This window comes from Crotalus tigris, unplaced genomic scaffold (genome assembly GCF_016545835.1).
Source record: "Crotalus tigris isolate CLP2741 ecotype Arizona unplaced genomic scaffold, ASM1654583v1 scf7180000018357.297301, whole genome shotgun sequence".
Classification (NCBI taxonomy): Eukaryota; Metazoa; Chordata; class Lepidosauria; order Squamata; family Viperidae; genus Crotalus; species Crotalus tigris.
This window is the reverse complement of record NW_024096962.1, coordinates 100737-229524: the sequence shown is the minus strand read 5'-3', so window position 1 is coordinate 229524 and position 128788 is coordinate 100737. Positions and strand designations below refer to the sequence as shown.

Below are 128788 nucleotides of genomic sequence, written 5' to 3'. Positions count from 1 at the left end.
TTGGGAGAGATTTCCAATCTTTTGCAGTCCGCGTTTCAGATTGGCCTGTCATTCAAACTCGGAACAGTTACCATCGTAGAACACTTTAAACTTGGATGTTATGCCTTTGGTTTGTTTGTTGTTGATTACAGTCCCTGAGTTAAAAGCATCCAAGATGACACCCATTTTTAATCTGAACAACATGAATAGGACACCTTGAGTAAAATACAGCACTTCATATCTAATGTTTCTTCTTTAGCATGCCATCTGAATACAGAAATTACAAGGAGAAAAGGAGGCAGAGATAATGTGTGGGATAAAGGAATGAAGAATTCCAAACCAGAGGTCAGATATATTAATTCTTCTGCTACTAAAAATTAAACAATACATGTTGATATTTCTTGCCCTTCCCAGGGATATCACTTAGGAATCTTGACAAGAATCAGTCAGTCTTCTTGTCCTTAAGGTATTGCAGATGGAAAGCTAATCACCGGAAGACCATCTGGTGAATTATGGTTGTCAGTTTGTCAAGGAAGACTTCTTGGCAACAATTTCCGCCACTATGCTACAATTCAGCATTTCTTGGTTTAACCAAGGAACAGGATAAAGAAACACACTGGTAAGATGTCATTTACTCTCAGGACGTAAGAATGGTTGATATATGCCATCATATAGTTGGTTTCTTGCCTTCTGGCTTAAAACATAGTTTATAGCTTTATATACTATATGAAGCCAGGCAGCTATGGTTTAGACCAGTGTTTCTCAACCTTGACAATTTTAAGGCATGTGGACTTCAACTCCCAGAATTCCACAGCCAGCACTGCTGGCTGTGGAATTCTGGGAGTTGAAGTCCACATGCCTTAAAATTGTCAAGGTTGAGAAACACTGGTTTAGACAGATCAGTATAATAGACTAATATCTTATCAATATGTACCACCATCCTATGCAGGCAACATACAGGATCCTCAAGGTGATGAAGAAGCTTCCTGCGCAAGGGGAAGAGATGCTATGCAAGCTATCAAGCAGGGGTTTTTTTCCTATTTCTTTTTTAAACAAAGCCATTTAGATCAAGGATGGAAGAACCAATCTGGTATAGTGCACTAGGCTAGAAACCAGGAGCCTTTGTGTTCTAGTTCAGTTGTAAACATAAAGCCAACTAGGTGACTGGGCCAGTCCCTTTCTCTCAGCCCAGGAAGGAGGTCAGGACAACTACTTCTGAAAAACCTTGCCTAAAGCTACCTTGGAATAGAACAATGCCTTACATCAGGGATGTCCAAACTTGACAACTTTAAGACTTGTGAACTTCAACTCCCAGAATTCCTCAGTCAGGGAATTCTGGGAGTTGAAGTCCACAAGTCTTCACGTTGCCCAGGTTGGACACCCCTGCCTTAGATTTTTGCACAGCACCTTCTGTGTCATTTGGGATGCTAACTCAGACTATTTCTGCTACATTCCTTAACTACCCTTATAAAAAAAATGATTTTGGCAGGGACGCTAGCATCTCTTCCCCTTGTGACATCGTATTCCCCTAAATTAGGGTTCCTTCCCTACTGCAGGACCATTGCAGTTTTAGTTTTCCAGGAAGCATTATTAGAGGAGGAGGAGGAGGAGATAGAACATGTCTGCAAACAGGTGCCTAACTGCTGCAATTAAGGCTTTCCTTGAATCTTCTCTGTGTGCTGGGGGTGGGGTGAACTGCTGATTTCATATCACTATACTGAAACATAAACATTTTTTGCCTTCTACGCTTTTCCTACAGTGACTTTTCTGGCTGTACAGGTTGAGTTAGAAAGATGTGTGTCACCTTGGCGGTGCTGGAGAGATCTTGCACTGCAGCAAAAGAAAAAGTACATATTGACATTGGTGTCTACTGCTAGTTTACAATTTGGAACTGACATTTCCTGCAATTTAATGTTGATCAGGATGTAGTCCAGATGTTTTGGACTAAGTATCCACAGCCAGCAATATCAATAGGCCAACTGTCTGAGGGTGATATAAAATGTATTGCAAGCATTTAGGGAGAGCTCCAAGATTGGGGTGAGCATAAATGAGGATTATGAGCCAGAAGCTTAGTACTGTTTCAAACTGAACCATCTTCCTAGATTTTTTTTTATTGCCATACCAGGAGGAAAAAAAATGAGAAAAACATTGTTGTTCATTATTTCTTCTACCAGCTCTTGGGAAAACTTAGATGCGATTGGTACTTCCTATTATCCTCTGAGGATAATAATCATTTCTTCCCCCGGAGTGAAGGTCACTCAAGTCTATGATCTGCTGAACAGTAAGCAGAAATTATGACTCTTGAATAGGCGCCTGGTTTGTTGTTGTTGTTTTTCCTCACTTCATGGCTCTTTGCATATCTACACGGGGGATCTGGCTCTTATCAATTCCAGACTTAATACCCCTGGTGGGAGCTTAGAATCTAAGTGAATCTCCCTGAGATGAAACATTTTTAACCTCGCTGCACTTTCGTAAGCTTGTGCACTATAATTAATCTTATATCCATCACGTGCCCATTTTCTAGTCCTTAAATATTTACACTGTACATCTTTTCCTGTAGTGACAGTGTAGCTTTAAGGAGTTGCTGACAAGGGCCACATGCCATTGCAATCAGAACCAAGACTGTGTGTGTGTGTGTGTGTGTGTGTGTGTGTGCTGGACATGTCCTTGATTGCCAGATTGCTTTGTTTGACTTGATTTGTATTGCTTTTTTATTTGTAATAATACAAATACTATTTGTATTATTTTTTTAAGCTGCCGAGAGTCATGAGTTGGGTGACCATAAAAAGGGAAGACAGGAAGACAGAGAAACTCTGCTAGCCAAGACAGGGCAGGATCCTTACTTGTATCAAAGTCATTGTTGCAACTTAGGGAAAACTTTGAGGGAGAGGAAGCTACACGTGTCAAAATTGGAGGACTAAAAATTGGAGAACTTTAAACATATTTATTCAGATCTGAAACATGGAGCTCCATTTCCATCTGTCCTGTTTGCCATCGTTCGCTCCCTAGAGACTAAAATGGACGTTCTGAAACTTGAGCTGGCCACGAACAAGAAGTGTATATCAGAAGTGGTGACCCTTTGAGAGCTGTATGCAATGAAATTTCATTTTGATGTATGCTGATTGGTGTACATTCAAAGTGACAATAAAGTTGTTACTATTATTATTATTACTATTGTCAAACATGCTTATCCTTATAGTTTAGCTCACAAGTACCTAGTTTGGTCAGAAATGATGGGAAATGTAGCCCAAAGTTCTGGAAGATACCACTTTGAGAAAAGGTACTTTACCACAAATGGGTCAATATATTACTATCTTTCCCCCACTTGCTCTGTTTCATTAAGTTGGTCCTGGCCCCCTCTCACCTCAAAGAGACCATTAGAATCAACTGCCGTGTAAGTTGTATGGGAACAAGCTGTAAACTGTCTTTACTGCCTTCTCTCCAAATTGCCTTCCATTGTAGTAGGAGATGGTTGTTCTCATTACTAGAAGCTGTTTTGGGGAGTCTTGCTTATGAAGAATAATCGTGCTTTTAAAAATGCCTTGCAAGTATGCTGAAATATATGACACGTATTCTCAGCTGCACAGCATTCATCTTCAGATGGATTCCTAAGCATAAATCCCATAGACTCATTTGAAGTGATGACTGAGTATGTGTGGCCAACAGATTGTATCTGAAGAATCAGGCAAACGTTCCTTCGTGTTCTCAGAATGTTGGACCAAACTATGAATTGATCTCCTGCACAAAACTTAATACTTGGCAACAGCAAATTGGGCCAGGAAGTTAACATTGACTTCTCCAAGCTACACATGGCCTGTTTCTCAAGGTTTTGTGGGGAGCATCAGGCAATTTGTTTAATTATACTTTATGTTTTGTCCTTCAGAACTGGTTTCCCAGGACAATTTTTTTCTTAATCAGGTAGAATAGCTACCAGAGTTTTGAAGTGCCATGTAGGGTATCTATCCAGTGAATTTGAATGTTGTTGAGAACATAAATGGGCAAGATATATAATGTATAGTTATTTTGGGGTGGCCATATCAATATCACTTTCATAAAGAATTCTGATTAAAGACTTAAAATAGAGGTGCTAGAGATAGCCTGCTGTATGTATACCTGAACTGGGTTCCTTTACCCTCAGTCTTCTCTGCTTTTACAATGTAAATCTATAAGTATCTTTGTGAAAAGGACACACTTGCCTCCAGAAAAATTCCACCGGCTTGTGATGTGTACCCTCAATTTAGCACGCGGTCTTAGAACTGAAGCTAAACCAGCGATAGATAACCTGTCGTGTATATAGCTGAACTACCATTCTCCACTAGCATTCTCCACTATTAGCCATGCAAGCTGGGAATAACAGGAGTTGTGGGGCTTATAATTCACAATCTTTGAAATGTCACAATATTTATCTGTCCCTTTGGGGACCAAAAGAAGCTGGCACTAAGTGATAGCTTTATTTATTTAAATGTTTAATCCATCTTTATTATTTTTATAAATAATTCAAGGCAGCAAACATATCTTATACTACTACTTCCTCCTCCTATTTTCCTCATAACAACCATCCTGTGAAGTGATTTAGGCTGAGAGTGAATAACTGGTCCAAAGTTACCTAGCCAAACTAGAACTCACAGACTCCTGGTTTCTAGCTTGGAGCCTTAACCACTAGACCAAACTGGCTCTCAAACTGGATGGCCATGACTTGCATTTCCTGTTAGGTGTATCTCTGGCCTTCAAACTGGTCCTCCCTAACCCCAAGGCATACTCTGTTCTGATATCACCCCACTGTGATTGAGCCCAGGTATAAGCTACTTGATCAGTAGCTTCAAAGGGATTGTAACTGCTGCAGCAGTTTGTGTTCCAGTTCATTCATCCTTTTGCATAAGTGCTGATTCAGACACCAGGAAACCAGCAGAAGAGTCGTTAGGGCTTTTGTCTGGACCTGCCTCTCCTGGTCCTTCCTGCACAGCAACTCAGGTGGGAGGAAGCCTCTGTTATCAACAGCTGGTCTTTCCTTGTCACAGAAAGGCCTTGCAACTTGTTCCTTTTCCCACCCTTCCCATCTGCAGAGGAGGAGAAGGGAGTGGAAAGGGAGAAGCTCTTTGCTGAATAATGGTCTTGTCCCCAGAGTGGGAGGTGCCCTGTGAAGTTGGATGACAGCTCTTCTCTGGGCCTGGACAGGGTCTGAAGAAGCACGGCCTGGCGAAAGAGGCAGAAACGAAGGTCTCTGGATGGTCCTAGCAAAAAGATGTATTGAGCTATGCCAGGGGTAGGCAACTGTGGCTCTTTTATGATTCGTGGACTTCAACTCCCAGAATTCCTGAGCCAGCCACGCTGAGGGGAAAGGGAGAGGTTTCCAAGCTGAGCCATGCTGGCTCAGGAATTCTGGGAATTGAAGTCCACGAGCCATAAAAGAGCCAAGGTTGCCTACCCCTGAGCTATGCAAACTCATTGGATAAGTAATCATATGGTTAATTTTTCATTTAAAACCACTATAACAACTTCTGGCTTGTTGCATCTCATTTTCAGAAAGACAAATCGAAATCATAGTCCAACAGACTAAAGCCACTCCTTTCCTTTTCCTCCAAGTCCTTCCACTATTCAGAAGTGACCAACCTGTTACAAGATTAATGAGTACCACAGTCAATAATACACTGAAAGTTTATGAGCACCACAATCAATCGTTTCACTCTTCATTCAATTATAACTAGTGTTCCAAGTGTTTAGCCAGGCTTCAGCCACATATCCATGTTTTGTTTCATGTGCCCAAAGGAGGAGACCTCATGAAGAATGCCACAAACTGTCTTCCCAATTCCTTTTTGTTGTTGTTATTGCTTTGGTGCCTCAACTTCGTCTTGCAAACCCGAAAAAACGTGCTACTACTTTAAAAATCCTTATTGATCTTATTGAAAGTACTGTTCAAGCAGCTATATTATTATTACTGTGGTTGGTCACATGATCAGCCAGATGTTTAGACTGGATTTGGCATTTTGGATTTTGTCCACCTATCAAGGATTTGGATTTCTGGATTTTGTCCACCCAACAAGCCTTCCCAAAGACTTGGAATAGGCAGATGTTGTTTAATAATATTATAGGTATTGTTACAGGATACAAGTTATTCCAAGCTGCTTTTAAGTCTGGCGTGTTGTGTGGCTGGTACTTATTTGTTTGAATTGTACTCTCAGAGCACTTTTTTTTTATTATTACTTTGTCTATTTTGTGCTCCCGCCATAGCTTTATTTGTAATCTGTCTGGGCGATCTTCTTGTAGCAGCTAACTAACTGATCCACCATTTCTTCAGTTTCTTTGCAGAGGTGCACTTGCTGTCTCTTGCTGTCTTCCCAATTTAGGCTTTGTATGCATTTGTTCTTAAGTCTTGGTCTTGTGTAGCCAGAATTACCCCCTCTGTTTCTTTCTTCAAGTTTCCTGCTCTTAGCCACTGCTTGGTCTTCTTATCTGCTTTTTCTGCTATTTTCTTTATATACTGGACATACAGTATTTTGCTTTCCATTTATCTTTTCTGTTCTTCGTTTGCTCTTTTGTGTAGGCCAGTTGGTCTCTCCAGTACTCAGTAAGACTTCAGGGTACACTTGTTTCTGTGCATCTTCTTCACTGTCTTTCAGATATTTTTCCAATACCATTTTCTTCTTCTTCAAATCTTTCGTGTACTTGCCACATTCCATACATATCCATTTTCTTTGGTAAATAGAGTCTGTGACATCACTGCGTGGATTGGCTTTTGGTTCTGCTTGTGTCCAGTCCATTTTTCTACTGGATGACTGGAATTGCTCAGGTGTTCATTGCCTTGATAGTATTTCATTAATTGACTTTGGACTTTAAGATCTTCATTCCATGATATATTCATTTCTGACCTTTTTCTTCGCTTCAGTATGTTTGATGATATTAGCTTGAAGAAGGATGCCCATTTATATGTAGCAATTGTCTTCATCCAGACTCTTGATGTTATTTCCATAGGGCAGGGGTCCCTAACCCCCGATCCGTGGACCAGTACCAGGCTGTGGCATGCCAACAACTGGTCCACACAAACAAGGAAAACCCCATCCACAGGTTGCAGGCAGCACACAAAACCACGCCCCCTGTGGTCCACGGAAAAACCTCTCTCCACATAACCAGTCCCTGGTACCCAAAAGATTAGGGTCCTCTGCCATAGGGCATCTTGATTCCTTCAGCCTTCATTATTTCCCTCCTGTTGTTAGTAAGGGTGGTACATTTATCCAATCCATTGCAGTATCTTGGCTGTACATCCAGTCAGTGTTGAGCAGCAGAAATTCCAATTCAATTGGTGTTTTTCCACTCAGCTTCAGATCATCCACGTTGGGTTTTCCTGAGGTCAGATGAATTTCTGAATCATTTTAAGGCCTGTGCAGGGCCCTGTGGATCAGGTTGGGCCTTGCTTAGCATTTCAAAATCAAGCAAGTACAGCTAGGTGGTGCCATCTGCTGACTGCTGCTTTCCCTACTGAATGCAGGACACCTAATAATTTGCAAGGATAGAGAAACCTGCTTTTAGAGGGAAAGAACCTATAAATCTAATTCTCCCCCCCCCAATCATATAACCCAATCAAAGATCTTGTTAACAGAAGCAATACAGGGAATAGCTTTAAACTATCCGAGCCAAAAAAAACCCTGAAACAAAACAACAATGCAGTGATATAAAATAATCCAGGATGTAGTTAATAAATAATGGACTGATGGAAGAGTTGGGAAAACAAAATCTGGGGCAAGTGTAAGTAAGAAAATATTAAATGTTCATTACTGAAACAATAAGGTTAATCATTGTTCTATCATCCATATAACTGCATCCATCGGGGAAATTTTTTTTCTGTTTGTCATCACAGTTTCCAATCATCCCACGGGGGTGGGGAAGTGGGTTTTCTGATTCATATGACAGCTGAATGACATTCAGTTCCCCTAGTCAACTTTATGGGTAAACTTTTCATCATACAGTAGAGCTGATTCTTGTGTATCCAGAGATACAACCTGAGGTTGTAGGGTTGTTTGTAGTTCCTACCCCACCCCACTCATCGAGATCTGGGCTATAGTCACAGCCAAGTTATCTTTAGCCATTGAAAACTCTTTTAATTGCTTTTCTGAGATGTTGATTTGCTCCACCCCATGAAACAGCCTCTCTGTGTGATCCAGAGGCCTGTGTGAAGACCTGGCTTTATCCCCAGGTGTTAGAGGTGTTCATTGTATGCATGTTTATCTTCTATTTTTCTTTTCTAAACGATGATAATTGGGACCGGCAACTAACCCATTACTAAAGTTGTAAAACTCGATGTCATGTGGCTGTGCCCACTTACAGCAGTGACCACAGTCCTAGTTGCCATTGTTAGATGAATCCTGCACAATCAACGTGCCCCATAGTCCTATGATTGCCTTCTGCAATCTCTTGCTGGGTTCTTGACTTTGCTCATTGGATGCTGGCAGGAAAGGTCACAAATGGCAGGATATGTGAACATGGGATGCTGCCATCGTCATAATTATGAACCAGTTACTAAGTACGCAAATCATGATCATGTGATTGCAGGGACACTGTGACAGTCAAAACTATGAGGAAGAGTCAGAAATATCCTTATTCAATGCCATTATATCTTTGAGTACTTGCTGAACGAGGACCACCTGTATTCTGTTATATGCCTCTGCAAGATGGATGACCTAGAAGATTAAAAACAAACAAGCCAGCAAACAAGTATGCAAGCAAGCAAGCAAGAAAACAAACAAACACTTCTCAATCCAGGAGGGCTCTGGATTGGTGTGACTGAATAATTGATTTAGAAGACTTGTATGGCCACCTGTCTCAGACAATGATTCCAGGCCATTCAAAACAATCCATAAAAAGATGGGTAAAATCAAAAGTACCCCCAGGCACCAGAGTAAATAGCTTCCTACTCAACTCTGATCCAAGCCCATCACTTGGAGGAAGAGCCAGCTTTTCATATGATATGCAAAGCAGCCCATTAAGACTTCCACCACTATGAAGCTGAGGTCCCTTTATGAATTTTTTGGTGACATTGGAACTGAAATGTTAATGATTTACGGATTTGTGGATGGATAAGGAATGGGTTATGTGAAGAAGAGATACTTCAATGTACTGTTACAGGGCAGATTGGATATACAACCTTGGCAACTTTAACACTTGTGGACTTCAATTCCCATCCTTTTACAGTACACTGGAGAAATATTTACATATCATTTAGTATTTATACTAGAAAAATGTTATTGCTTTTAGGTAAGATTTTTTAAAATTTATTTGGTGACCAGTGGTACAGAATAGAGAGCATGTATTTTTCTTTTGGAGACATTTGTTAATCATGCAAGTATGCAAAACAAGCTCATTCTGACAATCAGAACCAAAATGGATATTGAGATATTCAGTTTAATCCAGGTCAGCAAGTAAATCAACAACTGGAAGTGCAGTTTTCTAGATAAATAATGGCTGAAACCTAAGAGTGTTCCTCAAAAAAGAGAAAAGGGCTTCCACATTCTGATAATCCCTTAGAGAAGTCTTCCGAAAGGAGATAATCTCCAGCAGGCTCATTGAAAGCAATTAGTAGGTGGTGATCTCCTTTATCTCCTTGTTTTTTTTCCATTTGTATTCAACCTACCCTCCAAGAACTCAAGGCAGAGCACATACCATCCACCCTTCAATTTTATCTGTGCAATGAACTTCTGAAGAAGACTAAGCCGAGACGTAACAGCTGGACAAATCACAATTGAATCAAAGGATCATTATAAGACTTTTTCTTGACCATGTCCAACATTTTAAGCAAAGTATCAGACTGATGACTTAATCCTGTATGACTTTTCTTGCATTCTTTAAAGAACTCTATTAATTAAATGTATATGGCCATCTTACTCTATAACAACTCTGGGAAGCATACGATAAAAGCAAGTAAAACCCTAAATATCTGGGAAAGGATCAAATATTTGAAAACAGTGAAATACCGAGGACCTGGCACTTGTGCTTACATGGGGCCTGGGGGAAGAGCCAAGTTTTCAGAATTCTTGTAACTGTGGCCAGAGTGGAGACCAAATATTCTCCGAAGATGGGGTGTTACAGAAAGCAGAGACTGAGAAAGCAAAACACAAAGGGTTGGGCTCTGTATGTGTGTGTGTGTTTAAGACTTTTAGAGTTAAAAAGGGGTGTTAATTCTTGAGCAAAATATAAATAATATTTACAGGCATAATGACAAAGTGTACAGGCAGCTTATCATTACTGAGGTTGATTAATAATAATGAAATCAGAAGGAAATCAGGGAGCACATCCCCTTATTTCTTATTCATACTTCAGTTTTGTTTTCTAGCTAATAAAAAGGATGCGTTGGGAAGCAGCCAGCCTGGAGGGGAGGAAGGCTTAGGCGTGGAATTAGCCTGGAATCACTGCCCAAGTGCAAAAGAGCTGACCGACTGACCCCATATCTATTTCTAGATATTTCATATCTATTTGTTCCCCAGAGAAGGCTACTACTCTTGGGAGGTTCCTGTATTGTAGACGGAACATAATAGGTAGCCTGAACTGTCCATGTGTGCATCTGGTTGTTCGTGCCTGACAAGGTGAAAGAATCCCTCATTTATGTTAATTTTCTCTTGTCCTGGAATTGGAGTCAAAGAATTTTGATCCTAACTTTACTTATATAAATGGGCTTTGGAATTGTATCATGGCACTTTTTTTTTTTCAACGTTTGCAATCTGGTGCACATTACTGCTGCCTAGAAGTGAAAACTTTTCAGCATGAGCTAAAACAAGTCAAAGGGAAATTTGATCATTCAGATTAAGTAACTGGGAAAACTGTTAATATGTATTCAATGGTGATTATTGAAAGCTAACTGAACCATTATCTAAAGGTAACTGTTGTGCAGCCAGGAACATGGCAAGATTACCTGAGGCAAATTCAGGTTTCCTGTTTCTACTACCATGAGTTTTGTAAAATATTAACTAGCTGGAATTTAAGAACTGGAGAGAAGTATTTCTGGGTTCATTTATTAAAAAGTGGCCACCTTTAAGTCAAGTTCAGTCTGTGGTAACAGTACAGGAATCTATGCAGTTTGTCTGCTGATAGTAAAATAATAGTTGGCCATTGCTACCTAACATGTTTTTTTTAAAATAAATAAAATCCAAATCCAGTTGATAGTCCTGCTTATTACATAGTGGTTTCACATGCAAATAATAGACAAGATGGCCTCTATTAGAGTTCTGCAATTATCATTTCTGTTTGTAACAGTCAATCAAATAAATTATGACTGCTTATGAATCTATGGTAGAAAATATTAAAAAAAAAGTAAAATGAGAATTGTTGTATACACATCTAGCTGACAAACCTTTTTATTTTAGAGTACTTTTAAAATGGTGAAGAAAGGAAGTTATAGGAAAGAACATCACTCAACTCAACCTGGACTGCTTGCTCCTGCCTTGGTCCATTTTCACTTCCCAAGTGGTCTTTTGGGGACCCCAGAGCCCCAAAAGGTTGGGGATTTTACTCCAATGTCCATTTTTTTTAAGTAGGCCTCTGCAGTCATTATGCTTTCTCAATCAGCAGTGCACAATGGTAAATGTATCCACATTTTATAAATATTTTGTCTCACAAACCCATATTGGCTGTAGCTTATCTGACAGTAGAAAAAAGATCAGGATAAGTCCCTGTAACACAGAGGGTGCAGTGAAACTAAAGAGCTACCATCACCATCAATTACAACACAGCTGGAAACCCAGACTGAAATATCAACCATGGTTCAAGCTTCACATTCTCAATGTTTTTTTATCACATATTATATACCAATATAATGGTTGGCCAACGTTCCACATTTTGCTAGTGCAGAAGAAAAAATTGACACATGACTATTAGTGTGCTGGATAAGAATACTGGGCCTAATTAAGTGAAATTCAATGCTATGTAATAAATTATACATTCCAGATATATACAAAGTGCTAAGCCTCAGGCTGGAGAACTTTTTTACATTAAACAAAGCCAAAAAATGTATAATGGTTATGGACTAGAGCAGCCACATGGGACTGATATCTTGCCATTTCATTTGGAAGACATTAAAGACTTTTTCAAGTTCTTCCATTCATTTGACAGTATCAATTTGCAAGGGAGGCTTAATGTGCTGGCTTAGAACAACAAAATGAATTTATTACAAAATAAGTTAAACCACAATAGAGGTTATTGATGATATTCAAGAATGTGACCTAACTTAAGAATTATTAGGTCCTTGAGAAAAGGCAAAGCAGTAACAATAACCACTTGGCTGAAATAAAACTATTAGAAGTCCAAACAGTTCCTTTCTCTGATAATAAAATGGGAATCAATCTGCAGATAACATATAACTTCTGACAAAATGAAGCCAGCTTGAAGTTATAAGACGAAGCTATATATAGAAATACATATGGAAATCAGAAAAATGGAGGGCTGAGGAAAGACTAAGTATACTTGGAATTTACTGATACTGATAAAGAAAGCTAAGTTATTTTCCGTCTCATTCCGAGAAGTTGCCAAGAATAATGCATTCCAGTTAAAACTTAACTAATGGCTATTTTCATTTTCTCATTCAGTTCAATAGGAGTATACTGGAAACCTAACTAATAATTTTGAAAAATTAGGAAGATGATGAAAATCCACAGCTCAACTGACTTGTGAAGAATAAAAACAGGAGAACTCTGTTTATTCAATATGTTTTTCTGACTTCTTGTTTACTGCTCCATGAGCCTTCCAAAGCCACTTCTAAGGATTAAGGGGCTCTGTGATTGGTGTAAAACATAGTTTCTCAAATTTTCCAAGGATAACTTCTCTTGAATAGATTCACTCAGAAATATTTCTTCATCAATTTTATAGAGGAAAAGATGTTTCATGCATCCAAGTCAGATTTCAAAGAACAGATATCCTTCAAGTAAATTCTAATTTATAAAAAAGCACATTAATTTAAAAAGTAAAGTCTTTTCTTATACATAGGTAAATAACTGGTTTAGATATAGTTTCTAATTATCATTAAGAATGTTTTCATTTATACAATAGTAATTAGACAATGGGTGTTACAATATATTTTATCCAATATATACGTATGTGTGACAGATATATAAATTCGGATATACAAACATTGGGATCTCAGATGTCCTGTACCTTCCAGTTGAAACTTTATAAAAAGAATATATAGAAGCTTCTATAGAGAACACATGGATCAAATATTACTACAAAGGTTCATTTTAAACAACTCCCGTTACCTTCAGCTACCAAGGTCAATTGCAAGGGATTGTTTTATAAGCGGCTTAACAAGTGGAAACTAACAGATAACTGAAGCATAACTGGCACTTTGATAGGTAGCATGTTTATACTAAATAATAATAATTTCAAGATCTGAAAATTGAAATTGAAGTGACATAAACCGGCAATGGTGCTCCTAGTGGTTATTGGCACACAGGGTACCATAACAAAAAAATCTTGGACAGCATTTAGAAAATCAATTTCCATTTATCAATTGCAAAAGGCCATACTAATTGGATTCCCAGATATACTATGCTAATACATTATGACATCCTAGGTTCTTGGGAAGAACTCTATGTGTATGAAGGCCAACATCAGCTAAAGAACAGCTGTGACTTCACATTGCTGAGAACTGAGAATAAAAACTTGATAAGTGGATTAACAATGTAATGTCCAATCTAACCATCTGGCTGACTGTGTGACCAACCATAATAATGCAACAATACCTTTAATATTATTAAATAGCAACATCTGCTTATTCCAGTTCCTTGGGAAGGACTCAACACGTGGACAAAAATGCCAAATCCAGTCTAAGCATATGGCTGATTGTGCAACCAACCATAATAATAATATTAAAAATCCACAAAGAAAAAAATTGATGCACCTTATTTCAGCCTAATATAGTTAAGTTTCCAAAGAAAGAGTAAATATAATCCGTGGATCTTTTGGAAAGAAGAACATAAGACCAACATACTGCATAAACTTACACATTTTCATTTTTCTTTACAGCATATTACGAACATTACATCATTCAATATGAACTAATAGCGGCCTAGATGCTGAGCAGACCTAAACAAATCTACATCAAAGGACATATCAAAGAAGAGTGTGTGTATGGGGGAGGGGGGAATAGAGAATTTTTGAACATATGTAAGATTGTTTCCAGCTACTAGCTGAGGAAAATCATTCCTGTTATTCCATACTTCTGTGTAAATATATTTCAGTCAGCTAGCAGAAGTGTTTACTGTATTATAAATATATCAGTTCATCGAGCCAATAGGTTATAGGATAGACTTGCAATATATTGAGGAGCAGTAAAATATATTTGAATTAAGTTTTATACACATTTAGGGTATCTAACATATAGCAGAGTACAAAAGATCTATGCTCTTCCAACCCTTCAACTCATATTCTTTGGATGAGAAGATAAATTTCACTGAAATTTCAGAATACTATCAAGTTACAACTTCTAGGAGAAAACTGATCTATAGCAAATATAATTATTACATATTTAATAATTATGTAAATGGAGAGAAAGCTATTATGAACAGAAATTACCATAGAGTTCATGTTTTTAAGTTGGTATTATTTTTTAAAAAAATCAACACTGGAATAAACTAATTTTTATATGGTATGCAGGTATTTGCATGTTTCTATTAAGAAGGTGCATAAATGGGATACACTGTTCTCTTCCATTTCCTGGGACCTCTACCCCAGGGCTTTTCAACCTTTTCACCCATTGTACCACTTTTCGGATATGGCAACATCCAAGTACCACCAGTCGCCTAAAAACTTGACCAAAAAAAAAAAAGGAAAAAAGTGATAAAGTACAGGTAGTCCTTGACTTAGAACAGTTCGCTTAGTGACTGTTCGAAGTTACAGTGGCACTGAAAAAAGTGCCCCCCAAGCCACAGCCGAGCAAGACACCTGCCTGCCTACCTGGCGGCACTCTTCCTCTTGTCCGAGATTTCCATTGTTGTGAGCATTTCTGTTGAGGACTGGCAGCGGGGGTGGGGTGGAGGGTGTTTGGTTTTTATTCCCCCCGTCTGCTGGGTGGTTGCAGCAGGTTTTGGTCACTTCACAAGACCCTGGGACACTGTGACCGTCATAAATATGAATCAGTTGCCAAGCATCTGAATGTAAATCACAAGACCCTGGAGATGCTGCAACATTCCAGCTGATCGGCACTTCTTCTGGGCTCAGCAGAAGTGCCGGGATCAGTGCTGCTTTCCAGCTGATTGGTGCTTCTTCAGGGCTCAGCAGAGCTCCAGCTGGAGCCTGGCGCTAATCCCAGGGCTTCCACTGAGCACTGACAGCTCTGAAGAAGCGCCGATCAGCTGGCAAGTGGCACTGATCCTGGCGCTTCCGCTGAGCCCTGACAGTCCTGCAGCTCCAGCCATCTCTCACTCAGGCTTGTGCGGTGCTGCCACTGGTTCAGCTCATTCCCCTCCCCCGCTACCACTTTTCTAGGATGGCCATGTACCACCTGCCAGGTGCCAATGTATCACAGGTGGTACCCGTACCACTGGTTGAAAAGCCCTGCTCTACCCCAAAACTTTTGCATATGCTGTTAACTGTCACTCCCTCCAACAATTCTGAGGTAAAGCACCTATATTATATCACAAAAAATGAAGAAGCGCTTATACAAAATGCCAGCTTGAACAAAATACAACGCATTTTATCTTTCAGAAACTGAATATACAAAGTAACTGTCTTTCCAAAATATCTTCAAAGGCAAAGGATTAAAAAGGATTTTAATTATACACATATAGTCACAATTCTTGCCTTAAAAAGTAAACTGGGAAATGTACATAAGGCCGCTTGTAAATGTACACCTTTATCTTACTGTTACAGTGTTTTGTTTAAATTGACAGTATCATACATATTTGCTTTAGGATGAAACAAGCTGTTCAAAAATACAGCATTCTTCTATACAAAAACAAATCGTGCCACATTTAAGATGGAAGAAGCACTGGTTTCTGTCATCAGTATTTCTGTCCATTAATTATCTTTATTATTAATGTTTAAACTGATTTAAGTTTCCAAAATGTCCATATTAACAGAACAGTTATGTAATAAACAAAAGATTTTTGTAACAGATCAAAGAAAGCTGAATCATATCTCTGAAACTATATAAAGATAGAATTTTTAAAAAATCAGTCTTGATTTGCCGAAATAAATTTACATTATACAACACTATGTCGGGGTAGAGGGGCAGGGATATGAATATACACTAAAATGCAAATTTTCTTCCCAAAAGGGGTAAAACAAATTACATTTACAGCATGAAGGTTTACAAATGTACATCTGTACAACCAAAGTAAGCATCACTACTTAATTAGCAAGGCTTTTAAAACATTGAAAACAAGGAATCTGTTTACAAACAGTAAACTTACATCTATTAACTATACTTATATAATGCTTATATTTATAAGGAAGCAAAAAATCTATCTGAATATTTAATCATGCTTTAGATGTTGCGCTATCAAATTTAAGTAGGCTCTTTCCTCCATTAATTGCCTACAATTTCATCTACTATTTCAAGCATATGCTCAATGTTCAAATCCCGTCTTACAATTGTATATGCAAAGCAAAACACACATCTTACACCAACTGTCTGCCTATTTATTTATTGAATTCACTTTTTCCCAGACAGTACACTGCTGGATCCAAGTACTACCTTGATTTTATACCCTATTCTTCCACCATTAGTTAAATATTAAATTATATACAGCCAGAGAAAAGGGCACTGTTTTTTTTTTTAAAAAAAAAATCATTTCCAGAGTAAAAGGTGGAAACTACTCATCAGTGTTCACATTTTACAACTTCTTTACTGATATTTGCAGTACCCTGATTGCTTTTGGGACTATAAAATTGTGAACCACCAAAATACAGAACTTAACTTTCTGTATCATGTTAAATAATAATTATGCAATTGCTTCATTTTCAACTGTTATAAAAAAGATTCCACACAAAGGGGAAAAATGAAAACTAATTCTATATACAATTATATAAACATGTTGTGCAATGATGGTGGACAGACCTACCAGACTGTAAGCCAGTATATTAAAAGAATACTGTACTTTTTCCCTTTAAAAACTATTTTATTCAGTGACTTTACAAGGTAAAAATTTACAAAATGGGAGAGCTATTCTGATAGTTACATCATTTACAGGCATTCTGTGCTTTGTAAGCCTTGCAATCTGATAGGTCTCTGTTAAGAAATGGCAATATGTTGTAATTCATTCCCCAAAAATATACACATGAATAAAATTTTTACAAATGGACGAAGTCAATAAATATATTTTTTAAAAAAATCACAAAATTTTAGTTAAGTTGGGTGTTTTGATAATTCACAATACAAATAATCTTTTAGACTGCTCCTTAAACCTATCTTCAAAGCATCCCATTTGGTGGTCCTCCAACTGGCCCCAGATCAGCATTGTTCTTCAGGTAGTACTTTTCCAGCTTCGCAAGGATATGCTTCCCATAGGTGTATTTACGCAAGGTTGTAATATGGGGTCGAATCTGGAAGCAAGAAATTGGGACCATTAAACACTCCCATCATCAAAATTGTCATTTTGCAGAGTAAAGTTAGAAGGATAAAGACAAATATAACATATCTTTCACTAAATGTTCAAGGTATCTTTTCTTAATATTTGTGACCGTGAATATTTGTGAACAATGTTAAGACCCCTATTAAGAACCAACTGTGAGTAAAAGTGCTATAATCAGTGTGCATACAAATGCAATAGGCATTGTAATGCCTATTAACTAGAGTTTTCTCCTATTTCTGGGTTGGATGGGAACAGGTTCAATATGCTCAAGCAGGGATATTGCATGTAAAATATAGAAGTGAAGAAACAATAAAACTGACCAAGCTTTTCTGGATCACAGGGAGAGCCCAATGGCAATATGTTATATTAACAGATAGGAAGTTGTAAACTAGAACACAGTCGAACAGAAATACCATATTTTATGTGTATGATAATATATCTGACAAAAGAAATAATGTCTGTGCAGACAGACAAAAGTTATGAACTTAAAACGCTGAATTCAAGAACAGATTTACAGTAAAGAATGGCAATTATTTTTATCCACAAATGAACCATGCTACCCCAAAGTTAATGATACTTTCCATAACATGGGATAGTCATTTATTTATTTTATTATTAAACTGAGGTGTTTTAGGTTAAAGATTTGATAATGTTCATTTAGCTAGCAGTTAAACAGTAGAGGTGTGTATATTAGTTCTAATCTGATTCAAACTGATTAAAAAAAAACAAGTCAATTCTTGATTTTACAATTCAGTGTGTGAAATTGGGTGTTTGATTTTCTGAACTGATTTGGCAGCCAATCTGATTTTTGAATTTGATTCCAGAGATTCAATTAAGTAACATTGAACTGAATCAGAGAATCAAAGTTTTGTGCAGCCCTTTGTGTACTGGATCTACAGGAAGGTTAAGAAACAAATGGGCAAGAGAATTTTTTTGCTATTTGGGACAAATGGATAAAGTTTATACAATTTAAATTGGATATAAAAAATATTATTTAGCTTTTTTATAATTTTTATTTTTATATATATATATATATATTCTATTGTTAATCTTTCTTTTTTCTTCTTTTTATATAATTTTTTTAACTTTTTAAATTAAGCCTATATTCTGCTCTGGGAAGCTCCGGGGGGGGGGGGGAGGGTGTGGGTGGTTTGGGGAGGGTTGGGGGAGGTTTGTTTTGTTTTGTTTAATCCTGTTCTTTTTTGTTGTTGTATTGTTGTTTTCTGTTTTTTGTAAAAACTTTTAAAAATTTTTCAATAAAAAAGAAACAAATGGGCTACATGCAACCTGCTTTTCTCTTGTAGAACCCAGGACTGCGCTCTAAAATTTTCAACAATAGTATTTTTCACATTTTTAAAAATATAACAATTATAAGGATGTCACTCAAACACTCAAAATTTCAGCCCTAAAAGGTCTGTACTCAAGTTCCAGGACCAAGTATTCCTAGCACCCAATGTAGAACAAACTGGTTGAATACAAATTTCTTATTTTTCTTTCCTGTCTGTCATTACAAGAGATAGGAGATGATTCAGAGGCCTCCGGCAAAAAAATGAGCGATTAAAAAAGACCACCTTGTGCAAGAAGATATAACTTTTGACTGCAGAAGGGTGTGCATGGATTCAAGCCAAGATTACATTTGGTGAAGATAAAATTTAGGTTTTTTAAAAAGCAGTTAATTGTTCTTCGTCATTTAATTTTTAATTGAACACTATAAAGTAACATTTGAAATTTTATAAGGAATGTTATTGGTAATTAAAGTTTCTGTTAACATTTATATAAAGAGAGAAGACTTCAGAGAGAAATTTGAAAGACTAAAATAAAAAATTAAAAAAAATATCTCATTGTTCATAAAACTAATATAGGCTATATTAAATTATACAAAATGAGAAATTAAAAATGGCATTATAGGAGATGAGTGGCAGACATAATGGCATCCGTCTAATTACAAATATTGGAAAGTATTTAATTTTTATGTGAAGACTGTTTTAAACTTTTTCAATAAATTCACAGGAAAAAGCCAGCTCCTGTGACAACACATACAGTATTCCCTTCAAATCTATTTGTGTGATAACATGGAAAAGGGAATGAGGAATTGGTCTTTCCTTGATCTCCTGCTGGAAGTAATTCTTAAGCAGAACAATGTAAAGATTTCATTCTTACTTTATGCATTATAATCTTACGCTGAGCAGGTTCTGCCATGTCAATCATCTTCTGAACAACGTAATTTGCATATTGGTCCTTCATCATGGTGTATAAGGCACTGTGAGGACCATCATTCTGGCAACATACTTCATCAATAAGCAAAGCTCTTTCAGCACGAGATGCATGAGTCACACATTTTTCCACCACGTTGCTGTAAAAATTATGAGATTGAACAATAGAAATAAACATAAATTTCACCTGAACAATTTCGACACAACAAAATTACTGCCCTCGTACTAACTGCAATTCATATGAGCTTCCTTTAACCCTTTCCTTGAGTAACTGCTGAGGTTCCATTTGAAATCCAAAAACTATGCTGAAATGCATATTGCAGTTTCTTTGCTATGCAAGTAATTTGAGAATTCCTCTCTACTTGCACAAAAGTAAACAAATAATACCTCCCACCCCATTTTCATCTGAAAAATAAGAATCTTGCTCTTCATCAGGAAAATTTGGAATCTATTGGATTACAGAATGGAGATCAAAAGCTCTTGTGAACCATTTTTGTATTTTAATGGCAAAAGAACTGTCCTCAGCAAAATGAATAGATTTCCTCTACATCCTTGTATAGGGAACAAACTTCCTGATCAAAATTTTAAAATATTTAACCTTTTCATTTATTTATTTCCCACTTTTACACATAAACTCAAGGCAGTGAACATATCCAACACACCTTCCTCCTCCTATTTTCCCCACAACCACAACTCTGTGAGGTGAGCTGGGATGAGTGTGTGTGACTAGCCCAAGGTCACCCTGTCAGCTTTCATGCCTAAGGTGAGACTGGAACTTACAGTCTCCTGGTTTCTAGCCTGTTGCCTTAATCTCTACAGGAAACTGTTAGCCTTCTGTGTCCCCCCCTCCCAACCATTTGCATTCTTTTTTCCCTACATCTGCAAGAATGTGGGGCAGGTGAGGGAACCAAGGTGTTAAAATCAGATGCATTCTATACATCATTAATATACAATATACTTGAGAACTCCTGCAACAATTTAGCTCTTTGGCCCTTTTTCCACAAAGTGTACTCTGAGTAGCTCCTGAACATTTTGTTCAGATTTTGGGTGGAACAGGGAATAGAAGACTGGTGGGGGAGGCAGTGGAGGATGGCACGTTCCTATTATGCAAATAGAATTCTACTTCCACATTATATTTATAAATACATTTATGTGTATTATACTGTTGTACACAAACTAACTTGGAAAACTCAGAACCAGCTGTCCTATGTTTTCATTTCTGGTTTCAATCATGTCACTATCAGCCAGCATTCTTATATATTATCTTACTTCAACACTTACTGATTTGTGCATTTATCCCATAGTCTCCATCTTGTTGCTGACTTTAACTTTAAACCTACAATTAAAATATCTGGCTAAACATTTGGATTTTTTGGCTTCTTTCCACTTCTTGCTTTTGGGGGGGGGGGGAAGGTACCTTCCTAGCAGAAGAATAGGTGTGGAGAATATAAAGGTTTGCACTTCTTTGAGTGCCATTTTGCTTAGGGCTGTTCCTAATACAAATATTATCAACTTCAAATGTATTTTTTTCTTCAAGGATTAACTCAGCTACCACTTTTTTTAAATATTCAACCAGCCAAGGCCAGTGCAATTAGGAATTTGTTATTTACCATACCTGGCAAATTTATGCTGACTTAAAGTCAGAACTTTCCCTCTGATTTCAGTAACAATCTTACTCTTGTCTTCAGGGCGGCCATGTTCCAGAACATGCTGTATCACGTAGTTTCCATACTGATCCTAAAATTAGTTAACAGAGTCTTATCATTAGTTTTTAAAATGTTAAAGTCAAAGAGGTGATTATTCATCGCAGGAAAATGCTTCAGCATTAAAAATGTAAGATATATGAGCCAAATGGCCATGTCCAAGACAAATATAAGCCAAAATAAACAGAAAGAGGGCACACTATTTCATTGGACTGGACATATCTGTGTAATATGCTAAGTGACAAGATCAATAAGCATGGGTTACTCATGAGGCACCATTTACACAATTATACAAATTGCTCCACTTTCTGTGCCTTCCAAGTTCACATATTCCAGTCACTTTTGCTGAAAAAGAAGCAATGTGCCATTATATTGCCTCTGAATTATTTTAAAGATTAATTTTTATATAAGCAGGGTGGGGCCTAAAACTCAAATTGTCTTGGATGTTACATGAAGATTTTTTTCATTAGCTCAAGAACTACAATACCAAAGCAGTTTCAAAAATTGATACAAAAGGTACATCGTTTGGGGAGGAAAACATTTATCCCTCTTCTACTACTATAATGTACGTCTGGTCAAAGTTCTCCACCATTTGCCACTAGAGTCAGCAGTTAAAAGGTACAGGCTTTCTTTCCATCCCCTTCATCTTTCAATTGCTATGCCAGTCAGAGTTGTTCTTAGATCACTCTTTGCCCCAACAACAGCCCCAAACAAGCTCTTTCCCATTCTTTCCCAGCAAGAACAACCTGCTGTCTTAACTAGTTCCTCCCATGGAAAGCTCCACCAGACTCCCTTTTATGGACACAAGCTGCCTGGCCCTGTTCATTTTGTCCATGGGCCCAGGCTGGAAAAAGGCAGATTGGAACAGTGCGTTCTGGTTGTTGCTTTTTGAGGGGAGGAAGAAGGAACACTTTCATACGATGGTTTTGTTCTTCTGAAGCCCAGGTATAAAACATGGAGGGAGGAATTCAAAGGTAGCATCTTTTGCCATTCCTTTTAGCTCTCCTTTGGCCTAGAGGAGATGCAGGAGAGAGGCAATCACCCTGGCAAATCACATCTACCATAAATGGGAACCACTTAGAGATTAAGGATGTGCAATTAATCCAGATCCAAAATGGGAAATCTCCTTTGGTGGAATTGTATTTCCTGCACTTGTCAATGCCTCCTTTAAAAAACTGTTTCTTTTCCTATATTTACACACATGGTCTCCTCTCCCAAATATATATTTAAGAAGGTTCTGATAGTGCTTTCTTCATTGAAATATATGTATATATGTATGTATGTATGTATATGTGTGTGTGTGTGTGTGTGTGTGTCTCCTAGGATTGTTCCCTGGAAGCACTGACAGATTCAGCAAACATGTCCAGCTTGTAAAACATCTTTTCTGCTTGGAATCCAAATAACTGCACATTCCTAGTAGACAGACGTTAAGTATTATGGAGCAATAAGGCATGGGGAGGTTGCAGCAAAGGCCCATATAAATCAATAAAAAGGTAGGTCTTCACCTGACATTAAAAATGTTAGCATTTGTTTGGTCTTTAAAAAAAGGGCATTCTAAAGCTGGAGTACCATAAGGGAGACTAATTACCTTTTACAGCTGTGAACCAGTAAAGAGAGCCCCCTCCCCCTTGCAAATCTTAATGTTTGGTCAGGTGCATACTAGGAAAATGCTTCTTCAAGTATTAATTAACAAACAGGGCCTTAAATGTAATACAATCAGTAAGAGATTGTAAGAGTACAATTCATTCAAGATCAGTACAAAATGGTCTGAATTTTTTTTTTTTTTTTTGCCCCAGCTGCTGCTTTTGTGTGTTTTTAAAGGCCCACATAAAGCTTACTGTGGCAGTCTAACTTGGAGGTTATTAGAGGGTAGAGTACTGTGGTCAAGAATTCTGGTCCAGGAAACGTTGCGTATGGCTTACTTTGAGCCACTGAGACCCTGTGACTTACAAACCAAGAGATTAAATACAAGTTTTATTTTGTGGGCTGCACATTGCCTTTGTTTCCTAGTGGTCTCCACAGACTAATCATGAAATAACAATACAGCATATTTTTGTTTGGCTTAGAAACTTAGTTTTAGCTCTGATCACATTCTAGCTATATGCCTACATTCACAATCCTGCCTGATTAAATAATATAATATATAATTAGTATAATTAAATTATACCCAATTTAATTCAATCTTCATTTTCTCCAATAGTATCTACTTGTAATGATTTTGAATGGTTTATGTTCATCTTGGCATTTTAGTACACACCAACCTGCACAAGCTGTTCTGTGTGTTGATGCAATTCTTCCAAAATGGGCAAGGTCTGTTCGGCAGTACAATGCTCAAGAATACGTTGAATTACTCTGCAGCCATAAGGGTGAGTTGAAAGCACAAAAACCTTAAAATAACAAGATTTTGTTTATAAGAATATAATATCTCATACCTGTGTGAAACCTTTAGAATGATCCCCATCCTTATTTATGTCAGATTATGGGAATATTTTAATTTTACAGCTCCCAGGGAATGTATTTACGGTAATAATATCTGAGGTAGTCTATTTCATTTCAAGAAGAAAATAAGAGTGACTACTCTGAATAACTGTCTTTATTCTCCAATGCATTTTGGATAGTTATTTTACAGTTCACCTTAATAAAACAACATGCTAAAAAGGTAGATATTGTTATATGCACCCACACAAATAGTAATTAAAAATCTACTCAATCCAAGAATGGAACATTTCACCCCCCAGCCCTAATAGGAAGTTCTGCATATTGCAGTAGTACATATAAAGCTAAAGCATCAAATGGATCATGGCAGCTCCTAGAAAAATCTTTGAGTGATAAGTCAAAAGCAACGGGAATGGTGAAAGTTTTGAAATTTGTATTTCATAAATATCTATAACTGTAAATTAAATAAACTAAACAACGCTAAACTACTTTCTGTATATTCAGGAAGAATTACAATACAGGCACCAAGTAAAAATCTCTTCTGGAATAAAAGGCTATACTGTAAAATACAAGTCCAAAGCTGAAGTTGTATGCTTGCAGTTATCATTTGCCTAAATATAAATTATGGAAGTCATTCTTCATTCACAAAATAATAAATGAAAAATTACCTGTCCTTTGAAAGCATCAATAATAAATTGGAGTGATTGTGGCTGAACACATTCTATACATTTTTGTACCACATGATTTCCGTTTTGATCCTTAACACATTTTAGTACATGACCATCTAGTTCCTTTACCATTTCATTCTACAGGGAAATAACAGTAGAGATCAAGTTATACATGTCCTTAATTGATGTCCCTCACACAAAATACCTCTATAAATAATTGTCTAGATATAAATTAAAAAAATAATAATTGTCTAGATATGTAGTACCGTGTTTCCCCCGGTCTTTTTTTTTTTTTTTTTTTTGCCTCCAAAAGAGGCACCAGTCTTATTTTCAGGGGGTGTCTTTTCCACTCACCTCACAGTAGTGTCACCAGCAGCCCCGCCCAGCCAGCCCACTTGTTCTGCAGCCGAAGGAGTAGCTTCATTCTGCAGCTGAGAATGGAGCTCCGGCCTGCATTTCACCGTCAGAGGCTTTCAGGAAGGACCTCTGCAGCTGAGAACTGAGCTACAGATTGAATCCATATCTCGGTTCTCAGCTGAAGATTCCTTCCAGAAAGGCCTCTGACTGCAAAATGCTGGCCGGAGGATGCCGCAGAAGAAGTGGGCCAGCAAGGAGAGGCAGGTGTCGATTCATGGGAGGCCTGGTAAGTGGGTGTGGGGCGCATGGGGCAGCTCCACCCCCTGTCCTAGCTTGATTTTTAGGTGTGCGCCCCCCCAAAACTAGGGCTTATTTTGGGGGTAGAGCTTATATTAGATCCACCCCCAAAAATCAAGCTAGGGCTTATTTTCGGGGTAGGTCTTACTTTCGGGGAAACACAGTGGCAGTTAGCTAAAGTTTGCTGGTATCAAAATGTGAAATAGGTTAGTCCTGGTTAGCATTCAGATGAGAGGCCACCAGAAAAACCCAGAGCTGAAGACTAGACTGAGAAGTCAAAACAATAACTCAGAAGAAAGCAATAACAATCCACATTGCTGGATTCAACCTATCAACCAATTAACCTATATAAAGTCACCAGAATTCAGAGTATTCTTAAACTAAAAATTAGATTATTATTATAATCTAATAAGTTATAAGTATCTTTCAGACCTAATCAAAAGGGGTTATATTTTGATTATAAATATAAATACAAAAATATTGATCTAACTTACAATTACCTGCTGGTCAGGTGAAATAGACTCTAAAGCTTTCTGAATGACTCGACACCCATACATCTGTAAAGCTAATGGGAGAACATGTCCACGAATGCGCGTTGCAAGTGCTAGCTTCTGGTCAATGCTTCCAAACTACAATGAAAGTGAAAGCACTGTTTAAAAAAATTTAAATTTTACATGTTCATCTGCAGAAAATTACAAGTTTAAAAACTTTATGAACAGCATCTGCATTGTTAGCCACTTTATCATTTGTTATTTCTAGGGTCTCCCTTATGTCTCTTCCCAAGGATTTTTATTTCATCACCTGAGAATTAACTGCACATGTAATTTGCAATCTCAGAAATAAGTCATCTAGTGAAGGAACTCCAAATTCAGTTTTCATCTATATAAGTTGTTGTAATAGAACTACAACTCTCAGCAGGACCAGGAAGTATGACCAAAGGAGGAAGATGCTAAGTATTGTAGCATACAACATATGACTTGGGTAAGCAGTGATGCAACTTAATTTTTATGAATTTTAAATTATTAGAGGGAATGTCTTTCTAATATAGAACAAGTGAAATAAATCCTTTGGATCTCACATATAATATAAATAATACTGATCCTCTCAAATTTAAATAAGTCTAATTTTTCAAAATTGTAAGATATATACAATTGATGCTTTCAGGATGATGTTGATTAGGATGGGGAAATTGTTCCCTTTCTTCTAGGATTTTCAAATCCTATGGAAGTGATGAAAGGGAGATTTCAGTTTGCTGTTTACAGAATAACAGAGGAAGGTTTCTATAAGCAAGAAACACAATTGAAAGCTAGAATGGCCTGTAATTGTTGCCTTAGGTAAGAACAGGGGATCTTAATCTTTTTGTATCATCCACACCATTCAAAATCTGGAGAAATATTTCCCAAGGGTTCCATGGATCGGAAGTTAAGAGCCCTTGGGTTTAGAGGTATAAGATGTTATTTTTTTAATATTAATCTAGGAACTACTCTAAAAATTGAGACCCAGAAAGTAAGTGCTTCAAATCAAGGATGTGCAAAAGCTTGGAACAACTATGGAGTGTTTTTGAATCTAGAACTTTGCTTTCAGTTTGAGACAAAAACTGGTTTTGTACCACATCTTTAACTATTCTAACATTAATGATTAACTTAAAAAATCCTCTAAGCCAGGGGTGTCAAACTGCTGGCCCGCAGGCCAGATGCATCACGCTAAAACTGCGCCCATCCCATTGCCACCAATGGGGAAAAAATCGTGATGTCATGACACGTCACGTGACGTCGCAAGTTTGACACCTGTGCTCTAAGCTAAGGAAATCTGGAGACTGCTTTAGTCAACAAGCAGCAGGCTGCTGCTATTGACTGGAGCTGATGAAGGAAGAAAGAAAAAAGACTGAGAAACAGACAGTTGAGCACATGTTAAATAGCAATATCTATTTGTGATTTGTGTCTCATAGAGACAAGGAGTTGGCAATCAAAGATACAAACATAGAAATTAATTGGTGAAGAATGGTTACTTGCACAGGTTATTATTCCCTTCCCACTCTATTCCTTATAGTTAGTAATGTTTACTTATGAGCAGTACAGGGGACAGTTCAGAAGGGGAAAGATAGGGAACCTCCTTCTAATTTACATCTATTTACATATCTATATCTCTAATCCACACCCCATTCCTGCTTGTTTATTTAGGAGGAATTAAATTAGATTGTCAGAATATAGCGTAGAAACTGCATCAAGGTGATGAATTTCTCCCATGTGGCAAATGAAATGCAGTGGATCATGGCTGTAGTCAGATAAATCAAGGGTTCAGGTCACCAATGGAAAGGGCAACATTTTTTTTTTTTCTCACTTAGCAAAAAGTCCTGATCTAAAAATGGCCACTTCCAAAGTTACCCTGTAGAAGTTGGTATTATCATTTGGAAACTTATGGGGTACAGTGAAATTACAAAGTAGTTATATTGCTGTTAAAAAAAAGAGACGAGAGGAAGACTGAAATCAGTATTCAGATTCCTGCTTTCTGTGCACATGTAATAGAAGTCTGCCTACCTTGTTTAAATGACTGCCTGAGATGGGGGTATACAAAATGGCCAGACAGAGGCAGGTTTTCCTAATGAACTATAATAAAAATTCATCTTAACATTTATCTGCCAATTCATCTAAATTAATACAGATTCTGCTCATATCAATTTCTTTGAACTTCAGTTGGATTCTGAAGAAGGCTACTAATGTAATCTACTCATTGAAGTAGCTATGTAATAGAGTACTCAAATGAAGAAAAATATCATAAACAATAAAGTTCTAAATGTGGCCCGTGCAGAAGTCAGGAGATTAGGCTGTTGCCAGGACTATTTCTGAAAAACAGTCTCCCTCCTACTGAACTTCCCAACATGCCATTGGAAGGTAGTTAAGAACTAAGCCTTTTTCTCACCCTCTGACAACCAGTAGTCTCACACAGTACCTAACAAACATGGCTAAACCCCACCGACCAACCAGTGAATATTAGAATATGCTGGTTCTGAGACTATAAAACACTGTTATCAAATTTGATATCTAACTACTCAGAAACAACATTTTTGCCTACCTGACCATATTTGTCAGTTTTGTGCTATGGAGAAGTTAAGAGCTCCTGAATTATAATACTGCTACTTCTATATATTTTATATGTTATGTTTACTTTTTAATCAATAAAGTTGTCCGTTGTCCATGTGGATTATAGATAAAGAGTTACTATCCTGTTCAGGTTTCAAGATGTCAAATACAAAAATTATACGTTATGCATATGTATTAGAAAGCCTCAAGCCAACAGCCAGAAAAATCTATTTTTAATGTTGCATTGTTTATGGCTTGTGTACTGGTTAACCATTACTGCTGCTTCTTTACTGAGCTCTGTTCTATTTATGCAAGACAGGCAAAAATGTGCATATTTAACTTTTATTTTCATTGCTTGTTAAAGTAATTCTATGTCTAAGATTTGTTAAGTTTTCTATTCACGAATAATCTTCTATTTCAATATGTTCATGATTAAAATTTTAAACAATATTCTTAACATATTTACCTCAAAGAATTTCTGTATTACATAGTTTCCAAACACATCTGTCATCAGCTGATACGCTGCTTGCAGAATTTCACTAAACAACATTTGGCGCTCAGCCGGAGTAGCTCTCTCTAATTTCTGTTGTATAAATCTGTAAATGTCAGAAATGTACATGCCAATATAAATAAGCGTAACAAATATTCTAATCAATGAAGCCAACAAGAAACTGAATTCCATATACATATTCAAAATTCTATTTCAATTATTTTGTGAATCAAATATGGGAAATAGTAAAATAAAAGCTATCTTTAGATTGTGTTGGAGCAAAGTTACGTACAGCTTTACTGTTTACAACGTCAATCTAACTTCAGTGAGGTACCATTAATTTAAGTGTGCTCTGATTCACTTTGAAAACAAAATTTGACCTCACATTGTGAAACCCATCTTATAATGAATGCCAACCGAATCCCCAAATTTAGGTCTCTGGGTACACTTAGAGTTAATAAATGTTGAATAAAAATTATTAATCACATATTGAATATTAAATATTAATATATGCAACATTCAATATATTTCCCAAAGACATTACTAAAAGAAACATATATTCTCCTATTTATTCAGGAGAGCTATATATGCTTACCTAGAACCATGTTGGTCCCGTGAAAATTCAACAATATGGCCAACAAGGTCTCTTAGCTGAAGGTTAGGAAAGCGATTATTTCTGAAATCCTCCAATAACCTACTCCGCCCAGAGGGCATAATGTCAGACCTACTGTAACGTAGTCGTGAGGGAGGAAATAACTGGCTGCTTGAGCTGAAAAGACTGGAGGTATTTGTAGCACTGCGATACTTGGCTTCTGCTCCAGGAGCTGCTGAAATATAGCGACCACTACCATTGGTCAATCCCCCTATAATGAAGCAGTTTGGTTAGTAAGACGTTTTAAGTATGCTTTACTTTAATTGTACTCAAACTAAGAAAAGCTAGAATTAATTTCTCTTCACTTTTTCTTAACTTCTAGTAACCAGATGTTACTTAAGAAGAAAGGAACAAAAGACTTTTTATCCTAAGTATTATAATTTGAAAGTTGAAGTCTAAAAAGCAACAACTGAAGCAACTCTGAAAAAATAACTCCAATATATAACAAAATCAGCAACAAGCTTCTGGATATTAATGTTGTTTTCCATAAAAGGATATATAATTTTAATTACTGATCAAGTTGTATGTATATTAATTAAATTACTGTGTTTAAATCTTCTCACATGGTCTAAATAACTGAATAACTTCTCACATTAAATAACCAATTCTCTTCTCCTGACAATACGTTTTACTCCTTTCTAAGGAATTAGCATTAATATATTGGCTAAGTTACAGATTTGGAAAATTCTAAAACACACACACAAACATATAAATGCTTTTTATCATAACTCCAAAACCTGCTCAAACTAAATCCTGCTTTTATCTACTTTATTATTATCATTTAGATCAAAATAACATCTCAAACACCCCTCCATGCTACTTCCTAAACAATCCATTAAAATTATTCTTTTTACCAACATGCTCCAGGCAGTTGACATAAAATATACATAAAAGAGCAAAGGTAAATAAAGCATTTCAATAAATAATAACAGGTACAACTGTGGGGTCTTTGGTGATATCTGAATTTGGATACTTGCTTGCAGAGATTTCATTACCCAACTAGGTAACATCATCAGTGCAAGTAAATGGGGAGAGGATTACTCCCAGTTTATATACAGTAGTGTGCTCTGCCAGTTTTGGTGGGAGGGTAAATTCTTTTATCACCCCACACTCATTCGCATTGATGATATTACCTAGTTGGGCAATAAAATGTCTGTAAGCAAATAGCCAAGCTCAAAGACCACCAAGGACTTCACAGTTCAATCCGAGTTACATATATTCAATCATGTCCTCAAATCAAATAATTGTTATTGATTAAATTTGAAATACTGGCAAACAAGATGTTTTCATCTATGTGTAGCCAGCATTCAAAACATGCTAATTCAATGCATATTTAAAATCTATGACAAACATCTTCCAACTGAATCACCATGGCAGCAATCATGTAAATTAACAGATCAGATGTGGAAGTACAGAAAGTTTCTTATTTATCTGGAATTCAGGGGAATGGGCACATTTTGATGTAACTATTAAAAAAACTGTGCATGGGAGAAAAATCTATTGTGTAATACTAAAAATATATAATTCTAAGTAATTTGGATTGGTTGTCTAATTGTCCATGAAAAGTGATAAATGTTTATATTTCTAACAAATCTCTGTTTAAGATAGATGGGACTGCATGAGTCATACAAACAAAAGATTCTCATCCTTCTAACAAACTTCTCTGTAAGTACTGAAAGATGTCTTCCTATGTATTCATGATGATGGCTCACAAGAATCATTCAGTATTTGGGAGGAAGAAATCAGTTGCTCAATACATTTTCTGCTTGTTTAACCTTTTGTTCTAATTTGTTTTTTTAAAAAAATAGCCATACCAAGAGGAACATACTAAGCCGTGGTGGCGCAGTGGTTAAAATGCAGTACTGCAGGCTACTTCTGCTGACTGCTGGTTACCAGCAGTTTGGCAGTTCGATTCTCACCAGCTCAAAGTTGAATCAGCCTTCCATCCTTCCGAGGTCGGTAAAGTGAGGACCCAGATTGTTGGGGGCAATATGGTGATTCTGTAAATGGCTTAGAGAGGGCTATAAAGCACTCTGAAGTGGTATATAAGTCTAAGTGCTATTGTTATTGCTAACATGTATGTAACATAAAATTAGTAGAAGTTAACTTCTTTACATCCTGCTTTTAAAAAAGTCAATAGCATGGGAAATGGCACAGCTATTGAAAACTTCTGAAAATTCAATACAGGCAAGCTGACAAGAAAATTTTTTTGGAGAGAGGTTAGGCAATTCAGAAAAAGAGAGGAGGAGTTAATTTTATCTAATTGAATGCAGCACCAAAACATCATGATATTAGGAGTTTAGAGATCACTCCTATAGTAATGCAGTTGAAACAACTCAAGTGTTTTGTAAAATTTGGAGTACTGATTTGTGATGCACTAGCCATTTCCATCATGAAATGTATTATATTTATTGTCTTATAAAAACTATTTTGCTACAGAAAACAAATTCAAAACTAAAGATTAAATATATTTACAAAGTTAAATCCCTATAAACCAAAGGTTACATTAGCATTTAATAACTTACAACCTAAAACTCTAGTTTCAAACAATGGGATAGGAAGAATCTCCCGGATGAATAGAAGACCCTTCTACTTGCACCAAGAGAGGAGCTCAAAATTGTTCCTTCTTTTTCCTCTGTACCATATCCCACATAATTGCAGGGGAAACTCCAAATCCACAAAGATGTCTTTAGAAGCACCTATTCTCTCAGAAAATTCTATGTACTGATGTTTTTCCTGAATCTGCCCAACTAGACTTCACTTAAACTATTCAAACTAGTCAAACTACCCACTTATCTTTTATAGGTGCTGTTTTTTTTTAAGAAACATGACAGTAATGTCTATCTGATGAATTTTAAAAAATCTGCCTTTGCATTAGTTATTTGAAAAGGAAGAATATAGAAATAGCTTTGTGTCTAAAACTAGATTCCAAAGATTGTTTGTGCTCCTTGTTTGTTTGTACTGACAAACAAAACTAATACTTTCTTGTTCTGGAGATAATAGAGAGGAAATGTATTATGTGCATAAGGTTATTAATACACGCATAGGAAGATTACTAGTTGAAATCTTGTCCAAGTGCATTACATTCACAATGTAAAGTCCAAAGGTGACAGCAAAGTTCATTTAGTATATAGAGTAAAGCATTATTTAACATTTGCAATACTTCAGATACCTATCTGCATCTGCAGTAATAGATTTTTATGGGAATGAAATTCTTATGGATTTAATGATATAAACAGCGCACACAATCAAGGCAAAATAAACAAATCAGGACTACCTTGCACACAATTTGCTTTGTTTTTAAGCAAAAAGTCATGAACTAGATATTTGTAATTTTTTATAAAATGTATGCAATTATAAAATCTTATACCAGAGTTAACCAAGGTTACTAAAAACATATGCCATGTGACCGGATATGCATCTAGCACATGATAATTAATGTTATTAAAAATATCTTACTAAACTTATTCGGAAAATTGTCCCTGGAAACAATTTTTTCTATTAATATTTGGCAGTTTTTAATAAGTATAGAATAGATACAAGTTTACTTTCATTTTATTTTTTACAATTTCAGACTTAAGACTTTCTATAAAATAAGCCATGAATAAATCCATTTTATCATCATCTTCATAATTACACAAATAAACAGATAAGTTTATGAGAAGAATTAAAACTCTGTAACACATGGAAAGACCATGATAGAACAATGGGAGGCATAACATTAGCAGAGGTGGCAACAGCTTATTGGTCTAGGTGGAAATGGAGCAAGAAAAGGCAAAGAAGCAGGGAGTGAGCAAAAATGCTGCAATAACAATTAATTTAAACAGGTAGAATAAAGATTAATACACCATGAAAAGAAATGAATTTTATTCTGAGATACTTTTAATCAGATTAAAGCTTTAGGAGCCATGGTGGCACAGTGGTCAGAATGCAGTACTGCAGGCTAACTCTGCGCACAGTCTGGAGTTCAATTCTCAAGATTGACTCAGCTTTCCATCCTTCCAAGGTCTGTAAAATGAAGACCCAGATTGTTGGGGGCAATATGATGATGCTTAGAGAGGGCTGTAAAGCATTATGGAGCACTTTTTAATGTAATTTAATTTAGAAAATTTGAATCACTGCCTACTCGCACATGGCGACTCAAGGTGGCTTACATCAACAAAAAATACCCTATAAGAAATAAGAAAAATGAAATAAACCCCCACTCCCCCACCCCAGCAACAGCTAACATTTTATAAGTCTAAGTGCTATTGCTATTAGCTTATTCTGTCTAGCACAGGCATGTCAAATTCACGACATCATGTGACGTTGCATGATGTATCGCGGCCTTTTCCCCATTGCCGGCAATGGGGTGGGCACGGTTTCAGCCTGACACATCTGGCCCGTTGGCCGGCAGTTTGACATGCCTGGTCTAGCAAAAGGAAAATTATAGAAATACATAGCTAAAAACCTCTTTCTGTGGAAAGAGCACTCATGGCAGGAAATTTCTCCCTACTTTTTCATCTGACAATAATTACAAAAAGTTAACAGATAATGATCTTTGTCTTTAACCTATTTGGAAATTAAGAGTTACCTAGCAACAATGCTATGAGCCCTAGAACATGTGATTCTGCCACTCAGATATCAAGGGAGACTTCCAATGCTCACAAGAAAAATCCACTATTGAAACTCCTCTCTTTTACTACTACAGAATTTCTGAGGCTGACCTGAAGCCTTTGGCCCAGGATATATTAGTTTTTAGAGGTGTACAAAGCATTCAGAAGCACGAGCAAGGCATCTCTTTTTAAAGTGTTAAAGAAGCAACATTCTTGGCTATGATTCATGCAGCTGCTATAATAGTTTCCCTTCCTATTGCAAATCTCTTTCCATGCAAAGATGTATTCTGTAGGACTGCAGACATAGGAAGGTTGCGTATCAAAATTATTTTCTTCTTGCTCTAGCATGGCAATATAGATATAGAGGGAGGGAGGTTTTTTTCTATTAGAAGAGCATCATGATCAGAATTCTGCTAAGGAGTTTGCTTTTGCTGGAGAAAGAGAAAAGATGATGGAGCTATCTTGCAATCTAGACATTTAATAAAGATTTGTTTTCAATAAAAACATACTTCTGAACTTTTAAGGATTTGAATGTTTGCTTTCCGCAAACTATAAATAAAATGTGTACTAATTTTAAATATGCTATGTATTTTAATATGGCAAATGTTTTAAAATGTTTAAATCAAATATTAAAATATTTTTGATTTACAATGTATCACCTAGTAAATATGTGGCACATAGAGTTTAATTTAATTTAAATAGATAAACACATAGAATTCTTGTGGGAAATCTTAAAAATATTTTTCAGAATGTGTACTTTATCTAAACTGTTTCAAGAAGCTGATTTTAGAACTATATGAATATAGAATAACATCAGTTGATGGCTAGCCAACATTTGCAATATGCATTTATTTTAAAAGTCAGCTATTTTTCAAAGTTTACACAGAATCAGGCTTTTGCATTTAAATGATGTTTACTCTGTGTTTTTTATAATGGTGATCAAACACAAAATCCTTTAGCAGACATAGTGAGTAAATGATTCTATTGCCATTTTAAATGAATTAAAATTGTTTGCAATAAAGTAATTGGAAAGTTTCTGCCTATATGGCTGAGAACCAAGTTAAAACTGTTACTGGAACACCAGAATCCAGTGGATGTTCTAAGTCCAGCACGGAAATAAGCAAGGCTAAAATGTTTGTACCAATTATGTGCAAAAAGTAATAGCTAATTCACAAAAGGTATATCCGAACATTTGTTGAAAAATTTATATATCATTTATATATCAGATAAGTGAAATTGGCTATTTATTTTTGAAGCTAGGGGTATATTAATTCTGATGAGATGTCATTTATCTTGAAGTAATGACTGATCTTAGGATCAATATATATACTTCATATAATGTTCAATTCTGGATAAAATCCAAAGATCCATGTGCATAAAAGTCATAGGAAAGATGTGTATCAAAATTATTTTCTTCTTGCTCTGAAAGTCCATATTTTTAGGAACAGCCTGCTAGAGGGCATAGGGTCAAAGTGGCAGTGAGAAAGGTTGCATTATTTGATATGAGAATGGTATTACAGAACAACTAGGGATAGGTGAAAAAGTAAAATATAGAACAGTCAATGTTGTATAGATCAAATCTAAGCAGCAGTGTACAAAGGGCCCTTAGTTGTTTCTCGTTGTGAGCAACAATATCCAATCTGCCTTAGGATTCCAAGAAAACTTGGAGACTTGCAAAGAAATTTTCAAGAACACTTTTCATTTTAATTGGAATAAGTCTGTATGCATGATCATTTATAAGTACAACTTCATCTTCTACCTATTCCATTTTGTTATTGGAACATTATTAAGTCCATTTTTTTTCTACACTGTAGGCATGCACTTGAACTAAAGAGTATTTATTTGGACAATGTGCCATAATTGAGCAGATTTAGTTTAAAGAATGTTATATGATATGTGAATTTTGAAACATTTTAATATCCAAATTTGAAATCTCATTTATAGTGAGAGATCTTTCACTACAAAATGCCTATCCAATAAAGCATATAAAGTGATTTATTCACAATTTACACTAAATACATAATTAATAATAGGGAATTATATGACTACATACTGCAAAGCATGCCACAGAATGTAATTTTAACATATATTAGTCAACAGTATCATCTAGATAAAAACCATGCCAATATATATCCTTACAGGTTCAAGCATGAAATTACTACAGGTGTATGGAAAGGACACATTACATACAGATTGAATGCCACTATTTTCCTAAAGCCTTTCATTATTACTTTTATTTGTTTTGAAAGTGAATTTGTAAAATGTACTGTGAATTCATTACTCTGTTGATTTAAAAGCCGTTTTCTTTACTGTATACTTTGCCAAGCTTTGTTTTTTTAAGCCCACATGCAAAACTTGTATCATTATCATGTACCAAACATTAGCCTAAAGCTGACTCCATTAAAAAAAGATGCATGATTTATAGTTATAGATAAAAATATATCTTTGCCTGTCATACAACAACAACAACACAACAACCCACTCTTATTTTTCTAAGTATCAGGATTTCATTTTTATGTGGCAAATCTGTAGGGCCAACACTTTGCTCCCAAAGCTGATCACTCTCAATGACCAATCAGTTAGCAACATACTGGGACTAGGCCCCCTATACAGTGTTTTACCAAAAAAGCAGATTGACATCTTTACCCAACATAAAATATTGATATACATATAAAAATACATATACACACAAACATATACAAACAAAAAAGGGCTTTGTTGTTTTTACCTAAATGCAAACTGGATGAGGATCCATGTGATGAAAGTGATGGCGGTGGCGTAAGTGAATGTCCTGGAGTTTGGCTTGGCAGAGGCATGCCTATTGGGCTTGGAGAGGAGGAAAATCCCAGACTATTGTAAAATGGCTGCCCTATGGGTGCTAGGCTGCTACTAGATCTTTTGTACAAGTCAGAACTAGTAGATAGAGACTCTCTCCTTGTGGCACTACTACTTGCAGAACTGCCAACTGAAGAAGAAATAAAAAGACCCTATTACATACAGTGTCAACCAAAGAAAACCTAGCCCCAACCTACAGCTGGGCAATACAAGATATGATCATATTCGTTATAACAATCAAGTTATGCTAGAGACAATTACTATGATTAACCACACATGATTTAATAAATCACAAATGAATACAAGCATTCCTCAGATATGGGAGAGTTTTGAGCAACCTCCAAGTCTTGATTCACTCAAGACTTAGTCACATTGTCATAGTATTTGGCATTCTGGAGTCAGACTTTGGGACCAATAGTTAGGCATGTCTTAGTGTGTGTTAATACAAACCAATGAAGTTGAATCTTAAATGCAAATAATTTCCGCAAATGTCTGCAATTTTTCTTTTCAATTTAAAGACTAGTTTGAGGGAAAACTACTCAAGTCATATTCTAGGCATGCAACAGAAGTTTTTATATAGAGATAGCCTAAGTAATAAATTTCTTCATCCTGTTTTACAGCTCTTACTAAAATTACCCTTAGATTCTGCACTCTTCAGAAATAGATTTGTTGGCCACACATTCTTGGTTAACAACAAATAAAGGAATTCAATAAAAAAAAAAGTCTAAGATACTTTGAAGGCAAGTCTTAAAATGATTTGGATCACAGACAGAGAATATAGGGATGGGTGAACAAATATAAATAACAAAACTGAATGTGTTCATAAAAGTATGGTTTAGGAATTTAAATTAATAATTGTTATACTTATATACTGATCTTATAGAATGCTTTGCCTGAGCAATTTAATCAATGTAAATCTTGAAATTTATTATGAACATTGAGCTGTTTAGCCATTATAACAATTTTGCATCCCTATTTTAGCAAATGTATATTTTATTTAGAATTTTTTAATTTCAGTCTAATACAGAAAAAAGAAACTACAGTGATTTCTAAAGATTAAGATAGCATAGTGAGCCAATTAATTTACTGAGCACTAAAATATGGGGTGGATGAATTGTTCTTCCAAAATTAAAATGAAATATGGATTGATATTTTAGAATCCTGATTCAGCTGTCAAGCTCAGTAGATGACTGACAAATCACTTAATTTGATCTACTTCAGAGAATCGTTCTAAGAGTAGAAAGCAAAGTTATTCTTTTTTTAAAAAGTATTTCAGAAATTTACACCTTGAGATTAGTTCAGAATAACTCTATTCTATTTTAAATGCAATGAAGGAAAAAATGAGTGATTGGACTATGTCTTATACAGTTTTTAAAGAAACTAATTATGGATTTGAATAAACTTATTTGTTTGAGTAGAATATTCAAGAATACTCATAAGTATTAATTATTCATAGAAATGCAGGAAAACTGCAAATAAGACTACAGTTTAAAATTATTTTAAGGATATTATTCTCTTTAAGTAAAAAAAAATCACAGAAACTTCATCCTTGATTTTGCCATTAATAACTTTCAATTAAAACATGTAATGAATGACTATGCATTTATTAGATTCTTTCTTTTTATAGTGTTTTCTTTCTATTTATTAATTTCAGTGGACATCAACCAAAATACAAATTCTACAAGACAAAAAAGTGATGGGGAATTGCTTATAACAGTCAATATAAAGAGCTTTAATAAGTCCTCTAAATATTTAAAAAATTGTTTCACATGGGACATTTTCCAAGATCGAGGTGTGCAAGCTCACTTTTATACAGTGCACAAAATTGTGTGTGCTTCTTCATGCCTTTGCCTATGCAAAATAAACAATTCATACATTATCTGCATCAGTACATGTAGACATGTTCTCCAGTGAGAAAACAGTTTGCACAATCTAAGAACTTTATGAATTTTAAAGGGGGGGGGGACTATGTACCATCACACTGTGAATAAAGTAGTAAAGATTATACAATAGACATTATAGAAAATGACAACATTTGGCATTTCTGAACTGAAACAATTAAAAAAACAAAGTCTACCTACTGCAAGATGTTTGAAAGACAAATGCTACATGAATTTCAAGAAAATTGCAAAAGAACATCTCTTGCTTCCTTAAAGAAGCAAAATGTCTTCAAGCAGGAAATGGAAGCTATATGCTTCTACTCTCTCATACTGTGAGATGTCTGGCTTAAAAAGTGAAGAATGCTCAACATATTTCTCCAGGTGTTCTTGAGAGCATCCTTGTAACACTGAGAAAGGAAACTATTGTTCACTTCCAGCAACAGTCCTCCTGATAATTGACCCAGCTGGAAAGAGGTGGAAGGAAAGCAAAAGGATATTTCTTGCCCACCTCTGTGACAAAAGTAACCCTTTTAACACACAAGCTTGAATATAAAATCACGGGAGCAGAAGATTGGGCTATTTAAAAAGCCCTAAAAATACAAGTTACCTTTCATAGTCAATAATGCAAGTTGTTCCTCATATACAAGATCTGCTTGGTCCAACTGACTTTCTTTCAAATCCAGAGATAGAAATTCGGTACATTCAAATAATTTAAAGAAAAATTATTTGAATCACATCAAACCATACAGAATCTTCCCCGTTTTCTTTCTTTAAAAGTAACAACTTACCGGTTGAGCCAAATCCACCAAGTGCAGACCCAATGGCAGCTCCCAAGGAGCTGCTACTTCCAAAGCCAAGAGATGAGTTTCCTGGTTGACCAGGACCATGTGAAAAGAGTGAACTGCTCTGAGAATTATTGGTTAAAGTATTGTTGCCATAAAATGAATTAGACTGTAGACTGTTGTTTGTCTGCTGTTGCTGCTGTTGAGGCTGAGGACCAAGGGGCCGAAAAAGCCCATTTGTGGTTCCTGTGATATTGTTTGCTGTTCCTCCAGCTGAAGCTGCAGCAGCTGAAAGACACCATGGTTTTCAATAATCAGTAGGAATGTAGAACATTTCAAGTTTTAGAAATAGGGCACTATTAAAATTTTTCATAAAGGCAAATTTTCATTATGATGCCTAAGAAACAATAATAGGGATATATTAGTATTCTGAGAATGCTATCTTAAATAAATGGGGCTGCTTCACTCAAATGGTTTCAGTTCCTAAAGTCTCACACCCTGTGATGGACAAATGCAACGATCAATACTGAGCTCTGCCAAATATTGCTAACAGTGTTGAGATTTTCCAATTCTAAATTTTTAAAATGCCAATGCAATGGCCCTTTGGTTTGTTTTTCAGCTTTAATATGTGTATCTATATTCAGTTAATGAACTGAAATGTTCATGCTTAATGCTAAATATAAATACTACATTGTTTGTTTCTTAAGCGACACTGGCAGATTACCAAATGCTTAAAATACAGGCCTCAAGTCAATAGCCAGAGAATATGTTTGATGCTACTGCTATTCAATTAGTAGTAATATTGTGTATATGCTCAACTCCCATAGCTGCTTTTGATTTTTTTAAAAAAAACTCATTCCCTTTGCCATTTTTTTTCCTCTAAGCTAGGTGATAGGTAGCAGTAAGCATGGACTATCATTTTATTTATGCATTTAAGGGAATGCAGAATAAGCTTCTTACTCTATGAGTTCCTGAGGTAGAACACTGCAAGCATTCCACATTTTGTTTCTTTTGAACACATTCAGTTTAGAATACAACATATTTAAGCTGTTTTAATCAGGGTACAAAATAAAAATACAGGTAGTCCTCGAGTTACGAGTGCAATGGGGTCTGCCCATTCCACTTGTAACTGGAAAACTCATAGAGTGAATTTCGTTCGAGGTACAAGATTACTCCCTTGCTTATTGAAATGCACACGGCTCGTCAAGCGAACATCTCAGGGTGGGGAAGGCCTTGGAGGGACTAGTGCTAGAACAGGCTCCCAAGGCCTCCCCGACCCATTAAGATACCGCGTGCTTCCCTCTCCCTTCCTGTTGCGTTGGACTCACCTGTAAAAGATCCATCTCCTCCCTGCCGTGGTTTCTGCTGCCACTACTACACATCTCCCCTCGTGGCCTGATCTGGGCTCCGGAGGTCTTTTCCAAACTGCTGCCACTCGGATTTGAGGCCGCGGAACATTTCCGCACCCCCCTGCAGCCTGATCCAGACTCAGAGGTCTTTTCCAGGCCACTGCCGCCCGGATTTGAGGCCAGAGAACGCTTCCGCAGCCCCCTCCCCGTGGCCCGATTGGGCCTGGAAAGCACCTCCAGAGCTCAGATCGGGCCGCAGCAGGGTGCAGAAGCATCCCCCAGCCTTAGATCCAGTTGGCAACAGCCAGGAAAATGCTTCCGGAGCCCGGATTGGGCCACGGAGGTGCATGGAACTTCCAAGGGCCTGATCCAAGCATTGGAGGGGTTTTCCTAGCCGTTTGCACCAGGAACGGATCTGCATGCCTCCAGAGGTTGGATCCAGCCCTCGGAGGACTGTTCCAAGCTGCTGCCTGGAACGAAGCTCCAGAGGCATGCAGAAGCCCCCACACACACACCTCCGTTCCTGGCACAAACAGCTAGGAAAATGCCTCTGAGGCTTGGAAGCTCTGTTCCAGGCGGCGGCAGCTTGGAGCAGTCCTCTGAGGGCTGAATCCAATCTCTGGAGGCATGCAGAAGCCCTCCCACCTCCGTTCCTGGTGCAAACATCTAGGAAAATACCTGCGAGGCTTGGATCAGGCCCTTGGAAGTTCTGTTCCGGGAGGCAGCAGCTTGCAGCAGTCCCTGAAGGGCTGGATTCAACCTCTGGAGGCATGCAGAAGTCCCCCCCCCACCTCTGTTCCTGATGCAAATGGCTAGGAAAACACCTCTGAGGCTTGGATCAGGCCCTTGGAAGTTCTGTTCCGGGCGGCAGCAGCTTGGAGCAGTCCTCTGAGGGCTGAATCCAACCTCCAGAGGCATGCAGAAGCCTCCCCAGCTTGTTCTGGGCCACTTGGAGGAGGGCTCCAAGGCTCCAGTGACAAGGGGTCACTTTCTCCCCCAGCATGGCACGCTCCGGCGGGCTGGACACGGGTGCGAGGGGCCTGACCTTCTCCTTCAGTTGAAGGCTTCAGGCTTTCTGTCAGCAGAAAGGAGTTGGGGGCAGGAGCAGGAGACAGATACCTTTTGCATAGAGAATGAAAGTTTCTGAGGTCTGTGATTGGCGCAACTTCAAACACTCTCCTCTCCCTCAAATGGAAAGAAACCGTGGCAGAGAGGATTTTTGCAAGGTGAGTTCGGCATGGCAGGAAGGGAGGGGGAAGCAGTTGTCAGGAGTGGGGGGGGGGGAAATAGGGTGAATGTTACAGTGCAACTGAAGTTACTCGTAAGGGTGAACAACTGCCGTAGTGCTGCAATATTCGTAACTTCATAACTTGCTCGTAAGCACTAGGGGGTGCTCATCACGTAACTTCAAATGAGCGTTAAGTGAAGGCTCGTAACTCAGGGATTACCTGTATTTAATATCCCCTACAAGTTATTGTGACAGCAGCAATATATTATAATATATATAAGAAAAATTACAGATATTAAATTCATCTTTCAGTGTTATACTAATACTGTAATAATACGGTCGATGGCTGTCTTCCTCCAGAGGCATTAAGAAATGCTAAGACATAATCATGTAGTTTGCTAATTATTATTTTTAATTCAGTCAATATAGACTATAAAAATATGTTGAAATGAAAAAGAGAGGAGAGCCAGAAGGCCAACTTTTCTTTCCCCTCTGTTAGATAAAGATTAATTTAAGTGTAGACAAACTGAATGCAATGTATCAAAAATTTATTTGGACAGATCAAGCATAAATTCATCCTGTTATCTTTTCCCTTCAAAAAGACATCATAGTTCTTGAGTTTGATTAACTCCAAATTGGGGGTAATAGTCAAGAAGAATATGGTTCTTTGGAAAGTAAAATTTCCAAAGTAAAATTTACTGTTTATTTTATCAATTTAATGTTGATAATCCCATGACTTTGACACCCAAATATGGCAAAAAAGCAGGACAAGCACAAATCATATAAATAAGCTTCAACCTCTGAACTGCATGTCCAACAATAAACAAAAATTACAACACTTAACATACCTTAAATTCATGCTTTACTATTAATTCAGTAAATACCTTTACTTATCTAGAAAACATCTGGGCAATGCCCAATTATTTAATACCAAAAGAAAGGAAAATTTTCGCCACTGAATCATTTCTCCATGTCCCAACAACAGCATCCTAATCAAGATTTCTTAAGGTAAAAGGCTACACAGATTTGTATAATCTTTATAACAAATATATAAGTAGTCCTTGATTTAAAACCATTTGCTTAAGAACAGTTTGTATTAACAATAGACTCGGAAAAAATACTTTACACTGTAAAGTACTTCCATCGCAAAGCATCACCTCTGCATGGTCAAATGACCAGGATCTGGGTGCTTCCCAATCTGTTTCTACTTATGACCGGTTGTCAAGTTCCCTGCAGTCACGTGATTGCTATTTGCAACCTTCTCTGCTGACTTTCCCAGAAAATCAATGGGAAAACTGATAAGGAAGAGTGCTCTTGCACTCTTAAAAGAGTTGCCTGTGAAAGAATTTGAGCTCCATTGCTTGGACTTGAAATCTAACCAGGCAGGAGCTGAAATCCTTTAGCAGGCAGCTTTTTTTCTGTTTTGCAGCTTCTGAGCTCAGAGACACTTATAAGTAGCCTGCACCAGACCTCCTAGGCTCCCAATTTTCCTTAGTTGGGACTCTGTCCACTTAATGCCCTGCAAAATTGCTTAAGGGCAACAAACGGGATTGCCTGAATTGCTGTCATTGAGTGTAACATCTCGCTTAACAACCGCTTCACTCAGTGACCAAGATTCTGGTCCCAATTGTGATTGCAAGTTGAGGATTACTTGTATTCTTTAACAGAAAGAAAGAATTTATTTTAACTATAACAGACTGAGACTATTACTCATTACTCTGGTCATTGTTGTTTCATCCAGACATTTTTTTACACTATGCCACAAATAAAAAGAATGGGGAGTACTTCTGAATTAATTTTTTTAAAAAAACACAGTAACTGAAATCTTTTATGCCTCTGGGACAAATGACAGAAGAAATGTCAAGAGAAATATCCTAGATGAGAATGTTCCTGCATCTATGTGTAAGAGTGGCAACAAATAAATATTCTGAATAATAATATCTAGAAGACTGCAAAGAGGGAAAAGATCTGTTAGACCATTTTAAAAATAAAATAAAATTGCAAAAAAGCTACTTACCTGCTTGTGCGGCTGCAGAACTGATGATAACAGGTGCTGAAGCCACCAACCTGACGGGTGCTCCAAGCCCAGTTCTGGCCCCTGGACCTACCACCAAGGCACCTGTCTGATCGTAATAGGCAGTGGGGGCTAGCACTTGATAGCCTGATCAATACAAAACACACAATCTAATAAGTTTTAGAGTGAAGATTTCATTTTGCAACTAACTGGCTATTTTAATTTTAATTTTGAGCAAAGTGGTAGATGTCATCTGTTTTCTAGAACTGAAATCCTTATTCTTTTTGTACTTAAATATTACTCAATACAGTACGCTACATATGTTTTTGTTCAAGGCTAAATAGATTAATCCCAGACTGAACAAACGTGCCCTTCCCTCCTGCCTTCATCTAGTTATTCATTCATGTGCCATCACATCACACTCTCCTGGCAACTTCTCCTGATCTTTCCAAGCTAGGAAAAAAATGCAAGATAGATCCAGATCTTTTTCTTAGCCAGGCAAAATTAACCTTTTAAAGGAAGCATTAAGGTAGCACTGTTCCAAAGCAGAATATGTAAAAAGATGTGTCGTAAAACAGTAACAGATGAATTACAAAAGAATTAGATATGCTGGCCATCTTAGCAACACTTTTACTGGGCCAGCTGAAGTCTTTTTGAGTTTCAATCATTTCATCAAGCAAGTTGCTCAAGGGAAAAAAAAGGGGGGGGGATTATCAGATTATAATAGAAAAGCATATATGTAGCTCAGTTCAAACTATGGAGTTTTCAATGCTTGCTTGCCAATGTTTCATTACCCAACTAAGTAACATCATCAGCATGAGAGTGGGGTTTTCTCCCTTTTTATGTATTGTAACTTGCACTGCCAGTTTTGGTGTGTGGGGGGATGTTTCACAGCCTAATCAAGGAACTATCAGGGAGAAAACCCCACCCACATCAAAGCTGGCAGGGCAAGCTTTTGTATATAAACAGGGAACAAAACTCACTATTGCACTGATATTACCTAGTTGGATAATGAAACATTGGCAAACAAACAACCAAACTTAGAGAGCACCAAGGTCTTCCTATATCAGATTATGTTATTGGATGGAATATAAACTTCATATATATTAAATTTTATCAGGTACAAAGCAGTATAAGATTGTGATAGCACTCTCCTAAAGCTTATTGCAAAGAAGCAGCAAGCACATGCTTTTAGAGCAGGGGTGTCAAACTTGCAACGTGACGTGTCGCAACGTATCATGACTTTTTTTCCATTGCCGGCAATGGGGTGGGCGCAGTTTCGGCATGACGCATCCAGTCCGCGGGCCGGCAGTTTAACGCCCATTTTAGAGTTTCCACTTTATGAAATGAACTTTATATATTACAGTTATAAAAGTCAAAATTATTTCTGAGCTGTGCAAGATATAAGATTATTGGGGAGGGGGAGGATAGCCTAGGCAACTTAAGTTTTCTTACGGACAATTTTGTTTTATATAATACTTGAAAAACAGATTCTAACCACCCAACAAAGCATTCGTAAGAATAAAGCAGTATTTTAAAAAAGGTTCCTGACAAATCCACAACAAAAGATCAAATTGGGTTATTTTAATGAGTCCCTGGTAGCAACATATGGTGAAAATGGGGAAGCTAATAACTATCTTTAAGCTGAGTCCAAATAATCCAAGCTTTAAAAGTTAAAATCCTAACTTTAAATTGGATTTGAAAATGTGATAGAACATAGGCAGCTGGAGCAATATCACTATCACATGAATGATCAGCAGGTTTCAACCATTATTTGTGCAGCCCTATACTGCAACAGGTGAAATTTCTGAATTATCACTAAAGGTAGCTTTATGCAGAGCACATTAAAATTATCCATTTCAGAAATCACCAAAATATGCATATTGATAAGCCCTTTTCAGGTAGGACAGGAATACTATTCCCACTGTGTAAAAAACCAACTGTCACAATTCCCATAAGTTCCCCCAAGATAGTGTCAAGTTACACAGCACTACACTGAGGTTCATTCAGGGCAAATAAAATCAATCTATAACCACAGTAGATTGGTCATTTTTTTGAACATGCACCTCAAAAGCAATACATTCTAAGATAATTTTTCCAATGATTTTGGGCATCCTATATTCCTCCCATTAAATAATTCAGTAAAATACCAGCATAAACAACATAATTTCCGAACCCAATTTTTTCGAAGTTGTCACCCACTTATTTTCTGATAATTTACCAAAGTAATAACTTGTGATTTTCTGGATACAGAGCTAGGAGCTCTGTGGTGGCGAACCTGCGGCACTCAGAGCCCCCTGTGGGCACGTGCGCCATTGCCCCAGTCCTAGGCCTTCAGTCCCATCCATGAGCAACCTGCATAAAAATCTCCCCGAGCAAGTGACTTTTTAAAAGCTGGGTTTTATAAAACCCTTTTTGCTTTAGGCCTCCGCCGCCATGTGCAAAAAAAAAAAAAAGTTCGATCAATCAATTTCAACTTCTCGCAGGAAAAAAAAGAGATTTCACAAAGTTGGAATTCATTGATTGAACTTTATTCCCCCCCCCCCCAAAAAAACTTCCTTTGTTTCCTTGCAAGTGTCAGCGGCAGATCGCGAAGCAGAAATGGCATGGGGCTGGGAGTCAGGTAAGGAAAGAAAGGCAATTTCTGGGGGAGGGAGGATTTCTTTCCTTACCTGCCCCACTTGTTCTGAGGCTGCTTTTCACTCAACCGCGTTGCTCTTGCCAATGGCCCGACCGCCCACTTCACCACCCTCCCTCCCCGAGCCTCCAGCACTCCACCTGCTGCTTTGGTGGCTGCTTTGGTGGCTCACAACTCTGCCTACAAAGCCACCAAAGCTGTAGCTGAATGGACAGATGAGGGGGGAACCTGCCCCACTTGTTCCATGGCTGCTTTCGGCCGAGCTGCATTGCAAGTCTTCCAGCAGCAGGCGGAGGAGGGGAGGGGGGATCCAGTATACCGGTTCCTTACCGTCACTCGGCTTGTTCCACAGCCTCATGGCAGCGGCATTGGGTATGACATGCAAGGTGGCAAATGGCTGTGGCTGGCGGCAAATAGCCACATCACACCAAAACCGGCCATTTGCCACTTCGTGCATCGCACCCAATGCTGCTGCCATGAGGCCACGGAACAAGCCGGGCGGAGGTAAGGAACCAGTATACTGGATGCCCCCTCCTCTCCTCTGCCTGCTGCTGGAGGGCTGGTCCAGTATTCGCAGCGGGTTGCGGAGCCCCAGAGTGTGCTGGTTGAGGGGCCGGCAGACTGAGGCTGCTGACGGCCACAGTTGGCCCCCATGCACTCGCTGTGTGCGGAGGTCGATGGTGTCAGGCAGCAGCAGCTGCCCCGGCCCCTGCCTCGCGGCAATGGCACCCCTGCCCTGCCCCCTGCCTTGCCTCAACCCGCAGGACGAGTCTCCTGCCTACCGTCCCACCCACCAGAGACCCCCTGAATCTCACCCAACTCTGCCTGGCCCCCGCAGGCATCCCTCCCCACGAGCAACATTGAGGTGGCCACGCCCACCCTGGCCATGCCCACTGCAGTCAGACCCACCCAGTGGGCCATGCCCACCCGGCACCAGACGATAAATAAGTGGGGTTTGGGTTGCAATTTGGGCATTCAGTCTTTAAAAGGTTCGCCATCGCTGTCCTAGCTCCTGCAGCTGGCATGGTGTGAGGGATGTTATGGTTACTAATATAGTAACTATAATAATATAGCATAGTAATTATAGTTAGTAATTTCTGCAGATTACAGGTATGTAATTGTGATGTATCAGGAGGTCTGAGGTTATTTCTGCCTCCAACAGTAAATTTGAATTAGAATATGTCTAAGTGCTCAACATAATTGAGAATGTTTTGCAAATAGGACAGAGCTGTTCTAAGATTTCATGCTATTGCTTTGCATGGCTTTTCCTAAAGCCCATTCCAACTCAAAAGGGATCTATAAAATTATTTTGGCTAACCGATCACTTTACGCTCTTATCACCATTGCTAGAGTAAGATCTAAGACAGACTTACAAATTTCCTGGCACTCATGGTTCAGCTAGAACCCGTGATACTTTATTGCTCCAAGCCTTCCAAAATATGTGCATTCTAGAGTGAATATTCCTTAATTCCAAATAAAGACCAGGAAATCTTAGCAGGGCTGTATTTTCTAGAAAATTCTCAAGGCATCACAAAACCATATGATCCATCATTCCCCTGGTCCCATGAGGTAAAATGCTATAACCAAATTACAGTGGCAATTCTCTCTTAATTCTAGCAAAATGCTCCTCGTGATACTGTACTTATCCTATTAACAAGAATGCTAAAATCTATCAAAGAAACTAAAGCAAGTAGAAACTTCTGCAAAATCATCCAGCATCCCATTCTTCAAGAGCAGTGGCTAACCATGTTCTGAATGGCAACATTCTACAGACGTAATCCTAGAAAGAATTGTATCTGATGTCTGGCATACATCTCTCTCTCTCTCTAGCAAATATATCAAACAGACAAAAGGGTAACAAAACAGATGATGCAGAGTTAAATCATCACTACTCATGTATTGTCAGCAGAATATGCTTCTGAAAAATGGAATTATTGTGTTTCATATTATAGATGCATATACAAAACTAAACTGTGCTGTTCTGTTCTACTACCTTCGCTAATATTTTCACGTGCTAGCAAATGATCAGGTTTTCACTGCTTTCTGCTCACTGCTCCTCTGTAAAGAATGTAGAATAATCTGTTAGAGGATATTAAAAGTAATATAACAATTTACAATTTACATTCGTAAATGTGAAAAACGGTCAGAAGTCACTTTTTTCAGTGCCATTGAAACTTTGAACAGTCACTAAATGAATGGATATAAGTTGAGGACTGCCTGTACTTCATATTGACTTTGAGTTTTAAGAAGAAAGCATTACTTAATTATTCTACAAGTATGAGCATACTAATGGTGCAGCACTGATCATTTTTTTATTTCTATTCTGCTTATTAAAAGGTTCTCAAGTCAGGTAAAATACACCTGAAGTATCCAAAATCGAGATCTACAGTGTTTTCCTGTAGTCTTTGCATTAGTTTTTTTCATAACATTGAATTCAATCTTCCCTGATTTACCTAAGCCACTTCAATTACCATTGGATGAACTTAATCAATGTTAAATTGGTTAACACCATCAACTTAATCATTATAGTACTTGTTTGGCATTGTATTTTAGCAAATATGCTAATTCTTTCTTTCTTTTAATTTTTTTTTAAATAAATTTACCTTTTTAAATCTCCAAAAATATCTAACTGCAATTTACTGGACAAAGTCTCTGGTATCTTTATTTTACTAGAATAATTTTAAAAGAGGAGAGGGTGAGGTGAAATATTGTAAAACTTAGTTCCAAGTATACATGGATAGATACCCATTCTCATACCATAGAACGTGTTTACTTAGAAAAAAATTGCTATTATGTCCCCTTAAACTCTCTTTAATGCCTAAAATTATAAATAGTCTGGCTCTGCCAACTAAAATTGAATTCAGTGTAAATGAAACTACATGGCACTGATACATAATAAAGCTATATACAGTATGATGAGAATACTTGTATCTCTGAATGCTAAGGGTTCCTACACCTTCTATTTAGTTGTTAAACAGTTAAATGCAATCAAGAAAACATTCTAAATAACTTTAAAACAGCAATATTAGGCAATGCCCAAGATCAAATTTTTCACTTAGCAAATTTTTCCCGGAACAGCAGTATATGTAAATACCTACTGAAGTTTGTCTAACATAATATGTAAATCTCAGCTGCAAATGTTTGTAGGGAATGTTTGTTCTTTTTTTGCATGTAAGGATTCTGTAACAAATTAGATTACTCTATCCAGAGAAAAAGGAGACCCTTGCTTGCATGAAAATGCAAAATTAGATAGATTAGATAGATAGATAAATAATATTCATACAACAGGCTTAACTAGATCAGAGAAGAGACACTAGTTGTGAGGAGAACATGATAATTCACTTAATGGTAGAGACAGGACCAATTAGAAATTTAAACTATCTCTACCAAGTGGTACTACAAAATGGCTCTCTTCAAGCATTTTATTTGTATTCTTGTTATGTTTTACCTACTGCAAACGAATGCATGGATAATCCATACCTATTCATGATCAAAGCACCCTGGATTTTTAATTTGCTCCAAGGGGTGAAGGAGAGAGAGAAGGAACTGACAGCCTCTCAAGACTCCTTTGCAGTAACTGAAAGAAATCTGAAATGGTTGTCTGAATGATCAACTGAAACTGCACTCCTGGTGAACAGGAGTGATTCAACTGGCCAAGGGAACACACCTTACTTGGTCAACCATACTGCACAAAAAGTACTGCAAAGTTTCACCTTCTATTCTGAATATCATCAAATGAACCATTTGCTAAGAAGATGAAATATTCCAAATGAAAAGTGCTCAAAGCTATCCTTTTGCACTCACAGGCAAAGTAACCATAGCTGTGTATTATCAGCAAGTTTAAACTCTCTTACAAAATCTTACTATTATGCAATAAAGAAACTCCATAATAGCCAGTTGCAGCTTTGTGGTCTGTATAAAAGCAGAGAAACAGAGCTGCATTATCAGCACCACAACACTTAAATGCTATGCATGCAAATTAAATTTCTAATTTAGAAATGCATACATTACAAATCTAATTTAGTATTAACCAAAGGAAATCTCTAAATACATGCTTTAATATCAACATATATATAAATATAAATAATATGGATTAAGGTAGAATACCTTTTTTAAAAAAAAATAACATTTCTGAAATGTTACTGAACTGAGTTCTAAGTTATACATTGTCTATTATAACAAATACTAAATACACTTTAAGATAAGCACATTAAAATGGTACTGGATACAAGCTGTTTAGTTGGGACATTTCTGCTTGCACATAGGAACTGCCTTTCATTTGTGGTTCATTTTCTATTTCAAATGGTTCCTGGCATGGATATTTTGGAGAGTACACAAGGCTGCAGCAGAAAACAAACTACAGAAATAAAACAAGGCCCATTTTTACATGAACACTATTATCATTCCCTAGTTTTCCAACTCTATTACGTGGGAGATTAGAACTGGCGAATTTTAATTTGGGGGGAGTAGTATAGATACAACACCCTATGCTAGAGGGCTGGAAACAGGTTATTACTTTATATATTATTCCAAAATCTTTGCTTTTCTCCATATGCATTCTTCTGTGCTGATCCTGCCAGTTATAAAATCACATTTCAAGAGTTTTATTCAGGCTAATCAACAGTTATAAAGAAATTACAGCTAAACAGGCTATTGTGATAACATCAAGTTTTCAGGATGTTTAGACTGAGTTCATTTTTGGTTTTCTTGACTCATCATTATATACCTGGCATGCCAGTGGCAAGACCCTGACCAAAAGCCAAAGCTGGATTTGCTGCTGCAGCTGCTGCAAGTGACTCTGCCTGCTGCCCTTGCTGACTCTGATTGGGAGTAAGAGGGCGCTGATTTCCTCCAGTACGAAGAACCTACAAAAGACCAATGGCTTTCACTGTAGTTTTTTAAGTGTATAAACAAAAGAAATGTGTACTACTAGTAGATTATTTTGATAGAAAATATGCAGCATAAGAGGTGCAAGTTTAAGACATGAAGTTTTTTATAGTCCAATACTGCTAAACATAACTCAAGAAATGGCAAGGAATTAAATTTCACACATTGCAGTAGATAAGCATGGCAAGCAGATAAGAATTCCATTTTTATAGCCATCACTAGCCTTTACATTGTGTTTCTTAACATTCTTAAAATTGCAGTTACCAGGAAATTGGGATTACTAGGTTTAGTGAAATATTTACTCTCTTGGATCATTGCAGGTATAACACTTGTTGGTCCAAAATCATACAGAAAGAATTGTTAACAGATAATAATGACCTCTTTCTTAGCACATTTTATCTAGTCCAAGTAACCCTCAGTACTTTTAACCATGGTCAACAGTTGCCAATCACAGTCAATACAGATCAGGTTGAACTCCTGAGTACTGAATTAGTATTTTTACTCTACAAACATTTCAAATTATAGATAATTAGCATCTTTCACCTGTTATTCAGATGAAACTGAAAATACAATATGGTAAATCACAAAAAGGATATTAGGGGCAAAAGATTAATAAACCTAATCTGATGTGTGACCTCAATAATAATTCTTGAAAAAGAAACATTTTCATACTCCTTTATTCATGTGTCATCAAAGTTATTTTTTAAAATTTCTTTACTAGAGAATTCTTTTCAATTGAGAGCTATTTTAAGAAAAAGTTAACATTTTTGTCTAAAGTTATATATCCAATTATTCTTTATTAATTATCCTCATGAAAAATAAAGAAATCTCTCAGTTCTGATGTGTAATAGGAAATAGCATGAAACACAGAAGTATCGCTCATAAAATACTGTCCTTAAGGCTTAGTGCAGACATAGCCTGATACAGTCATTTTGCTTTAAAATCCGTATCACATGCAAATTTCTTGTGTTTTTCTAACTAATCATGAAGTATTGAATAGGCTAATAGTAGTGATCATTAATAAAATTTAAACATTAGTTTTAAAGCCACCTTCTAACTATCCTTCAATTAACTTATTACCAAACCGATATAACATTAAATCAAAGTTAGCTGTGAAAAAAGGAATGAAAGGAGAAAGGAATCTAAGTATGATTAGGAGCCAAGAAATATTACATCTGTATGAGCCTAAGATTTACCACCTAATAACAGGCACTAATTTAAATTACAAAGGAACATTAAAATGAATTAAAATAATTAAAAACAGGCCATTTCTTTTAATAATGCAGTGAATTATGTTGTTCAAACATATTTGTATAATACAATTCCCTCTGAAATACTCCTGAGACATCAGCAATATGTCATCAATACCTTGGTTAATTATTTTCATATAAACTCAATTTTTGATGCCAAGAGACGTTTTCTGTTTCCAGTTTTAAACAGCAAATGCCATTCTGTTTATACATGCAGGAAACCACTTTTTGCCAATTCCTTCACCCTTTGCAAATCTTGAACTCTTCCTTGCCATGTAATAAAAATTGGTGGCCATCATATCAGCTAAACCAGGCATGTCAAACTGCTGGCCTACCGGCCGGATGCATCACACCCAAACCGCACCCACTCCATTGCCGGCAATGCGGAAAAAGTCCCTATACGTCACGCGATGTCACATGACATCGCGAGTTTGACATGCCTGAGCTAGACAAACAGCCCTTCTAGAAATATGATCTCTACTTGTGGAATCAGCTTGGTAGATTTGGTACGGTAGTTGGCAGAGAACTATGGAAATGAGAAATAGTGTGATCCACAACTATTTTGTAGGGCATGCTAATAAATGAGATGTCTCTGTGATGTTCATATATAAATTAGAATAGGGACTAGGTGAGAGCAATCAATAGCTTTCCCATTTATTCCAAGGTAAAATTTAGAGCAAGTCATCCTTCAGGTGGGTTGATTTCTGGCTTTCTGCCATTTTCTGATTTTGATCTTTGCTGCTATGGGGTGTTGCTTTGTCAAATTCACACACACACAAAAGCCAACATAATGCCTATGTGAATTTAACTAGTGAACAGAAAGAAAAAAAAAAGCTTAAGTATGTCTGCTTCAAAAATCAAGTTCAATCGACATCATGGTTTAAAGAACACTAAAAATGGCAGACCAACCTGAAGATAAATACTCTTGAAGAATTGGAGATTTTGGACTGCTAAGCCTAAGAACCATGTAGGAGTATTTTCTAAACACACCACATACCTCTCAAACACACATACACACAGAGAACATATAGCCTGCTAGATGGCAAAATATACAACAAAAAAATATTTTGGCATGTCTATCTGTCTGGTTTACCTGCTGCTGTCCTTGTTGTGCCTGTGATGCAGCCTGCTGATTGGCAGTGCTGTTTGCTGCGGCGGCTGCTTGCTGTTGAAACAAATTGGCTGGATACACACCCCACGGAACTCCATAATACTGAGGAGGAACAACTGCTGGCCCTGACAAAGAAAAGATTTTTATCAAAATATTTATATTTTTACCTTCCAATGCTTTGGGAACAAAAGTAACTTGGCAATTACCTAATATTATCATAAATAAGCAAACATCACTACATATGTGATATCAAAATGCCCCCAAGAAAAAACTTAAATCCCCTGTCAACCAAAAGACGGCTTTCTTTTGTCCCTAACATTTTAAAGCAATATGTGGAAGGTTAATTTACAGTTACCGTAAATGCCGGCGTATAAGACGACTTCCGCGAGCGCTGAAATCGGCGCCAAAGACGGGGGTCGTCTTATACGCCGAGTCGTCTTGACGTTCTAGGAATGCGGCCCGGCTATAAAGACGGGGGTCGTCTTATACGCCGGGTCGCCTAATACGCTGGCATATACGGTAATAAAAGAGTACATCTGAAACATAAACTAGTCAAATTGAATCTTTTTACAATTTGATTTTAGTGAGACAATTATGTTTTTTTCTTTTCCCCATTCAAATCAATGTTTCATGTATAATCTGATACATAATATAAAAAGAATAGTCAAGTGAAGCTTTCCTGTAATTTTATAAAATTCTTGCTCATTTTCTACCTATGCATCAGCTGAGGCACATTAGGTAGCAACACTTCCTAAGCAATCTTTTAAGAACTTTAGTGTACAAAAACCCAGTGGAAAATAAAAATCCATTTAATATTAAAAATTATTTTTGTTTTATAGTGCAATTTCTTCCAAAGGAGACATGGTGGCATACAAAAAAGTAAGACCATTAATCCAAGACAATAAAATGAAAGCAGTTTTCAAAAGCAATCAGGATAGTCTGAACCTAAACAGCTATCTTACAAATACTTGGTTGAATAGGCATATCTTTAGTTGTTTAAAACACAATACGCTGGGGGTAAAGCCATATACTTAGAATAAATTTTGTAATTGGAGTTTACTGACTATTTGGAGTTACAAAGGCTTGGAAAGGGTACAATATGGCCTGTAAAGGACTTCCGGCAGTTGTAAAATTTTGTGCTATCTCCCTGCAGTCACAACCATATTTTAAGCAGATTGGCAACTGGCTCACATTTACAACTGGTTTCAACATCCCAGGATCATGTGACCCTGATTTGTAATCCCAAAAATGCCCAATTGGGAGAACAGATTTGCTTAATGACTACCATAAAAATAGTCATCAAAACAAGTCTGGACATCTGGGAGTCTCAACTTATCACCAAAATTCTACCCCCCCCCCAATTGTGCTAGTAAGTTGGGAACTACTTGCACTGTTTATATAGTATTGATTGGAAATTATTAATTGTCTAATGCAGTGGTGGTGAACCTATGGCACAGGTGCCAGAGGCGGCACTCGGAGCCCTCTCTGTGGGCACATGTGCCGTTGCCCCAGCCTTGCCTCCCCCCGCAACCCCCTCACCAGCAGCCCCCCTGGAGGAGAGTCACCCTCGAGCATGGCCCATGCAGAGCAATGCAGCCAAGGACATGGCAGCCAGACAGCGTAGACAAGACTCTGCCCTCACGCCCCATTGCGCAGTTGATGCTGCGGGGCGCAGAGGGCGTGGCCACCATGGTGCTGCTGGGTGATCTTCAGTGGGCCCTGGAGGCGGTGAGTGGCCCTGCGGGCAGGTGGGGTGGGGCAGGGCAGGGGCGGGACAGGGGGTGGAGCGGGGGTGGGGCCAGTTTTTGGGCACTCGGTCTCTAAAAGGTTCGCCATCACTGGTCTAATGTTTAGGTAACTTAAATTTTTAAAGAGAAAGAATGCCCATGTAACCCTTCTTCTTTGAGAGTTGCACTGATTTGGCTTGCCTCCAGGTATGATTCAAGGTGCTACAAACTTCTCTGCAGCAGTGCCTACCCTCTAGAACACAGATGTCAAACTTGCCGTGTCATGTGACGTGTCGCGACATACTGCGACTTTTTTTGCATTGCCGGAGCTGGGGTAGGCGCAGGCACCACATGATGCAACCGGCCCGCAAGCCAGCAGTTTGACACCCCTGCTCTAGAACAACTGAAGGTAGATTACAAGTTTTTTGCAACAATATTACCTGACGGACTAAAGAAAAGTATACCAGATTTCACACCTATTGACCAAACTGGTTTTATCCCAAAGAGAAATACAAAGAACAACAGTAGGGTTATAATCAATATAACAGAACCTAAAAACAAAAAAAGGAAGAAAGATGCACTGATTTGGAAGAGGATGTGGAAAAAGCCTTTGACAATTTTCAGTGACAATTTCTGCTGGCAGTATTGAATAAAATAATATTTTAGTCAGAAAAATTTCAAGCTTAGGTTAAAAGTGATGACTATGGCTAATGGAATGCTCTCTCCAGATTTCCAAATAAATAAAGGAAGAAAACAAGGATGTCCACTTTAACATTGCTTTACAAATACTGGCAGAAAAAGCCTGATAAACAAATAAGAGGTCTCAGAATTTGTGGCAAGGAGTTATCCAAATGACATGGTATTATTACATAACCACAATAGGGTATAAAATAGTTGATGAAAACAATCGTTTTGGAGAATATTCTGCATTCCAAATCAAAAATCACAAGATTTTTAAACACAAAGAGAAACTAATCTTCTACAGGAAGCTCATTCTGTCAGATGGCTCATTTAATGAAATACCTTATTTTAATAGCAAACTAACTACAGGAGGTCCTCATTTAGTGACTACTGGTATCGGCAACTTGGTTGTTAAGTGGTTGCTCAGTGAAACAACTATGCTTATGATTGTCAGCTTTCCTTTATTTTACAGACCTGTGAAGGTTGTAAATGTAAGGACTCATGATAAAATTGCTTTATCACCTGTGTAACTGGGAAACGTCTCTAAATGAGGACCACTTCTATGTTAAATTATGGCAAGAAATTAAAAGAGATCTTGAAAGGTAGAAATCTTCCTTAAAGTGGTTAGGATGAGTTTCAATGATCAAAATAAATGTATTACCCAAGAGAAACTATCTATTCCTAATGGCGTCAATCAGAATTTAACTCAAGAATGGTAAGAAACTGTCAGTAAGTTTATGCACAGTGGGACCCAGTTTAGAACAAAAAAGTCCTACATGATTCCAGAGAGATGATCTTGCTCTTCCAAAGTCTAAATAGCCTCATAAAGCAAGCTGCTTGTAGGGGATAACAGAGTAGATAAAACCCTTTGATTGTAGAACAGCAATTTTGGAAGGAACCAGCCAATAGCTTTATACATAATTATGGTGCAGAGATACAAAACAAAAAAAAAAAACAAAACAAAAAAAAACCAAAAAAAAAAAAGGTAAAGGAGTGTGAATTTTATTCTGCTAGTCGTTGCTGACCACAAAGGATGATAAAAATTTAAAAGGACATATTATTAGACAAAGTGTGACAATAGCATGAAACTCAATGAAGGGAATAATATGCTCATCTCTAGTGTTTCTAGGAAATGCTTTTCATATTGGAGACAATTGTAGCAAGAAAAATGTAATTACAGATGCAGATATGGTTTACTCACTCTAAAAAGATAGCAAGAACTACTTAGTGAAGACTGGAAGATATCTTGGTTGATGTACTTACAAATTGCTAGAAATTTAAAATCAGATTTCAAGAAGAAAAGAGGGATATTAAGAAAAAAGACAGAATTTTGAAACACTCATACAAAAACAGCACCATCTGTTAGGGACTCTATATAAATTTGTACTTAGATATGTTATACCAAGAGAGAGCAAACAAAAGCTATATGATAAAATGATGCAAAGTTTTAAAGAAATAGTTACAACACTGCAGTGGGAAGAATTACAGACTAAATCTATAAAATCACACCAAGTTAAAATTTAAAAGAAAATTGATACAATGTATTCTACAGCTGGTATACAACTCCATTAATATCTAAGATAGACAAATCTTACAGTAACAAATATGTGGTGGACATGTAAAAAACCCACAAAAGTATTAGAAAAATATACATAGCACAACACAGAAAAGTTTGGAATTTAGAATGGAAATGAAATCGCTTTTTATTAGTTATAGTATCAGCAAAAAGCAAGAAACATTAGAATTTAATGAAAGATATGCTTGCAGCAGTGAGAATGAATTGTGTTTAAAACTGGAAGAAAGATACAATTTTATCAGATGGGAACTTAGACTTTGGGTACTCAGCAATGGCAAAACTAACAGTATAGAGTAGACAGACAGACAGATAGATATATACGCAAAAAATTTTAACCAAATTTAAGCAAGAATGGTTCCCAAACAAACATCACGGCACAAGGCAAATATAATCACTTACCATCAGGCTTCTAGGGGGCTTAAATGTCTACAATACTGAAAATCAGCAGATATACCAAAAAGCGAAAGTTAGAACCCCAATATATTTTAATTACTGTAAATGCCGGCGTACAAGGCGACCCGGCGTATAAGACGACCCCCGTCTTTATAGCCGGGCCGCATTCCTAGAACGTCGTCTTATACGCCGGAAACTACCAGTATTTCCTGCGTATAAGACCGACTCGGCGTATAAGACGACCCCCGTCTTTGGCGCCGATTTCAGCGCTCGCGGAAGTCGCCTTATACGCCGGCATTTATGATAACAGTGTACAAGCATCATTGCCTTGAAATAATTTAACAGATCCAGACTTACAGCACATAATAAAAAGGAAAAAATAAACTTACATTAAAAAAAATAGAGGGGATGGGCAACGATATACAAAGAACATGAATCATTATCCTACCCATCTAAAAATGTGAACTCTTTAAAGATCTAAATATAGGGAGGAGAATTTGTCCCATTCTTTCCAAACATTTATTTAGTATCATACAATGGACACAAAAGTAAAAAAAAAAAGTATGTTCTATTTGTTAACCTTTCCTTTCAAACCCACAGCTTTCTTTAACAGTGCTAATAGATTTATGGTTGATGTGCCAAGTTCTGATCGCCCATCTTCTTCTACTCATTTCTAGATTTCACTAATCTCTTTGATTCTAAACTGTAGAATGGCTGAACTTTTTTCTCATTTAATATTATGTAACAAGATTTTTCTATGGGTATAGTATGAATGTACTGTATAACCTTGTCTTTCTGCCTAACTGTATTCTATTTCTGCACCCTACCTACTTCCTTATTTAGAATTAAGGAAGGACATATAAATTACTGACACTGACACCAATTTTCCCTCTGTTAATTAGGCTGGCAGCTGGCTTTTCTCTAAGTGGCAAATCTTTGATTTTCCACCCTCTTCAAGAAGAACAGAGCAGACCACACCACCTAATGTATCTTCCCAATCATTCAGCACTCTTTTCTGAATTGTGCCTAAAACCCTTCAGCAATCTTTTCAAGATCTCTCAATGAATAAACACTGCCAAATTCAGTTCAGCTGTATTAGCCCACATTATGCCATATTAATATCACATACCATTTTAATACCATAAATCTTGAACAACCAGAGCTGTCTAGGTTCATTTTAGTTGCTAGCCACTTTGTACCTTTCTTTCAAATTTTCTCCCAATTCCAATCAATATTCTAGAGTTCTTTTGATAATTTAAGATTTCACCACGAAGGTCAACTCAATAGCCCTTCCTCCTCTGATGAGAAAGCTTCCTTTTAAGAAACTATGCCAGATTCTCCTTATCAGCAAAATTGTTACAAAGCATTTGTTTGGGTTTTTAACAACGGCCAGTAGGAATCTAAGGCTGAAGCCAGGCTATCATAAACCAAATAATGAGACTGTAAAGGCCTACATTAATTACACTGGGCTATAGTAATCCAAATAAGGTTATAGACCAAATATTTATTAAGAATGAAATTAGATGTGGCCAAATAATTTGAATCAACTGATAACAATAGTAGAACAAGAAACTGGTTTACTTATAAACAATTGGAGGGTAGGTGTTAGTAGAATCTGTCTTCTTCAGCCTTAAATGATATCTGTCTCCATCTAGAAGATGGGACAATGAGAAAATACACCTGGAGCAGCCCTATGATAGCCTGGTCTATAGTTGTAATCCCAGATTCACCTGAAATTAGTATTTAGGAAAGTTATTATATGCCTAAAAATCACATAGATTAATAAAACTGGGGATAAATCATTCAGTTTTGTGATTTGAATCAGCCTTCCAGTCAGCAGCTCCCTAAATAACAAACTCTCTTAGATAGCCATACAGAAATCACTTAAGCCCAATAAAAAGTAATTTCACTATGTACAGATTAAGGTAACAACTTAGATGATGCTATATTTGATTATGGATTTTAATCCAAGAATGGCTTGATGTCTGTTCTGAAATGTCAGGTTTGATACATTTTATCTGATGGTATCAATTTATAATTAAAATATTGACAATAGTGATATGCTTCTCTTTCCTGCCCTGTCCCAATCTTGCGACATCATTCAAAAGGAAGACAATAAATTCCTAATATTTGGTTTAGTTTTTCTGCTGCTGAATGTTGAACGACGAGGAACATGGGACTTGGGAGTCTAAGAAAACTAGGAGTAGAAAAGACAAATTAAAATCTTGGTTAAAATTAATTCCACAGAAATGGACACAATAGAAAATGAAGAGGTCTGAGTGCTCTGATGTCCATAGTAAATCTGATATCTGAAAATCAAGAGGAACAATCTGACTCACTTGAGTGATGATTTATACCTCTTTTAAAACAAATATTTTTAAAATATGCAATACTAGAGTTGTCTGAAATCAGGATTGCCTTACCTGCCAAGGTAGCTGCGGCAGCCAAGCCTGCTGCTGTATATGGGTCAGCACCTGGGGGAGCAGCACTGATAATATAGGGATTTGGCACAAAAGCAGCTGGAGCCAACCCTGCCGAAAATACACCTGTTACAGTAACAAAAGGTTCAATTTCACCAAAAACAGACACAGCACATAGTGTTGTACCACACAAGTTTTTAAATGCTACAAGTTTGATGTGATTTCAGATAATATTGGTAGAAAATTGAAAAGGCCTTAATTGTAACTGACAATTTCATTTTCACGGCTGATATTAAAAATTCAGTATGTAATAAGTAATATGCAATAGAACATTTTGTAAGCTTATTTCACACTAGAACGTACTTTCTAAGAGCATACTTTTATCTTGCTACACTACGACTCTACTTTGCACTTTTGCAATCTTCATTGTCAAGTTGTATTGCAGGTAGAAAACAATTCGCCCAGTACATGTCCTGCATCCACTAAAGATCAAGTGGAAGAATCTGGCACTTCTCATTAAGGTTCCCAAGTTTAGATAATTTCTTCACTCCAACTGCAGCAGCTAAAGAGACAGCCAACTATGATCGGTTAAGATCTATCAATCCTACGGATAGTCTTTTGAAGAGGAAACAAAACCCCTTTTTATCACAAACTTTAAAATGTCTCACCTATATGTGGCTGCTGTGCTGCTGCCAGTGCATACTGTTGCTGTTGTGCTGCTGTTAACTGCTGGACAGTAAGAGGATTAGTCCTCTGAAATATCTAAAAGACAACAAGCAAAACGGATTTGATTTTTGAGTCACACACTACATTATTAACGAACACACTTTCTATCTATTTAATATATAAGACTGACCCGTTATTACTCCATGAAGCATTACACACAGGACTGTTCAACACTGTGAATTTCAAATTTAAATAGAAGTAATTCTTCAAGAATATTATGAAATAATTCCACATTATAATAAACTACTACCAGAAATGCCAATTCTGTATGGCATGCTTTTTCTTTCAGTTTAATATGTTGCACAATCTAGCTGGTAGTAGAAGTTACATTATCTTGAATATGCTACAATTCAGACACCATGCATAGTACTGAACTATGAATGACAATTCATGACAATGGCTGGGTTTATTCAAAGCTAAGGCATTATGACTGAGATCAAGTGTCTTCCCTTGATAGGGAATCGACATGGGGTAAAAAAAAATGTTAGAGTATTTTTTTTAAAAAGTACAACAGCAACAAGAGATGTAAGAACTTTAGAAAGTTCTCATTTTTAGTTGAAACCTGTAACGTATATAATGCTGTAATTCCAACCATTAATATGGGTATAAAAAATATACTAACCTGTTGTTGTGAACTGTAATCAAAGAGTCCCACAGTAGCTCCTGAAGAATCCATTTGTACCTGATTTCCAGGATAATCAAACTGCAGAGAATCAAGACCCACTTGTTCCATAGCATCCAAATTCTGAGATTCAGAGTTTGAAAATTCCTCCACCAGTGGCTTATGAGTTGAAGGATTAGAAAGCGAAGACAAGCCTTCAGCAGTATTAGGGTTTGGACCCAAACGCTCAGTTACTTCAGTTGGGGATGCTTGTCGGCTTCCAGGAGTACGACTGCTTAGGAAAAAAATGAAAAACAAAAATGAGCTTTTATAAAAACATCTGGTGAAAAACTTTACATATGTAAAAATCTCACAATAATTTTTTCTCCTTGGTTTATAAGAAAATGGCACACAATTGTTCTATATGATAGTTAATGTTAAAACTGTTTGAAAATCAAATCTATAATTTTACTTTAATTGATAAGTCAAATAATTAAACACAAAACAACTGTTTTAATTGCTTTCAGAGCAGTAAAATGTTAATAGCAAATGAGAAAATTAGCATGTTTGAATGATTAATGCTCTCCAAAATTATACATTAAAATATACATTCCAAACATGTTGCTAAAATAATCTTATAAAAAAACCTCATTTCCCTTTTTTTCTTAATTTACTAAAAATTTTATTTTATTTTTATCTATGATATAGCCACAGCTCATGTCTGTGATCAAAATTTATAGATATTGCTTTCTAAGGTAAGCAGTTGGTAAAATTAACATGCATTTGCTGCTGTTCTTGTGATTTTTCTTGAACAAGCCAAGTCATGAAACAGCATATATGTGCTCAGTACTTCCTGGTAACAATAATAGAAATGCTTAATAAATAGGCTATAATCGAAAGATTTTAAAACAGTAGATCTACAATTTGAGAGTGGTGGTGGTGAGGATGGTAGGATAGCATGCTTAGCAGGATATGGGAAGCTCCGGCTTTAAAGCTAAGTTCATGGCTTCAAAGCCAACTTAAAGGGCAGCATTAAGGAAATCCTATTCTGAATCTATTAAACAGCAGGCCTGTATCAGCTGTAACTATAACACTTCTTTTACATTGAAAAAGATACATAATTGAATATTATTTCTACTAAAACATTTGAGGCAAAACCATACCTTGAAGATAAAATGAAGAAATTAGTTTTTATTTAAAAAAATATCTTGCATTTTTTGCATAATATAGATAGAACAATATATAGCAGCCAGAAATAATGTACATCCTGCATTTGGAAACATTTAAGACTACCAGACCACAAACAGTCAATTTGGAAAGAATTGTCCCTCTGGCCACTTACAGGAGGAAGAAGCAACCATGCTTCTCTTAAAAGAGAAATAATTTTTATGATTAAAATATAAACATAAATTAAGAAGGCCAGCTAGAACCACAGATTCCAACCTCCATTCACTGAAAGAATTCAAATGAAAGTGTGCCAGAAATTTAGCTTTCTAAGTCCAACGCTATTGTCCTTCCAGAAATTCTTAAAAACCTGGGGATTTTTAATAGCTCTGGGGACCCCAAGATAATAAAGAACCTGTAAGATGATTGCATTGTATGTGAGATTTTGGTGCATTCTCCTGTGTTTATATTTTGTTTCAGTTATTTAAGATTTAGTTTTAATTGATTTATTGTACATTGCCAAAAGTCATATTAGTGAGATGGGCTGCTATATAAATTTGATAGATAAATAAAATATCCAATGAAAAATGGTCTCTAGTTGATAGTAGTCTACTATCTCTCTGAGAAATAGGTATCACATCAAACTGTTTTTACAGATTTTTTTTCTCACATTTAGACAGAACCTGCCTTCCTGTAACATAATCCATTAACTGTTTCTTGCACCTGGGACACGGAAGAGCAGTCTTGAATTCCTTCTATGTGATTTGTGAATAGAATAGAATAGAATAGAATAGAATAGAATAGAATAGAATAGAATAGAATAGAATAGAATAGAATAGGACAGGACTCTTTATCAGTCAAGTGTGATTGGAGAATTTGTCTCTGGTACATAAGCTCTCAGTATACATAAAAGCAACAAGTGATAAAATCATGATTATAATCATAAAATACTATCATCATAAATCATAAGATACAACACAGTGATAGTCATAGGATACTAAATAATCAATCAACATAAATCATAATAGGATTTTGGGTATAGATAATCCTTGCTACCTATAATAGTAATTGGAATTGGAATTTCCATCCCTAAGTGATGCAGTCATACAACACATTATGTAACCACATTTAGTGATGGCAATCCAGGCAGTCTGTTGATGTTGTAACTGAGGATCACAGGTTATTAAGTGAGGACTTCTTGACTTCCTGCCAGCTTTTAACAAGCAAAGTTAATGGGAAATCATAAGAACCAGATGGCTCATAAGCAAGCCAGTGCAAGGCCAAGTGGCTTTTGTAGTACGGTGCAAGCATGGCCAGGTGGAAGGTGGGTGCTGTAGAATGTGGGAGGGCACACAGGAATGGGAATGATTTACAAGAACAGCTAACAATCTTCCTTGCCTGCTTGCCCAGTGACTTTGCTTATAGGAAGCCAGCAGGGAAAGTCGCAAATGGCAATCATGTGACATGAGACATTGCGACCCCATAAGTGCAAGCCTGTTGCCAAGCCCATGGATCGCAATCACTTGTTCAGTATTGTTATGAATCACTAAATGAGTGATTGTTAACCAAGGACTTTTGAAGTTTCTTCAAAAATGACTATTTCACAAGTTACTGTCATATCATCCTTAGTCTTCTTTTCTCAAAGCTAAACACAGATAATTTTTTCAATCTCTCCTCACACAATCTAGCTTCTAATCCCTTGATTAGCTTGATTCTTCTTACTGGAATTTGTTCTAATGTTTCTGACTCCTTATAATTTCCAGAACTGTAACACTCAAGATAGGATCTGACCAAAGCAGAACAGAGTGGAATAATTAGGAAATAATGTTTCTGTTGCTTCGGCCTGCAACTATATTGCTTTTTGGGGAGTCATATCACATGGCTAGCTCATTTTAATTTGGAATCAACTACAAAACATTTTTCCACTTACAAACTTCCGACTTATGAGCTTTCACCAATACGAAAAAACTTACCCACAACTCCAACAGAGAAGGTCGCAAAAATTGGGAGGTTAGTTTATAGCATGCCACGTATACCGTAAATGCCGGCGTACAAGGCAACCCGGCGTATAAGACGACCCCCGTCTTTATAGCCGGGCCGCATTCCTAGAACGTCGTCTTATACGCCGGAAACTACCAGTATTTCCGGCGTATAAGACGACTCGGCGTATAAGACGACCCCCGTCTTTGGCGCCGATTTCAGCGCTCGCGGAAGTCGTCTTATACGCTGGCATTTACAGTATATTTGTTTGGCCTTGCGAACAAAGCACATTTATGAACAGCCTCTCAGAATGCAATCTGTTCATAAAAAGAGCACTGCCTGTATTCCAATCTTTACCATAACTATTGCCAAGCCACACTATTTACTATTAATACCATGCCATCTACAGTTGTACATTTGAGTTTTGTTTTCTAAATGACAATATCCTCGATTCTGTTGAACACGTTCTACCTTTTTCTGCCCATTTCTCCAAACTATCAAGAAGGTTTTGAATGTAATTTACATCTTCTGACCAGCCTTAATCAGCAGGTCATTATTTTGTTAATTATTTTGTTGAAGATATACAGTACTCCCACAGTCTATTGTGGAAGTTACCCTATGAAAAAAGGAGGAAAATTTATTTATTCAACATAAACATTAGTAATTATCACAGTGCTTTGAAAGATCCTACAGACCAACCTCTTTATCTCCTAACCAGATATTGAAGTCAAACTCACTGGGCTGCAGCACAATGGATCTTCCTTTCCCCCTTTTATCTTCCTCAACTCATCTGGAACTTCATCTGTTCTCCAGGATAACAAGACAATCAACTACCTCAGCACCCTACGATGCCATTCATCTAGTCGAAAAGATTAAAATCCATTCGAAGTAAAAAGCTTTTCCCTGATCAATCACAAGCTTCAATCCTACTCTATTATTCTGGCTTCACAATCTCCTTTGTGGTTGGAAGAATAAAACAAATTATGTCACTTTGGTGGTTCTGCTTTTCCTTGTCGCCTGTAAATACTTTACCTTATTTATTGTTCAGCTGGTGTATTGATTTTTTTTTATTATTTTGAACTTATCTAGCGAGAATGTTTTTGTTCTTCTTAGCATCTCCACTAACCTCTGCCCATTCTAAGTTTAATTTTTTTTGATACTAGGCTAAACAGTTCCAGGCTTGTTGATTTGGCTTTATGGGTAGGAATTGATTTTTTTAACAGACATTGCAACTGCTCCTTCTGTTCCACTGTTTCTCTTCTTAACAATGAATTGTTTCCTTTTCAAATGCCACAATGCAGTCAAAGAAGTCAGACCACCACGTCAATTTTATATCTTTAAATCATATTTACACTTCTTATTTTATACGTTCTAAATATTAAAGCACAATCAATGAAGGCGATAAAAGCAAGCCTATTTACTCCTCAACTATTTTTACTTGGTATTTTTGTTGACTTAAATGAAAAAGAAACTACTTTGATGTTGAATTTATTAACTGCAGCAAGGTTATTAGTAGTTTATATTGGAAGGAAGATTCTTTGCCTACTTTAGAAGAATGGATATTTAAAGTATCTAGTTTTGCAGAAATGGCAAAAATTTCTGCTTATTTAAAGGATCATACACAAGAAAGATATATTATTGTATGGGGAAGGTAGATAGATTATATTCAGAAAAAGTATGGAATTAAAAAGTTTCACTTATTTTATGAATGAATATTAAATATTATAGAGAATTGTTTCATAGGTTATGGAGTTAAAGGTTAATTATGATAAAAAAAAATTTCTTTTTTCTTTTCTTTTCTTTTTTCTTAATTATTATAAATTTTGTTATTATTAACCCTGTATTCTGTTCTGGGAAGTGAAGGGAGGGGGGTTGGGGGTGGGAGGGAGGGTAAGGGATTTTTTTTTCTATTTTAAAATTTTATTGTATTTTTATAAATGCTTGTATGTTAAAAAATAAAAAAATTCAATAATAAAAAGAGTAGAAACCTTTGGGGGAGGATGTACTTTTTTTTTTAGCAGAACAGATAACTTATGGCCTTCTAAAAGTTGCTGCAGAACTCCAATTTCCATCAATTAAGCTTAGTGATAGCAATGGACACCCATCTGTATTACAGTCTGCACAGATCCCATAATTAAAATATAATAAGACTTAACATGCATAAAGATGGCAACCATTATACAAAATATCACAGAACCTAAATGAAACTTTGAACCTGAACCCATGCATCCATAATTTTTATTTATTGAAAACAGATATATCTTCCTCCCAACATCCCAAAAATCTAAGCCTTACTTAAAATCTTTGCTATCAGCATCCATTCCATTTGGCAAGCCTCTGCCATTTATTTTGGTAACATCGTCATCATCAACTTGTTTAAGATCTCTGTTCTTGTCCTCCTCAAATGGAGAAACCTTGCCTTTCTGGTCTGCTTTCTCAGGTCCATCTGTTTCAGCTTCTCTAGTACCCTAAGTAAAAAAAACATGTTTGATTTGAATCTAGCAGAAAATAAATGTAGCATCCACAATTAACATTACCAAATCTAACTAATGCTGTAAGGTTGTTAGGTAATATTGTCAGGTATCATTCTTAAATAAAATATGTTGTCCATAGCTTTCAGGATAAAACCGAAAAAAATCAACATTAGCTGAATGTAAATTTCCTACAAAGTGAGGATGGCTTTTCCAGTTGTGAGAAGTTTTGATGATCCAGAGGAATCTAACCCTACACATAAGACAGTGAAGAGAGGCACTTTTGATACTCCTTTCTTCCTTGTAACACTATCTAAAGTCAAACAGTATAAAACATGTGAAATTAAAATGGCATAAGCTCAAAGAAGCAGTTACAAATAGACAATCCTGGAAAAATTATCTTCATCAAATCATGAAGAGTTGGAAGTCACTGAAAGACTGAACAACATATAATCAAAATGCCATTTTATGCCTGGTGTGTTCTTTTGCAAGACATCTTGCTCTTTTTCATAATGGAAAACTCCTTTGAAATAAATACAGCTATTTAAAACAATTTATTATGAACAGAAAACCTTTGAAAAATCTTTGGCGGGCCTACAGAAAATTTACATGCAATACTTCATGTTACAGATATGATTTTGAAGCCATTTTCCCAAGAGTAGCATGAAACAGTTGAGTATAGAGACGTAAGCTCTTATTTAGCGCAAAGCACTGCTTTCTGAAGACCACTATAAAAACTTAAATGATTAATCTACTTGTTGCTAAATTACATGGCAGCATGAGGAAAATCTAACAGGTAATAATATCATAGAACGAGTCTACAACAACGCACCACAGCCAACTCATTATGGTCAATTTGCCATGGCCAACTCGCCACATCCAAATTGCCGCGGCCAATTTGCCGATGCCAACTCACACAGGACAACTTGTCGCAGGACAAATGTTATATAATATTGAAGAAATTGTGAATTAGAATTATTAAAGAAATGATGCAAAAGGAGAGACAAACTGAAATACAAATGACAAAACATAAAATAATTTTTAATTATTTTAAATAATTAAATAAAATTGTTGAATTATCCTGTGGCAAGTTTTCCAATGGTGAGCTGGCCATAGCGAATTGGTAGCGGCAAGTTCACTATGGCAAGTTGTCCCATTCCGTCATAAGAATAGCCTACAATAACTTTTATTGATACAAACAAGTTACTTACAAAAGCTCCTTTCCTAAACCGGGAGTCCAATTTATCAGCTGGAGAAGAACTTAGCACATATTCGACCATGCTCACACCAAGGCCACCACTCTCTGATCGAGGAGATAAGACAGCGTTTACTTCACTTGTTCCATGAAAAACATGTCCAGGCTTTCTTTGAACCATAATAGGTTGTGACATGGAGTGGTCTATTTTAGATTTAAAAAAGAGACATTAAAATCAATATGCAAATTAATACAGCTTAGTTCAATGCAGATTTTTTCCATTACTGAACATAGAAACAGTTGTTTTTCAAACTAAATTGTATAGTTTACATAATATCTTAAACAAGTATCACTTACGAGGTGTTGCCCAAGCAGTTTCTCTCCACTCATCACCAAGAAATATCCCTTTTTGTCCATCCTTTGCTGGATCATCTGGTTCCCAAAATTTTTTGGCAGGTAGCAGCTATTTTAAAAGAAACATCTTAAATTTAATGCTCATTTAATCTAATGCCTAGATTAGTGGTAGCAAGCCTATGGCAAGTGTACCAGAGGCGGCACGCAGAGCCCTCTCTGTGGGCACGGTCATTGTTGCCCCAGCCCCGCCTCCCCTGCAGCCCCCTCACCAGCAGCTCCTCCGGAGGAGAGTCACCCCTGGGCAGGGCCCATACGGAGCAGCGCAGCCAAGGACATTGCAGTCAGGTAGCAGGGACAAGACTCCGCCCTCACGCCTCATCGTGCACAGATACTGGCGCTACAGGGCTGTGGGCAATCTGCTGTGGCAGGCCATGGAGGCGGTGGATGGCCCTGCGGACAGGCAGGGCAGAAGACGGGCGGGGGCCGAGGAGGGGTTTGGGCACTCCATGTCTAAAAGGTTCACCATCACTGGTCTAGATGTATATTAATAAATTCTAAATTTATAGAAAGGAATCTGGAGTTTCTGCATTTATCTCTTTTGATATAAATGTATTTATTAAACAATAATGTGTTTAATAAACCAATAATGTACTTCATTACATGCTATACTTTTGTATTTGAGAAACGTGATGGGCAGGTATGCTAATGTTGGTGAAGTGGGTAGATTGACTGTTAGATATAAAATGATTGCCTCAGTTATGAATTTTGCTTTGACTTTAAATAGTTTTATAGTTTCTACTGCTTTTATTTATCTTTAAATTTTGATTCCCACCTTTATTACTTTATAAGAAGATGGTAAACAAACTTAATAATCCTTCCTCCCATTTTTCCTATAACAGCCCTGTGAGATAGGTTGGGATGTGTAAGTGTGACTGGCCCCAAATTACTCTCTTTTTGGATTGGTTTACTATTTTTTAAATTTATGAACTGCCCAAAGTCTTGTATGGAGATTAACATCTATATAAATTTAATAAATAAACATGAACTTGAAATAGATGCTAAATGTTCTCCAACCAAATGATAGGATTACAGTTTCAAGAATGGTATACACTTCAACCAGGTCACATTCACACCAATTCCTTCTGGAAACTGGTTTTATTATAAAAAATGTTTTTAAGGAATTAACAAGAGTCTACCTGTTATAAAGTTGTAGAATTGGAAGGGACCACAAGGATCATGTAGTTAAACTCTCTGTAGACTACAGGAAAACAAATTAATCCACCTTCATGAAGTAACTCTAAATTTCTATATACTGTTTTTTATATTTTAACATTTTATTGTACGCCACTCAGCATCTGCTCTGATGGAGATGGGCAGGTCAAAATTGTGAAGAATGAATGTTTGGACTCTTAAAATAATCTCCAGAGAGAGAGAGAGAATCCATAATATCCTTAGGCCAGGCATGTCAAACTTGCGACGTCATGTAACATTGGGCGATGTCACATAACATTGTGCGACGTATCGGGACTTTTTCTCCATTGCTGGCAATGGGGTGGGTGCAGGCCGGCAGCTTGACATGCCTGCCTTAGGCAGACTATTCTTCTCCTGTGCAAATCTTATTGTCAAAAAGGTTTTCTTTACAGAGAATTTGGTAGTTGCAACTTGAACCTATTATTTCTGGTTTTGTCTTATGCAGTAATAGAAATAGTTTCTAAATATCTTTTCTACAAGAGCCTTTTAAGGTTCTGAACACTGGCATTAACCTCAATGTTTGTTTCAAGCTGAACATCACAGGGGTCTTCTAGTCTTTTATCACAGAACTTTTATCAAACAATCTGTCAGCCTCTTAAGGGCACGTCAATATATTTATAGAAATTTGAGTCTAGAACCATATACAAATCTGCAGACGTGGTTTCACCAGTAAGGGAGAGAATAAGAATTTCATGTGTATTTGACAATACTGTGTTTTTATAATGCAGCCCAAAGTTGCATTAGTCCTAGTAGCTTGCTAAAATAGAGCTGGTTATCAGTGATTAGGCCCAAGTTCTTTTCTGACATGCTTTCAAGCTATAAATCCTGCATCTTGTGTGTATGTATATATGTATGTATGTATGTATGTATGCAGTGTGTGTATGTATATGTATGTATGTGTGTATATGTGTGTGTGTGTATATATATATATATATATATATATATATATATATATATATATATATATATATATATATATGCTGGAAAATTTGCATAAAAATACGACTCCTGGGCATGTCTATGGTACAAATAAAATACGAACACCAGGAGAGTATAAATATAAAAATATACTTTACTAAAAGCTGCCAAGCTTTCGTTTGGAAACTCCAAACATCATCAGGGCTAAGGAGCCAGTAAACAATGATGACTTAAATGGGTTTTGCCGGCATCTGCACCCGGCTCATGGACCGCGTCACTGGTCCCGCCGGGTTCCAGATGTTTCTTTATTACTCTCCTTACGCCTCCTTCTATGGTTCTTCCGGATCATTCCTTCCACTATCTCATTACTGGTATTCATCTCCTCCACCACCCCTTTATCCTTATTTCCTTCCATAGCACTGACCCTCCTCCCCTTTTTGTTTTCATTCTTCACCCTGGAGCAGGGATTGGGAAAAGCGTGTGTGGGGGGGAGCGTCTGTGAGCCCAGGGAAGCTTGTAACACTGATAGAGGAGAAACAGATGCCCCCAGGGTGGAGAATGAAAACAAAAAGGGGAGGAGGGTCAGTGCTATGGAAGGAAATAAGGATAAAGGGGTGGTGGAGGAGATGAATACCAGTAATGAGATAGTGGAAGGAATGATCCGGAAGAACCATAGAAGGAGCGTAAGGAGAGTAATAAAGAAACATCTGGAACACTAATTAACCGGCCAGGACCGGGTGCAGATGCCGGCAAAACCCATTTAAGTCATCATTGTTTACTGGCTCCTTAGCCCTGATGATGTTTGGAGTTTCCAAACGAAAGCTTGGCAGCTTTTAGTAAAGTATATTTTTATATTTATACTCTCCTGGTGTTTGTATTTTATTTGTACCATATATATATATATATATATATATATATATATATATATATATATATATATATATATATATATATATATATATATTCTCTTTTCTAAATGTAATACTTTATATTTTTCCTGCTGAAGAACATTTTGTTTCTCTCTGCTGAGATGTCTAATATTTTCAGATTTGTAGTCTCATTCAAGCTTCCTGGATGTTGAATTTTGTGCAAACTGGATAAGCAACTCAACCCCAACATTAATAACATTTAAATAATACTTGCCTTTTGATAGATTCTCACTTGAATCCAATAGTTACTGCTCTCTAGCTCAATAAAGAGCCACTTATGCTAAGAGTAATTTTGTCAGTCACTTATAGATCTACCTTAGCATACTGCCATCCAAATCAGCTTGTCAATGAGAATGTCACATGCAATCTTGTAAAATGCTTGCTTAAAAAAGCTGACATTGAAGCAAACATATCCACATCCTTTTCCACTAGCTACCTTGTCAAACGAGACAAGGTTAGTCTCACATGACTTGCTTTGGATATAGACATAAACAAAAGAGAATATGAATTAATTATAAATTCTTTGATATCTATGAAGATTTCATTTGAAGTAAACAGTGAGTCCATTGCCTCATTTGTTTTCCTCTTTCTACTGTTGTATTTGAACAAACCTTCACTGCTAGGTTTTGCCACTCATTAGATTTACCTCATTTTCCATCTTTCCCACATTTATGAATTGAAGCTTTGTAGATTTCCTTGGTCATTAGCTCTTGTTTCTGTTTCTAAGAAGCATGTAGTCCCAATTCCTTCATGAATTATTGTTGAGTGTGGTTAAATAGCTGCCTATTCACACTGAAGTCTTTAGCTATCTTGTAGTTTTCTTCCACTGCTCATGTTTGAAACTGTACTTTTTCTTTTCAGAAAAGCTCAGTTGGCTGCAACACCTCTGCCTTTAACTTCTCTTCCCTTGACATCCTCTTTACCATTTCTCTCAGCTTATTAAAATAGGCCTTTTTAAATCCACAGCTTATGTTTGACTTTTCTTTTGTTAAAATTAAGAATTCTAAGAATTATTGTTTAGGACTATATAAGAATGACATTAAAATTAAAAAGGAAAATAAATTGAAAACTTTCAAAACATTTATGGGCACAGATGGTCTGATGCCCATCAAGAGTTTTCTACAGAGAAAACAGATACAGAAATATGAATTAACAGCTATAATATCATAGCAAACAGAATTTATGATAAAATGTTTATGACAAAAATTCTGGGAAAACGGCAAAATCCTGATAATATCTTGGCTAATCGCTTAAAAGCAATGGTTCCAATTATTACAGGTGAGAGAGAGGAAATGTATAAAATGTCAATAGATATAAATTGTTAAATTTTAAAATTTTATTCAGAATTATATAGTAAACCATAGAATATATCAAATGAGGATATAGAGGTCTTTTTATATAAAATTATTTTACCACATTTAGATAATAGACAAAACTCCATTATTTGCTCCACTATCTGATATAGAGATTAAACAAATACTTTTAAAAATGATAAGTGATAAAGCTCCAGAATTAAATTGGCTGTCACTATTGAGTGATATAAAAGATTTATTGATTTTTTTGGTGCAAAGCTTGACCAAGAGATATCTGAAAAGGAAATTTTATCACTGGCTTTTCACCAGGTTTAAGTTATACAAAAAGAAGGTTATTGAACAATTATTGTCCAAGCTCATTGATTAATGTTGCAAAGATTTTATACTAGAGTTAGCAAATAGGAGGTGATTGTTATAAGATGACCAGTGTTTACAAAAATTAAAGCAGCAATCATCATAGTAGATCTAATAGACTTAAATAAAGATCAGTTTGTAATTTTATAATTAAATGCTGAAGAAATCTTTGCCTGTACACACAAACAGTGCAAGTTTGCTGTATAGATTCAGATTTCTTTTGGAAGTCATAAAATGGATTATGATATGAATCACACCCACAGCTGAGGTAAAAGTTCATAGCATGCTATCTCTTCCTTTCCCACTATTCAGAGGAACTAGAATAGGATGTCAACTTTTATCCTTGCTTTTTGATATCTCCATGGAACCCTCAGCTTGTGCTATTTAATAATATAAGGAGAATTATGTAGTTCATAAGTCAACTGGACACACTGATTTTATTTGCAGATAACATTCTTTGGTTTATTTTTGAAGCTCATGCTATTATCCCAGTGTTAATGCAAGAGACAGCTGCCTTTAGCAAAATAAAAGAATTATTCTATAAACTGATCCAAATTGGAATTGATGCCAAAATTGGGTAACCCATTCATTTAAGGCACATCAATTCCATATTTGTACTAAATTTATTAAATATTTAGGTATGTGTATCAGTAACATATGTTATAAATAAAATGTAGAAGTTTCTTCAGATATTGATATATGGGAGTTATTAAAAGTTAATCTCTGGGGAAAAGTGAATGTTTTCAAAATGAATATTATTCCCAGATTAATTTATATTCTGAGAGGAATTTCCAATTTATATATCTGGAAAATATTTTCAGAAAATAAATTATTTGTTTAGAAAAGAATCTCTACATTTATAGCATCTTTGGCTGGATAGGCAGTTTCAGGATCTAAATGTACTAAAATTTTAGTTATCTCTGGAAACAATTACGTCAGTTCAAATGTTATGGAATGGAATGTCTAATAAAAGATTTAGCCCCTTTTTTCATATCAAATTGACTTTAGGAGAAACCTGACTTTAAAAATTGGGGGGGGGGGAAATGGTGATATTGGAAAAATTGGATGGAAGTTGGGATATTGATTTAGGATTAATTGAAAGGTAATAAAGATGATTTTTTTTATTCTATGTTAAGAGAGAAGTCTCATTTATCACATTTAACTGAATGGCAACAGTTACAATTACAACCTTTGTTAACATTATTTGGAGCAGCAGCATTTTCAGCTCCTGATACATCTGAGACACTAGAGCAGGCAATTCAAACTCGCAACATCACGTGACATCGTGCAATGTATCGTGACTTTTCCCCCATTGCTGGCAATAGGATTGGTGCAGTTTTGTCATGATGCATCTGGCCTGCGGGCCGGCAGTTTGACATGCCTGCACTAGAGCAACTTGTTAAATCCTTTAAAACTAAATAAACCTATTAGTTTTTATAGATATTTCATATCAGTAAATCAATTTGATATACATGTTAAGAAATGAATGGAATAAAGAATTAGAAGTTCCTATATTGCAATTGGAGAGTGTCTTAACTTCTGTAGCAAGAGTGTTAATGGACTTCAAACTATCACTAATACAACAAAATAATATTTAGAACTATTTTTAGAACATAGAGTCATAGGGGTTATTAGACTCCATTACATTTGAATAAAAAAGGATTTCTAAAAAGCACATGTTGGATATCTAATAAGGATGATGCTTCTTTAAAGCATAGATTTCTACAAAATCTATATTTATCAAGTTTTGGGAGAAAGTACAGGTAGTCCTCGACTTATGACCATAATCAAGCCCAGAATTTATGTTGCTAAGTAAAACATTTTTAAGTGAATTTTACCTCATTATACTATTTTTCTTGCCACAATTAAGTGAATTGTTGCAGTTGTTAAGTTAGTAACCTGATTTTTAAGCAAATCTGGCTTCCCCACCAACTTTATTTGGCAGAAGGTTGCAAAAGGGGATTGCATGACACCAGGACACTGCAACCGTCATAAATATGAAGAAATGGCCAAGGATCCAAATTTTGATCACATAACATGGGAATGCTGCAATGGTTATAAATACAAAAAAAAAAAAGCGGTCATAAGTGCTCTTGTAAGTTTGAACAGTCACTAAATGAACAGTTATAAGTCAAGGACTATCTGTAGTGGATTATGTAAACGCAACAAAATTTTGAGAGAATACTAAACTGTTGACTATATACTTAGTCCATGGAATTTGAAAAATGGACAACATAAATGTATTCTCTGTGCCCATACCATTGCCAAAAGACTTTGCAACATTAGAAAGATAAATGTATAGGAAAAAAAATAAGGGAAAGATAAATGTATGGCTCCTGGATTGAAGACCTGATTGCACTTGCCATTTATGAGTAGATTGCCTATAGACATAGACTTTGTATAGACAAATACAATGAAATATATCATTCATTTATACAGAATACAATAGGTTACAATTTATTGTCATATAAATGTACCTGGCTCCCACTCTTTGTTGTTATCCCCCTATAGCTGTCTAATATTCCTACTCTAATCCAAATTTTGATTTTAATCTCTCTATTGAATTTTAGTTCTATTCTAACTATCTATTCTGGTCCCAGTCTCAGAAACTACCAAACTACCTCTTGCTTGGCTGTCTTTATTGATGGGCTAATTTCTGTTGTCAGCTCTCAAATCTGGACTTAACCGCTCTGAAGCTGGGAGCACTAATGGTCCATCTGTCTGCACTTTTGCTTCTTCCTTCAGTTTGGTCTATATCGCTACCAAGTCCCTTTGGAGTCTTCAGCTACCAAAGTCTTCTGTCCTACCTTTCAGTGTTACAGAAGAATTCTTCAGTCACTCACTGTAATCTCTCCCAGATAAATCAGACAGGTGACACAATTAATGAGCTAATTCTACTTTACTGCAAGGCTATATTAAATTTGCAAGTTTGAAGGTACAAATATCCTGCCACCACTTTTAACTGTTTGATCAATTAGATCAGATTCCTGACCATAAGCCACTGGGGGCTCCTCCCTCTCTTGTCCAATTGTTTCCTAGGCTGCATCTCTTCCCCTTGTTCCCCAAGGTCATCCACCCATTCCATTACATTCTCTCAATGCAAGCTTGTGTATCTTAATATACATTGCTAGCTATAGTTTCTTCTCTTTCTTGTTTCATCCTTATTCCCCCAGTTCTCCTTTTTTCCCATTAACTTTGTCAGCTGCTTAAAGGTATTCTGCATGACTATATGTACTTGTGTGTTTGTGTAAGTACTATATATTAGAGAATGGTTTGAATGTGTGCATAAACGTCATTTGAATATAATATGTATATTGTGAGTACATCTATATATACAAGATACACACTCCCATAAATTGGGTTAATTTATGTCAATTAAATGAATTAAATTAAAGCACTTTTAATCAATATTCAGTGTTTATTAATTCAATTAACATTTTGTTCTGTACACTTTTTGGAATGTACAAAAACATGTATGCATAAACCAAATGCACACATTGAAGAAATTATACCCAAGATTAGTTTCAGGGAGAGATGGCAGCACAGGAAAGATTGGTAGAATGGAGAATTTTTGGCAAGTTTATACCTTGTCTTATTTTATTTTTTAAAAAGGATTTCCTTAAATTAAAGGCAATCTTTCTATTAGGTGAATATGGGAATTGTAAATCCAGGGAATAATTAACATTATGTCACTGAACCAAAATGTTTTTTTTAAAAAAAAAAATTGTTGAAATCCCATGCAGAATAAGAAATTTGCATGAAACAAGTGTTAGTCTCTGTATTCTAATAAATAAATCTATGATTTGCATATTTCAAGAACTTCTTTTCCTTGCACTCTCAGTTAAAGAATAAACATTATTTTTTGTTTAAAAACACAAGTGAAAATCCTTGCAGGAATACCCTACAATAATTAAACTTTTATTAGCAGCAAAAACTCAGTTTTTTCAAATGAGAGTTATGTTAAAATTGATCTCATTTGTGCATATATTATTAAAATAATTATGAGGGTGAAGGTTCGTTCTCTGAGCTTGTGGGTTGCTTTCTGAACATTTTGTTACCAGGCTAGGTAGCGTCTTCAGCAGAATTTAGGGCAGGGGTAGGCAACCTCGCTCTTTTATTACTCATGGACTTCAACTCCCAGAATTCCTGAGCCAGCATAGACTCAGTCCATGAGTCATAAAAGAGCTGAGGTTGCCTACCCCGGTTTAGGGGATTTCAGTGTCAAATAATTGTGTTTTGGAAGAATGTTTATATATTCTAAACAGAGTAACACTTTCAGGCCTTAGAATTTGCAAGTACAAATAAATATAAATAAATATTCTATAAATTGCATTTTTAAATATTTACCTCTCCCATTCCCCGAGATTCTAATGCAAGAGCTTGAAACTCATGATTCATTTCATCCACAGAGCAAACCTAAAGAAGAAATGGGAAAAATAAATAAAAACGGAATACTGATTGATTTTATATGAAATGTTATGCAATACCAGATTGCACAATTGCAAAGTACAGGTGATACTACTGAACTATTTCATTTTCAAGCAATGATGTAGTTTTTCCTAATTGTTTCCATTATCACTTATTTTTATGAAAACATTTCTTATAAATTATATTTTGTGCCTTCAAAATAAATATTAAAACTTTGTGAATAAATATCTGCACATTTAAATATTAAGGAATTTTTAAAAATACAAACTACAAACCCAGAACATTAAATGTGTTTATATTGAGAAACATCTATATAACACAACTGAAATATGAATCAACCATTCTAACAAATAACATTTCAAGGATATATATTCATTTTGAGACAATGCATGCAAATTTGATTATGATTTGTATTTAAAGATGCAGAAGGGCTTTCTCCTGCCCCATGCACACTCCCAAATTCTGTTCCAGGTTTTTATCCGGCCCATATGTTCCCCAGACAGGAAATAAAACTAGTCAAACAAGGAAGACACAGTTCTGTTCTTCAATGGTTCCACCCATTCCTTACTAATTATTTCAGGGAAAAAATCAGGAAGAGGCAATCTCCAGTCTGGCGTGGATGTGCCTGGCATCTCTCTGATCTTTTTAGTCATGTAAGCAGTAGCACTCTGCCAACTTTTTGACTTTCACATTGTAGGCATCTGACTTGAACATGCTCTGGAACCTTTGTACCAAAGTGTGTTTCCATCTTCCTTGTCATAGCTATTCTTTTCTGAGAACCAGCCTTTAGTCCACTTGGTCTCCTAGACCTCGCACTCACCCACTGTGTCTCTCAGGAGCTTTCCTTTCCATTTAAGGAATTCAAAGTTGAGTTTGGATAGGAGTTTCTTCTGTTTGATTCCTTTGCTAATTCTCTTATTGGGTCATTTAAGAAAGACAACCCTAAGATCTTTAAATAAAAAAGGGAAGTGATGGTTGATGGCTCCTCAGGACTAAATAAGCTCTGAACTGCTTTGGACCTGTCCAATAATTGATTCAGCACCCAAAACTTTGTTGTTTTGCTTGATGTTTGGGAGATTGCAGTTTGTATCCATCCAACAGTCTGCCATTGACTCCACTGGGAACTGCTCTTTCCCATAATTCTAGGGCTGTCCATTAGGCTTAATCAGCCCCAAGTGTGCCTCAGTTATAGCCAAGCCTGAAGCATCTCTAATTCAGTAATCTCATCTTGATATTTAAAGGGGAGGGGGGGGGAGAAGAGAAGATACATATCCTAATGAAGAAGCTGCAGAAGGCTTTTTGTTGCAGACAACTGGAATCTCTACCACAGCCATTAGCCAGCACTGGATGGGAGATTACTCAAACTGCTTGTGCCTCTCTGCAGTCAGTCCCAGGAGCATTGAGCCATATGATTCTCTATTACTTGTGATGGGAGGGAAAGCAGGTCTTCTACAGCTAGTGCCAGTCAATATGTTCGACTCTTGCACAAAGTATACAGAGATGATAGCAGACTAAACACGCAAAAATTGGGACAAACGAGGGAATTCTGTCCACTGCTCAATGGGGGATCAGAGAAGAACCTCAATAGAACCTCTTTGCCTGATTGTAGCTAACACAGCTACTTTCCATTAATTGGCTCTCCATGACTGGAGACAAAGAAGCAAAGAGTACTGATGCTAAAGCTGTCTGCTTGCCACTTTGGAAGCCCTCTGCTTCCAAAAAGGATTTTCCTCCCCTTATCTTTTTTTTAAACCACTAGGCCTGAGAATGGTACCAAAGGGGAAAAGCCTTTCGTGGTCTGCAGAAGGCAGAACTAAGACTGAGAAGCAGTTAGCTGTCACCAGATGGCGAAGAACATTAAGCACTGCCTTCTAGCTAGAAAAGGTGATGTTAAATCTTTCCTATTAGCTCCTTCTTCTGGTAACCAAGAGCTTTATTTTTCTTAGAATTCTCTGATATAAGCCAGAGTTCATGCTTCCCTTAAGCTGTTCAGATCCTAAGGAAGCAAAACATCCCCAATCCATGACACTATCACCTTCAAGCTTGAGAAATGGTATGAAATTCCTATTGTATTATCTGTGCAAATAAATTCTTTAAAAGAATTTTCTGCATATTATTTAATTAGAATGTATTTCTGAAATAATTTGAATATTGTATAAATATTCTGTAGTATACTTATTGTACAAGTAATAAGTACTTCCCTATTAGAAATTGTGTATTTTCACTTATATACACTCTTAAAAAGAATGCAGTGACAGCCCCGAAATGAAAGGGGGGCATTATTTTTATATAATTTGACTACAGTTATCAGTTTTGAAAAAAAATAACATGTAAGACTAATATGGAAACCCAGATTTGGGACCAGGTCTCTATAAAGGGAACTACAGAATAAAGACAATAAGATTAAATTATAATTAACCCAAATTCCTTATCATGAAGATGGTAGGGAATTAATATTTTAGTTTAAAGTGAAAAACTCATAAATGAAAATCTTTAGCAATGGTTTCCATTTATCACTATAACCTTGTTAAGGGACTTGCTATAATAAGTATGCCTCTCCAGCTTCTCTTCTATTCAAAAAAAACTTGTCTAAAATAACTTGATTCAAATACTATACTAGATAGGCACAGAACCAAATACTGTGATGCATATAGATCTTGTTAATGTATTTCTACTGTAAAAGTGGTCAGCAACAAGACTCCCACAATTTTTTAACATTAAAAAAGTTGTCTAATTTTAAAATGTTGGAAATGGTCATATACCAGATCCTAGAAAAATTCAGTGATTTTTAATCTTTATTTTTTTTACATGGGTGTGCAAGCTTAGGACAAAACAATTCCAGTTTACAAAAGTCTGTCAGAGTTGCATCCTTTCACAGTAGAATGGAAGATGAACCATTTAAAGAGTTCTGTCCTAGGGAATAATGAGAACTTTGAAACAAACAAATTTTTGTCAGAGATTCACAAAAACATCACTTGGAACTCAGGCTATCTGCACACTTTGGGTTTTTTTTTTTTTTTGTTCCTGTGAGATTGCATATAGTTCAATCTGCCTGAAAGAAGGGCTGTCTTCTATTTTAATAATATTCAACAAACTCTTAAAACTCAAACTTCTAGCATACTCGGCATATCTGAAAAATTCAAAGTATTTTCACATTTATGAAATGTGGGAATGGATAAAAACAGCAGAAATACTCCAAATGAAATCTATGTTATATTGCAATATTAAAGATAGCATAGAAGGCAAAATATGTTCTTAGAATTGTTCTGCCAATGAAAATTTGCAACATGACAGAATTGTGCTACGGGTATCAGCAGTATATCACATTTATGGTACTATCTATATTCTCCCAGATTCTCCCATTTTACTTCAAACCAATGAATTAGCACAAGGTAAATTTATGAATTCCATGGATATGAAAAAAATAATGACAAAATTACTGTCTCAATATAAACATACAAAACTCAGTAATTTAAGAATAGAGTAGTCTAAAACATAACAGATCCTTCTCTAGACCATGATGTTCTTAAATACAGTATGCAGATTTCTGAAAGTAAATTGTTTGAACCAGAAGTGAGTTTCAGTTGAAGGATTTACTTCAAAAAATTGCTTCACCATTTTATGGGTTGGCGGCCCTCTGACCATTTGTCATGCTTACAAGCATTGCAGCATCCCCATGGTCAGTGATTTACATTTGGATGCTCAACACTGATGGTTGCAGTGTTCCAAAGTCATGTGATCATCTTTTGTGGCCTTCTGAGAAACAAAGTCAATGGGGAAACCAGATTAATTTAACAACCATATTACTCATTTAACAACTGCAGCAATTCACTTAAGAACTGCGGCAAGAAAAGTCATAAAATGGGGCAAAACTCACTTAACAAATTTCTCACTCAACATAAATGTTGAATTCAATTGTGGTTGTAAGTTGAGGACTACCTATAATTATCCCCTATTCGCAAGCCCTTCACTTATATATGAATATCACTTTTTCTCCAAACATCATCATTAATGCTCCTCATCAGAAGAAATTATTATCCTTCAACTACAAAAGATGCATTTCAAATAGGTGGACTTTCTGATGACAAAAGTAATGTCTTCCATTCTAATAATTATAGCTACAGGGTCAACACTCATTGCCCTTATTTGGCTTGCAGCACCAAAACCAGAGCGTAAGAAATAGACCAATCTATAATTTAACTGCATGCCACAATCAACTCTGCAAACAGAAAAGGTACATGGCCATATCTATTACTTATGACCACAAGTGAGCCCAAAATTTATGTTGCTAAACAAGATAGTTGTTAAGTGATTTTTGCCCCATTTTACCACCTTTCTTGCTACAGCTGTTAAGAGATTCAATGCTAGTAAGTAATGTTAAGTAATTCAATGTAGTTAGTAACGTGGTTGTTAAGTGAATTTAGCTTTCTCATTGATTTTGCTTGTCGGGTCACAAAAAGTAATCACATGACCCCAGGCCACTGCAATTGTCATGAATATATACCAATTGTCAAGTGTCCAAATTTTGATTATATGATCACAAGGAGGATGCAACAGTCATAAGTATGATAAACAGTCATAAGTCTTTTTTCAGTGCTATTATAACTTCAAATAGCCACTAAATAAATGACTGTAAGTCGAGGACTGCCTTTACAGGCTTTAATACTGGTGATGAATGTTAGTGACTTCATTCACTTTCTTCTAATTTCTTGACCAAAACATAACCCATTGTGCAACCAGGAACTCTGCAAGTGCTGAACACTGTTCTTTCCTCAGTTTATATTTCGCTCTTCATAGACTGCACTCCACAGTAACATGATCTACAGCACACTTAGTTCCATACAGAAATGAAAGACCCACTTTGTGATTAAGAACTTTCCAGAAAGGCTTCTTCTACAATTCACATGATTGTAGCATACATGATTGGATCTTTAGCCTGAGCAACATATGCCTGGCATTTATATTTCTGTCATGCTCAACCACATGGAAACTGTCTTCTGATATTTACAGTATGGGTTTCAATCCATCAATTTTGCCTCTGACATCAATGATACCGATCAAGCAAACAAGTCAGTAAAAGCAGGGTTCTTTGCTTGTTCAAATTCCCTATACTTCACATTTTTTTCTTTTCTGAACTGAGCAGGGACATACATTTTCAATGTGGGAATTCCAACCAAAAAAAGCTATGTAGGTCTTCTTCCTTTTATCTGTGCACCATGATTAAAACAAACAAAGCTAGGTAAGTGTTATGTAAGGTACAAGAAGACATCCAATTTTTTTTCTGGACTAGCACTGGTAGGTTCAATCTTGGCTGAGTCACAGGCATTGTTATATCACTATGAGGGGAAAAAAGACCCCACTGCCATTAGAACACTATCTCTTTCTAGGTCTTGAATAATATAGAAAAACAATGTTTGCAAAGATGTGATTAATGTGAGCTATAAGGACATTAACAGCTTGGGTTGGGGGTTTTAAGCATTATGCTTTTTCCCCTTGAGTCCTAGGCTTAATACACAGAAAATATCACAGCTATTGAAGCTTTTCCATTTATTCCCATGAGTGTTTCTTGAAAATAGTTTGTCAACACAGAGAATAAAATTATTGTGAATGTAGGGCAGCACCTCTCCTTCCAAATGTCCCTTCCATTCTATTCCACAAGTTGCTTTGAGTGACAGTCCCTAAATTTGATATATAAATAAAATAAAAATAATAAGAGCCAGAATAGCATCAGGACAGAATATTTGGGAGAGGGGCATTAATTGGACATACTTTTTCAAATGCTACTTGACACAGAACTCTATAGAGAAAGTAAAGTGGCTACTCTCAATATATGTTATTTCTAGATACAGTACAAAGTTTTTGGTTTGTTTTTTAAATGAATATTCAATTTTACTGAATCATGAAGAATCTCCAAGCTAACAGTGTTTCTTGACATAGATAAACCCTATAGGTCTCTTTGTGAACAAATGCATGTTTATATATTTTGTCCCTCCAACACTAAATAATCTAGATTTTTCAATAAAATGTACAATAAAGTGTACTGTTTAAACTACCCATTTTTAAACAATATGAATTGCATTATTCAATATATAGTGAAAGGAACGTCAAGAATTCTGAAAAAAGTTTTTCTAATTGTAACATTAGATAAAATAAAATTTACTATCATCTGCATCATATGTATTCTACAAAAATATTTACTAAAGACAAAAAAGGAAAATGCTATTCAGAACTATATTTATATATTTTAAACATTTGCTTGTTTTATTCACACATCACACAGATTTGAGTTACTTGGATTTAAAATTGTACAGTGAAACACATGCTTATCTGCCTGGCTTTATGATTCACAAATATATTAGAATATCTTATTTTTTAACCCAGGCAAAGTTCAAGGACTTTTTTTTTACACAGTTATCTTGTTACACCCTAAAAACTATAGTACACAGTTTCCCCACACTATTTATTTCCTGTTTGTTGAGCTTTGTTGTATCATTTATAACATCTAGCTGCACTTTCCAGAGATTTTCCCCACAGGCACCAAAACAAACAGCTCTTACACATTTCATTTAATTTAAGCTTAAAAAAAATTCTATAAGAATGGAGTGTTCAACTACACCAAATATTACAATCAATATAATAGCACAACATATTGAACTGCAATCACCAGCCAATATTTTAGCCTAATATGTTCTGTGAACCTAACTCACAAAGTCATCTTACAGTTTAAATATACAGTGCCATACAAATACAGAGAATGGAACTAAGTAGAATCTAAATTAACAGCTGAAGTGTCCCTTGGAATCGTTCAATTTGCTGTATTTTCTTCCTAAGAATTATTATCTTATAAAGAAGCGTCTCCAAAGGATCATTTATAATTCAAAGTGGCAAACAAACCATATATCTATTTACAACTAGGACTACTACAACAGACCTTTAAAATACTGAGGCTGTCCCTTTCACAAATTTTCAAGCAGAAGGGAATTCTACTGATTATTCTCTCCACTTCAAGCACTGTTTCCTTTCCATGCATTCATTCACCCTTTCTCAGGTTAACAACAGACTACAATGAAAGCAAGCGATCAGTTACCATTCAGATTCCCTGCTTAAAAGACCCATGCTAAGATTCTGACATTTTAGCTATCCAACGTTAACGCTTGCAGAGAAACGCCGAGTATGCAGACAAATCCTGTCTCCGAAACAAAGAAAATATTTATTCACGACCAATCCACTGTATCTTCAGAGCCCCATTCCTCCTTCCAGTCGCTCGATTTCGTACCAAAGAATAGGCCCTCAAACACTCCTTTCTGCAAATGATGTCTGCTCGGTCAACACTCCCCCTCCGTTTGTCCCACACATCCTCCTCAGACTTGGTGGGAAAAATCAGAGGGATGGAAGAGCTGAAGCACACCTCCCAACGAAAACACCCCCCCCAGTTCCCTCCTAAACGGTCCTTCCATTAAAAAGATCGCCTGCCACTTCCACCATTCTCTCTCCTATTTATACGCAAGCCGCGTCTTCGACTCCTCCTCGCCCGAACGCAGCCATAACAATGAGAGAGAAACGGAAACAAACCCACCCGGTCAAACGTTCCTACTAGCACCATACTGGCTCGTTCCAACCACCACACCCACACGGACCGTCTTCCTTTCTTCTCTCGGCTGCACGCTCCCCCCACCCCTTTACATGGATGGCTTCCTCCTCGCTTCGGCCAGCCCGGGCCTGCCTAACAGGCCTGCTTCCCCACAACACAAAGGAAGGTGGGGGGGAGGGAAGGAGGCGAGGCTGTGCAAAACCACCAGCCAGGCCCGGGCAGCTGCAGCCGCTCTTTCCTCGGGACCGAAACAAAAGAACGTGGGTGAGCTGCTGTGTGGGACGGGAAAGGCGCGCGGGAGGAGCGGGGGGGGGACCCTGTTGCTCCTCCCTCGCGCGCTGTCCCTCCGTTCCATCCACCCCACCCCCCAAAGGCTGGATACTCACGAGCTGGGGTGAGCGGGCAGCGCTGTTTGTTGTAACGGACACGGAAAGGAGGGGGCTCCCTCTTCCTCCCGGAAGACTCTTGCCAATAACGATCCAATTGCCCCCTCCCTGCCACCCTTGCCTTCCTGCCACCGCCCCTCCCCCTCCTCCTCCTCCACCACCTCCACCTCTGCCGCCGCCACCGTCGTTGTCAACGTAAAGAAAGCTCACAACATGGCGAGTGAAAGACAGAAAGAGAGGGACGGACATACACAGCAGCGGCGGCGGCGGCTGCCCACTACTGCGCATGCGTGCCGCCGACCCATCGGCGAACGCCGGCACAAGGAGGTAGGAAGGATGGGTTAACTTGACAGCGTGCGCGCGTGCGGACGCGTGGGTCCTGGCGCATTTCTCCGAAGCGTGCGGCGCTCTCTTCGCGTCTGCTTTGCGCGTGCGTACGACGAACATCGACGTGGGAGTGAGGGAAGGGAACACCCAAACAAAGCAGATACCCGTCGATCAAAGAGTGTGGGTCGTCATAATGTAGTAAAAAGACTTCCGGCCCTTGATTGCAGTCGGTTTAAAGTGGGATGCTACTGCAAGGGAAAGGGCGTGAAAAGTCAAACCTACGCAAGTGTAAAGGTGCCTTTTAATCGAGTGTTCAGAAATAATTGGACTTATCCTCTGAACAGGCACGCAAAATTGCTACCTGTGAAGGGCCACACTTCATCAGCAATCCACAGTCAAGGTCACCTGCAGCACCCGTTCTTGTGGCATGCTCATTTATTTCTCACTCCCTTCTTAGAATCGTGACATCTCACAATCATTTCCTCAGCGCGCTTTTCAAGAAGAATGAAAATATAGGAGCAATTCGTCTATGGCCTTTTTTCACAAGACCATTGCAGTATCCCTATGGTCTTGATCAAAATTCAGATGCTCGCAACTGACTCATATTTGTGATGGTTGCAGTATCCTGGGGTCATGTGATCACTTTCTGTGAGCTTCTGACAAGCAAAGTCAATGGGAAAGTCAGATTCACTTAACAACCATGCTACTAATTTAACAATTGCAATGATTCACTTAACTGGCAAGAAAAGTCGTAAAATGGATCAAAATTCATTTAACAACTGTCTCACTTAGCAACAGAAGTTTTGGGCTCAATTGCGGTTGTAAATTGAGGACAACTCTACCTTCTTCAGGATGATTTGGCCTGGCCCTTCAGGACTTCCTACAATGCAACCATTGCTGCTGTAATGAAATCCATCCACCTTGCTACAGATCACCCTCTTCCTTTGCACCTTTTTTAGCATTTCACACTTCTCAGAAGAGATAGGTTCTTGCATGAGGTATGCAGAATATGATAATTTCAACCTGTTCATTTGTTCCCAGGTGAGAACTCTGGGTTGACTTGTTTAGCCATCCCTTTGTTTGTTTTCTTGGTATCCATGATATTCTCATCATCTCCAACAACAAAGTTAGCAATAATTTTTCTGTCTTGCTTCTACAAAGTCTAATTTTCACTTCCAAAGTGTTTCAGGGAAAGTGACTATATGCACAATTCTGATCTTTGTGTAAACATTTCAGGATATCTGAATATCTTTTCCAAGGCCTTCATCGCTGCTCTACCAAGTGCTAGCCTATGGTGCATTTTAAAAATTCTGGTTCCTTTTGATTATGTGACATAAGTATAATAAGTAATTATTGGTAGTATTGATTAATAATGGTACTTATTATTAAAATAATTAATAATCGACAAATTTTCCATCTGTCAATTGCAAAAAGCCACACTGCTTGGAGCTGCACATGTATTATGTACATTACAACATCCTAGGTTTTGGGGAAGAACTCAGTGTGCATGAAAGCCAACACCAGCTAAAGAACTGACAACTATGATCTCATTTTCTGAACAGATAATAATGATTATATGTTTTACATTTTTAATATATTTATATTTATTATAATTTTATAATGCAGTGTAATTTAAATATTTAATATATTTTATCACATAATAATAAAGTTATATGCCTAATAATAATCATAATAAATGGAATAAGAAGCCAATTTGGTCTACTGGTTAAGGCAGGAAGGAATATTAGATATTTTAAAAGTGTATTCATTGCTGCTGTAATTATCGCTCTGTAGAAGATGCATTTTCCTGTGTGCTTCACTTTAGCTTGGTGTACCTGGAGGGGAAGAATACTCATGTGCGAATGCTGTTTGTTGATTTTAGTTCGGCATTCAACACAATCATTCCTCAACATCTGGTGAACAAACTGGGCCTATTAGGTTTTAATACTCCTTTATGTAATTGGATACTTGATTTCCTTATTGATGGGCCCGAGTTGGAAAGAAAGTTTCCAATTCCATCTCCTTGAGTACGGTTCCGCACAGGGCTGTGTCCTGAGTCCGCTGCTGTTCACCTTGATGACTCATGACTGCTGTACCAAATCTGTTACAAATCATATTGTGAAGCATGTAGATGACACGGTGGTGGGTCTTATCCTGGATGACAATGAAGATGCTTATAGGGAAGAGGTGAAGGCTCTGGTGGACAGGTGCAATATGGTTCTAAATGTTGATAAAACAAAGGAGATTATTGTAGATTTTAGAAAGAGCCGGTATAGTCATACTCCACTCAGTATCAAGGATGCAGCTGTAGAGGTGGTCAACAATATTAAATATCTGGGTGTGCAGATAACTAACAATCTGAATTGGTCTCTCCACACCTCATCCTTAGTGAAGCGTGCAAATGCAATATCTGTATTTTCTGCGTCAGATGAGGAGAGCACATCTCTCTCCTTCTATCCTGGCCACCTTTTACAGAGGCACGATTGAGAGTATTTTAACAAACTGCATCACTTTCTGGTTTGGTGGCAGCAGTGCTTCAAATAGAAAACCCATACAGAGAATGGTAAGGACAGCTGAGAAGATCATAGAAAGCTCGCTTCCTGGTATTCAGGATGCTACTAATAAGCGCTATGTGCTTAGAGCTCAAAGCACTAGTAAAGACTCCACGCACCCACTTCACGGTCTGTTTTTATTGCTCCCCTCTGGGAGGAGGTTTTGAAGTATTTCTAGCAGGACTACCCAATTCTGTAATAACTTTGTTCCCTATGATAGTTGTCTGGTAAACTCGCAAGATTCTTTTTTCGCCATGCACATGTATACATAATCTGAACTAGACTGTGTTGTTTCTCTGTGTCATATAATATATGTGGGTATGTGCATAATTCTGTATTTAATTTTGTCATATTTATGTAGTGTATATTGGAGGTGGTGACCCTTTGAGAGCTGAATGCAACGAAATTTCATTTTAATGTATGCCAGTTAGTGTACATTCAAAGTGACAATAAAATTATTCTAGTCTAGTCTAGTCTAGTCTAGTCTAGTCTAATCTAATTATTCTATTCTATTCCTCTCTTTTCCCACCTTTCTCATCTATAAAGCCAAGTCTTTGCATTTGTTCTGACATCCTCTTGTGTCATATTAAAAGTTACCATTAATTCTGTCCTGCTTTGTTAATTGTAAACCATTTTGAGATTTCTTTTTAAATTGGAAGTACCATAAAATTTTAAAAATAAATAAATAAAATGGCCAGAAGCTTTTGGAGGGATTCTGGGAACTGCACCCAAAACTTACAGAGACATATAGCTCCTATGTTATCCTGGCCACAGCCAACATGATAATTTATTTCTGTTTGCTTGATGAAGTTATAGAGTTGCAACATGAAGCTTCCCTCAAAGTCTGTGATTAACAATTTTTGGAAGTTGTGGCAACCAAATTGTAATGTTTATAATGGTAGGAAAAGCACTTTATATTTGTAAGGATTGCATTTTATTAAGTTAAAATCAAAAAGGAAAGGGAAAGGGAAAGGAAAGGAAAGGAAGTTTGGTTGGTTGTCTCCTGGTCTCCTGTTGTTCTCTCTTGGTTATGCCCCAAAAAACATTCCAAAGCCCATCTGTGCAGTCCAGCTATAAAGGAATTGCAAACAAAACCAGAGTTATCAGGGCATTGCATGCCAGTGTATGTCCAGTATTATGTCTAGTCTGTGCATTATTATCCAATTTTACACTCTAAATATAACAGTTAATCCTTTCCAGTCTAAACCTGAATAATTATGTAGTAGAAGTGGCAAAATATGCAATACAAATAATATTTTCCAGACCAACAGTCTTCTCGCCTCATTAAAAAGAAAAAAAGAATCTGCATCTTAAAACCAACTCTATGTCAGGCTGGTTGCGTAGCAGTTATTTTGAGCATGTAATAATGCATGTACTGTAAGATCTACTTTGAACAGGTTGAAAGAAATGCCCATAAACACTTTTTTTTAAAAAAAATCTGCAATTATTGCTTTAGCATCTTTTGACTGAGATTATCTTATTAACTATCATAATATTTTCCTATTACAGGTTTAAGACTCAGAACCCTACTTTATATGTCATTATTGGTGCAAAAGCATGCAAATTTTTCTTTAATTGCAATTTATGCTCTTTACAGTAATTTTATTTCCTTAAATGTTACTATTTACTAGTTTGAACAGTTGCAAGTTGTAGCTGTGGAGCTGCTGACTGCAGCAGGGGTCTAACAAGTTAGGTTATGAGCAGCAACACCATTGGACATTTCTTTTTTTAAAATTAGGGACCTACTCCATGGATGGGGTAACCAAAATGTTGGGAAGCATTCATTCTTTTCCCAGAATACAGTTGAAATGCATTCTTTTTATTCTTGAGTCAGGAAAAAAAGTACATTTGTTGTCTCCACTATCAATTTCTAGCCTACCTCTGTGGAAAAACCTCATCCTGAGTTTAAGCCTTCCCTTTTTTGTTGTTGTTAACATGTTGCTCGTAATGCTTCATCCAGCTTTTTGAATAGCTGTCTTTAGATACAGGTACTCCCCACTTGTCAACTGCCTTATATAGTGACCGTTCAAAGTTATGAGAGTTGAAAAAAATAGTTTGCAACCAGTCCTTTCATTTACAGCCATCTGTGCGCTGTAGTCCCACGATCGCCATTCATTCAACTGGTATACATTCCCAATCATTGCAGCATCATATGGTCACATGATTGCCATTAGTGAGCTTCCCAACTGGATTCCAACAAGCAGAATTAATGAGAACACAGAAATGAAACTGTCGGTTATAGTCACGTGATGTCTCACTTAACGACCATGTCGATTCATTTAATGATGGAATCAGAAGTGTGATAGTGTATGTAAGTCTGGTCCAGTCAGGTGATTTTTTTGCTTAGCAACCGCAGTGCTTAGCAATAGAGTTGCCAGTCCCAATCATGTTTGGTGAATGAGGACTATGTGAACTGACTCCTCTGGTACTGAGATTGTCACATACCATGAAATGGCTGTTGATTCAGATAGCAAGGAGTCAATCCCTGATCTTGGGAGAGTGCCAAGCCATAAATCCTACCACAAGCTAAAAAGGGCAAAACAGCGGAGATCACCATACCTCTTCAAGGTATTAACTCCTTTAATTAATTGAAGTTAAAATCTCCAGTTGTCTGAGAAAATGCTCCAGCCTTCTTCCTGTGCTGGAAACAATTCCCTGCTTGACTGATTTCCTTTTGGTTTCTTGCCAGTTGCTCTCCTTGTTTGAATGAGTCACTAAGGTATTAGATCAGAGGACTGCCATCAGCTTTGTGTATTTGTCAAGCCTTTCATAAAGTGCCTCATGATCACATCCTTCATAAAATAGTAAAATATGGGCTAGATGGGGTAGGCAATGCTGGCTCAGGAATTCTGGGAGTTGAAGTCCATGAATCATAAAAGAACCAAGGTTGCCTACCCCTGGTAGATGATGCAACTCTTAGGTAGACTCACATTTAGATGAATGACAGTATCCAGAGAGGACTCATTAAGATTATATTTCAAAATGGAGGGAAATATGAAATGGACTGCCTGAGAGCTCCCTGGATCCTGGCTCTTCAATGTTTTTATCAATGAATTGAATGAGGGACACTTTATAAAATTTAGGAAGGTGACTAATACTTAAGAAGAAAGAGGAAATATTGAGAAAGAATTGAGCCCCCTGGGTGAGATGATTGGGTAGAGATAAACTTTCTGCATCTCGATGGGGAAAATGTAAGGCACAAATATTAAAGTTGGGGGAGACTTGACTTGGCAGTAGATCATCTGATTGTCTCTTTAAAGCACAGGTTAAATATGAACCAGCAATGTGAAACAACTGATAAAAACGCAAATGCTATCTTGTGGTATATTAACAGGAATACGGAGTCCAGAGTGCATGAAACAATTGCTGCATTTGCCTCTGCCTTGGTCATGCTCCTTTGAAATAGTAGTATGTCCAGTTCCTGACACCCTAGATCAAAAGGGGTAGTGACAAACTGGAGCAAGTACAGAGGACTGCAACCAAAGAGGAACATGGAAACCAAGCCTAACAAGGAACATATGAAGTATGTTTGGTCTACTGAAAAGACAACTAAGTAGAAATATAATAGCAATATTTAAATATCTGGAAGATTATCATATAGGAGTAGTAGACATATTCTCTATTGCCCCGCATGGTAGGATCAGATCAGTTAAAACTACAGAAGGAAGGTCAAGCTGCTCCCTGACTATGAGAGCTATCAGTGAAAGAGGCTCCCATATGAGTTCTCTTTCACTAAAATTTCAATCAGAGGCTGGATGCTTATCTGCCAGTGACACTCCAGTGAATCCTGCACCCCTAGTCCAAAGAACTGGACTAAATGATCTCTCTGGATTGTTCCAGCTCTCGGATTCTGCTAGCCTGCTCTTATTTTTGTCTTGCATCTGTTGAAAGATTTACAACAGAGCAGTTGAAGCTCATGAAATCAACTGCTTTGCTTCTTGTTTGCCCTATTTCTAAGGCTTAAGTAGGACATTAATACTGCAAAAAAACCCCTCTACTTTAGGAAGCAGCTCATTGCTGTAGTTTGAAGATCTGATTTATAAACATTTGTAATCATATATGCACTGAGAAACATCTGCTTTTAATATAAGTACTACCTGGGCTATCTATGGTGCAAATTTCACAACTTTATTAATATTCTCTTCATTTTTATTTTTTGTAAGCAGGTAAAGATGGTGTACTTTTACTGATTCCCTACTGACTCCTGGAGAAGCTTTATAACAAAGTCAAAAAATGGATTCTGTGGTTCAGGCTGTAGTCATGAATTTTTCATCACTGATACCACATACTAGCTTGTCCCTTGCATCTATGTCAGAGTTATGTTCTAATTATAGTTTTGAGAGGTCTGGCTCATACTTGTCTATGTCTTCCATGGCCTTATTATTTGTGAATTCATTTTGAAATACTTCTACTGTTTCACTTGGAATTGGATTTTTTTTCCCCACAAAATTGCCACTCCTTGCAATTTAGGAATGATTCTTTCTGGCATTAATACAATAGGCTCCTCATTAAGTTTTACTATATGTAGAAACCTCTGTAATTCTAGAAGTGCTTTAATGTAGAACTGTGCTTTTTTTTTCAACCTTGGGCAGTAAAACAGTGACTAAGCATTTCATAGGCTCCCTCCCAGCATGCTGCTGTTGAGGGAGCTGTGGAAGAATTCCATGTATGGCTACCATCATTTATGAGTAGCATTATTGAGCTTGATTACATATACAAGTGTTCCTTTCTTCCTGATTACACATGTCACTATCCTTTCACTAAATAGAAAGGTTATTGCAGATGTAGAGACACCTTTCTAATCTAGCACCTCCAGATGCTTTGGTCCATAACCCCAACACCACCATCTGGTACGGGTCAACCGTACTGGTTGGCAATGAGGAAGGCTCTAGTCTAGTGCATCATTTATGGAGGAAATCAGCCTGTGGAAAATGGTGATTCCAATGAAAACAAAGTAAACACAAATAAATGTTTAGATATTAGATATATTTATTTGCAAGTTTCATTTATGTGAAACCACCTGAAAAAATCAGTATCTTAGTTTGGGATAAGATATTATCAGTATTTTGATGGTACCCTGATATACCTCTCCAACACATGCCGAGCAGTGATGCAGGAGAAACTTTGATCTGGTATTTTAAGGATTTGCCTGTGGAAAAGTAAGATGAAGTTAAGTTCCAAAAAGACTGAGTTGCTATTTTGTCCAGAACCCAACTAGCTCTCTCTTGGCTCCAGTGATGACTTTGGATGGCAATACAAAAATAAGGTAAAAGTAAGTAAATACATAAATATAAATGAAATGAAACATAATTCACATTGTGAATTCATGTAGAATGGTTAGAGTGAAAAGCAAAAAGCTCATTAAAAGAGTTAAGGCCAATAGATGGTGATTGTTGAGTCTTCCTCTTGTAAAAATCAGAAGGAAGAGCAATTATATAATGTGTTCTGTGATCTTTACAGCAAGAGTGGAATTAAAGAACTATTTAATATAAGCATGAACCATGTTTCTCTTTCATGGATACATACACAAAAATGCCCTTTTATGATAATTCATATCAGCTGTTTAAGGTAACTGTCTTTCTCTACCCAATGGTAAAATGCAACAACATGTTGTTAGGGTTCCCCATTGGCCCTTTCAGCCATTCAAAGATATTTCATTAAGTTTCCCATAATGACAGCATCTAGCATCCCTGACTGATTTTGAAAAATGCCAAATAGCATTTAATACTTGAATTGGAGACCGCCGAGCTGAGCTGAGCAGAGTGGAAGTAAAGACAAAATATCCTGGAAACAATCAAACCACTTCCATAGAAATGCCAAGAAGACAACAGGGATGTGTCCATGGCGTCACCAGGGATCAGGTTTGACTCAAGGAAATTTTACTATCCCTGTTTTTCAAGTGTTCCTCTCCTGCAGTCATATATTTTCTTAGTCACTGAGCTGCTTTTTTTACTAGATCTTCTATCTTGGATTGTTTAATTTTGATTTGTTTCCTTAATTTTTTACTTCTGTAAAATATGGGATTTCTACAGGTCTTCTAATGATAGATCTCATTGTATAAAGATTTTATAATTTTGTGGTACAATTCTTCATTGGTACAATTCTCCTTTGAACAAGAAGCTTTCCATGACTGCCTTCATTAGCTACAAAAAAGCATTTAACAATTTCTTGCCCTTTTATGATAATTCATATCAGCTGTTTAAGGTAACTCTCTTTCACTACCCAATGGTAAAATACAATCCTTTGTGGTTTCTGCTCTTTCTCTGTAAAGTACTAATCCTATAGAGCATATGGAAGCAGTCTCTGTGTGCTATATGCAACCTGCCGACATTACGTAAAATAAAGCTTTTACTATTTAAAGACCAGTAGATGGCAATAGGGGTTCATTTCAAAAAGAAGTCAGATGTAGAAATCCAGTCCCAGAAACACTACATAATGTACCCATCTGGTTTCCAGAATTAGCTGTACTAGAAGTGGGAGTTACTCTCCTGCCTGTGTTTTTGTTGTGCCTTTATTAAGAATCACTGAAGGTCAGATGCCACCTACTGTCTTCATTAAAGAGTTATGTCATGGGATATATCCATTCTCTTCTAAAGTATAGCTCCGTAGTCCTAGCTCATCCTCCTCTGTACCAAGATGACAGGCCCACTCATAATAATTGTACCTAAAAGTGGCATTGATATGTATGTACCAATCAGATTTTTCTAAAGAAATTCTTCCTTGCTTAGATATCTTTATATTAAAGCTTCATGATCTTTTTGTTTGTTTACATTATTTAGTTTTCTTATTGTTGATTACTTGTGACTCTTTAAAGGAAAAAGGCTATCATGTTAAGCCTAAAGTGTCTTGTTTGGCTTATAACATTTTAATTATAATTTAGCTTGTCATGCAAAGTCTACAATTGTGACATTGAATAAATCATGGCTAAGCAAATCATAGTTTAGCATAATATGTGAACCCAGTTAATATGTTTACTGATTGCCTTTTCTGTATCCAGTAGTTCCAACTTTTAAGAAGGATAAAATTATGCATTCATTTGTTCAAGTAAAAGGCAATTTATTTCAGAATATACAGCAATCTATTCAGTGAAGAGCAAAATAGAAAAGAGGGCAGGCACTGAATATTATTGACCTCTACTGTAACTTGGAGAATATTTCAAGTGCCAATAAGAAACATAAATAATATATTGTGTTAACCCAACACCTTTCAGAAAATTCTTTTATCAAGAGTATGATGCTTGCTAACTAATACATTTTAGGTAGAATTTTCCAGAATAGTGACCTTGATAAAACAATTTACTGAAATAAGTAGGGCTTCTGTCAAGTAATGAACAAGAACACTGAATGGTACATCTATATAAGCAGCTGGATATTGATTTCAATTTTATTTGTTTTAAAAAAAAATCAAGATATTCAGAAAGAAAATCTGTATCCATGTAGATTAGTCATGACAAGTGGGCACTGTTACAAAAGAAGAATATTTGTTGTTGAAATGTGAGGTCCTTGCTGCTCTCTGAGCTTGGTTGTTTTCTTCCAGACGTTTCAGTACCCAAACTAGATAACATCAACCGTACTCATTTGTTGGTAAACTTCAGCCAAACTGGCAAAAAAAGACTTGAAATCCAATTTGGGCCTAGAAATTAGGGTAGGTAGAAAAAACACATGTTTTCATAGCCAAATATAGAGAAATGCATATAAGTGTGTAAAATGCATGATGAAACAGCTGGGGCAAACCCAGAGCAGAGGAACATTATTTCAGCAGGGCTAATCCCTTTAAATCACACAAGTCAGTCCTCATTCCAATTTTTTCTCAAGTAAATGACAACTAAGAGTTTTCTGAGGTATAGTTAAGAATAAGAGGATCGGTATGAACTTTCCATATCCATAATTTTTAATTAAGTTGGTCTTCTCTGGTCTTTTCAATCTATTTTCAGGACTTCCAGAACAGTAGACCAAACCTGGGCAAACTACCAAGTGGTTGTAGTTTTAATGGAGAAAGGAGATAAGCCCAGCAGTCCCTTTTAGCCACCCGGCTAGAGATATGTTCTTTATCTTCCATGCTTAGAAGTAGAAAACATTGCTTATATAGTTCGGTGGCACTGCCCATACTAAACAAAATAAGGGCCATAAGGAAACACACAATTTGCATATCAGCTTAAAGGGAAAATATCAAAAACCTGAAAGCCCAAGTAAGACTGCTTATTTGTAGTGACCCTGGAATTCTAGCCGACTGCCAGGAGAAATGAAAACAAAATAATCAAGAAAAAGAATATCTTAAGAGGATGACATGGCTGATTGGCTGGAACACTGGATAACTTCACACCATATTGTAAACGTGCATTGCTGGTCCCTGGAATGCAAAAAATGAGTTTAAATATTAATTCACTTCAGATTCCTGTAAGTATAGCCCAGGTAAATATGCCCAGGATGTTGAATAAATACTGGAAGAAAAACGTGGCCTTTCATAGAAGCTTCTCATTTGGCCGTATAAATACTTTAGAATTCTTGGCCAATCATTGCAAAAGATAGCTTCAAAAGATAACTTCATCTTGAAGTTCTGTATAGAAAGGCTGTCATTCTGTGGAACTCACTCTAATCTTATATTTCTACAAACATTAATAAGATAGGATGGGTAAGGAAAGTAAGATATAGATCAACTACTGATTTTGGATAGCTTGTTTGGAGTAGCTGTCCAGGATTTCTGATGTAACTTCTTCTTGTGGTACCTAATCCATTACCTGCAAATGCCAGAATGAAACTAGGTCTTTAGCTTTGCTGTGATCCTTTCCCTTTTACCCACATCATGGTCTCTTCCACCAACATGTGACAGGGTTACCTTTGCAAGCAAGGAAGCACACCAAATGGTAGTTCATCTGATTTTGACTTAGTGTGGTATGTATATATTCCTTGACTTTATTGTATAGCACAAATGGTCCGTTTAGCATTTAGTGGTTCTGGTAGGGATGCATATGTAAAAATAACCAGTTTGAAGGCACTAGACACAAAGTTCCTAGTATCCCTTGAACTCTTGCTGAAAGAAAATGTTGGCAAAGTTTTATGATATCACCAATCTCTTTCTGTTAGCTAAGCAAGCAGCAGTAACTATCAAAAGAGAAAAAGAAAATGGAGAGTAGAAAGAAAAGGTCATCAAAAACAGTATTACAAACACTTATTCAAATGATGACTTAGAATCCTTATTCACTCATCCTGCCCCTTTGATGGCCCTTCCTTTCCAAATACATAATTCTTCTTATCCAACTTAAATCTTGTCATGAACTGAGTGAAAGGAAATCAATGGCACATAAAACCTTCAAAATCTTCTCTCATTTTTAAGTTATGCACTCCTTGAGAAAAATTCAACAATTCATTTTTGTTTAACTATCATTTCCCTTCTAAAAATGGGTTTTGGAGCTGCCAAACATAAAAGAATTTTAAGAAACAATTTCACTGTTCCAAATTCTCAATATGGCATATCTGAAAAAATGATTTTTAAAATTTACATTCACCGGAAAGATCTCAAATAATGATTAATTTAGAACAGCAAGCAGACTTTCCAGCCTACACAGAAACACCTTCTTGAGCCACTCTGAACATCCTCTTTAACCAGCTGGACACCCAGTCACATAACAATCCCAATATTCAGAACGGCTTCTCCTTAATCAGATTCAATGCCCTCCCAACAACTGTTACTGAAGGGATATATAAATTTCCCTTTGAACAGAGACTGTGTCTATGTAGTGGAGGAATAATTGAATCAATGGAACATGCTATTCTCTATTGCCCTCTCTGTGCAGGAGCTTGCTAGTAATTATTATTTCCACTCTTTATTAAATATCCTGGTCAGTTCAATCTGTTTTATCTCAAGATGCTATTATTGCATCAATCTGATTTTATTTCCTTGACCATAGTCAAATACTGTTCTAATCTGTACAGTCCACCATAGTATTAACTCTAACCCTTTTAAAATATTTTAGAATAACTATATTTTTTCTTGTGTCTTGATTGACTTTTGCATTTTATTTGCTGGTCTATGACTGAATAAAGATTTGATTGACTCATATTTTAAACCAACATCTTTGTCTTCTTGTTATTTATCTTAAAATCTGCTAGCACAAAAAAACATTTCAGTTTTTTTCATCAAAGAATCAATCCCTTTCAGGGGATCCTATAAAATCAAAACCAATTGAAAAGTCTTATTTTTTATTTTTTATTCAAAGCTTTACAAACCAAAATAAACAACAAAGGGGACAGAGGAAAACCGTGTCCTTTCCCCCTTCTGAATATCACATTGTTTAATCAATTCACTGTTAGCTATAATTCAAGGCTTTGGGGATGTATATATATATAAACTTGATTCCATGAAGAGATTTTCACTGAAATCCGATGTTTATCTCACGAATTTATGCGATAGGACCTTGTCCAATTGTCCCTCCATCAGTTTCTCTTCCCAGCTCAACAAATCAACTAATGCCTGAATAAATATTTTTCATATATTTTCAAAAGGGTTCTGTTTAGAATAACCCTGAACCACAGACAGAGTTTTCTCTCTGAGTTCCAGCATAGCCAAATTGTCCTGCCAAATTGTCCAGTCCTCTCCCTAAGTCCAGTTCCCTAATTTCTGATTTTTTTCTCCAAAAGTTCCATCCTGTCATTAAATGGTTTCATTTCCACTGAAATTTTGTCCAGTCTTCTTTTTTAAAAAGTTTTTCAAAGTCTTAAACTAAACTTCTATAGGTTGTGTTAGTGTTGTACCCAAGATGTCAAATATCATCTTCATAAGAGACAATAGAAGCTGCTGCTCATCTTTAAACCCTGATCTGATACCCCTATGTGGATAGAAACTTGGGAACTCCATAAGATGGTAATAGAAAAAACAAGCAGAGCAATTTGATGCTACAAGCTGAAGAACATAGATTCATCAAAAATAGTCTTTCAAAAAAAAAATCAATTTAATTCTGTTTAAATGCTCTTTCATTTCCAAGGTTTTGCAACTCAGACAAATATAAGAGAAAATTCTTAACACTTCAATATAAATATAGCTCTGGAAATAAAGACTCTAAACAGAAATATTCATTTGTTCCAAAGAAAGTTTCTCTTTCACTACAAAAATAAATACTTCAAAAAAGTGATTTAGAAATGAATTAGGTCAGTTCTAGTGTTCATAAAGTTGGCTACATCACAGCTGTGAACTTGATTGAAATCCCCCCTCCCACACACACACACCTTAAAATTCTGTTTCTGTAATTTACTTGCAAGGAATAACAGTCCAGGGATCACATGGGTCTATTTCTGGTTTCCTCTTTAAATTCAAAGGAAGATACAGGGCCCCCATGCTGTGCAGGAAGCAAAACAAACTATCCCATCATCTCCAAGAACATTGGAGGCATCTAAGCTGCCATTTTCCTCACCGGAAGCTGTTTGCTTAGGCTTTTCCCCCCCTAGACAATGGAACCAACTAACATCCCATTCATTAGCCAATAGTTCTGCCATAGGAAGACTTTTTCTTGCTATAGTATGATTCAGAAGCTCAAAAATAAGGTGTCATCACAAGAACTGGAACCCTCTGCATAAGACCCATGAACTACACATTATTGTCCATCACAACCTAAAGCACTATGCTGTATTAGCATTCTGTTATCTACAATGTGGTGGCACACATCCCTGATACAAGGAAGCAAGTGTGGGAGGAATCTATCGCTTCTACCATCAAGGTATATCCTCATTCACTAAATCCTAAATAACTTCCTTTTTGTTATCCACTTTATAACTGTCATAATACTCATAAAGTATGCAGACCATCTAATAGAAAATGATACTTTTTTTTAACTACACCACATATGGTACCCAAGTAAAAGTAGATAATATTGAAAGCTATCTTGTACAGAATCAAAGCTATCTGCACTCAGACACAGCCAGATTATCTTGATGATTTGCTGTTAAACTAAAGTGGGTATTTTGAAGGTGATCTGGCTAAATATTGTGAGGAACATTCCAAAAGCCAACACTTTTCCACTCACCAATATCTAAATCTCATCCATGGAAGTCACCAGTGGTTTTACCTTAGCTGGAATGTTGATAGACTGCACAAGATGCTTTTGCCAGGTTTTGTTCTATTGCACTGGCACCAAAAGTAGGATGGATGACTGCTTTAATACGGTGTGAGAATTGTGTATTGGCACAGCTTCTTCAGTGTGCCTGTGTTGTGGGGATAGGTATTTGTTTCCCTGTGGATGACTATATGGTAAAATCCCCCACAAACACACCTTGGAAACTCCAAAAGGTGATGATGGCTGTGGGAGTAATGTGATGTTCCTAGAAGAGCTTGGTAGTCATTGGTACTATTCAGAGAGGAGGAGGAGGAGGAGGAGGAGGAGGAGGAGGAGGAGGAGGAGAAGAAGAAGAAGAAGAAGAAGAAGAAGAAGAAGAAGAAGAAGAGGAAGAGGAAGAGGAAGAGGAAGAGGAAGAGGAAGAGGAAGAGGAAGAGGAAGAGGAAGAGGAAGAAGAAGAAGTAGAAGACATATTCATGACTGGATCTCTTTGGGTTTGAATTCATCTCCTTAAGAATTAGTAAACTGGTCAAGTAACTCCTCTTTGATGTTCCCCAGCCCACTTACTTCTCTCTTGACATAACTAAGCATGTTGTGGGAACAATGCCATTGTGTCAATACAATACCATACTTATTTCAAGGGACTTCAAACAGCTTCAAGCCATTCACTTATTATACCATAGTATTGTAAGAAGGTGCAAAATATTCCCAATTGCTTTTCTTTTATCACCTGAAGGGACTAAGTACAGCTACTTATCTTGATGCAATATTATATAAAATAGGCCCTCAAGAGCAGGAAGGTTTTCTGCTTCTCTAGAAAATCAAAAGAATAAACAAGCTCAAAGAATTCACTATTGTGTTCCCCATCCTAAATTGCTTCTTATAAGTAAAAACAACCTTAATGTTTCATACAAGGTAGGACTTTGAGAATTTTATATATACTAGCCAAACATGGGAAGACACTCGGTACCTGCAATCATTAACTTAACTCAAAGTGTGAACTATAATTTATTCCTGGCCATGGACAGACATGCTCCATTCTGCTGGAGAAACAACCATGGCAAGTCCTATCATGGGAAAGAGCAGAAGCAACCTCCAAAACTCAGCTGCTCAGCCAAGTGAGATGTCAGAGAACTTGATCTTGAAGCGAGAAATTGGCTTGACCAGTGCTATCTCACTCGTAGCTGGAACTATGATTGGATCAGGTATTTTTATGTCACCAGAGTGGGTACTGCATAACATAGGGAGCCCTGGTGGTAGCCTCATTATATGGGCAGCCTGTGGCTTGGTGGTCATCTTTGGAGCTCTTTCCTATGCTGAATTGGGAATTTTAATCAAAGAATCGGGGGGTGACTATATTTACATCCTGAGGACTTTTGGGTCTCTTCCAGCTTTCCTTTTTGCATTCACTTCAATCATTGTGGTAAGGCCTGCTGGCGTGGCAGCCGTCTCACTGAGCTTTGCAGAGTATGCTCTGGTGCCATTTTATTCTGGCTGCTCCCCTCCACAGGTCATGATCAAATGCATGGCTATAAGCTGCATCCTCTTCCTGACGTTGGTCAACTGCCTTAGCGTCAGGTTAGCCATGTCCATGATGAACATATTTACAGCTGCCAAGTTCTTTGCACTGTTGGTTATCGCAGTGGGAGGATTAGTTCTGCTTGCTCAGGGGCAAACCCACAGTTTCCAAGATGCTTTTCAAAACACCAATATGGAGGCTGGAGCTATTGGAATTGCGTTTTATCAAGGTCTCTGGTCATTTGATGGATGGAACGTCTTGAACTCAGTGACTGAAGAAATTAAAAAACCTGAAGTGAGTGAAGATTGCTTTTAATTTTTTAATAGATTAACATTATAGATTAACTTATGGATGATACCTGAATTGTGATTTTATTTTGACATGTTAGATAGTTGCTTTAGATCTGCAGATTTGACACCCAGTTATCATGTGACTCAGTTTTCTGGAAATTGTACAGGCCACTTCTGTTTGTGTGGCTTACATTCTCAGCTTTCATTAAAGAAACTAAAAAAGTAGAAGTCACTGACTAGTTGAACTAGTGGCATTGCATTGTTCTAATAAGGCTATCACAGACATGCAAAGGTAGGAAAAGAAGAGAGTTGTGATGTCGCTGTCTTAAATGAGAATTTCAAGGTTTCTTTCTGTTGGAGATTTGTGTCCTGAGCATATATAGAATGCTAAAAGAATACCAAGCAATTAAGTGGCATCAGGTTTCATTTATAAGCAAATGCTTGTAATATAATTGTCTTGGATGCAGAGTATAATCTTCATCTAGCTCAGGGGTCTTCAGACCTGGCCCTTTTATGACTTGTGGACTTCAACTCCCAGAATTCCTCAGCCAGCGTGCCATCCAATAAACGTTGCCTTGATGAATTGATCAAAGTATCACATTTGCATCATATTAGAACACATGGAATATAATGCACATAACATTAGGTCACCTAGCCTTATGGAACAGGCACAGAGTAATCCTATTTTCTCTTCTACATTAGCACAATTTAATGCTGGAGAATGCTGCAACTTCCAAAAGTGCTAAATCCATTATCATTGTTAAACCTATCTTTATGTTCCAGTATGTCAGGATGCAATAAAGAATATGCTGCATGTTGTTAGACAACTACATGCCTTTCAAACAGTTCTATATAAAGCAGCGGTTCTCAACGTTTGTGTGACAGCGACCCCCGTCACACAAACGTTATGCGCATGCGTGGCGCGGCCGCGTATGGGGGCGGGGCCCCCGCGCGGGCGCGCATGCGCGGCGCCACCCCCGGAGGCGCGGCGCCGCCCCCACGCGCGGCACGCATGCACGGTGGCGCCCCCCGGAGGCGCGCCGCCGCCCCCACGCGCAGCGCGCGTGCGCGGCACCGCCCCCCCAGAGGCGCGGCGCGCCCCCGGAGGGGACAAAATGGCGGATCGCCGCGTTTGGCGACCCCACAAAAGAGGTCGATCGACCCCAAATGGGGTCGCGACCCATAGGTTGAGAACCGCTGATATAAAGTAAATAAGAAAGAGGCTTTCTTTGGCTATTAACTACAATTGGAAAAAAATGTATCTCTATATTTAGGGCGGGGCAAAAATTCAAGCCTGACATTCTTTCAAAAGCTCATCCACGTTTAGGCTTGCATGAGATCTAAAAAAGACAGGACTGCTACAATGAATCAAATGCAACTTGTTAAATAAAGCTAACACCGTCAAATGGCCAACAGCTTAAACTTTGTGAATTGTATTATCAGATGCATATAAAAATGGTTACAGTTATGTTGCACACTATTGCATTTTAATTTTCTTTTACATTAATATAAACCCATAAAATTAGTGTAAAGTCCTGTTCAGATAAATAAGCCATCCAGTAGCATCCATTGGGAGGTAAAAAACAACAACCCCAAGATGGCAGTAATGGCATGTAATTGTAGAAGAAGAGTAGGTGGAGCTGGGGGCAGAGTTAAACATGTTATAAGTTTAAAGTCCTCATGTTGCCATAAGTCATTCAAGTCCAGGTCCCCTTGAATTCTTTTGACCTTTATCTAGTGCCAGTTTAATGCTGACCATTAGTTGACTAAATTCTTACATAGGTTTGGAGAAATTTTCCGTGCTGCAGCTTAAAATATGGTTCTGAATCTTTGTACCTGACAGCAATTGAAACCTAATTGTATATAAGTGACATTGCTGTAAATAAATTTTTACAGCCTTAAGACCTGAAAGATAGTGACTCTACAATTTTGCATATACAATTATCAATTATTTAATTTTTGTTGTAAAAAAGGAATAATGTCAGCCTTTTTGGCTAAACAAAACCTAGAAACACACTCTAATGAAGCACAATGAACTATACTTCATTAAGACTTCAAAGAGGAAATCTTGCAAGCCTGATTGTGAGTTACTTTCTGATTTCTTATATCTCATGAATCAGGGAGAAGCCTGTCTAATTAGTAACTTCTGCAGTTACATGATTATAATTTGAGCACTTGGCAACCTGCCCACATTTATGACTGTAGAGATGCTTCAACTCTCCCCACCTGTCTTCCCACCCTCCTTCATCTCTACCCTTTTGGCTGCCTTACATTTCATTGTACCTGCTGCCCTGCTGCTATGCCCTCTACTGTACTTGCTGCCTTCCACTTCTCTGCAATGTACCACTCCTGGTGCAACCCATCTGTCACCCCTCATCAGTAGCAGGAGGAAGAAGATGGCAAATATCATCTGGGGCAGCATGGTATAGCAGGTTGACAGAGTACAGGAAGGTGGAGATGCAGGGCAGAATGAGGGCAGTGGGGACAACAGGAGCAATGGAAGGCACAGTGGCAGGGGCAGTGGAATGCAGGATAGCCAAAATGGCAGAGATAGGAGAGATAGGTGGGTGGGGTGAGTTGAAGCAAGGGGAGCACAGCTGGCCAGGAGAAGTATGAAGTCCTCATCTAATAACTGTGTGGTTCTGGCACAACCACCACATTCAAGACTATTGAAATTGCTGTCACTAAGCAGTGGGATCACATGCTCTTTTGCCTAATGACTACTTTGCTTAGTAATGAAAATTCCAGTCCTAATGAAGGTTGCTAAGTGAGGACTTTCCAGGACTTAAGCCTTCTTTGTTCATATCCTGGTTCTTGCCTATTTCTTTCAAGGACATCTCCCTGTGATATTCTACACCACCTTCTCCATTAGCCTCAATCTTCCTTCTTGTGTGCATTGAAAATCTAAGGCCAGAATCATGGGAATAAACTGTCAATTTACTTGTCTCTTCTGCCATTAACCCTTTCCTATACAAGTCCTATAACACAGTAGTTAAAAAAAAGGCTTTTCTCTCAATCCCCCTTTTTGCTCTTGTCTAGGCTGCTCTTCTGCCTCCCTTTCTTCCCCATCACACCAGGCTAGATTCCCAAGCCATATTGGGAACAAAGTCTTTTCATCTTGTGTCCTACAATCATTTTGTAATGGTGGTAGACTACATAGATTGGGCTTCCAATTGCAGATAAAACTGGACTATCAAAAATGAGGCATAGGTATCCGTTGTGATTTTCCATAATCTCTCTGGTTCTGCATAGCCTTTCCAGTGCATCAGGTACTACACATGCTTGTTAATAGTATGGGTATTAGCCCACTACTCTCTGAAGCCAGAATGCGATGACTCACAGTGGCCAGGTGGGTGTGGCTGGGTGGGCATGACTGGGTGGTCACAATTGGGTCGGTGGGATGAGTAGATGTAGGTGGGTTAGCATGATCGGCTTGGCACAGCCAGTTTGATTCTGCTCACTCAGCACGGCTGATATGGTATGGCCAGGTGGGCATGGCTGGGCATTGCTGAGTGGATACAGCTGGCTTGGCCCCACTGACTCAGCACAGCTGGATCAGCACAGAACAAGTCGCACCAGCTAACTCGACATGGGGATAACTCGGTGCCCCACAAGCTCCTCGCCTCCCCAAACTACCGGCAGCTAAGTGTGTGTGCACACCCACACATCCCATTCCAAGTTTGGGGATTTTTTATCCACAGAGGAAGGAGAAGTCCTTCTCCCCAAGCCCAGGCATGATTGGCAACTTGCCAGCTCAGGTATGGATAAAAGTCTCCAAGTTTGGAATGGGGCATGTGTGTGTGCACACAGCACACCAAAGGAGACGTCCTGCTCCCAGTCCCAGACATCCAAGCAATGGCATTTCCCTGTCCGGTGCCACCCCCTCCCAATCAAAGCAGCAAGCAGAGGGCAACGCTGCTGTGCATGGAAGTGTGGAAGAAAATGTTTGCAGGAAGCAGTTTTGTCCAAGTCCAACATCTGCCTTGACAGATCTCTAGAGAGAAGGAGGAACTGCATGGGGGAGGCTGGCCAGGCAAAGGAGGAGGTGGAAGTCTACACAAAGCACGTCCAGCAGCTCAGAGAAATGACCTTGCTAATAAAGATAATAAATATATGTTTGCCATGAATGTTTCCAAAAAGATGTGGGTAGATTAACCTATGAGACAAATTGTCTATTTCTGATGGGCAAATTAAATTAATCACATCAGGAAAGGGACTAGGAAAACTAATACCCATGCTATTAACAAGCATGTGGTGCACTGGAAAGGCTATGCAGAACCAGAGAGATCATGGAAAATCACAATGGATGCCTATGCCTCATTTTTGATAAATCAGTTTTATCTGCAATTGGAAGCCCAATCTATGTAGCCTACCACCATTACTAGATGACTATAGGTCACAAGATGAAAAGATTTTGTTCCCAATATGGGATGGGAATCTGATCTACAATATGAAGTACCATCTTAAGCAGCCCACTGCAACAAAAAGCAAGATTCTCCCAGAATTTCTTTTAAAGGATTTATTGAAGGGTAATGGAAAATTTTATAATTGGCTTTAATTTGTTTTATCTCAGATATTGTTAAAATACAGATAGTCCTTGGATTACAACCATTCATTAAATGACTGTTCAGAGTTAAGATGGCACTGAACAACTTACGACTGATCTGTGAAGTTGCAGCCATTGCAGCATTCCCATGGTCATGTTATCATGATTCAGGAATTTGGGCACCAGCTTATAATTATGATGGTTCCACTATTCTGTGGTCCCATGGTTGCTATCTGTGACCTTCTCTGGTGGCTTTCCACTAAAAAAGTCAATGGGAAAGTTGGCAGGAGGTTGCAAGTCACTCCTGCCGCTTTATTGCCTGTCCATCCCTGTGCTCCTTAGTGTCTGGCCCTAGCACCCGCCAACCTGCCCACGCGCCGTAATGCCCATCTATGACACCCATCCACCCATAGCTCTGCCTATTTGCCTGGTATTCTACTTTATCTCATATTACTTCCCATACCTGAGAGCCTCACTTAACAACTCACATGGTCCTGGGGTTACAATGACAACTGCTATTGCCATTGCTAAGCAATGCTTTTTTGTGACATCATGGTTTATGACCACATCGCTTAGCAATTGTCATTGTAATGTGAAGACTATCTCTAGAGAACTTTTTTTTAAAAAAAGAACTGATGAGAAAGTTGCTTTCTTAAACTTGATGTGAGGAATGTCTCGATGTGTGCTCTGTTTGGACATATGAAAATAATACTCGTGTTGTTTTAATGAATAGAATTACATAACCTTTAGTAATTACTAAAAATAGGTGATACATTTGGTCAAAGACTGAAGCAATTGTTCTGAGGCATTTTTGAAATTTCCACAACACTACTATGAATGCAGATAAGATAATGAAATAAAGTGAAAAGATTAAGAAACAATTCTGTTCTAAGACATATATGCTTGAATTAGATCTAAAAATGAAGAGTACTAAGGTCTCTAGGAATAGACAATAATTGTACTAAACCAAAATCCTATGAAGCAAACATGTAGTAATATTTTAAATAAGAAACACAATTAACTGAATGGTATAAAAAACCTAGGTGTTATTTTGTGATAGAACTTTGGATACTATATAATTGGATTAAAAAATATTTCATCTCTAGAAAAAGTTGAGAATTTGGGAAGCAAATACTTTGTCCTGTCAACTTTGGAGAAACATAAATGTTGAAGCATATATATCCCACAGGTTGCCCAGCCCTGTAGTTACCTAGTAAGGAGAAATGGCTTTGGTATGGATTATCACAAAGAGTTCCAAATATCTCCAAGTTGTTACTTTGTGAATTCAAAATGCTAATCAACAAATAACTATACATATTCAGGATTAAGAAAATGTTTTAAAAGCAAGTTAATAACATATTTAAATACTAACTCTACTGAAAATAGTAAAAAGCTCTGAGAATTGAATAATGTGCTACATGGATGCAAAAATGAGTGATTCGTTATTTTTTTAATTCTTTTCCCTGGAATTATTTGAATTATAAACATTTTTTTTCTTTGCTGTACTGCTATCAGATAACTAAATACTTGAGGGTCCTTGATGCTATTTGAGCTTGGTTGTTTTCTTGCAAACATTTCATTACTTAGAGTAGGTAATATCAGTTCTAGTCCTAGGTAATTGGGTAATGAAACATCTTCAAGAAAACAACCAAGCTCAGAGAGAACCAAGAACCCCTCATTTCAACCCTGAGTTACTTATATTTTCTTTTATTAGAACTAAATAATTCCAAATAGAAACAAATTTGAAAAGAGCAAATCTGTCTGAGATGAAAGATTTGATCAAATGCATATTAGATCAATGTTCCACATTCTAATCTGATAGTTTCCTTTAATGTAGACCTTTCTGATGGTTCGTTTAAAAATCACTCTGTATTAATATTCCAAGAAAATAAACAAATACTTGTGGCTCACATAATGTTCCATATATTTAGACTATATTATGTTAATGCTAATTACTACCAGATAGCTCAAATATGGAATAAATAATGATCTCTAAGAAGTAATATGTGAAATCTTGGATTTCTAAATCCATTAATTTGTTAAGAATAAATATTTTTAAGAAATAAACAGGTTCCCACATCTAATGAATTTTTCCATTTGCAGTTGTTTGAAAATTTCAGAAACTTTTGACTTAATTCTGAGATTGATGTTTGTTATTCAGTGGATTTTCTCCCCATTTTTGTCAGCATTCTTTAGCTAACGTTTCATTAGATATTAACAGATTGCTAAATAATTTACTGCTTAGAAATAGCAAGAGCAGGTTCATGTGAAAAAGAAAAGTATATTTGCTGCAGGTCATGGAAGCAGAATATATAATAGAGTTCATACATTGATCTGCTTTATATGTAATCGTCATAAATGTTACTGTCACTTCTGGCACTGGTTTACTTGTGGCTAATTCTTAAAGCAATCATCCATTTTATATAGGCCAACCTAATAGCAAAGCATTTATTACAAAATCATTGGCTATGAAGATTGTTTTTAAATATAGAGTTAGAAAACATAATGTAGAGATTTTAAAGGGCAACTATTGAACATGTCATTGCTGATATGCACCAGAGCATTGTGCAGTCTTCAGGCACTCATTTATAATATATTAATGATGTTATTTCTTTTTTTTTCTTGGTTGAATTACAAAGATCTCTGAAGAGAAGGAGGGAGTGGCTGGGGAGCTGTGTGAGGGAGGCTGCCCAAACAAGCCAGCATCCTTACCACACACAAGCACGCTTGGAAATGGGGATTCCCTTTTGAGAAACGCCAGTTTCCCCCCCCCCCCACCAGGCTGTTCCCCTGCCTAGTCTTCTTCCTCTCCCTAGATCTGTCAAGGCAGAAATTTGACCCCGTACCTTCACACACAATGTCACCCTCTGCCTCCTGCTTTGCCTGGCTAGTCTCATGCACACCGCATACACACACATTTCAAGCTTGGAGACTTTTATCCACATCTGAGCTGGCAAGCTGCCAATCCTGCCTGGGCTTAGGGAGAAGAACCTCTCCTTCCTCTGTGGATAAAAAATCCCCAAACTTGGAATGGTGTGTGTGTGTGTGTGTGTGTATACACAAACACTTGGCTGCCAGCAGCGTTGAGTGAGCGGCAGTGAGCTGGCTGCACTGACCCAGCCATACTGACCCAGCCACATCCACCTAGTTGCACTGACCCGTCTGCAACCACCCAGCCACACCCACCTGGCCATTGTGAGTTACCATAGAGCCCTCTGGAGCTATGTTGAGAAATGGACTTTATTTGCTGAACTACTGGAAAAGGCCAATAAAATTTGAGACCAACTTGCAGCAAGGTTAGGCAGAAGGCAACATTTTTGTTGAAAGCCACATCAAATCCTCTTCAGCAATTTTGGCTCCCTCTTATCTGTGGGTGTCTCCAGCTAGTTTTGCCAGATCTAGTTGTTCCTGTAAAAAGCAGTGAGCAGCTTGCCCCTCTTGCACGAAGTCCAAGATATGAGGAACTGCAGATGCAGGAGCTCTGGAGGACAATGTGCAGGCATAGAAGCCATAATTTGCATGAAAAGGAGACATGCTGATGTAGGAATGTATTGCATTGTTGTGGGCAAATTCTACAAGTGACGTAAGCTAAATTTAATTATGTTGCTGATAAGAGACATAGCATCTTCCTATTTAGTTCAATAGATGCTCTTACAATATTTGATTCGATTCTCAGCTTCTCCATATGACTCTAGATGGTGAGAAGATGACAAATGAATGTTAATGTCTAATAAAGGAGAGAGGGCATTCCAAAACTTGGAGGTAAACTGAGATCTGCAATTTGAGATTACTTGCTTGTGTAGGCCAGCATACCTAAAAATATGGTCTAAAAAAGCTGTGCCATTTCCTGAGCTGAGGCCCTTGCACACAATGAAATGGATCGTCTTTGTAAACAAATTGTAAACAAACTCACCACTACAAGAATTTATTTATTTCCTTGAATTTATATAGCCACCCACCTTACTTGCAAGATTTTGAGTGGCTTACAAGTTAAAAAATCTTGTGTAAATAAAGCTACAACAATTTAAAACATTACATTAAAAAAATGCTGACATACTCCTATTATCAGGTGGAGGTCAGTAATAAAATCTATTGATAATGTATCCCAAGGTCACAAAGCAGAACTTGGGTTGCAGCAAGCAGCTGGCTTTCCATGGACAGATTTTACCTGTCATCCTATGACTGGATGAAACATAATCCCCGATAACTGCCCTTATTCTTAGGCACCCAAAGTCCCTAAGGACCAATGCTGGATTTTAAACGGTCTCCCATAACCGGCCGTTTATTGTCCTGACAGAGTCATAACAATTATTCCCCTTAAGGAAGGGGAAAATATAAACAACCATTGTGAACCAGTTACCCTTCTTCAGACATGAAAGATGATAGCTCATCCTGTGAGGCTTCCTGTAGGTCATTCATATGAGTCCTAGAATAAACAATTTATTGCTGTTGCTCTTTAATTTGAGCTAGCAAATTAACAGTTTGTCTCTCTACCCCCCAGCCTTTCAAACTGGCCTTCATCTCTTGATGGAGAGATAAAGTTTCTTAACAGCAGAATTATGACATTGAGAGTAGTATAAAGAAGGCACGGGGCATCTGGAAACTTGTTCTGGGAGATGTATAGGAGAAATATTAAAAATTAAAATGGGTGAAAAACTGTGCTCACCGGACCTGCCAAGGCAAGAGAGTCTGTGTTTTCTGTTGAGTTTCTGTGAGCAGTTTGGGCCTGGAACAGCTGCGATGTCCCTTCTAGACGGTGCCTCCATAGTTGGAAAGTCAACTTTACAATAAATAACTCTTTATGAAAATGCCATAATTCCCTTTGGCTGGCTGAAGCAACCTACAATAAAATACATATGGTGAGAAATTCAACATTCCCCACCCGCTGGAGGCAAAATGATCCAACCACCACATCGGATGCATTGGTTGGTGCCACAAATCGGGGTGGGCGGGGCAAAGTCTGGGTGCTTAAGAAGTGCCTGTGAAGTGAAACAACATTTAAACTCCTGAAATACTGCTTGCTATTGAGTAGAACATGTGAATTTTCATCCTTTTTTTAAAAGTGCAGTTGATGGCAATATGTGGTCTTCCAAATTAGGAATGAACTTCTGATAGAAATCAGTAAGTCCCAGAAAACTCTGGTCTCATCTATGAAATTGTCTATCATCTCTGAATCTGCAAGGGTAGAGTGTTGTATTTTCTGGCCTGAATCAAAATAAAGAGTAACAGGAATAATAAAATGTCCTTGCCTGCCTTGGACAATTTTGCAAATGTTTCATAATGGTCTGAGGGTCCCTTTTTTGGGGCTCTTGTAAAAAAAAGACCTGAAAGTTTCCCAAAACTAAGACTTTGGAGCAATTCAGGCAGATGTTTATTATATGGTCAGGTGAGAAACATTGATTTAAAAGTTGAAATACAAAACTATGATTTTTCAGCAGATGAAGGAACATAAGAAATATTATATGCTAAGTTCTTTTTAGTCTTATTTTGTTTTCATAGCTCTGCACATTTGTTAGGTGTTGTGTTTGCATATTGAACTATGGTAATTTCTGTTTTATGAAATCTTTGTATTTTCTCTCCACCACCTTTGCTTTTTGACTATGTGAGAAATAACTGAAATTGTGTTTATATATTTAGAACTGAATATTAAAAAGTTATGCAGTTGCACACCTATATGTGTACATAGCTCATCACTGTGTGTCTTATTTTCTTCTCTCTCTCTCCAGGTGACTCTGCCAAGGGCATTGATGATTGCTATACCTCTGGTGACCTGCTTTTTTTTGCTAGTAAATGTGAGCTATTTTGCAGCCATGACTTCTGTTGATTTTCTGACTTCGGGTACAGTTGCCATTACCTGGGGGTGAGCAATGCTAAACACTAAGGCCTTAGCAGCCTATTCAACTTAGGTGGCTACATCTTCTCTAGCATTTGTGCACTGTGCACTCAAAAAACACTTTCTCATCTCCAACAAGTGTCATAGCTTCAGCCTTGGAATACATTTAAAACAAATAACATTTATGTAAAAACCCTTTTGGGGGAGGAAAAGAAAGGGAAAGGAATTACTTAAGTATTGAAGTACAGATAATAATAATAATAATAATAATACTAGTAGTAGTAAAGTTGGAAGGGACCCTGGAGGTCATCTAGTCCAACCCCCTGCTCAGGCACGAAATCCTTCACCATTTCGTCCTCAATATATGACCACAGTTGAGCCCAAAATTTCTGTTGCTAAGTGAGACCTTTGTTAAGTGAGTTTTGCCCCAGCAAAACCTTTCTTGCCTTTCTTAAGTGAATCCCTGCAGCTGAGAAGTTAGTAACCCAGTTGACTTTGCTTGTCAGAAGGTTGCAAAAGATGATTACATGGCCTTGGGACATGGCAAAAGTCATAAACGTGAACCAATTGCCAATTAGCTGAATTTTGATCTCATGATCATGGGGATGCTGTAAAGATCGTAACTGTGAAAATGGTCATAAGTCATTTTTTTCAGTGCCATTATAACTTTGAACTGTCACTAAATGAACTACCTATAAGGACTACCTATAACAATGGTTACTTCAGTCATATTGTCTGAATGGGACATGGAGATTGAGAAAAATCCTTGGTATAACCAATTTCTCCTCTCCGTTTATGACTTAATCTCATTCTAAGTGGCACTGTTTTGTAAGCTGTTAGTTTGTCGGCCTGGTTTAGTGATTGATTTATCTTATGATCCTCTGTGTCTGTGTTCCACTAATGCATTACTCCCTTATTATTTTACTTCAGTTATCAGCAATCAGCTCTCTGTGTTCAGAAAGGCACATCATTATTGCTTATGAATAGTCTGTTCTGTTTACACAACACTGTGCCCTTCTTCTGAAATTTGGCATGATTGTATTGAATTTTAAACAATTAATAATCAGTGTTTACATTTGAATATAGTCACGCCAAATTTCAGAAATGTCTGCTTCAAAAAAATATTTGAACACATCATTAATTAGAAATCCTCTACCTTAAATATTGCAACCTCTTCTTGGCCAGTATTCTCCCTGCTGGCCAGGTGATCCTCATCCCTTTCCCCCAGTCTTTCACCTGTGCCAAACACAGGTAAACCGAAACAATTAACTCTCCCCCCCCAACCCCAATAAAGCCACCAAGAAGAATGAGACAAATGATAGAAGAATCCCGCAATTCTACATCAGGTGTTAATGTTGCATGGGTCCTCTCTAGGGGAAAAATATGATTAGTCAGAGCTCTGGAATATTATTGGAAAACTCTAAAGAGTCATTCAATCTCACTACATTCCACTCTTCATTTTATGAGATTTATTACCATATTATTAAAACCAGAGAAAAACCCTACCAGCTGTGCAAGTAATGGACCAGTATCAATGCCTAATTTAGATGAAAAGATATTAACTATGACATTGGAAAAAAAATTATTGTACAAACATAGTGTCATCTCTCATTTATCCAACTCACTTTATCCAATTCAGTCAGGATTAATATAAACAAACAGACAGACTGGCATCTATAATATTCATTAGTGGTGTACATTTTGGAAAGAGCTACAGACAATTGGACTCATCTGTTTTAATTTTGCTGGATATTTGGTAAGATATTAAATTTCTGGGTTAAGAATTTTAAAAAGATTTAGATTTGGTTTTCTAACGATAGGGGAATGTGAGATCAAGAACTCATCAGGAAATGCAGTAATATTACAAGTAGTAATTCTTCCTTATCTAAGGACAAGCACAGCAGACTTTTTTTTAGTCATTTTTTTTTCCTTTTTCAGGGAAGAATTTAATTTTACATAAGGTAGAATTTGTTTGACAGTCAGATCTTTTGCTGTTGGGTCTCAGTTTGATGGTCTGACACACATAACAGTTTGCAACAGCAATCTTGCATGCTGTTTACTCCTGAAGAGTGAAAAAAACCAAGCAATTATAGATTCAGCTGAGAGCTAGAACATATACAGATAATCCTTGACTTACAACAGTTTATTTAGTAACCATTTGAAGTTACAACGGCACTGAAAAAAAGTGACATGACCATTTTTCACACTTATGACTGCTGCAACATTCCCATGGTCATGTAATTTATATTCAGCTGTTTGACAACTGATTCATATTTATGACAGTTGGAGTATCCCAGGGTCATGCGGTCACCTTTTGTGACCTTCTGACAAGCAAAGTCGATGCGGAATCCAGATTCATTACCAACTGTGTTACTAATGTAACAACTGCAGTTATTCACTTAACAAATGTGGCAAAGTGTGTCATAAAATGGGGCAAAACTCACTTAACAAATTTTTCACTTATCAACATAAATTCTGGCCTCAAATGTGGTTGTAAGTCGAGGACTACCTGTATATACTATGTCTAATGAATTAATGTAGAGCTTTCAAACCTGCAAAAACCTGAGCTGCAAAAATCCCAGGGATTTACTAAATGTCATTAAAGGCAGCAAGATAATTCTCTTGGCTACTAGTGGTCTTTTTTCTTTATGCAGTCGAGATTTGATAGTCCTTGTTAATGAAACCATATAAATCCTTTTGTTCTGAGGCAAGGATATCCTTTTTGAAATCTTCCCTTCCAAATCTTGATTGGATTGATGGGAGTTATACCTCAAAATAATTTAGAGGGCATGTATTTCACTCTTGCACTTCAAGCAGTGTTTTAATTATGCTCTTCTATCCTCTTAAATATGTCTTCCAAAGAGTGGCATAACCACCATTTCTGGTTAACTGTAAAACCAATTTTTTTACTATACTTTAAAATTTAAGTTAGTATTTATTGAAAGTACCACTGATTTGGAATACGGAGACCTACAGTATGGAAAAGCCATACAATTTGATTCAAAAGTGATGAAGAACAGAGTCACCTGGCACGCAGATTTCTTTCAACCAAGGTACTGTATTATGAACATCAAGTCAAAATATAAACGTACAAGGTGAAATCCGAGCTTGAGTTGAGGTCATCTTGGTCCTTAACCAACACCCTAGCCTAGCCAATCCACTATGGCTCCTTTTTGGTAACATTTTGTTTATTTCCCTCTAAAGAAATAAAGTCCTGGGCAACTGGGTATGGCTGATGTCATTGGCAGTTGCTCTTTCTTGCTTTGGATCAGTTAATGGAACGTTCTTTTGTGGAAGCCGGGTATGCTACATTGCAGCAAGAGAAGGCCATATGGTAAGGAATGTGAACATATTGCTTTTTCCATTATATTCATAGATGTATTATTTAGTCAATCATTTTCATGTTAGAATCTTTTACTGTTATTTCATGCCCCCCTTGGCTCCTTTGTGGATTTGTAAGGCTGTCTTCTAGTCAGCAGTTGCATATGGTTAGGGGTATGTAACCCAAAGGACAATATATAAATAAAATAAAATGCATTAATGAACTGGCAGGATGGGAAAATGAAAGACACATTGCTTCACATGCCATACATTGCTTATATAACCTACGTTCTCTATCAAAGTTTGACACTTTTAATTACCTGTAGTTCAGTTGAGCCAATCTGAAAATTTAAATTCTGTAATTTGATCCAACTAAATCTAATGGACCTGAACTCATTTAAAACTAAGACTGTTTGCTTAGCCGTCAGCTATATTGGGCTATTGGATTTTTGGAAATATATAAAATTGAATCCAGATTTAGGATGTAATCCTATACCAGGGGTAGGCAACCCAAAACACTCAAAGAGCCACTTGGACCCGTTTCCCACCAAAAACAAAACACTGGGAGCCGCAAAACCCTTTTGATATCTAAAATGAAGATAACACTGCATATATCCTTTTTTACCTTTATTATAGGGGTGTGTGTGTGTGTGTGTGTTTGTGTGTGTCTATACACACATTAAAAATAAAAGTAAAAATATCACTCTTGGGAATATCCATACTATTAAAACAATGATCACCAAGAGAATGCTTTAAGAGAATAAAATTACATACACACAGAGGTAAAAAAAGGATATATGCAGTGTTATCTTCATTTTAGATGTCAAAAGGGTCTCTCTCTCTCTCTGTCTCTCTCCCTCCCTCCCTCTCTATCTGCCGTTGGTCTGCCACTCCTCTTCCCCCCCTCTCTCTCCCCCTCCCTCTCTCTTTCTCCCCCCCTCCCTCTTTGTCTCTCACTCTTTCACACACACACACACACACACACACACACACACACACACACATACACCCCTCCTATCTGCTGCTCACCTGGCAAGCTTCAAGCTGTTGTCCAACAAGCTCAGGGGTAAGCAACCTCCTCTCTTTTATGACTCATGGACTTCAACTCCCAGAATTCCTGAGTCAGCCTAGCTGGGCTAGCTAGCTCTCTCCTGCCCTTCCTGCTTCCTGCAGAGATGCAGCAAAGGGAGGAGCTCCGCCCAGTAAGCTTTTCAGCTCCTCGGAGAACACTGTGAGTGCACTCTCTTTTACACACACACACACACACACACAAACACACACACAGAGAGAGAAAGAGAGAGAGAGAGAGAAAAGCAGGGAAGCGCAATTGCCCCTCTCTGTCTCTGTCTCTCTCTGCAAAGGCCGAGGAGGCTGGAAGCCACAGGGGAAGGCTCAAAGAGCCGCATGCGGCTCCGGAGCCACAGGTTGCCGACCTGTGTCCTATACTTATGTATACAGAAGTAAATCCAATTAAACTATTTTTGAGCAGGGATGGGCATCGGTGTATAAATTAATTGTATGTAAAACTTATTGGAATTAATGGAGCAAAGTAGTTACTAGTTATCTTTTATCTTAATGGGAATTAAGAACAATATATTTACTTTGGCTCTAATGTCTTGAGTTTTAATCTGTATACAGATAACAGTAAAGAATCAATGAAAAACAAGTGAGGCTTCTGGGAATTCATTGTAACTTTTTGATCACAATCCTGTACTCCTCTCTTGTCCAATGAAAAATGGATATTAATTTTTATCAACAGAAGCAACACATCCAATTCTTCTATATGTAAATAGCATGCTTTACCCTCTTACACAAGACTGTAGCAGAAATGCAATTGCAATTATTACTAAATTCAGTTGTGAATAAATGTTATAGTACTGAGCTATAAATCAATTAATTTGTGATCCATGGCCATGTTTATCAATCTGCTGAGTATTCTCCTCCTCCTTTCTCTACTCCAGAGTAGCTCATAAAATTTTAGCTCTGGAGTCCAACAGCTGGCTCAGAACACTGAAAAGAACTATGGTATGGAGGTGTCAGCTTAGGCCTGATTGATTTATATTCTGCCAGAAGAGCTGTGAATTTTGAACTTCCTAACAATACAGGAATTAAGTACTCAGCAAGTAACTTGAGCCTGCTGCAGAGGAAAGCAGAAGGGTATTCTGTCCTGAATACAACTGATATTTCCCTAAAAAACAGTAGGCTCCAATTCAAGTTCTAGAGAAACAATGTTTTAGAGAAATTAACATGCAAGAAATAGGTTTGGTGGGCTGCTGGCAGAGAGACCATTGAAGCTGCGAAATTCCAAATGACATGAGTGCCATACAACAGAACTTACTGTTGCTCATGAGGTTTCAAATTATTTCTCATAGCATAACTACCAAGTTTGCTGTTCATTTATTTACTCATTAAAACTCTGGAGAGCTGGACAGAAGCAAGGAACAAAGCAAACCTCTCAGCATAGTTAGTTATGGTCTTTTGTTTTCATGTCTCCATTTTCAGCCCGACTTTCTATCTATGGTTCATATACGTTATTTTACACCTTTTCCTGCTCTCATATTTACTTCTGTGGTGTCCATAATAATGGTAATACCTGCAAGTTTCAACAAGATAGTGAACCTTTTCAGGTGGGTATTTCTCGCTACTCATAATTACTTGATGAAATTGATCTCTCGGCATCTTTTTGATTATTTTTATATATTAAGGTGATATTGCCTAGACTTCAGAGAGAGGAAGGGGGTGCGGTATTATTTAGTTATTCGTGTTACTTTATTATTTCTTTTATACAAACTTTTCCATCCTGCTTGCCATGCAATACATCTGCAGTAATGTAATGTGGTGACCAAAACTGGATGAAGTATTCCACGTGTGGTTTTATCAAGGATTTATAAAACAGTACTAATACTTCACTTGATGTTGATTCTATGCCTCTGTTTATACAACCGAGGTTTGTATTAGCTTTTTTGGATGCTGCTGCACACTGCTGGCTCATGTTTAAGTGATCGTCCACTAGGATTCCAACGTCCCTCTCACAGTTACTGTTTTTGAGCCAGGTCTCACCTAATCTGTACTTGTACATTTGGTTTTTCCTGCCTAGGTGTAAAACCTTGCTTTTCTCCACATTAAATTTCATGTTGTTGGATGGGGCCCTTTGTTCAAGTCTGTCAAGATCTTTTTGGATCCTGAGACTAAATTAGTAATGCTATGGATATAGTATACTTAGACTTCAACAAGGCATTGAACAAAGTACATCACAATCTACTTCTTGGTAAACTAGAAAAATGTGGGATAGACAGCATCACCACCAGATGGATTTGTAACTGGCTGACAAACTATACCCAATGAATAGTCCTTAATAATACTACATCTACATGGAAGGAAGGAAGCAGTGAGGTACCACAAAATTCTGTCTTAGACACAGTACTCTTCAATATCTTCATAAATGACTTAGATGAGGGAATAGAAGGGGAACTAATTAAATATGCAGATGACAATAAGCTGGCAGGAATAGCCAACACCCCAGAAGACAAGCTCAGGATCCAAAAAGATCTTGACAGATTTGAACAATGGGCCCTATCCAACAACATTAAGCCATGCAATTGCCAGTTCATGTGTCACATGGCTATGTTTTTTCCTATCTAAGAGTAGCTGTTTCATTTGTATTTCTTTGTAGCTCTTGTATCATTAAAAGGTGTCCTTTATTGCTGCAGCCATTTGTGCCTTGTGACTATAATTATTTTTTAAAATATCCCAGGCTATGTAGCTGCCACTCCCATGCAATTCTCTCCAGGATAACCAAATACCAATTTCCCAGAAAGGAAAACATTTACTTACTGGATCTTCATTTTATCATGTTTCAGAGTCTTACTTGTAGGGTTTACTTTCCCAGTTCAGGTATAAAAGAAAAGCAGAGTATGGATATCAAATCTCCTGACTTAGGCAAAGAAATTCCAAACCTCCAGACAATTCATTGCTTAGTTCTGTACCTCAGCTTGGCTGAAAATTCTCAGAAGTGGCTCAGTTAGATTAGCATCTCCACTGGTAACAAGAATGAATTCCTGGACAACAACTGATTGCCCATTCCAGAACAAAGGTAGAAGAAACATATTGCCCAGAAGTAAGCAATGACATTCAAAATAAGTGCAAAACTATTATGGATACTGTGACATCACTGCACACACTGCAAATGTCACAAATTTATTTATTTATTCAATTTCTATAGCTGCCCATCTCAGTCAATGACTCTGGGTAGCTTACAATTATGTTATTTGTGTTGTTTGCATGACCCTATTCGCCTCCCTTTATGGGATGCCTATAAATTAGGCTCCTAGCTCAAAATAGAGATAATAATGAACTGTACTTCAACATCTATGGTTAATTGAAGATATATTGTCAAACTGTGGAAAGTGAACGAGATCTTTATTACAGTGTTAGGTATATTTTTCTGATATTTAATTAGTATTTATATGTGTGTGTGGGGGGGTATCTGGGTGTGCATTTTTTAATAGCAGCAGAAATTGCGTGATCACACATGGAATGGCTGCCACTAAATGTTACTTTATATAGCTTTACAACTTGGATTTTCAACGGGATAAGTGTTGCAAGTCTCCTGTATTTAAAGATTAAGAAACCAGAACTCCCAAGATCTTACAAGGTTAGTACTGTATAAAAAACACTAAAATTCTTTTTTTTTTCCCTTTTCCCTTTTTTTCTTTAGTCACACAGGTCATAATGGTCCTAATCTGAATGTCCTAACCTGAATTTGCTCCCCCCCCCATCTGGCATCCTCTAGATCAGGGCTTTTCAACCTTTTCACCCATTGTACCACTTTTAGGATATGGCAACATCCGAGTATCACCAGTCGCCTAGCAAGGTGTCAAAAAATGACCAAAAGAAAAAAAGTGATGAAGTACAGGTAGTCTTCAACTTACAACAGTTCACTTAGTGAATGTTTGAAGTTACAATGGCACTGAAAAAGTGCCCCCTAAGCCACAGCCGAGCAAGATACCTGCCTGCCCACCTGGCGACGCTCTTCCTCCTGTCCAAGGTTTTCATTGTTGTGAGCATTTCTGTTGAGGATTGGCAGTGGAGGTGGGGAGGGGGGTGTTTGCTTTTTATTCTCCCCATCTGCTGGGTAGTTGCAGCAGGTTTTGGTCACTTCACATGACCCTGGGACACTGTGACCGTCATAAATATGAATCAGTTCCCAAGCATCTGAATGTAAATCACAAGACCCTGGAGATGCCGCAACATTCCAGATGATTGGTGCTTCTTCAGGGCTCAGCAGAAGCACCAGGATCACTGCCAAGCTTCAGCTGGAGCCTGGCGCTGATCATGGCGCTTCCGCTGAGCCCTGACAGCCCTGCAGCTCCAGCCATCTCTCGCTCAGGCTTGTGTGGTGCTGCCACCGGTTCAGCTCATTCCCCTCCCCCACTACCACTTTTCTAGGATGGTCGCATACCACCTGCCAAGTGCCAATGTACTACAGGTGGTACCCGTACCACTGGTTGAAAAGCCTTGCTCTAGATATGTAGGATTACAAATGTTCCATAACTTCCACAAACTTGTTGTAGGAATTGTAGTTCTACAGATCTGAATGCCAAACTGGGGAAGACTACTATATTTTCTGGGCTGTCCTTAATTTCCTGGCTACCCTGTTCTGTATCCTAGGAACAGCACAGTTAACAAATGCCTTTTTCAGTCTTCCTTGTCTTGTCACATGAATCAATTGTTCCAAATGCTTCAGCCTGAGAATGTTGAGAAACTATTGGAAGAGCGATAACCTCTCATCTGTTTGCTTCATCTTTGCCCCATGGCATTCTAGGACCAATTATATGACCTAATAGCCATGATGTATCAACCTTAGGTATGATTAGTCAGGTCTTGTGAACAGGATCACCTTTACGGGGAGAGGATGGTAGTTAAGGACATTTAGATCAGGACTGAAGCAGGGGGAAAGACAAATTTAGCCCCCTTCTCATTGAATAACTGTGAACTATCCCATGGGGTGAAATACATACTGTAAGTATTACATGGATTAATGACAGTGGGAATCATTCATCACTTTGAATTTATAAACAGTCCTAATTTAGTGCCCATATTTGGGACTAGCAACTTAATTTTGAAGCCTAGCAGTCCCTAAGTGAAACTGTGCTGGTGATCTTACTTCAGCTTTCCTTTGCTTTACTGACCTGCAAAGGTTCTAAATGTGAGAATTGGTCACAAAGTTACTTTTTCATCATTGTTGTAACTGTGTATGATCGCTAAACAAGGCAGTCACTAAACAACAGCTATCTTGCTAATTCTTTAAAATCATCATTAATTGTTAGTTTCTTTGCATATTTGCAATATGACTCAATGCTGATATTCTTATTTAAAATTTATCTGAAGGGACTTCCTGTTTCATATCATCAAAATACTGCTCTAATTGAGCTAATTTGGATAGTAGGGGGACAGTTTTTAAGAGCCTAGGGATAGCATCTAGCCTATAAGACAAGTTCCAGGAAATGTGATGCTTGCTATTTTTGTTCATTTAGCATTCCAATATATCTGAAAAAGTTGTCTAAAATGCCTATTTAACTTTGTTAATTTTTTCCCCATTCAATTCTCTATAGGATCATTGAAAAATAAAATGGAATATATGCTGTTTTATACTACTTAAATCCATAGATCCCATAAAATATAAGAAACTGAAACGTAAGACGTTTCAGTTTTGTAATAGGGTATACCAGGCTACATAAATAACAACTGGGAATAAAAAAAGATGACAATTTATAGTAGGCAAGCTGGTGCCATCCAATGTTTCAGTTCTCAGCTTCAGCCACTGGCAGAAAACTGTAGGTTTTGTAGCCAGTACTATTTAGAAAAACTGTACTTTCACCTTCTGGGGAAAACCATTAGTATAAGAACCTTCCTATCTTCCTTTAGCTGTTTGCTTGGCAAAAATCAGTGCTCTGGCATTGATCTTTTTCACTTATTTTTAATTGTTTCTGAAGCTCTTGAAGCTTGAGGAGCAAGATAAAGAGACCAGAATGTTTGTTTGTTTTAAAAAAACAACCACCTGGTTTAAAACTTCTCTTCACTCAAACTGTGCGGGTCACATCATGATTTTCCTATTTCTATCTCCATTGTTGAATATCATGTAGCTGAAATAGCATCATTCATATGCAAAAGGGAGACATTAGCAAGCTTGGGGACTTTCCAAAGTTCACTAGGAGTGCCAGAAAATGAAGAAGAGAAGAATAAGAATGGTAGGAGGGGCAGAACATCCAAAATTAGTTCAAGGAAGACTGAGTTTGTTCAGTGGCCGTGCCATGTAGGCTGATTATTGGAGAACATCTGGAAAATTTAAGGAGTATCCTTCAAAAAATCATGACTAGTTGGTTGATGAGATAGGTATCTGGATAACATGACTTTTGATATCAGGTACTTCTTATTTCATCTACGGTGAACAAGGAAGCTGTGCTTCTTTCCTCATTGGGTATGCTTTTTGTCAGATGCCACTTGGAAAACTTTCCTAAACAAATTATACAGTGGCCATAAACATGTTTCCTCTTATTCCAGGTACCAATCATCATACCAATCATTTTTCTGATGATATCCATCTACCTGGTACTGACACCCATCATTGACCAGCCACAGCTTGAGTTCTTCTATGTTATACTCTTCATCCTCAGTGGTATCATATTTTACTTCCCCTTGGTTCATTACAAGTATTGCCCTGCCTGCCTACGAAAATTAACTGTTTATATGCAGATTTTAATGGAAGTTGCAGCAACTGAAAAGGACATGAAGTGAATTCATATTCATAAAGTTGCCTTGGCAAATGTTCTAATTATCTGTATAGTTCTGATCTGTACAGAGACGAGGGTACAGCTTTTCCTGATCATATTTCAGAAACATTTTGAAAATGGATCACAATTGTTCCTATCTCTATCTAATTGGGGGTAGGAGGAGAAAGAGAGGAAGTTGTCAGAATGCTCTTTTTATATTTATTGTTTGATTTGCTTTTTAAATTTCTTTCTTAAAATTTTTTATACATACACATTTTTTCTTTTTGATTTTGTTGCTTGAATATCTTACTTTAACTAATAAAAAAGAAAAGAGGTTAAAAAAAATCAATACATTTTTAGATTGCTTCCTTTTCAACAAGAAATAATGTATAGAAATGACCATATTGCATTTATGTTGTTGGAAATGCAGTGAAATTATCACTTTATTTAAACATTCTGTCTTGTTCCATTTTGGTAAGAACCGATTACGTATATTAACTCAGCTTGAGATTTATCTCAGTCATGGGAATTGACTTTGGACAGAGAAAATAAACACAAAATCAAATGACTTATTGTTCAGCATTGGATCACAAATATATATGAGTTCAACTTTTTAGCAGTTTGAAACATTAATCAATATAACTAGAGCATGGATGGCTGTAATGAATCATGGTTTCAATTTATTAATATATGTTTGTCCACAAATATGCATTTTGTAAGTTTTTTGCTTCCTTTTTAAAAAGTTTTTTTCTTCTTTTACAATTTTGTATATTTTTGTCTGTTTTTGTATTTAGCTAATAAATAGTAAATTAAAATTTTAAAAAAACACTGTTGTTCTTGCCTCATCTTCCTCCAACAGAGAATTATGGATGAATTAGTCAGTGATTCTTCCAAACACACAATAGGGAGAACTAAAATAATCCTTCCTCCTTTCCATCCAGCTTTTGGTTCCTTTTGCACTGGTTTCCTTAGCAACTTCAAAACAACGAGATTGGTACTTGTAATGAGAGGCTTTAAAAACTTCCCTCTACTATTTTAAAAAAGTAGGATGAAATAGCTGTCTGGTCCTTTGATCTTGCCAAGGAGTGCAGGAAATAAGATATAGCTAAGTCAGGCTAGAAAACAATGCCATGTAGGTCAGTGTTCATTTTTAATTGTAAATCTATAGTAACAGAATCTTGCAAGTCTAAATCTGCTTTCCCTCTCCCTCCCTTTACCTTTGTATGAACTAGGGAAGGGATGGACTGAGATGTTTACTCACAATACTTTCTTGGCCTTGGCTCAGACCCCCCTTTTATCTGGAGCTGTGGTGGAACAGTGGTTAAAATACAGTACTGCAGGCTAATTCACTGCTCATTGCCAGGAGTTCAGTCCTGATTGGCTCAAGGTTGACTCAGCTTTCCATCCTTCTGAGGTCAATAAAATGAGGACCCAGATTGTTGGGGTAATGTGCTGATCCTGTAAACCACTTAGAGAGGGCTGTAAAGCACTGTGAAGCACCATATAAGTCTAAGTGCTATTGCTATCTGAAGGTTGTCTTGGCAGAAGCATTTCCTCCTATTCTTCAAGGCCCTTCTCTCTTCCCTCTACAACAGCGTTTCTCAACGTTTGTGTGACGGCGACCCCCGTCACACGAACGTGCTGCGCATGCGCGGTGCCGCCCCCTGAGGGGGGAAAATGGCAGATCGCATTGTTTGGCGACCCCCATAAAATGGTCGATCGACCCCAAATGGGGTCGCGACCCATAGGTTGAGAACCGCTGCTCTACAAGAACAAGGGGTGAAGGCATTGGAAATCTCTTCAACCCAAAGCATCCTGCAAATCTTTCCTCAGTGGTTTGTATCATAGCAATGGAAACAACAATGGCAATGGTGGGCTTTAGCCGGTTCACACCAGTTTGGCAGAACTGGTAGGTAATTTGTTTGTTGCCCAGGTCCAGAACGGATGTCTGGAAGCTGCATCAACACAGAGAACCTGTTGTTCACATATTTGAATCCCACCACTGAACAGTGGGTAATTATAAAATTGCGAATCCATTCCTAGTGTAGTTTAATTGCTGCCTGTTACACAAACTTAATATGATACAATAAAAAAGCCTGTGATTTCATTCTTCAGATAACTTTGAGTATTTTGAAAGTATTTTTTCAAACATCTAGAATGAATGTTATCTGTAAATATGCTATAAATATGACCGCTGGCATTCAATAAAGCTCTAACCCAGGAAGAGGTTTATATAGTGCTAGCTCAAATCCAGGATCAGGGGGAGATTTGTAATAAAATGTAATTGTGCTGTATTTTTCTATTAAGGAAGATTAATGTATCACCATAGAAACTGGATTTCTGCAATCTCGTCAAGAGCTTGGAGCATTTCATACAAAAATAATGAAATATATATTTCAGAACTTTTAAAATATTTATATAAGAAAGAATGCATAAGAGTCAATTAAAAATAATGCTTTAAATGGATATTAGCAATAGAGGATTTTGAATGAATTTATGACAGCTTACATGCTGGTCTTTCAGATGGAAGATGGGAAATTTTGAACTGGAAACCAGATACAGTATGTCCTAGGACGTTATATCCTATTAATATTCCCCTTCAGCACCAAATATAACAATCTCAAACAGTCATCTTAACTAGCAAAGGCACAATCCATTTTTTTAAAAATGGGCTGCTTATGGATAATATGCTAAAATGTTGTTTAGCCAAGTCTCTCAAATTCTTGATACATTCTGGAGAATGTATCAAACATTCTTATGTTTTTTTCAACCAATAAAGTTTTGCATCAGGTTCACAACATACTGATTTATGATGTCTGGAGTTGTAATTGACCAAAGCCATTGTTGATGGAAACTCTTGTTATTCTATGGCACCCAAAAATCACAAGAAGTCTGCTAGTAACTTTTCAGACTAACAAATCTCAGTAAAAGGCATAAGTTCCCATGAACGACAACTCACCTCATGCAATAGAGCAGTGGTTCTCAACCTTTTTAATGCTGCGACCCCCAACCAGTTGTAAGTCGAGGATGACTCAACCGGTCGTAAGTCGAGGACTAAACCAGTCGTATGTCGAGGACTACCCAACCGGTCGTAAGTCGAGGACTTTCCCTGCCTGGGAGCGCCGCGCATGTGTGGTACTGCCCTCTGCGCCGGCCGAGGTGTAGCTGGCAAGCAGCAGAGACGGAGCAGGCCGACCATCGGCTGGGCCACCAGCTGGCCCAGCCCAAGGGAGATAAGGCACCTGCTGGGCCCCACGCGCACCAGCAACCCTCCCTGCGCCCTCCAGCCTCCCACCTCCCACCCCTGGCCCTCTTTTACTTACATTTTTAGTAGTTGCTCAGCAGGGAGGGGTGGAAGCTTCCAGACAGCTTGCCTTCGCTGCAGACAACTTGCAGCACGGTTTGCAGAATGGGACTTTTGGCGGGTTCAGCAGGGTAGAGACAGCCTGGACAATTCCTATTGGCTTTTGAAAGCCAATAGAATTAGACTCTATTCAAGAGAGTCTATTCTATTGGCTTTCAAAAGCCAATAGAATAAAAGGGAGTAGCACAGCTAAGGAAAAGGGGAAAAAATGGCTGACTGCGTTGTTTGGCGACCCCCGTGAAATGGTCGTTCGACCCCAAATGGGGTCCTCACCCACAGGTTGAGAACCACTGCAATAGAGCAACCAGCCTGATGTAGAATTTAACCTGAAATGTGGCAGGGAAGGAAGGGAAGACAAGGTGTTATGCATGTGAGACAAATTATAAGTAGTTTACATTAAAAACTTGCAGTAATGGGTTAAATAGCCATTATCTTTGTTCAGACTTTTAGAGATAGCCTAAATTCTTTTGATGCACATATGTTCAGCAATCTCTTGCTCAGCTGTACTAGCAAAATTTGTGAAAATCAGCTTCAGATGGGTTGGTTGTCTGCATGTAAATAGACTGTAGGCCTTTCACTCAAGAGTCTGAGAAAATGCATTGTCATTGCCAAGTATGGCTTATAGCTAATGGTGTCCTGAAGCTGGCTTGTACTGGCTTGCAAAAGCTAATTGTTAAACATTTGGAAGTTTTGTGATCTGGTTGAGAGTAGAAGTGAACTCCGACATCTAGTGGTGTGGCAGTGCCAATGGAGCCAGAAGAACCAGT

The 128788-nt window shown here is 37.3% G+C and overlaps 2 protein-coding genes across 13 annotated transcripts; one reads left to right on the top strand and one right to left on the bottom strand.

The window, feature by feature from the left end:
* Positions 1 to 15624: 15624 nt before the first annotated feature.
* On the bottom strand, positions 15625 to 86605 carry LOC120311390 (pumilio homolog 2). 11 transcript variants are annotated; one of them, XM_039350815.1, is made up of 21 exons: positions 86452 to 86605; positions 78394 to 78462; positions 69285 to 69390; positions 68944 to 69131; positions 67557 to 67729; positions 62139 to 62412; positions 61459 to 61552; positions 60794 to 60916; positions 53976 to 54118; positions 51472 to 51610; positions 44111 to 44254; positions 39523 to 39804; positions 36748 to 36984; positions 29368 to 29635; positions 28749 to 28878; positions 25697 to 25831; positions 24549 to 24686; positions 23706 to 23831; positions 21357 to 21478; positions 19689 to 19881; positions 15625 to 17499 (listed from the first exon to the last, which is right to left on the bottom strand). In XM_039350815.1, exons 2-21 carry the CDS (start codon positions 78442 to 78444, stop codon positions 17368 to 17370), a joined length of 3198 nt encoding a protein of 1065 aa, XP_039206749.1. In that variant the 5' UTR covers positions 78445 to 78462; positions 86452 to 86605; the 3' UTR covers positions 15625 to 17367. The 11 variants fall into 11 exon arrangements, with proteins under 11 accessions (XP_039206749.1, XP_039206751.1, XP_039206753.1 ...); XM_039350817.1 differs by having other exon boundaries at positions 25703 to 25831; XM_039350819.1 differs by having other exon boundaries at positions 60794 to 60901.
* Positions 86606 to 102431: 15826 nt separating this feature from the next.
* Positions 102432 to 125377, top strand: LOC120311393 (b(0,+)-type amino acid transporter 1-like). 2 transcript variants are annotated; one of them, XM_039350827.1, is made up of 6 exons: positions 102432 to 103189; positions 113458 to 113591; positions 116769 to 116898; positions 119388 to 119512; positions 121452 to 121539; positions 124449 to 125377. In XM_039350827.1, exons 1-6 carry the CDS (start codon positions 102434 to 102436, stop codon positions 124680 to 124682), a joined length of 1467 nt encoding a protein of 488 aa, XP_039206761.1. In that variant the 5' UTR covers positions 102432 to 102433; the 3' UTR covers positions 124683 to 125377. The 2 variants fall into 2 exon arrangements, with proteins under 2 accessions (XP_039206761.1, XP_039206762.1); XM_039350828.1 differs by lacking the exon at positions 121452 to 121539 and having other exon boundaries at positions 124449 to 124608.
* The last annotated feature ends 3411 nt before the right edge of the window (positions 125378 to 128788 follow it).

Coding starts and splice junctions, on each gene's coding strand:
- LOC120311393 (XM_039350827.1), top strand. CDS start 102,434: ATGGCAAGTCCTATCATGGGAAAGAGCAGAAGCAACCTCCAAAACTCA. Junction 113,592..116,768: donor ACAGTTGCCATTACCTGGGG/GTGAGCAATGCT, acceptor TTCCCTCTAAAG/AAATAAAGTCCTGGGCAACT. Junction 116,899..119,387: donor CAGCAAGAGAAGGCCATATG/GTAAGGAATGTG, acceptor CTCCATTTTCAG/CCCGACTTTCTATCTATGGT.
- LOC120311390 (XM_039350825.1), bottom strand. CDS start 86,077: ATGGTGCTAGTAGGAACGTTTGACCGG. Junction 54,119..60,793: donor TGCCGCAGCTACCTTGGCAG/GTAAGGCAATCC, acceptor TTTCTTTGTCAG/GGCCAGCAGTTGTTCCTCCT. Junction 29,636..36,747: donor CTCATCCAGTTTGCATTTAG/GTAAAAACAACA, acceptor GCTTCATTATAG/GGGGATTGACCAATGGTAGT.